Source organism: Moschus berezovskii, chromosome 26 (assembly GCF_049115385.1).
Source record: "Moschus berezovskii isolate FMDL1 chromosome 26, NW_MosBer_1.0, whole genome shotgun sequence".
Classification (NCBI taxonomy): Eukaryota; Metazoa; Chordata; class Mammalia; order Artiodactyla; family Moschidae; genus Moschus; species Moschus berezovskii.
The window spans coordinates 25,978,261-26,105,308 of NC_142485.1; the positions used below are offsets into that span (position 1 = coordinate 25,978,261).

The 127,048-nt window shown below is 37.5% G+C and overlaps 1 protein-coding gene across 26 annotated transcripts; it reads left to right on the plus strand.

The window, feature by feature from the left end:
- The first annotated feature begins 24,055 nt into the window (after positions 1 to 24,055).
- PCM1 (pericentriolar material 1) lies at positions 24,056 to 110,059 on the plus strand. Of its 26 annotated transcripts, none has more exons than XM_088832789.1 (43): positions 24,056 to 24,441; positions 25,963 to 26,033; positions 35,377 to 35,494; positions 37,727 to 37,972; positions 38,968 to 39,237; positions 40,407 to 40,577; positions 40,764 to 40,880; positions 42,350 to 42,538; positions 47,822 to 47,999; positions 48,167 to 48,256; positions 50,903 to 51,003; positions 52,534 to 52,750; positions 55,267 to 55,468; positions 57,301 to 57,474; positions 58,007 to 58,164; positions 58,286 to 58,515; positions 62,905 to 63,041; positions 63,180 to 63,309; positions 64,313 to 64,453; positions 65,163 to 65,353; positions 65,937 to 66,140; positions 67,904 to 68,123; positions 68,229 to 68,374; positions 69,206 to 69,396; positions 71,655 to 71,826; positions 74,237 to 74,595; positions 83,130 to 83,294; positions 85,760 to 85,816; positions 88,120 to 88,292; positions 88,605 to 88,736; positions 93,519 to 93,630; positions 95,294 to 95,455; positions 95,698 to 95,834; positions 99,754 to 99,888; positions 100,544 to 100,741; positions 102,425 to 102,487; positions 102,749 to 102,884; positions 103,178 to 103,338; positions 105,877 to 105,952; positions 106,285 to 106,541; positions 108,068 to 108,160; positions 108,252 to 108,366; positions 109,711 to 110,059. In XM_088832789.1, exons 3-43 carry the CDS (start codon positions 35,399 to 35,401, stop codon positions 109,734 to 109,736), a joined length of 6,528 nt encoding a protein of 2,175 aa, XP_088688915.1. In that variant the 5' UTR covers positions 24,056 to 24,441; positions 25,963 to 26,033; positions 35,377 to 35,398; the 3' UTR covers positions 109,737 to 110,059. The 26 variants fall into 26 exon arrangements, with proteins under 26 accessions (XP_088688915.1, XP_088688914.1, XP_055272440.2 ...); XM_055416465.2 differs by lacking the exon at positions 42,350 to 42,538 and adding an exon at positions 33,963 to 34,022 and having other exon boundaries at positions 24,061 to 24,441; positions 108,252 to 108,372; XM_055416467.2 differs by lacking the exons at positions 24,056 to 24,441; positions 42,350 to 42,538 and adding exons at positions 24,472 to 24,631; positions 33,963 to 34,022 and having other exon boundaries at positions 108,252 to 108,372.
- Positions 110,060 to 127,048: the final 16,989 nt, after the last annotated feature.

The following is a 127,048-nucleotide window of genomic DNA, read 5'->3' on the forward strand; positions in this document are numbered from 1 at the left end:
GGTATCAAACCAATTCAAAATTTGTTGCTTAACAGGGCAAAGTGCAAAAGATGTTTCTTAATTTATTTTCCCAGTGAAGAATAAAAAAAGCTCTGGCCAAGGAATGTTTTTCTTTCGATGTGTATGCAAAGACTTCAGAATTGCATATATTTTATGCTTCTGAACAATAACATTTTTCCTTAAAGAGGAAGCTTCCCATAAGATCATGTCATTAAAAAAAAAAAAACTGTAACCAAATAAATATTAAATTCTAACATATTTAAAAACATATTTTTTACATTAAACACATGAAGATGAAATTCAGCCATATTGTGTAAAAAATATGTGGAGAAAAAAGAAAACAAGAGCTCATATTAAGTAAAACCACATTTTAAAATACGATTTTATACCCAAAGAAGATGGGTGGTAACACAAGTGTCTGCTTTCACTCCACTCCTCAGTACAACTTCTCTGCTTTCTTTGATAAATTTGCTATAAATTTTTTTTGTTCAGGTACCTAAATCTGATTTCTATGTGTGCTTTTTTTCCCCCAGTTTTTAGATTCTTAAAATATTATCTCTCCTAAAACATCACCCAACTAATTGGAAAACACATGATGACTCATACATTTATGACCACATTAAAAGTAGAATTCCCAGAATTATTAGGTATCCTGACAAAATTTCTGGACATGAGCAGAAAATTTAAAAAAATTTTTTTTTTGCAATTGTCAAAAGTGTATTTGCACATTTGAATTTAAAAGCTGCCCTTATTTTTCATTCAACTTTTAATGATTTTTATTTCTTAGAAAAAACTGACAGTCTAAATATAATGTTCTGAGATACAGTTCTTACTTTCACTTCAAAATAGCTACATAATCTGAGGAAAAGTTTTATTGTGCACAATTACACACATATTGATTCGCTGGTTAGCCCACAGATGGCTCATTACAAGGAATTAATTTTTCTGCATGTGCATTTAAGATCAGAAACTAGTGTATTAAACTTTACATTTAAAAGTTTTACATTTACATGTGCATGACTTTACCAACAAAGACTAATTCAAAAATAAAGGATAGGTGCCCACACATGTGCATGACTTTACCAACAAAGACTAATTCAAAAATAAAGGATAGGTGCCCACACATGTGCATGACCAAGAGTATACACTGAAGTGATTCTCTAAGACTAAAGTGTTTCCCTGTGTCCTCCTTAAAGATATTGAAGGAAAATTCTAGAAATTTTAGACTAGATCTTTTGTCCCTACCTCTAGTAATCAAAGATTATGAAATATCAAAGCCCAATCTCAGAGTAATTCATTTACACTGGTTTTTATGTTTGTAAAGCTAAAAAAATTAATTTATCTAGTCATTGTGAGTTAAAAAAGCAATTGAATTTATTGGAGGGATACTAAGGTAAGTAACAGAATCAATAACATGCTGCCACAAAAAATGCTGAGAAAGGCAGAATGTGTACTGCACCAAAAGCCTTAGCAGGAGGTGTTGTGGGATTGATTCTGTTGTGTGCACCCTATGTTGTTGTTGTCTAGTTGCTAAGTTGTGTTCAACTCTTTGGGACCCCATGGACCGTAACCTGCCAGCCTCCTCTGTCCCTGGGATTTCTCAGGCAAGAATACTAGAGTGGGCTACCATTTCCTTCTCCAGGGGATCTTCCCTACCTAGGGATTGAATCCAAGTCTCTTGCGTCTCCTGTATTGGCAGGCAGATTCTTTACCACTAGCATCACCTATCGGAGAAGGCAATGGCAAGCCACTCCAGTACTCTTGCCTAGAAAATCCCATGGACGGAGGAGCCTGGTAGGCTGCAGTCCGTGGGGTCGCTAAGGGTCAGACATGACTGAGCAACTTCACTTTCACTTTTCACTTTCACACATTGGAGAAGGAAATGGCAACCCACTCCAGTGTTCTTGCCTGGAGAATCCCAGGGACGGGGGAGCCTGGTGGGCTTCCGTCTAGGGGGTCACACAGAGTCGGACACGACTGAAGTGACTTAGCAGCAGCAGCAGCAGCAGCATCACCTATATGCGTATATATGTATAAATAATATATTCCAGTCTCTTTTCCTTTATTTGCCTATTCTAATATTCCAATAATCCCTCTGTAGCCTCTATGAGTGAAATAAGACTTCCCTGGCCACTGCCCTACCCCTGAGCCCATCCACCTAGGCTAGATGTCTTCCTATGTGTTTCCTCTCTTACATCACACATCACTATATCGTGTACTAGAATTTCTCTTGTCATTAAAGAGTGATCACGGACTTTTTTCTTGCTTCTCTATCCACAGCACCTAGTATATACATATCATACAACAGAGGTTCAAAAATATTTATTGTTCATGGAACAATCCCCTATGTGTAATAGTATATAATAAAAGACTCAACCTTGGTAACTTAACTGAAGTACTCACTACTGGGCCTAAAACACAGACGACATAAATTTTAGATTTTTATTGTCTTGAAACAGGAATAAGCCTATTGAATTTAATCTATAAAGAGTGAGGAAGCAATATATACACACAGATAATTAAAAGTTTCGTGTGCTAAGTCACTTCAGTCATGTCTGACTCTTTGTGACCTCATGGACTGTAGACCACCAGGCTCCTCTGACCATGAGATTCTTCAGGCAAGAATACTGGAGTGGGTTGCCATGCCCTCCTCTAAGAGATTTCCTGATGCAGGGATCAAACTCACGTCTCCTGCAGCTCCTACATTCGAATTCTTTTACTGCTGAGCCACTGAGGAAGCCCCAATAGTTTCATATATATTGCTAATTTAGATGGAGAAGGAAGAAAGTGATTTTTAATAATCTAGAATTATTTGTGAGATGGGGAGGAGGTGAATCTGGAGCTCCTAAAATAATTTTCTAACAATGCCAAACTCACACGTCAAGCAGAATGAGAATTTTATATTCCAATAAAGAAAGGTAACAGAAGCTTCTGGTTTGGTCTATAATGGAAGTACTTGTAGCAGAACAAAATTGTTACCAAGAAAAACTTGAACACTTAGGAAAATAAAAAAGACCATCTGTGTGAAAGCATCAGGGAGTCACTAAGGCAGTCAGGGCTTAAGGGGCCAGACTTTAAAGAGAAGAAAGATGCCCAGAGTCATAATACGATAAATGTAAATTATTCTTGTTTTTTTAAAAAAGCGTAAACAGTTGATGAAAACAAAAAACACACACAGGAAAAGTGCACAAATCATTAGTATATAGTTCAGTGAACTTTCTCAAAGTACTTTTTCTGTAGTGTAGACATTCTGGTGATTGATTTTTCCATTTTCTTACATCTGAAAATAATTTTGCCTTAGTTCTGAAAGGTATTTTGCTGCATATGGCATTCTCATTTGCATTATTTCAACAAGAAAGGCTCTAGTATCCTTGTTTCTCTCTCGGTAACACTTGTTTTTCCCCTCTTGCTGGTTTTAAAGGAACTAAGTCTGTCCATTCAGATTATATTCTCCAGGAAGCTAACTGTGAGATAGAGTTTTGTTCTTCGGATATTCATGAGGAAGTGGCTTGTGATCCACCCCTGTGGAAGGGAGCAGGTCTGGGTAAAGGGAGAATCTATGCAGAGTTTTGAACTAATACGGCCCATCAGAGGTACACTGTTTTGGGCCAAAACAACTGGACCTTACTTCCTGCTTGATGGGACATGACATGTGGGCTGCCCAGGCAGGCGAGAGACATTGGCCAGAGGTGGCTCTCTTTACTGAGGGAACCCTTTAAGGGGCTGACAGCACACCCAGCAACAGGGTAGCAAATTCTCCCTTGAAGTGGTCATCTGGAGGTGGCGCATCACCATTTCCATTACACCTACAGATATGGTCGCAGGAATTATTCATTCACTTGGTGGAAGCGAACAGAGTCTATTAATAGATAGCCAATACACAGAAGAACTGTACAAAAAAGCTCTTTATGACCCAGATAACCATGATGGTGTGGTCACTCACCTAGAGCCAGACATCGTGGAGTGTGAAATTGAGTGGGGCTTAGGAAGCATTACTGCAAACAAAGTTAGTGGAAGCGATGGAATTCTAGCTGAGCTATTTCAAATCCTAAAGATGATGCTGTTAAAGTGCTACACTCACTAGGCCAGCAAATATGGGAAACTCAGCAGTGGCCACAGGACTGGAAAAGGTACGTTTTTATTCCAATCCCAAAGAAAGACAATGCCAAAGAATGTTCAAATTACCATACAATTGCACACATTTCACATGCCAGCAAAATTATTCTCAAAACCCTTCAAGGTAGGCTTCAGCAGTACGTGAACTGAGAACTTCCAGATAAACAAGCTGGATTTAGAAAAGGCGGAGGAACCAGAGATCAAATTGCCAACATAGGCTGGATCATAGAAAAAGCACAGGAATTAAAAAACAAAAACATTTACTTCTGCTTCAGTGAATATGCTAAAGTCTTTGACTGTGTGTATTACAACAAACTGTGGAACATTCTTAAAGAGATGAGACTACCAGACCACCTTACCTGACCCCTGAGAAACCTGTATGCAGGAGAAGAAGCAACAGTCAGAACTGGAACAACAGACTGGTTCAAAATTAGGAAAGGAGTAATGTCAAGTCTATATATAGTCACCCTGCTTATTTAACTTATATGCAGAGTACATCATGAGAAATGCCCGGCTGGATGAAGCACAAGCTAGAATCAAGATTGCCGGGAGAAATATTAATAACCTCAGATATGCAGACGACACCACCCTTATGGCAGAAAGTGAAGAAGAACTAAAGAGCCTCTTGATGAAAGTGAAAGAGGAGAGTGAAAAGGTTGGCTTAAAGCTCAACATTCAGAAAACTAAGATCATGGCATCTGGTCCCATCACTTGATGGCAAGCAGATGGAGAAACAATGGAAACAGTGACAACTTTACTTTTGGGGGCTCCAAAATCACTGCAGATGGTGACTGCAGCCACGAGATTAAAAGATGCTTGCTCCTTGGAAGAAAAGCTATGACCAACCTAGACAGCATATTAAAAAGCAGAGACATTACTTTGCCGACAAAGGTCCATATAGTCAAAGCTATGGTTTTTCCAGTAGTCACGTATGGACGTGAGAGTTGGACTATAAAGAAAGCTGAGTGCTGAAGAATTGATGCTTTTGAACTGTGGTGTTGGAGAAGACTCTTGAGAGTCCCTTGGACTGCAAGGAGATCAAACCAGTCAATCCTAAAGGAAATCAGTCCTGAATATTCATTGGAAGAACCAATGCTGAAGCTGAAGCTCCAATACTTTGGCCACCTGATGCGAAGAACTGACTCAACAGAAAAGACCCTAATGCTGGAAAAGACTGAAGGTGGGAGCAGAAGGGGATGACAGAGGATGAGATGGTTGGACTGCATCACTGACCTGACAGATATGAGTTTGAGCAAGCTCTGGGAGTTGGTGATGGACAGGGAAGCCTGATGTCCTGCAGTTCATGGGGTTGCAAAGAGTTGGACATGACTTAGTGACTGAACAACAACAATATTCCGTTGTATGTATATACCACATCTTGTTTATCTATCCATCTGTTGATGGATATTTGGGTTGTTTCCACCTCTTGGCTACTATAAATAATGCTACTATGAATACTGGTATACAATATATCAGTTCCTTTTTAATCTCTCCATGACTAATAAAGGATAAGAGAGAGCAAGAGGCCAAAATATGAACTATGAACTTCAATTGGTGAGATTCAGTGTCAGATTTTGAGTTTTAGATCATTCAAACTATATAAGAATTAAAAGCAGTTTTGCAAAACAGGTAGGTGTCTTAAAAAGGATTGTTTTGCTTTCAAAAGAATAAAAGTCCAGGAAAGATCTGAACAAACTCATGTTTCCTCCACTGCAGCCAAACTGGATATGTGCCATTTCCCAAATACAAGTTGTACTTTCTGTTTCTGTACCTTTTTCCATGCTGTTCATTAAGCCTGCAGAAAACTTTTCTCAAAGGACCTGTGATAGTAAACTCTGACCTGTAGGTTGGAACAGAGCAAAATACTAATAATTATTTTCCTGTTCTGAGGCAATTTCATTTAGCATCTTTTTATTACACTGCTAATGCCTATTTTGATTTATTCCTTTTTCATTTTTCAGTTTGTCCTTTAAATACTACATTATACATATTACAGCCAACGAAAGTTGTACGTTCTAGATCGTAAGGTTCTTATGTACTGTGATCAGATGATCAGTCATGTCTGACTCTTTGCGATCTCATGGGCCGTAGCCCGCCAGGCTCTTCTGTCCATGAAATTTTCCAGGCATAAATACTGGAGTGGGTTGCCATTTCCTCCTCCAGGGAATCTTCGAGACCCAGAGATCAAACCCAAGTCTTTTAAGTCTCCTGCGTTGGCAGGTGTACTCTTTATCACTAGTGCCACCATATGGTTATTCACTTATCAGTGACTGGTTCTGCATCATCCACAGTCAACAGGCAGCCCCAGACAACAGCTCTATCTGGTTAACTGAACTGTCTGGTTATCTGCAGTCCTTTTGCCTCCCAGCTTCTATTCCTCCTCTCTAATAGCATCTCTATTTCTGTCTGGGGCTTCTCCATAACTTTTTGGGGAATTAATTCTGTGCTTCCATTGCAGGAGCCAGAGGACAGTGGGCTGAGGGCGCTAGATGCTTTCTCCAGAATTTGCCCGTTTAAGGAGAGACACAGGAGGTTATGCATCCCAGGAGAGCAGAGGAGGCAGCATGCTGGCAAAAAGGTCCAGGATATGACACAGCTACTCTACCCTTTGCTTCCTGCTTCTTGGCTTTCCAGAGCTCCCTCAATTTCTGTGCATCCGGAAGTCTGATGGTCCCAGATGCCTTATGATTATGTGAGCCCCACAGTTTCCAGTAAACTTCAATAAAATTGCTTAAGTTAGCCACTCAGAAATAGGAACTCTGATACATTAGTATTTTCTTGCTCCTACTCCTCTCTCAAATTTCTCTTCTGCTCTGGCCTGTATCTATTTTTTAAATGTATATATCTATGTATATATATATATATATATATATATACACACATTATATATATCAGATTGATTATATTCTTTGCAGCCAAAGATGGAGAATCTCTATACAGTCAGCAAAAACAAGACTGGGAGCTGACTGTGGCTCAGATCATGAACTCTTTATTGCAAAATGCAAACTTAAATTGAAGAAAGTAGGGAAAACCACTAGACCATTCAGGTATGACCTAAATCAAATCCCTTATGATTATACAGTGAAAGTGACAAGTAGATTTAAGGGATTAGATCTGATAAACAGACTAAGGACAGAGGTTCGTGACATTGTAGAGGAGGCAGTGATCAAGACCACGCCCAAGAAAAAAAAATGCAAAAAAGCAATATGGCTGTCTGAGGAGGCCTAACAAATAGCTGAGAAAAGAAGAGAAGCTAAAGGCAAAGGAGAAAAGAAAAGATCTACCCATTTGAATGAAGAGTTCCAAAGAACAGCAAGGAGAGATAAGAAAGCCTCCCCCAGTGATCAATGCAAAGAAATAGAGGAAAACAGTAGAATGGGAAAGACTAGAGATCTCTTCAAGAAAATCAGAGATACCAAGGGAACATTTCATGCAAAGGAGGGCACAATAAAGGACAGAAACCGTATGGACCTAACAGAAGCGGAAGATATTATGAAGAGGTGGCAAAAATACACAGATCTATACAAAAGATTTTCATGACCCAGATAACCATGATGACGTGATCACTCATCTAGAGCCAGACATCCTGGAATGCAAAGTCAAGTGGGCCTTAGGAAGCATCAGTATGAACAAAGTTAGTGGAGGTGATGGAATTCCAGTTGAGCTATTTCAAATCCTAAAAGATGATGCTGTGAAAATGCTGCACTCAATATGCCAGCAAATTTGGGAAACTCAGCAGTGGCCACAGGACTGGAAAAGGTCAGTTTTCATTCCAATCCCAAAGAAAGGCAATGCCAAAGAATGTTCCAACTACTGCGCAATTTCACTCATCTCACATGCTAGCAAACTAATGCTTAAAATTCTCCAAGTCAGGCTTCAACGGTACATGAACTGAGAACTTCCAGATGTTCAAGCTGGATTTAGAGAAGGCAGAGGAACCAGAGATCAAATTGCCAACATCTGTTGGATCATTGAAAAAGCAAGAGAGTTCCAGAAAAATATCTACTTCTGCTTTACTGACTACGTCAAAGCCTTTAACTGTGCGGATCACCACAAACTGTAGAAAATTCTACAAGAGATGGGAATACCAGACCACCTGACCTGCCTCTTGAGAAATCTGCATGCAGGTCAAGAAGCAACAGTTGGAACTGGACAAGGAACAACAGACTGGTTCCAAATTAGGAAAGGAGTACATCAAAGCTGTATATTGTCACCCTGCTTATTTACTTATATTCAGAGTACATCATGAGAAATGCTGGACTGGATAAAGCACAAGCTGGACTCAAGATTGCTGAGAGAAATATAAATAACCTCAGATATGCAGACGACACCACCATTATGGCAGAAAGTGAAGAGGAACTGAAGAGCCTCTTGATGAACGTGAAACAGGAGAATGAAAAAGTTGGCTTAAAACTCAATATTCAAAAAACTAAGATCATGGCATCTGGTCCCATAGCTTCATGGAAAATAGATCAGGAAACAATGGAAACAGTGATAGAATTTATTTTCTTGGACTCCAAAATCACTGCAGATGGTGACTGTAGCCATGAAATCAAAAGATGCTGCTCCTTGGAAGAAAAGTTATGACCAACCTAGATAGCTTATTAAAAAGCAGAGACATTATTTGCTGACAAAGGTCCATCCGGTCAAAGCTATGGTTTTTCCAGTAGTCATGTATGGATGTGAGAGTTGGACTATAACGAAAGCTGAGCACCAAAGAATTAATGTTTTTGAATGTGGTATTGGAGAAGACTCTTGAGAGTCCCTTGGACTACAAGGAGATCAAACCAGTCAATCCAGAAGGAAATCAGTCCTGAATATTCATTGGAAGGACTGATGCTGAAGCCGAGGCTCCAATACTTTGGCCACCTGATTGGAAGAACTGACTCATTTGAAAAGACCCTGATGCTGGGAAAGATTGAAGGCAGGACGAGAAGGGGACAACAGAGGATGAGATGGTTGGATGACATCACCAACTGGATGGACAGGAGTTTGAGCAAGATCCAAGAGTTTGTGATGGACAAGGAAGGCTAGCATGCTGCAGCCCATGGGGTTTCAAAGAAGTGGACACGATTAAGCGACTGAACTGAACTGATAAATATGAAAGTAAAAGTGTTAGTCACTCAGTCATGTCCAGCTGTTTATGACCCCATGGACTGTAGCCCATCTGGCTCCTCTGTCAATGGAATTCTCTAGGCAAGAATACTGGAGTGTGTTGCCAGACCTTTCTCCAGGGTATCTTCCGAAACTAGAGATTGAACCTGGGTCTGCTGTATTGTAGGTGGATTCTTTACCGTTTGAGCCATCAGGGAAGCCCATATATATAATATCTATATATGATATAGACATATTTGTATATGAAAACATAGATGTAACTTTAGACACAGATAAAGGCATAGACAAACATTATCTATTTACCTATCTCTCATCTCGAAAAAAGAAGGATCAGATTCAGAAATAATGGAAAGTGAAGGACAAAAACATAAGTTGGCAGTTGGCTTTTATTGCTTTTCCCATTTCTTTTCAGAATAGCCTTACCCTTGGCTACTCATCTGATGATAGAGTATTATTGGCACAGACAAAGACAAACAAGCAAAAAACATAACTTGTGTTTTAACAGCTATGTACTCAGTTTGGAAAGAGTTTAACAAAAGTGACAAAGTATGATTTGTCTGGAAAAGTTCAAGACTTGGAATTGGAAAGCCTGGGATAATGTTCTAACGCAGAATCTATTTAGATCAGGGTTTACCCAAAGCAAAGCCTGAAACAAAGTTTTAGATGCAAGTAGTTTACTTGGGGGATGATTCCAGGGATCATAAGAGAGGGACTAGTAGAGGGAACAGGGAGAAAAACTAGTAAAGGGTGCTGAGTGTGTGGGGCACAGCCCTAGGCAAATGGGGCTCAAAGTGCTGGACCCTCTGAGACCCACATCAGAATTTCCCCTCATGTGGCGAGACCGGGGGTATATATCCACCAACTCCAGCCCCTCATTGCTTGAGGGTTGCTTATGTCGGTACCAGCTCCTCTGTTTTAGTTCTTTCCTTCTATCTAAACTCTGAATCCCAGCCCCTTTCTTCTCTAGAACTGTACTCTTTATCTTCCCCTTTCTCACTTTTAGCATCACTCTCTCTGCCCATATTCTTGTCCCCCTTTCATCCTAAAGACAAGTTCAATTCTTTTAAACCCTAGAAAATGAAAATGTCCCTTATTCCCATCTCTAACTACCCTCTAATTGTTCTCTCTCCTTTCCAACCAAGATTCATAAAAAGGGCACTCTACATTCACTTCATGGCAGATAGATGGGGAAACAATGGAAACAGTGATAGACTTTATTTTCTTAGGCTCCAAAATCTCTGCAGATGATGACTGCAGCCATGAAATTAAAAGGCACTTGCTCCTTGGAAGAAAAGCTATGACCAACCTAGACAACATATTAAAAATCTGAGACATTGCTGACAAAGGTCTGTGTAGTGAAAGCTATGGTTTTTCCAGGAGTCACGTATGGATGTGAGAGTTGACCATAAAGAAAGCTGAGTGCCGAAGAACTGATGTTTTTGAACTGTGGTGCTGGAGAAGATTCTTGAGAGTCCTGGACAGCAAGGAGATCAAACCAGTCCATCCTGAAGGAAATCAGTCCTGAATATTCATTGGAAGGACTGACGCTGAAGCTTAAAGTTCAATACTTTGGCCACTGATTGGAAGAACAGACTCATTTGAAAAGACCCTGATGCTGAGAAAGACTGAAGGTGGGAGGAAAACGGGATAACAAAGGATGAGATGATTGAAGGTATCACTGACTCCACGGACATGAGTTTGAGCAAGTTCCAGGAGTTGGTAATGGACAGGGAAGCCTGGCATGTTGCAGGCCGTGGGGTCGGACACAAAGAGTCGGACACGACTGAGAGGCTGAACTGAACTGAACATTCAGACTCTAGTCTCACTTCCTATTAATCCCACAACTAAAGCCAGTGACTTCTGATCTCTTCACTTTGCTGCAGCTGCTTACTATGAGATTGCAAGCCTCTTCAGAGCAGTTTATTGATTTCTCAGACTGCTCCTTCTTCTTCAAGACTTACTCTTCAGTGAGATTTCCTAAAACCTTAGCTCTCTGGGAGTCCTCCAAGGTTTGCCTCTTTTCTTTATAGAGTATTTACTCTTCCTCTGCTGGTCCACTGAAAGTCAGTGTTTACCAACTCCCAAATTTCTAACTCCAGCTTTCACTTCTATCTGTAACTCTAGAAGTGTTTGACCAGCAGTCAACTCATAGAGCCTCGTTCTCTTCTGTTCCCCTAGAAGAAAAGCTTTGCCTTTGGGAGAACACAGTGAATTCGTAAAACTCCTACTTATTCACTTATTTAGCTCAAAAACCTTGGGATTATCAGACATCACTCCTCTCCCTCATCCATTATTTCCTTAGTAAGTCTTACTGAATCTACCTCCTAAATCTGAATTCTCAGCATCAGCCCCTTGGTTACAACCTCTTCACCACTGCAATCTGAACTTATGTCCTCACCACCTTCAGTTCAGTTCAGTTCAGTCGCTCAGTCGTGTCTGACTCTTTGTGACCCATGAATCACAGCACGCCAGGCCTCCCTGTCCATCACCAACTCCCGGAGTTCACTCAAACTCATGTCCACAGAGTCGGTGATGCCATCCAGCCATCTCATTCTCTGTCATCCCCGTCTCCTCCCACCCCCAATCCCTCCCAGCATCAGACTCTTTTCCAGTGAGTCAACTCGTCGCATGAGGTGGCCTCAGCTTAGTATAATCTGTTGGTAGCTGTTCCTTTCTCTAGGGGATCTTCCCAACCCAAGAATCAAACCAGGGTCTCCTGCATTGAAGGTGGATTCTTTACCAGCTGAGTTACCAGAGAAGCCCATAATCTGTTGGTTCCTCCTCTTTGGTCAATCTGCTTCTAGTTTCCTTCCCATGGTGAATATTTCCTATGCAGTCAAAAAAAAATTGTATAAAAACAAATGTGACCACATCACTCCTCTGTTAATAAGACTCAAGTGGCCCTCCATAATCAACAAGGTAAAATCCGGTTTCTTTTATGTGGTGATCTTGTCTTGGTGTCAGTATCCACTGGTAGTCAAGTAGTCCCTACAGTTAAAGCCATCTGTGACTTAGCCCAACCAGTATAGTGTGAATGCTTTGAAACCTCTGCTAAGTGATGTAGGAATGGGTCTTGAACACTTGCGGCCCAAATCAGTATTGGCACTGAGCCTTCTTTGCAAGCTTAATAAGGGTAAACATTTATATCTGTGAGCTGGGTGGCATTTTCTGTGTATTAATTCATTTAATCCTCATAACAGCTCTTTGAGATATGTATTTCTTATTTTTATTCCCATTTTGCCAGTGAGGTAACTGAGACATAAAAAAGGGCAAACAACTTGCTGAAGGTGGTCACATATACTAGAGTTTGACTTGAAACAGTCTGGCCCTAGAAGCATGTTCTCATCCACTTGTTGAGGTGCTCTGCTGCTGCTGCCAAGTCACTTCAGTAGTGTCCGACTCTGTGTGACCCCATAGACGGAAGCCCACCAGGCTCCCCCGTCCCTGGGATTCTCCAGGCAAGAACACCGGAGTGGGTTGCCATTTCCTTCTCCAATGTGTGAAAGTGAAAAGAGAAAGTGAAGTCGCTCAGTCGTGTCCTTCCCTTAGCGACCCCACGGACTGCAGCCTACCAGGCTCTTCCATCCATGGGATTTTCTAGGCAAGAGTACTGGAGTGGCTTGCCATTGCCTTCTCCGGAGGTGCTCTGCTAGCTTTACACAAAGGCAGTGGGGACACCTGGCCTTAGAACATCATTACAGCCTCTCCAGGGATCTACGCTAATCAGAGGCAAAGTGTTAGAGCCTGAGTCAGTGGCAGCTGAGGGCGACCAAAACCTGGAGCATAACATTTTAAGGAGAATCCTTGTCTCCACATCTTCCCAGTGCCCCCAACCTCCCCCTTGCTAGCACTCCATGAAAAGCTTCTGAGAGCCCAGAAGTGGAATCACTGCTGCAGGGGATAACGATGGCCACAGATCATACAGGGATGTTTTTAAAGATGACAAGATGAGAGCAGTGGAACAAAGAACAAAACGTGGGACCCGTCTTGAAAGTCAGGCATAGTCTGCCCTTCTCTCTCCACTGTGGGTTTGGACTAGACTGACTCCTAAGAACCAAGTTAAGCATCCTTCACTCCATTCTTGAATATCAAGGGGGGAGATGTCAGGGAAGTGGTTCAGTTCAGTTCAGTCCAGTCGCTCAGTCGTTTCCGATTCTTTGCGACCCCACGGACTGCAGCATGCCAGGCCTCCCTGTCCATCACCAACTCCCAGAGCTTACTCAAATTCATGTTCACTGAGTCGGTGATGCCATCCAATCACCTCATCCTCTGTCATCCCCTTCTCCTCCCGCCTTCAATCTTTCCTAGCATCAGAGTCTTTTCAAATAAGTCAGTTCTTCGCATCAGGTGGCCGATATATTGGAATTTCAGCTTCAGCATCAGTCCTTCCAATGAATATTCAGGACTGATTTCCCTTAGGATGGACTGGTTGGATCTCCTTGCAGTCCAAGGGACTCTCAAGAGGCTTCTCCAACACCACAGTTCAAAAGCTTCAATTCTTTGGTGTTCAGCTTTCTTTACAGTCCCACACTCACATCCATACATGACTACTGTTAAAACCATAGCCTTGGCCAGACGGAAGTAGGGGGACATGTTTCTTCTTACAGTCTCCGCTAATCAGGATAGTTAAATCTTATGCAGTTAATTTCAGCATTCAGAGAAGACACATCTTTCTTAGAACTTCATGCTGAGGAAATGGGTCACATTAATTCTTGTAGCAGAAGAAGAACGTTGTTTATTTTAATGGTAGGTCTAGCTGGGACAGGCTAGAAGCAAGACCAAGGGAAAAACACTGTTCTGATAACAAGGAATTACTGAAGAATTTGTAGTTTCCATGGGGAACCCAAGAGGAAGAGGGTGAAAAGTAAGGAGTGAGTGAGATAAGAATGGGGAGTAGAATGTGAAGAATTCATCAAGATGACAAGGTTCATGGGCGGCAGCCAGTGAGAAATTCCAGCTATGGCCAAAGATCTTTATGGAAAGGGGTGTCGATATCCATTTTTAAGATGTTTGCTGAAGCACGAAGTCCTCTTTCTCTTCACCCCCTTCCACTGCTAGCTTTTCTTCAGTGAAAAGCTACCAGACAGAGGTGCCTTGTGTCCATGGTATTTTGAGAAAATAAAGAGGAAGACGCCGTGTTTGCCTTGGGAATGATGTGGGATGAAGAAAAAGAATAGCCAAAAGAGGCTAGACTTGAGAATTCAGCAGAAGCAAAACATAATAGAAAAACACAAGCTCCAAGGATTCCAGAAGATGTTGGCAAATGAGACTAGGTTTCCTGCTGTATCTGTGACTGTGATGTGGTTATCCCAGCAACCTTGGGGGCTTGGGATCATTTAGGTAGCTGACATCTGAACTGTGTAAGTAAAGTGGGTAAATTTCTTATGCCACAAACTTACATGAGAAAGATAACTGTAATTCTTAGTTATCCAATTGGATTTCAAGACTATATTCTATGGGCTTGAAGAAACCAAGTCTCACTTGCATTGACTTCTGGGGCTTATGGTAGGTGAGGTCTGCACTGGACAGTGAGAACCATTTATTCCTGTTGCAGATACTGGCCCCTCTGAGTTCTCCTCAGTCATCAGTCCACAAAGACTGCTGCTAAACCTTCCTCCCCTTCTTTTACAGAGATGCAAGGGACAGCATCAAACTCTTTTGACTTCCCATCAGTTCTTCCTCTTTCCAAAAATTCTAAGAGGTAGAAACCGCTCTGATCTTAATTTTTTTTTTCTGAAAATTTTCTCTTCTGTCTCTGAATGTGACCATCCTTCATGGAGGCAATGCATACCTATAACTAACCCGAATGGGGGAAAAGAAAATATATAAGAAAATAAAACAAACTAACACCTACAAATACTGTTCAGTTGCATTTGCTTGATATTCTCCCTTTCTTCATTAGTTCAAAAATTCCTCGCAAAATGACCACCCTGCAAAGTAGTGAAACTGTACTTATTTTTCTGTTGCTAACTTCTCCTTTGATCTATCATTAATTACCTAAAAACTTTAAAAGTTCAGTACTCTATATCAGGGGTGAGCAAACTATGGCACCTGGGTTGAATTGGGCCCACTGCCTATTTTAATATTTTTAAGTGGCTGGAAAAAATTAGGTGATGATTAATATTTCATGACTTGTGAAGATTATATAAAATTTAAATTTCAGTGGTTTTTAAAATATTTTATATAAAAACAATACATTTCCAAAATATTGCTATGTTGGAACACGGCCATGCTCATTTATTACATATTGTCTGACAGCTTTCATTGCACAATTATTAAGTAGTGGAACTGTATGGTCCACAGTACCAAAAATATTTAATATCTAGCCTTTCACAGAAAAAGTTTGTCAACCCCTGCCCTACATCATTCTGTTGCCCCTACTATCAGGGTTTTATTTTTTTCCTTCTCTAGACTGGACTGTCCATCATTCAATATCTTCCAGTTTTTAACTCTGGAAATTTTGTACTCTTCTGCTAAAGAAAAAACATTTTGACTTCTCTTACGTGATTAATCTGAGTTCACACGTTTCGCCAATTCTCCCTGACCTTAGAGTCTTTCTTATGGAAGGAGGCATGCAGTATGGGAAGCATTTTTATGGTAAAAGAGCAGAAATCACAGCAAATACAGATGGAGTCTCCCTAAATAATGGACTGAATTGAAAATGACTCAATGTAACCCCAATCATGTTGGATACATTATCCCACCCTTAGTTTCATGCATATACCAAATCTAGTTGTCACCTACAATCTCCTTATCTATTGGAGAAAAAAGCACCCAGAGTTCATCTTTTACTGAGTTACTCCAGGTTACTCCTTTATACCCATGGCAATTGTTGAGTTCTTATTTCACATATTTAGTTTTAATGACAGGTTTTTAAAAGTAAAAGCTGAAGATTACTTTTAATAACTTTCTAATATTTTTCATAACTTTCTAATATTTTTCATATGAGTTAGGGCACAAAATCTCTATTAGCCTGTATTTCCATAAGAGGCTTCCTAGGTAGCTCAAATAGTAAAGAATCTGCCTGCAATGTGGGAGCCCTGGGTTCGAACCATGGGTTGGGAAGATTCCCTGGAGAAAGGAAGGGCACCCCACTCCACTATTCTTGTCTGGTGAATTCCATGGACAGAGAACGCTGGTAGGCTACAGTCCAAGGGGTCGCAAAGAGTCAGACACCAATGAGTGACTAACGGTTTCACTTTTTACTTTCCATAATTACCACTTAATTACATGATTTAATTATTAACAACCTACATCCCTTGTACTGCAAGGAGATCCAACCAGTCCATTCTAAAGGAGATCAATCCTGGGTGTTCATTGGAAGGACTGATGCTAAAGCTGAAACTGCAATACTTTGGCCACCTCATGCGAAGAGTTGACTCACTGGAAAAGACTGATGCTGGGAAAGGTTGGGGGCGGGGGGAGAAGGGGATGACAGAGAATGAGATGGCTGGATGGCATCACCGACTCTGTGGACATGAGTTTGAGTGAAGTCCGGGAGTTGGTGATGGACAGGGAGGCCTGGCGTGCTGTGATTCATGGGGTCGTGGAGAGGCGTATACGACTGAGCGACTGAACTGAACTGAACTGACATCTAGTTATATTTACTACTTTTCTGTTGTATTGTTGGTGGGAAGCTCATAAAAAAATACAGATATTTTCTTTCCAGTTTTTTATTGCTATACTCAGAATCTTTTTTTTTTTTCATTTTTTGGTCAAGAGCATGGAGGATGCATACCAGCATCCTGTGTGACCTTGGGCAAATGACTTAACTTCTCTGTGCTTCAGTTTCCCTCTCTGCCACCCGCCCCTTTTTTGGCCATGCTACTCGGCATGTGGGATCTGTTTCTGGACTCGGGACTGAACCCACATCCTTGCAGTGTAAGTGCAGACTCCTAACCACTGGACCACCAGATCCCTTTTTTAAACCCCTCTAACTTGATTTTTCCTGGGAAGCAAGCATTGTACACAGGAGAGCATGACTGCAGCTCTGATCAGGTTTACAGTGAATAGAGAAGGAGGCGTAAAAACATACAGATTCCCAAGAATATATACAAGCAACACAGATGAAGCAGGGTAGAGTAATTATAACTCTACAGTTGGAAAGCCATGTAAAGACTGATCACCTGCAAATATGTGTGGGATTGCTGGAATCACACATATTGCATATACTGAATGAGTGAATTTTGAAAGAAAAGGACCATAAATTGGTTAGGAAGGAAAGAACAGTTTGGACTGATGTAAATGTTATTATTATACATTGGAAGGGGTGATTAGATATTTTGGAATCTAGTAATAAAAAGTCTGAGCTAAACAGTAATGAGAGATGTCATGGTAATTAGATATGGGGGAAACAGAGGGTGGTAAGAATAGCCTTTAAACATTACTTACGCATGTGGATTTGGTATAATCATGTGATATAATTATCTAGTAATTAATTGATTTAATTATTATATTAATTATAGATAATTAATATAATTATTTCGTTCAGGTTTTTTGAGCAAAAGAAGTACATAAAAATTATAATTAACACAGTGGTTTCTCATCGCAAACACTAGACAGAGGTTTCTCATTGCAAACACAGTGTTTCTCAACTGGGAGTGATTTTGCCCTCACCACCCAACCCCACCCTGACTCTGGAGGGTATTTAGCTATGTCAGGAGACATTTTTGACTGTCACAGCTGGGGAGATAGGGTGCTACAGGCATCTCGTGGGAAGAGGCCAAGGGTCCTGCCATGCACAGGACAGCACCCCACAGCAAAGAACATCCAGCCCCGAATGTCGATCACATCAAGGTTGAGAAACTCTGGGCTTACTTATTAAGGCAGAGCAGTAAAATGCTCAGATTTAACCAAAAGGTGAAAAAACTAGGCCAGAGGTCTCCAACTAGTGTCCTGCGTGACATGATCAATCTCTTTTTTCATCAAAAAGCTATCTTACTCACAAAGCTAAGATAAATAGTAAAGACAAAATCAGTTATATTCAATTGGAGAACTATTCAAAAATTAATTTTACATTCTGCTCTTAATAGATCTTGTGTTTCTATCTATCGACATGAATGAATCTCAGAAATGTTAACGAGTCAAAAAAGCAAGTCGAGCAAGAAAATAATCAGCATGATATTATGCATATGAAGGTTGAAAACAAACAAAACTAAAAAATATACTATTTAGGGATATATAAATATAGTTACACACGGAAAATGAAGGAATCATAACACCAATATCATTCAAGATAGTATTTATGTCTGCAAAGAAGAGGAACAAGCTTGGTGGAATGCAAGTGAAGTCGCTCAGTCGTGTCCGACCCTCAGCGACCCCACGGACTACAGCCAACCAGGCTCCTCCATCCATGGGATTTTCTAGGCAAGAGTACTGGAGTGGCTTGCCACTGCCTTCTCTGGTGGAATGCAAAGGAATCCTTAAATATATAGATTATATTCTACATTTTATGTTAGCAAGTGGGTTCTTCAGTGTTTCTTTTCCTATTGAACTTAATAATTTCCTTGGGTGTATCAAAAATCACATAAAAACAATCTTAAATTCAGTTATAATAGTAGTATACTTTGGCCACCTGATGCGAAGAGCTGACTCATTTGAAAAGACCCTGATGCTGGGAAAGATTGAGGGCAGGAGAAGGGGATGACAGAGGATGAGATGGTTGGATGGCATCACCGACTCAATGGACATGAGTTTGGGTAAACTCCGGGAGTTGGTGATGGACAGGTAGGCCTGGCATGCTGCGGTTCATGGGGTTGCAAAGAGTCAGACACAACTGAGCGACTGAACTGATTTAAACAGTGGTCACTGAAGACTTTTCCTTTAAGTTCTATTGCCACCTGCAGGTTAAAACTAAGTACTGCAAAAATTGTCTTCAATGAACATCAAAATTAGTGAACATCAAAAACAAATGAACTTCACAAGGCATTTGGGATACAAAGAAGCATAAAAGGCAGGGTTTCTTCTCAAGCCACATTTAAAATCTATCTGTGGATAAAGAACTTACAAAACACATTAAATAGATAATATAGAACAAAACTTTATATTTTAAGTGCCCCCTGGTCAGTGTCATAATAAATCTCAATAACACATTTTGATATTTTACACAGCATGACAACTGATTTAATTAACCATGACTTGATTCATTCTGTTACCACCTTCTGTTCAGTCACTCAGTCGTGTCTGACTCTTTGCGACCCCATGGACTGTAGCCTACCAGGCTTCTCCGTCCATGGGATTCTCCAGGCAAGAATACTGGAGTGGGTTACCATTTCCTTCTCCAGGGGATCTTCCCGACCCAGGGATCGAACCTGGTCTCCTGCATTGGAGGCAGACGCTTTAACCTCTGAACCACCAGGGAAGCCCCAGGCCTTAATTACTTCATGCCAGTTACCTGTTCTTTGCCTGTTCTTTGTCTCTCCCCTGTCCTCTCCCTAGTCAGTTCTAAACATTGCCACTAAAGTCTTAAAATGACTACTTACTTCGTTATATCATTGCCTCTTCCAAACTCTCATCTGGTTCCACACTATCTATTGAACAAAGCCCAAACCTTTCAGATCAACATTTAAGGCTTTTTTTTTTTACAGTTTGGCCCTAACCTATTCGTCCATTTTGCTTTCTTCTCCTGTTTCCCCATTCCCCACCACATGAATTCTCTATTTGACCTTGTCTGTCTTCTGCTTTATCTACTGCTTATTTTGGACGTACTATCTAACTTATAGCTCTTTTTCTTTGAACATCATTCTTCCATTTAGGCCTTCTCACCCATCTTTAATATCTGCTAAGCTTTTCTTAAATGTGGAGAACTGAGATGTAGTTTCAACCTTTATCTCTTCAGTTCAGTTCAGTAGCTCAGTCGTGTACGACTCTTTGCAACCCCATGAATCGCAGCACGCCAGGCCTCCCTGTCTATCACCAACTCCCGGAGTTCACTAAAACTCATCTCCATCGAGTTGGTGATGCCATCCAGCCATCTCATTCTCTGTCGTCCCCTTCTCCTCCTGCCCCCAATCCCTCCCAGCATCAGTTTTTTACAGTAAGCTAACTCTTCGCATGAGGTGGCCAAAGTATTGGAGCTTCAGCTTTAGCATCAGTCCTTCCAATGAACACCCAGGACTGATCTCCTTTAGAATGGACTGGTTGGATCTCCTTGCAGTCCAAGGGACTCTCAAGAGTCTTCTCCAGCACCACAGTTCAAAAGCATCAATTCTTCGGCGCTCAGCTTTCTTCACAGTCCAATTCTCACATCCATACATGACCACTGGAAAAACCATAGCCTTGACTAGAAGGACCTTGGTTGGCAAAGTAATGTCTCTGCTTTTTAATATGCTGTCCTAGGTTGGTCATAACTTTCCTTCCAAGGAGTAAGCGACTTTTAATTTCATGGCTGCAATCAGCATCCGCATGTATCTCTTAGAAGCCACTCATTCCTTATTTACATTTCCACCAAGGTTTTGCCCCTAATTTCACATAGATATCATAGAACTATCACTATCTTTGAGGCAATGTAACATACTTAATTCAACAGAGCTTCCCAGTGATAAAATATCTGTTTTCCAAGGTAGAAGATGCAAGAGACGCGAGTTCAAACCCTGTGCCCGGAAGATCCCCTGGATGAGGGAATGACAACCCACTCCAGTATTCTTGCCTGGAAAATCCCATGGACAGAGGAGCCTGGCGGGCTACCACCAGCCTAGAGGGTCACAGAGTCAGACACGACTGAATGGCTGAGCATGCATGCATTTAATAGAACACACTCTCTTTGCATTCCTAAAGCACTTACTGTATCATTTATTTGTCATATTCATACACTAACACTAATGATGCTAAATTGGTTTATTTGCATCGTTGTTTTCTAAATTAGATGTGAAGTTTTTAGAAACTGGGGATAATTTCATCATTTTGGGGTTCTTCCCTCTGTCCACTGCCCATACTTATTTTGAGGCCCCCATTTTAATATTAACATTTCTCAGGCTTCTCCCACCACCAGACATAAGAGCATTAGCATTTTTTAGGGTTTATAAATTTACAAAAATAAAATAACGACCACAATGATTTCAGTAGTGCTTTTGAATCCATTTGAATTGTTTCAATGCCAGTAGCTTCTATCACCATTTTGTTTTAGGCATATATGTTATTATAGGCATAAAACAAAATGGTGAAGATGACGGCTTATTTTTTTTCCCCATGCATTTTATTAATTAAAAAATTCTTTCAAGGGGTCAGTAGACCTCAGTTTAAACCTGGGCTCTCCCACTTGGAGCCGTCAGAACTTTGACAATTTATTTAACCTCATTAGTAAAATGGAACTGACGCTGAACCAGTTATCTTCATGACAGTTGTGAGAATTAAAAAAAATTACAACAGATGAAATGCTGGAACCAGTGTCCAATACAGAATTAACATTACTTTAAGGGGGTGGGGAAAGCCTTCCAAGGTAGGCAACGTTACTAGCTCTTGTCCCTCATTTCATGGATGGGGTAACTGAAGCTCAGAAAGGTTAACTTGCCCAAGGTCTTAGTGGGCTAGAGTAAATACCTAATCCATTATCCCATCAGTGGTGTGAGTTCCCACAGCACTTTGTTTTCTTATAAAAAAGAATTTATTTACATTATACCTTATTTCTGCATCATTCAATAAAATATCTCTTAAGGGCAGGGACTAAGTTTTTGTTACCTAAATAATTAGTAAAAGAAGTACTTAAAAATGTATGACGAAGTGTCAAAGATCACTGCACTGAAACTGAACCTAGATTCAGTTGCAAATTACAGTAGCAGGAAGGGCTTTATTTATCTGAATTATGTATTGACATGCAGTTCTACTAATCGGTTTTGCGAATAGTTTTTATTGGTGACTGAGAACAATTTGCTCTTGGAACTCAGATGTGTATTCTTCATTCCTATTTATCTGAATTATGTATTGACATGCAGTTCTACTAATCGGTTTTGCGAATAGTTTTTATTGGTGACTGAGAACAATTTGCTCTTGGAACTCAGATGTGTATTCTTCATTCCTCCTACCCTTATTTTGCTTAAAACAAAACTATCCCGCAACTGCAAACTGTCGAAAAATAAAATGCTCTCGCATGCAAGAAAAATTGAGCAGTGTTCAAAGCTTTCAGGTAGCCACACCAAAGACCTTAACTATCTTTATCGCATTTGTGGGGTTTATGAGAGAACCTGTCAATATATTACTAACCTTAACAGTGTCGCTGATGAGAGAAGAGAGTATCAGTTCAGTTCAGTTCAGTCGCTCAGTCGTGTCCGACTCTTTGCGACCCCATGAATCACAGCACGCCAGGCCTCCCTGTCCATCACCAACTCCCGGACTTCACTCAAACTCATGTCCATCGAGTCGGTGATACCATCCAGGCATCTCACTGTCATCCCCTTCTCCTCCCACCCCCAATCTTTCCCAACATCAGAATCTTTTCCAGTGAGTCAACTCTTCGCATGAGGTGGCCAAAGTATTGGAGTTTCAGCTTTAGCATCAGTCCCTCCAATGAACACCCAGGATTGATCTCCTTTAGAATGGACTGGTTGGATCTCCTTGCAGTCCAAGGGACTCTCAAGAGTCTTCTCCAGCACTGCAGTTCAAAAGCATCAATTCTTCAGCGATCTTCACAGTCCAACTCTCACATCCATACATGACCACGGGAAAAACCATAGCCTTGACTAGACAGACCTTGGTTGGCAAAGTAATGTCTCTGCTTTTTAATATACTATCTAGGTTGGTCATAACTTTCCTTCCAAGGAGTAAGCGTCTTTTAATTTCATGGCTGCAATCAGCATCCACAGTGATTTTGGAGCCCAAAAAGATAAAGTCTGACACTGTTTCCCCATCTATTTCCCATGAAGTGATGGGACCAGATGCCATGATCTTTGTTTTCTGAATGTTGAGCTTCAAGCCAACCTTTTCACTCTCCTCTTTCACTTTCATCAAGAGGCTTTTGAGTTCCTCTTCACTTTCTGCCATAAGGGTGGTGTCATCTGCATATCTGAGGTTATTGATATTTCTCCCAGCAATCTTGATTCCAGCTTGTGCTTCTTCCAGCCCAGCGTTCCTCATGATGTACTCTGCACAGAAGTTAAACAAGCAGGGTGACAATATACAACCTTGACGTACTCCTTTTCCTATTTGGAACCAGTCTGTTTTTCCATGTCCAGTTCTAACTGTTGCTTCCTGACCTGCATACAGGTTTCTCAAGAGGCAGGTCAGGTGGTCTGGGATTCCCATCTCTTTCAGAATTTTCCAGTTTATTGTGAGTATATACACAGGGAATTCAGAGACTATAGTTTCAGATAACATTTCTTGAGATTCAATTCTGATGAAAATCATCTGGCTCCTTTAAGACCAGCAGGGCATGAATTCAAGCTGGCATTAATTACTGACTGATGGATGCTCCCACTGACCAAGTGGACGATTTCGGCTAATAAACTTGCGTGGGTTTATCTGCTCAGGTGTAAAATTAGGCCTAGATTGTAAAGGCCCTTTTGGTTCCATCCCTTCCCGACCCACATATGCGTGGTGAGCGACCCCAGTTGTCTTTCCCCTTCTTCCGGCACTTCCAAGGGCTGGCACCCCCGCCCCCGTCCCCCCAAGGAAAACGAGAACGCGCCTCCGCTCGTTTTACATCTGAAGGTTGGTCTCCAACCGCTTACTCAGAGGCCTCGCCCTCCTTGTGGAGGAGCCGGAAGCGCACAGCATACTGGGACTCGTAGTCACATCCCTCGTGGCGAACCAGCGGGCGCGTGTAACCCGAGAGCCAGCTGGCATTCTGGGATATGTAGTTTCTGGTGGTTGGTTTGTGGACTCGACACCGGGCTCTGGAGCGAGAGGTGACGCCACCGACCCCAGCGGGTCACATGACTCCGGCCTAGCGCGCGGATCGCACTGCGGCTCCCGCCCGGGCGAGTTTCGCCCCCGCGCGGCCGTTGCCGAGGAGACGGCGCATGTCTCCCGGCGCGTGGCCCCCTCTGCAGTCCCCCCGCCCGTCTTCTCCCACCACAATGAGATCCTAAGATGGCGGTGGCTGCGGCGGTTGGCGCTGAGGAGCTGAGGTAGACCAGGCGGCCATTGGGCCTTTAAGCAGCCAGGCAGCTTGGGGCTTCTCCCTGCTGCGGTCTCTGAGGGCGGCCCGCTGCCGGTGGCGGGTCGTGGAGGGGCTGACCGCTCCTTCGCCCTTGGCGGGAGCGGCTGCTTCGTTTACAGGTAATGCCTGCGCGTTCCCAGCCCTTGGCAACCGAGCGCAGCGCGGCGCCGGGGCGGGAGAGCAACGGCCCTGGGACACTCGGCCCTGGAGAGCCTGGCCTCGCGCCCACGCCTCTGGTGGGGCTCCTGGGGCTCCTTGCTGCTTGCTTCCCGTCGCCCTGCCCCCGGACCGAGCCGTGCTGATCTCGGGGTGAGCATCTCGGGACGCGCCGGCGGCTGCAGGACCCCCTGCCTGCTTCCCCGCCCCTCTTGCCGGCCCCGGGAGGAGGCCGCCCTGGGGACTCGGGCGCTCCAGGAATGTCCCTCGCGAGTGGAGGAAGCGGAGTGGAGGCTGCGGTTTGGCGGGGGGTGCGTCTCGTTTTCCGTAGCAAGGGGCCTTAGTGGGCCCTAATCTGCGCCTCTTCTACCCTACCCCCCAAATTCCGTTCCGTGGGCTCTCGAGCTCCAGAATTTGGAGTGGAGAAGAGCGGGATAGGAGCGATGCGACTTTGGGGTTGGGACGCCGTCCCAGGCGTTTTTAGAGCAGAAGGGCCGGGGGAGGCATTCCTGACTTTGGGGTTCCTGCTGCCGAGGCGAATGCTAATTTCACCGCGCTTCCCTCCGCCCTCCCGCGGCGCCCCTTCGCCATCCCTTAGTGCAGGTCCAGTTTGGATGGGCCCCGGTTGGGGAAATACTAAAAGGCAAATGGCTTCGAGGAACGTTGCTTGCTCTGCAGAAACGAGTGTTTGGGGATTAGGTCGTAGGCCCCGCTGGGGAGGCGGGGCCTCCAAACTTTTAAGCCCCGCGGCTCATTCCTCTAGAGCTCATCCTATCTGGAAAATATATATATTTTGGACCAATGCGAGGTTTGTGGCGGGGGCTCTATGGGTGATGGATCGTGTTTTGATGCTGGAAGAAGCGGGGTTTCTGGGAGCCCCTTCCACCCCCGCCCCATAACTGCTTTCCAGACTCCGCCTTGTGCGATTCTCTGGTTACTGGAGTGGGTGGTGGTGTAAAGCTGAGGGTGCACCTGCTCCTTTCTTTCCCTAACACCTTCCCAGATAGAGCCGCTAGAAACCATTATAATTCTGAGTTTTTGGATTGAAATGTAAACCTTGCGTTTCTGTAGTGACAGGGTTATTTTTTAATGAAGTAGCTAGCTACTAAAGAAAGAAAGATGTTCTCATCAACGGGATGCGAAGTTCTGGAATAGTTTTGCGTGACAGCAAGTTTGGAGAAATCTATATGATGATTGCATTATAGTGTTTTTACACTATAATTTCATTGGATTCCCAAGTAGATGTTAAGGTATCACAGTGCTGTTTGGTACGCTTTTAACAGGTTTGGAGGATTTAAACCTGTTTATCGCCTTGTTTTCCTAAAGGATTAAAGTACATTGAATTTAAACTATTGATTAATTGGATTTTTCCTTTTCTGTTGATTTTTCTGAGCACACTTTAGGTTATAAATACTGTTTGGTATTCTGTACATCACAGTGAAATGGGCTAAAATGATTTTTTTTTCTTTTTTTTGAATCATAAGCGCACAACAGCTTTGAAGTGTGAAGCAGGAAGGGAGAAGTTTCTGAGCTACGAAAACTAGATTTTAAACAGGTAATTGACATCACTGTATACGTTATTGGCTTTTGCATTCTATTTGAGGAAGACTTGATGCTGAATACCGTTATAAAACACCAGTGCCTGTAGTAAACGAATGGTCTAGGTTTGCTTCCCTGTTTGGCCTGCTTTTTGGTGTGCCACTTTGGTCTGTCTTCATACTTTTGTTTGAAAAGAGCCATGTCATTAGTAATTATTAAATGCTACGATAGTTTTTGTAATATTTTAAAAAATGTCTTTGTCTTCACAGAGTTTCTTCATCTGCTCATTTGAGTTTGAATGTTTCCTGTAGCGACTATTTGGATAGCCTCTTGTTCCAAATTTACTCTTAAGTCATCTGGTACAACTTTTCTATTAATTGGCTGTTTCTATTTTTTATTCACAAACTCCTCTATTTTTTTAGCTTATTATGTATACTGTTGATTGAAGTTTGTTAGTTTCAGTTGTCTAAACTTACTTTAAACTTGAGTTTCTATACACAGGGCATTCTCAAATGCTGGTTATGTAAAGATACTCTCTGACCAGCAGGAAGAAGTCAATGTAAGTTCACTGAGGGAAAGTTAAGAAATTGTTTGTTAAGGACAATTTAGAAATTAAATGACTAGAGGATGAGGATTAGAAGAAATTTTTGTTAGAACCATTTTAGCAATAATTACTCTCTTTTAAAGATTTTAGAAAATTTAGTTCTCCTGTTAAAATTTTAAAGACAGCCTAATTCTCAAAATATGATGAATGTAGCCTTGCTTTCTAGGAAAGCAGACAAATCTTTCACACACTTATGCAATAGGTTATCATAAGAATATAGATTGGCCATTGATTTATATCTTAATTGTGCTTCTTGGTATCTTTTTCTGTTAGTTGAAAGACTATAATAGAATAAGACAAGAAAAATAGAACTCAGAGGAAATGTCAGATATGAGTCTGTGTTGTAGAGTCTTTAACACTGGAGTATTTGGTAAAAATAAAAAGTTGTAAAATCAGTCACAAATAATTTTCCTTTTAACACTTTAGTGAAGATGGATAAAATAGAATAAAAATACAAAGCAATTGAGTTAAACTTGCTTTAAAAGACCTTGGTTTTCTCAATAGGAGATTTGGCCATTTGTTGGAAAAGAGGTAAATGTATGTGAGATTTGGAAAAAATAGAGTGTTCAGAATAATCACACTAGGGAATTTATTAAGAAGCCAGAAAAGGCTTGGTAACCTAGCAGTACATTCATCTTACAAATTTGACAGTGCGTACAATGTGTGACTTCAAGTCTACAAAGTACTAGAGATAGAGCAGTGAGCAAAACAGATAAAGTGCCTTACCTCAAGGAGTAAACCTACATTTTGAAAGTGTCAATGTGTAGTATATCTTAGTAGTGGACACAGTCAATGCCATTTTATAACTATTTGACAGTTTTGAGAGTACAAACATAAAGAATGAGAAATGAGGTTTATGCAGAATCGAGTTGATAAAATGGGCAAATTGATGAGGAGGCCAAGGATGCTAGGAAGGCATTTTTGGAAGTGGCATTCATGGGTTAAGTAAGAAAGTGAGGAGTGAATGGATTCTTGGAAAGGGAAATGATCAAGGGACAGGAGGTATTCTGTAGGACCAAAGGGTAAGTTCAGCAGGAACGAGCAGGTGAGACAAAACAGAATGCAAGGACTTAGGTTCAGAAAGAGGTATTTCAGAAGTTTAGGATGTTGAACAAATTATCCGTCCAGAGTAGAAATAGTATTGGGATAGAGCAGATGAGATGGATGTTGTAACTGAGGTCAGAGTCTTAGAAAAATCATTACGAATGTTCAGGTCATGAAAGCAGAGAGTGACATGGAGAGTGAAAACCACAAGCCAGTTAAACGTTTAAGATTGTCTTGGGGTGAACAGTAGGAAACGGTACCCAAGATAGGGAGAGTGGTGTTTTTGATGGTTACCTTGTTCAAAAGAGGAAGGCTGCTGCTGCTGCTAAGTCACTCCAGTCGTGTCTGACTCTGTGCGACCCCACAGACAGAAGCCCACCAGGCTCCCCCGTCCCTGGGATTCTCCAGGCAAGAACACTGGAGTGGGTTGCCATTTCCTTCTCCAATGTGTGAAAGTGAAAGTGAAGTCGCTCAGTCGTGTCCGACCCCAGCGACCCCACGGACTGCAGCCTACCAGGCTCTTCCATCCATGGGATTTTCTAGGCAAGAGTACTGGAGTGGCTTGCCATTGCCTTCTCTGAAGAGGAAGGCTGCTGCTGCTACTGCTGCTGCTAAGTCGCTTCAGTCGTGTCCGACTCTGTGTGACCCCATAGACGGCAGCCCACCAGGCTCCCCCGTCCCTGGGATTCTCCAGGCAAGAACACTGGAGTGGGTTGCCATTTCCTTCTCCAATGCGTGAAAGTGAAAAGTGAAAGTGAAGTCGCTCAGTCGTGTGCGACCCTTAGCGACCCCATGGACTGCAGCCTACCAGGCTCCTCCATCCATGGGATTTTCTAGGCAAGAGTACTGGAGTGGCTTGCCATTGCCTTCTCCGAGAGGAAGGCTAAGCATTATTAAATAAGAATAGTCTGTAAATGATATTCTTTCCCCATGAATCTGAGAGACTAAGAAGAGTAATATCTTCTAGAAAGGATTTCTAAGGAAATAGTGCTTTCAGAGTGGTTTGGGACTTTATTGAAGCCAAAGAAGTACGAGGAATGTTTGGGAATAGATCGAGGATGTATAATCGGGAGTGAGTTTGTAATGGGCCAGTGGAAAGGGATCACAGGAAGAGCTGTTATCAGTAGAGAGTATGGGGTGGAATGGTGTTGAAGGTTGGGATTGGCTGTAGCAGGATGTATAGATTTGCCTAGGGAGGTATCAGTGACAAGGACGTGACAGATTTCAAATATAAACTGGAGAGAGAGAGAGAGGTTTTAACAAGCCGAATTTAGTTGACCTCAGGGTTCTCATTTGCTTTTGTAGAGAGCGAGGATATATTAAATTTTCTTGGTGTGGAAACATTCTACAGAGTAACTGTACCATAAGATCGACCCAGTATAGTACTTGGTACATGGTGAGGTCTAATCAAATTTTTGTTGATTCAAATTGAGTGTTGTATGGCAGTCTGTTTATCCTTTTCCCCCCAATACCTAAAGAGCTTTTTTTTTTTTTAAAGAGGGTAATTATAAAGAGATACCTTAAGTTCTAAAAAAATTACTGAAATTTTTAGTAAGTGTCAAACTCAAAGAACTGTGCAAAAGATCTGTGTGGTTTTTAGGTACAGAGAAGAAATTGAGAAATTCCTCAAATGAAACTAAACAACATATAATGCCAGAAACTTGCACGTTTTCTTCTGTTTCCATTAAACGTGCTTAGTGTGGTTGTGCACTATATTAAGGCTTTCAAAAGAGTATATGGATATTTCCTTTATATAATTAGTAAAAGAAATAGCCCAGCTAATTCAGCCTTTAGAAAACTTGGGCAGATAATATAAAATACCAGCTCTGGTTATTTTGTGACTCTAAGCAAATGTTAAATATATATATATATATACTTTCTACAATATTTGGATGTGCTTAGTTGTGTCCGACTCTTTTTTCCCCATTGGATTGTAGCCTGCCAGGCTCCTCTATCCATGGGATTCTCCAGGCAAGGATGTTGGAGTGGGTTGCCATGCCCTCCTCCAGGGAATCATCCCAGCCCAGGGATCAAATCTGCGTCTCTTGCATTGGCAGGTGAATTCTTTACCCCTGAGCCACCAGGGAAATCCTTTATTTTGATGAGAATTTTTAAAACCTTGGTTTACAACTGTCAGTTGAGATGTAAGGTATTTCCAAAGACACTTATGAGTCATTTAATACCATTTGAGAAATAATATCTGAATTTTAAAGATTTTAGGAAAAATATTTTTTTCTTTTCTTGATTAATTTGTTTGTATTTTTATTTCAAAGGTAACTTTAATCAGTCATGGGTATTTTCATGGTAATTAATACTGTGATATTCTACTCAGATATCTGTAATACTTATAGTAAGACTCCTACAACAGAATTTTCTTCAGAAAGATCAGTCACTGAAAGTAACTTGTAAATTGTCATGGTATTTTTGGTGTCCTGTGATTCATGGGGTCGTGGAGAGTCGGACACGACTGAGTGACTGAACTGATCCTTGTAAGATGAGGAAACCAAATAAGACTGTCAAAATAGCAAAATGAAACTTATAAATAATAGTTTCAACTTACTTTAGTAGGTCATAGGGTGGATGAAAGTGCTTGTTTGAAGTAAAAGAATTTTATATCCATTCTGCTTCACACAAGATCATTCATCACTTGTGCTAATTATTTTCCAGTGGCTTCAGCTTTCCCATCTCATTGTTTTTCTATTAAACCTGCCTGGCAAAATCCCAACCTTGGACGGATTCAGTGGAATCCATTGCTTTATATCAAGGCTGATGAGCACTTGTGGGGGAAAAAATGGAAACTGCCAATTAATGTTGTATTAGTGCTAACAGTGAATGTTCTCTGTGCTCATCTGAGTCCTTAGTGCTGCTCGGTCACTCTCCCTCACTCTTCCCCAGCCCCTCAGACACTGTCATCTTACCCTCACAAATTTAACGAGCAATCCGTTTTACTTCACGGCAATTAACAGACTCTTTCAACTTCCTACCACCAAATCTGCTAACTAGCCTGTATCCAATTCTATCCTTTCTTTCTTTCATTTCAGTGAAAGAGGTGTTCTTTTGCCTATCTAATGCTAATCATGTTTCTTAAGCCCTAGATCTCAGTCCTTCCCAGTTTTTCAGAAACCACACACAGTTTGCATTTTTGTCTCCCTCTCGGAGAAGGCAATGGCAAGCCACTCCAGTACTCTTGCCTAGAAAATCGCATGGACAGAGGAGCCTGGTGGGCTGCAGTCCATGGGGTCGCTACTAGTCGGACACGACTGAGTGACTTCACTTTCACTTTTCACTTTCACACATTGGAGAAGGAAATGGCAACCTACTCCAGTGTTCTTGCCTGGAGAATCCCAGGGACGGCAGAGCCTGGTCGGCTGCCGTCTATGGGGTCGCACAGAGTCGGACACGACTGAAGTGACTTAGCAGCAGTAGCAGTGAGCACTATCCTGACAAATTTTAAATGTACTCAAGATACCTCCCTCTTTCCCCCCTGGTTAGATATATATCAGTTTTATTAGTATTTTTTTAATTTTATTTTTAATTGGAAGATAATTGCAATATTGTGTTGGTTTCTGCCATACATCAATATGAATCAGCCATTGGTGTACATGTGTCCCCTCCCACCCCTCTTGGTTGTCACAGAGCACCAGTTTTGGGTTCCCTGCGTCATACAGAACGCATTTGAGTCAGTTCTACTGAGGTGGACAAACCTAGAGTCCATTATACAGAGTGAAGTAAGTCAGAAAGAGACCAATATCATATATTAATGTGTATATATGGAATCTAGAAAGATAATACTGATGATCCTATTTGCAGGGCAGCAAAGGAAACACAGACTTTTGGATACAGTGGGGGAACGGAGAGGGTGGGATGACTTGAGAGAGTAGCATTGAAACATGTACATTACCATATGTAGGATACCTCCATTTTAAGGAATCTTCTGCCTGCTTTCCTTCACAGAATGGTTTTTTGAAAAAAAATCACCTAATGACTTCCTTTAATTTTTTCTCTTCCCCATCAATAAATGCATTTCAGTTATGGAATTGATTTTTACCAAGGTTGTCAGTAACCTCCTTGTTGCTGAGTCCAGATGTACACTTCTCACTGGTTTGTTTATATGATAAAGTAACACTTGACATTCTTGTCATACCCTCCTTCTTTACACACTTCTCCCTCTTGCTAGCACATTCTTCTGGTTTTGGTTTCCCTCCTGTCTTTCTGTACCTTCTGAGTCTTCTTTTCCTTTCTTTTTTAAATATCTGTGTCCTTCAAGGTTTAGTCTTCTCTTACTCTTTATCTTCTCCATGAGCCTTCTGTTCCACTTTACATTCTTTTATGAATTGATGATTTGCACATCTCTGTAGCCTAGATTTCACTTGTGAGAGATGGCTGTTTGCCCTCTGGACAAATTTAATTGGGTATGCAATAGATATCTCATTTTAAATGTCTCTAAAACTGAGCTCATCTTTTTCTTTCATTAACAGAAATGTGTTTCTTTTCAAGTTACTTTGAATGTATCATCATATACCCTGTTTTCAAGCTTGAAACCCAGGGGTCACCCATTAACTCCTTTCTCCCTGCCTCATCTCCCACTTGATTATAGTAGCTAAGCCATATTGATTCCGCCATAAAAATCTTCCTTGCATTGGTCCTCTTCTCTTACACACTTAGTGTTTTGATTATTAAAAGTCTTTCTATGCAAATAATATTTTGTAATTATAAAATTATATTAAATAATTATAACATAATCAAAAACTATATAAATTATATTAAATTATAATATAACAATATTATATATAACTATATAAATTATATTAAATTATAATATAACATAATATATTATATAATTATAATATAACATAAATTATCTGTGTTTATAGAATAAAATTTATAGGGTAGATATCAGTAGTTTTTTATTATTATTATTATTTTTTTTTTTTATTGGAGGCTAATTATTTTACAATATTATATTGGTTGGTTTTGCCATACATTGACATGAATCCACCCCGGGTGTACATGAGTTCCTCCTCCTGAACCCCCCTCCTACCTCCGTCCTCCCTTTATCCTCCCTCTGGGTCATCCCCACACACCAGCCCCGAGCATCCTGTAACATGCATCGACCCTGAACTGGTGATTCGTTTCACATATGACAACATACATGTTTCAATGCCATTCTCCCAAATCATCCCACCCTCACCCTCTCCCACAGAGTCCCAAAGACTGTTCTATACATCTGTGTGTCTATTGCTGTCTCGTATACAGGGTTATCATTTGCATCTTTCTAAATTCCATATATATGCGTTAGTAAGATATCAGTAGTTTTAAAGGTGACTTTGAAGAGGTTGAAGAGGTTGACATAAGAAAGAAATGACTTGCCGTTGTTTTCTACCTGTTATAGGGTGAAATAGCTACTCCCATAGAGAAATCAGCTGAATACACTGAGAATTGATCCACAGGCAATTAACTTCATTAGCTTCATCCTGATAATTTTACTTCTTTAGGAGTATGCCTTCTCAACCATTTGGTATGATTATTACTGAGTTATAAATACTCAATATCATCTTAAGTCAATCACAAATAGACAAAGTTGTTTATAAATGTCGTAGACTTTATTTAGTAAATGGTCTTTAAAAATGATTTTTAAGAAATAGTTGATATATTTTCCCCAGACTAATTTTAATGTATGTTTTAAATTGTTTTAGAAACTTGTGTTCAAAGTCATTAGCTTATCACTAGATCCTTAGGGAAGGCTCATTTTAAGAGGAATTCATCATAATAAAAAAAAGTATAAAACATCTCTTTGAATATATTTTTAATTTATCTTAAACTTACTTTATTATTACTCTACTGATAGAAAATGCAACATACTGTATTTTACCAAAAAACTGATAAGTTTTTACTGAAATATTTTAGTAATTTCTCTTCTAATCTCCACTTTAAGATAAATTGCTTTTTGTAATGTTAGGTATTGTTTTCACCTCTATTGCTTATGTATTTTTTTGAGCTCCTATTCTTTAATATTACAAATTACATCAGTGCATATTAGTAAAAGGTAGTTGTAAAATGTTTCATTTAAATGAGTCAGTTCACTGGACATATCTCTTTATGAGTATCAGTTATTTTGCAAAGTTCTTTGCAAAATAAATACGTATTTCTAGTATAAAAAATGTTGTAAAATATTGCTGAAAATATATAAGGTAAAGAGCAAAAATCACATTCCTACCCCGTAACCAACAACTGCTTTCATGCAAGCATTTTTTAATATAGTAAAGATATTAATTATATGCTTCATATTTCTTTCAGATTTTTTTCCCAGCTTGTCATTTACTATTTATTCTCAGTATACGTAGGATTCACTTGTGCGTGAGTAAATTTGGTTGAACATATTCCTTTTTATTTCCACATTCCAAATTAGTAAAATTCTCTTTTTAAAGCTCGTTCTTTTTTCTTTTTTTTTATTTGACTCTTTAATCTTATTCATCTATTTTTAATCTACTGGATAGTCTCTTGGTTTATGGTATAAGGAGTCTTTTTCATCTGAGGGGGAATTAAGCTCTAATGCTCTAAGGCATCTGTTGTTTACTATGAATTAATTCTTCTTCTGTGTGTCTGGATTGGTTCTGGGTATGTACCATCCTTGGGAGAATTGAGAAAATAGTCACTGAAATCATTTTTCTGTGTTTTGTGTTTAAGATGATGAATCCTAGTTTAAGAAGTCTGTTAAAGCTTTAAATAAACTTTTTTCAACATTGTTAGCAAATTGTCCCATCTATTGAATAATCTTTTACCACTCAATTATTGCAAAGGTTAAATGATAAACACATCAAATGTTTAGCATTAGCACTTGACATATAGTGAACAAAATTGATGTTAGCTATAGTTAATTTTTGTCATTAAATTTTTTGAATTGGGTGTATTTGAGGATTTTCTTTTTGAGTGGTGCTGATTGAACCATATAGATACTTAATGTGGTTAAATATCTTGGGATTAGTTTTCTCCTCTGTTGCCCACTATAGCAACTCTTGCTTTTATTTTTCAGGTAATTTTTTTCTAACTTGTTTGTTCTTCCAGATGGTTTTTAGAATTGTTCTGTCAAATTCCAAGAATCCCAGTGGATATTTAATTAAGTCTGTAAATTCAGAAAAAATGTTTAGTCTTCTCATCAAGGGAACTAGTATGTTTTTCCACTTATTCACATTTTCTTGTGTTTTATAGAGTTTAATAGTGCTTCTTGTATGTTTTTAACTGAATCACTTTGCTGTACAGCAGAAATAAGCACAACATTGTAAATCAACTATACTTCATTTTAAAAAATAATGTGTCTTTACATAGGGTAAAATTATATTATTCCTAGATAATTTTACTTTTTGTCGCTATTATAAGTGATGTCATTTCCATCCAGTAACTTTTTCTTACCTCTTTACCTTTTTGGATTGTGTCAAATAAATTGAGTAACCTTAAAGGATGCAAGCCTGCAGAAAGAGTGGATATTCCAAGGTTTTTTCCTTCTCCTTCCCATTATTTCAGCTACTTAATACATGCTAAACATACTATGCCTGTGGCAGCTAAGTCATTTTGTGTGTGGTTGACAGTGCCTCTTTTATTTCATAAAATCAACTTTTCTGATACTTGTTTCTATTGCTCAGCTTCATGGAATGATTTAAATATTACAGTATGTTTTTATGTGTTAAAAAGTTAGTCTTCACTTGTTTTACAGAAGATTAATTGTAAAAGCCAGTATGGCCACAGGAGGAGGTCCTTTTGAAGAAGGTGTGAATGATCAGGATTTACCAAACTGGAGCAATGAGAGTGTTGATGACCGACTCAACAATATGGTAAGATATCTTATTCTTGGTGGTGTATCGTTGACTACTGATGTTAAAATGCAACTTTCCCCTGACTTAGCCAAGTCATCCTCACTGAAACTATGTAGACACAGTTTTTCTTGCTAGCCAATAATGACCCTGGGCTATTTGGTATATTAGTTGAAGACATTTTTGTTTGCAGGTAACATATCAACTTGAGTTAGCTTAAACTGAAAAGGAGATTTATTATAAGAATATAAAGATGTTTTATGGAAAATAAGTTAAAGGAATATAGCTGGGTTTTAGGAAGGGACTAGAAAAAGCAATCAGAAAGTTGTCAAGAATTACTTTTTCACTTCGCTAACTCTTTGCTTCTGAGTGCCTCTACTAAACCCAACTTTATTTTCACAGACCAGTTTTCTCTCTCGTCTTGTCCACATGATACACTGTGGCTGCCCCTTCATTCCACAGTTTTCAGTTATGGCTGCTGTTATAGACTGACTAGTTATCTGTTAGTTCCAATTTGAAATTTTAAAGTATGATTATCCTAACTTGTATTAGGTATGCATCTCTTTTCTAGTCATCTGTGGCCAAGATTGGGTGGGGTAAGTAGAACAGGAGGTTGGCAGGAGCACCTGCATGTGAATTGGACTGGAGGGACAGTGTGTAGAGAAGGAAGTTTTGTTACAAAAGAGAAAAATATCCCAAAAGGTGTTAGTGAAGTAAAACTAAAACTTTCTTCCAATATGGATAAGATAGGAATTTACAGAACTTTTGAATGTGTTATGTGAGTATAGCTAAGTAAATAAACATATTTTCTGGTAAAACATTCAGTTCAGTTCAGTCGCTCAGTCGTGTCAGACTTTTTGCGACCCAATGGACTGCAGCACGCCAGGCCTCCCTGTCCATCACCAACTCCCAGTGTTTACTCAAACTCATGTCCGTTGAGTCAGTGATGCTATCCAACCACCTCATCCTCTGTCGTCCCCTTCTCTTCCTGCCTTCAGTCTTTCCCAGCATCAGGGTCTTTTCAGATGAGTCAGTTCTTCCCATCAGGTGGCCAAAGTATTGGAGTTTCAGCTTCAGCACCAGCCCTTCCAGTGAATATTCAGGACTGATTTCCTTTAGGATGGACTGATTGGATCTCCTTGCAGTCCACGGGACTCTCAAGAGTCTTCTCCAACACCACAGTTCAAAAGATCAATTCTTCAGCATTCAGCTTTTTTTATAGTCCAACTCTCACATCCATACATGACTACTGGAAAAACCATAGCCTCGACTAGACAGACCTTTGTTGGCAAAGTAATGTCTCTGCTTTTTAATATGCTATCTAGGTTGGTCATAACTTTTCTTCCAAGGAGTAAGCATCTTTCAGTTTCATGGTTGGCAGTCACCATCTGCAGTGATTTTGGAGCCCCCAAAAATAAAGTTTGTCACCATCTGCACTGTTTCCCCATCTGTTTGCCATGAAGTGATGGGACCAGATGCCATGATCTTAGTTTTCTGAATGTTGAGCTTTAAACCAACTTTTTCACTCTCCTCTTTCGCTTTCATCAAGAGGTTCTTTAGTTCCTCTTCACTTTCTGCCATATTTTTTTATCATTTCATATCAGACCTTATCATGTAGTACATTGTTCTTCCCTATAGAAAATAATAATAGTTAACATCTATTGCTTACTACATGCTAGGCCCTGTGCTGGATGTTTTATATATGTTATTTTAAATTGTGTTTTAAAGGTGACACTATTTTTGAGATTAGGAAACAGATTTATGAAAGTTAAATAAATTGCCTATAGTCACACAGTGGAGCATTTCTTCATGTAACAGTAATTGCTTTAGAACACAGGTTGATTCCTGATCTGTCTACCTATACATTGATGACTTTAAAGGAGACCAGTGAAGGTATCTCTAATTTTATTTCACTAATCAATTTATAAATAGTAAGGAACCATTTTTTAAAATGCTTTTGAAAATATTTAGACTGATGCTAGTGTTAGAGGTTGGGTATTTGTTAATGATTCATGATAGGGAAGTAGTTATTTTCTGAATACTTACAGTAATTTCAGCACAGTTTAAAATTTAGGCTACGTGTAGTAGAGGGAAAATGGGCTAATGCAGGTAAGTAATTGTCTCTAAGACTGTGTATATATGTGAAAAATGTTTTGTCATTTCTAACTTTAAGACCAAAAATTTTAAAGCATACCAAAATATTTTCCTGATTTGATAGAGGCCAGATTAACATTTGCCTTTATTTTTTTAAAGGATTGGGGCAGCCAGCAGAAGAAGGCAAATAGGTCATCAGAAAAGAATAAGAGAAAATTTGGTGTAGAAAGTGATAAAAGGGTAACTAATGATATTTCTCCGGAGTCATCACCGGGAGTTGGAAGACGAAGAACAAAGACTTCACTGATGTTTCCACATAGTAGATACATGACTCAGATGTCTGTTCCCGAGCAGGCGGAACTAGAAAAACTCAAACAGCGGATAAACTTCAGTGATTTAGATCAGGTTTGTAAATTATTTTACAAATCAAGTTAAGACTATGGAAAGTACTTGCCATAGGTAAATCATTTGTCTTAATGAAATTGAACTGTTTCTTTTTCTTAGTTTCTGTGCGTATGGAAAGAATGTTAATCAGTGGTGATGGTACTGTATTCTTTGGAAGGCAACAAAGTCCTTATTGCTAAACTTGCTGAGGACAGGTTTTTCAGAACTTTATTATTATAGTGTTTGGCTGACTTAAATGATTTCATTTTGAAACTAAAATTTGCATTCCACTAACTGGGTAAGATAGCTGTTAAGCAAAAGAGAAGATCCAGTTTAGAATATTTATCATTGGCTAAGTGTGGAATGTGCTGTTATCTCAAGTTTAGAATAAAACTGTTATTTGTATTTATAATCACCGAAGTCAAGTTTAGAACTAAAAGCAAGTAGAAATGAAAACAAACTCTTCACATTTTATTGTCTGATCTGTACTTGATAAAGTTTCTCTAAATATGCATGAAGACAGATTCCAGTCTGGTATGATGATCATATATCATTTAGTCACCTTTGTATCAATTATTGAACAGTTACTGTATGCCGGGCACTAAGTTGAATAATTTATCAGATAGTGCTTCATGTTGACACGTCTTTATGTTAATGTTTATATTAGTTAACATTGATTCATTAGGTCCAAAGCCTATGTTATATTCTGTGATCAAGTATGACTAGCTATCTGAGTTATAAATATGGTTCATAATCCTACTACTTTATTTAGACTAATCTTGCTCATAGTCATCATTTCAGCTGTCTGTGACAGAATGAGGAATAGGACATGATAATTTAATTTGGTATATTTCTAAAAGAATTTTGTAGGTCTGAAGCTGCTCTGGATCTTATGACAGATCTCTTATGTATACCTCCTGAATCAATATCTGGTGGTGAAGCTAAGAACATTGGATTTTTTTTTTTAATTTTGAAAGATTAATGTTTGTGGGATTTGGTTTTTCTTTCATGTATAGAGAAGCATTGGAAGTGATTCTCAAGGTAGAGCAACAGCTGCTAACAACAAACGTCAGCTTAGTGAGAACCGAAAGCCCTTCAACTTTTTGCCTATGCAGATTAATACTAACAAGAGCAAAGATGCCACTGTAAGTCCTCAAAAGAGAGAAATGGTTGGATCAGCACAGTGTAAAGAGTTGTTTGCTTCTGCTTTAAGTAATGACCTTTTGCAAAACTGTCAAGTCTCTGAGGAAGATGGAAGAGGAGAGCCTGCAATGGAGAGCAGCCAGGTGACAATATTTCTTTTACTCTTTGCTTTCATAAACCTCAAAGTAGAAGCATGAAGATTTTAAAAAATACTTATACACATAGGAATTTCAGTTAGGTAGAATTAAAGTACTTCCCAGGTTTCCCATGTGGCAATAGTGGTGAAGAATCCACCGGGCAGTGCAGGAGTCATAAAAGACAAAGGTTTGATTCCTGGGTCGGAAAGATTGCCTAGAAGAGGGCATGGCAACCCACTCCAGTGTCCTTGCCTGTAGAATACCTTGGACAGGAGGAGCCTGGTGGGCTACATACAGTCCATAGAGTCACAAAGAGTTAGACACGACTGAAATGACTTAACTTGCACGCAAAGTACTTCCTTAACTTTTGCTCATTAATCCTGTCAGGTTTATTCAAAACTGTATATTTCTTTTTACAAAAATGATTGTAGAAGTGGCATGAAAGTGAAAGTTAAGTCGCTCAGTTGTGTCTAACTCTTTGTGACCCCGTGGACTGAAGCCCAGCAGACTTCTCTGTCTGTGGGATTCTCCAGGCAAGAATACTGGAGTGGGTTGCCATTTCCTTCTCAAGGGCATCTTCCTGACCCAGGGATCGAATCCAAGTCTCCCGCATTGCGGGCAGACACTTTAACCTCTGAGCCACCAGGGAAGCCTAGAAGTGGCATAGTCAGGTAAATTAAGACTTTCTGTTCACCTGTGAAATGCTGTATTGTTAATTTTTAGTAAAGAGAATTTGGAGTCATGTGATTAATAGATGGTTGTAGAAATGTCTTTAAATGGTTATATAATTCATTTGAAAAGATAGTTCTGTTTTAAAAGTATTTTAATTTTAAAATTTTATTTATAAAGAAATATATAAACACTGGAAGAATTTATATAAATAATAGTTTAATATGCAGTTTTATAAAGTGAAATTTTCAAGTAATGTAAATTAAAACTAATTTTGAAATTAATGGAAATTGGAGTTGTTAGTATTGTCTATTAAGTTTTGATTAAATTGTAAATTTGGTTCAGATCTTTTGCATGTATGAATTCATGCAATAAACCTAGAAGTATCTTTGGTTTATAAGATTTATTTATTGAACAATAAATTATGCGGTTCAATAAATTATGCTCATTCTCACATCCTGTTTATATTCATGTCCTCCCCCCACCCCCCAATATTTCCCCTGCAGATTGTAAGCAGGCTTGTTCAGATTCGTGACTATATTACTAAAGCTAGTTCCATGCGGGAAGACCTTGTAGAGAAAAATGAAAGATCTGCTAATGTTGAGCGCCTCACTCATCTAATAGATCACCTTAAAGAACAAGAAAAGTCATATATGAAATTTCTCCAGAAAATTCTTGTAAGTTTTGAACCTTTTACATAATGTACTGAGTGATTTTTTTAGTACATCAGTGTGTACCTATGGTGATGACATTCTGATTTCCACCCCAGAGGAGTTAATATATTTAAAAAATCGTGCCATCCCTTGTAACATTTTATTGCCCTTTTTAATAGTTGTATGATTTATACCACTAAAATATTTCAGGCTAGAGAAAATGAGGAGGAGGATGTTCGGACTATAGATTCAGCTGTGGGATCTGGTTCTGTAGCTGAGAGCACATCGCTAAACATAGATGTGCGGTCTGAGGCTTCAGATGCCACGGTAAGCGGCTTTTTAGTAATTAAAGTGCTGGAAATGAAGATAAAAACATTCCCCTTATTTTTCACAATAATACTTGTGTAGGCATTCCTTAATGAAAAATTTATCTCAGGTAAGAAACCCTCAGATTGTTAATGCTGTATATATTCTTTTTGAACATGGAAATTTAAAAGTGTTATTTATTAACATTAAAAGTAGTTTTAATGGTTGATTAATAATTTCTGGTCTTCAGCTTGCAAACACCTGGGTTTCCTCATTTGTATCATTAAGCACAGCTTTGCTCATTTTAAGAGGCATTGGGAGAGTTAAAATTCTTTGTAGATGTACTAGTTATGAGGACAGTGTCATTGCTTGGCATATCATCTTTTGGAAAAGCCTCCTAAGTTTCTCTGCCACTGAGGACCCATTTGAAGGCTGTTAGGATTTTCATTTGTAAGGCTAGCCTAGAACTGAAGCCAAACCAGACGACTGATAAATGAAAATGGGACAGGTTAGCATTTACTTTGGGATTTATTTAGTGAGAAAAGTATATAAATTTTAACTCTGCAAAATGAGATATATCAAAATACTGTCTTTTGGGAAAATAATCAGAAATTTTCAGAACTTTGAGGCAAGATTTGTAAAATACACTTCATAGAAGTTAGTGTGACTAGTATACTTGTAAACATTTTTATTTTAGCAGCTGTGCCCAAAACCATGCATTAGTAAACTTGAAACCCTGTTGTCAGTAATCCCTTTCTTGTGAAAGGATAGATCATGTGTATCGTTTGTTTCTGAGGTATGTTCCAAATTTCTGGTCAGCATTAAGAATTTGAGGGTTTCTTTCCTTTCAGCATTGCCCTGCATAGTTTCTTATCTGCCTCCTTTCTCATCCTTGCCCTTCCTGATTCGAAGAGGAAACTTGAATATTTTTTTTTCTCTCCAATTCACCAGGAGGTGCTCAGAGGGCTTGAGCCAAATGGTTGTTGAAGAATGCAGTCTACTGTGGGGAAATTGTTTTTCTGTTCACAGTGGTGTGGGGAATAATTTCTTTCTCTCATTTCATTCCAGCAGGAATGGAAGGGTGGGGGCATGTGCGTAAAGAAATTGTGTTTGAGAGGGGTGGGAAGTGGTATAATTGATTATAATAATTTATCTGTATATCTAGTGAATATAGTGTTCACCACGATGGGACTTTCTTTCATAGCATAAAATCAGGACATTTTGGAAATCAGTAACATACAATAAATGTTAAAATATGCTTCAGTGATTGTTGTATAGCTTGGAAATTGCCTAAGATATGATACTTATTTAGAATAAGCCAATAGTCTATGGTAATTTAAAAGTCTAAAGTTTTATTGCCACTTGGGGAGAGGGTGGATTAATTTTCTAAATCATGGATTGGTAAATTTTTATATTTGTTTACAAGGCTGGCTTATATGTTAAACAGGAGTTTTTATTAAGAAATTAATATGCTACACTATTTAATAAAGGAGGCATCTTTTAGTCTGAGAATTCGGCCGTGCATTGAGGACAAACTAGGGAATTCAGCTTCACAAGAACAGGTTTCAGACATTGATGTTACTACAAGTCCAAAAGGGAAAGGTGACAGACCTCCTCAGAATGACAGGGAGCTGAGGCCTAATAGGAAATGTAGCCGAAAACGTGGATTTCCCTCAAAGGTATACTTTACAATATTAACTTGGGAACCCTCTAAATGAGCACCTCTTTTGTTCATATTTCCTCTTCCTTATTTGCTTTTCTGTTATTGCTGTAACTTTTAAATGTGTATGTTATTAACATGGCTAGTTGTACAGTAATTTGCATTAGTAAGAATCCCTTAGTGTTTTTCTTCTTTTCTGCTTTCTTATTCTCCTCTCTGTGGACTATGTGTGGCAGCTGTTTTTAATTTGCATTAACAAAGGTCTTGAAACTTAATCCATTTTCCTTTTTTTTTTTTTGCTATTGAGAGCTCAAAATATAACACATTTCTAAACCCTGATCATTAGTTACCTTTTGCTTCTGATATTTGTGTCTATGGATTAAAATGGTCCTTTTAAATCTTGTCTTATTTCCTTAGTCATTTATTAAAGAGAGAAAAAATGGAGCAAGCCGTTAGCTTTCCTGTTTTTTTTTAAGAATGAAATATTTTTATAGTGCTTTTGATTTATATTTTTTCTTCCCATTGGAAATACCTTCCCTTCTTTTTTTTTTCCTTTTTTTTCAGAAAAATATTTTATTAGTCAGTTGACTTGTTTCCTAATGTTTTTGCTCCTTTTTTCTCCAGTGTTTGCTCTAAATGTTCTTTCTTTAGAAATTTTCCATGACTTGCATCAAGACATTCAGGAAGGGTTTAAAGACAACTATTTGTGTAGCTCCACTTAAAACAGTTTGAATAAAAAATAGCATTTGTAAAAGTGCTCCTATCCATTTGACAAGAGTACAGTACTATTTTAATAATTGAGTATAGCTGGGAGGGATTGGGGGCAGGAGGAAAAGGGGACGACAGAGAATGAGATGGCTGGATGGCATCACCAACTCGATGGACGTGAGTTTGAGTGAACTCCAAGAGTTGGTGATGGACAGGGAGGCCTGGCATGCTGTGATTCATGGGGTCGCAAAGAGTTGGACACAACTGAGCGACTGAACTGAACTGAAGACCAATTTCATATGTTTTATTACTAGCTTATTACCTGGGATTAGTCTTTATCTTGGAGAAGGAAGTGGCAACCCACTCTAGTATTCTTGCCTGGAGAATCCTGTGGACAGAGGAGCCTGGTGGGCTGCTGTCCATGGGGTCGCACAGAGTTGGACATGACTGAAGCGACTTAGCATGCATGCATACATTGGAGAAGGAAATGGCAACTCACTTTAATATTCTTGGCTGGAGAATCCCAGGAATGGAGGAGCCTGGTTGGCTGCTTTCTATGGGGTCGCACAGAGTCGGACACAACTGAAGCGACTTAGCAGCAGCAAAAGTGACCAAAAAAAATTAAAATGACTAAACTTAACCTCTAGTTATTTTAGTGTCCCACCCCAGCTCCCACAAGGTTTTGAAGATATGGTTTCAAACCACCTGAGCTTCCCTGGTAGCTCAGAGGTAAAGAATGTGCCTGCCAGTGCAGGAGACAGAGGTTTGATCCCTGGATTGGGAAGATCCTCTGGAGACGGAAATGGCAACCCACTCCAGTATTCTTGCCTGGAGAATCCCATAGACAGAGGAGCCTGGCAGGCTACAGTCCAAGGAGTCGCAAAAGAGTTGGATGCGACTTAGCCACTAAATAGCAACAACATAGTGATCTTACTATAAAATGTTAAGCAAAAGGTGTCCCAGTTCAACAGAAGAGTAAAGTAACTGATTATTTTTAAACTAGTAGCATTGGAGAAGAAAAGGTGAGTGGGGGAAAATAGGTATCCTTTGGAACTTAATGTTCCTTTCTTCTGAAGTCTTTGAATAGCAACAAGCAGAACTTAATTACTATAGCATAGTATCTGCTAGCTTTTTTCCTTAAGGCATTATGTTTGCTTTTAAAAGCTGTTGTTCTGCTTTTAGGTTTCTTTGAATAATGACCTTATGAATGAATATGATTTTCTCTTGAACTTCTTTTTTGGAGTTTATTTTAATATGCTTCTTTTGAATCTTTTGATTCTTAGGGCCATCCTAGGGTAGTTCTGTCAGTACTCTGTTCATAAAGTGATTTCAGTTTCTTAAAACCCTAATTCCCACTGACTGTCTTTATCCTTTCTCTGCTCTGCAGAACCTCTTGTCCTCCCCACCTACCTTCATTCCCTCCTTAACATCTTTCAAAATGTAGTATTCTGTTACAAGATTAGGGAAAAAAGTTGGTGTCTTAACCGAGGTTCTGAGCTTAAAGCAACTTTGTGAGTTGCACCTTAATAGGAAATAATTGATATTCTTGGGTTGCCTACAAGGGCAGAATCTATTTCTTGAAATATTTTATAGACATGATATCATTGCATAATTTTTAAAGAAAGCCTTCCCAAAATGCTTTCATTGTTTTCCCACACTCATCTTCCCCCCACACTTAATCTCACTGCTTAGAGAATTCATAAGCTTTTCAAAATGCCATCTACCCATTTTTTGCTATTTTCTTTTTTATCATTTCTGATTATTTCATGTGGGCTAGAGTAACCATTGTATTTTCTGTTAGTGCATTTTGTTTCACTTTGCTGTATATATAGTGTATATAATGGACAAATAAGTCCTCATTTACAACATCTAGTCTTTCTAGATGTTAAAGAGGTTGCCAGTGTATGACAAAAATAGAGTTAGTAAATAATACATTTTGTACATTCTGTGTTAAAAGTTTCTAGGAAAGATTGTCTTCTGAAAATTTGAGCATTATAGCCCCCTGGGTATGGTGGAAAGAGGAGAGAAGAGAAGGGAAGGGTCTTAGGCTAGAATACTCATATTTTGAAGACAATTTCAAGATTATAACTGTTACATGTGGCAGTTTATTCAAGACTGCTTTGTATATAGTGGACAAATTAAGTCTTTATTTGAAACATCTAGCCCACCTAGTGGAGAAGGAAATGGCAACCCACTCCAGTGTTCTTGCCTGGAGAATCCCAGGGACGGGGGAGCCTGGTGGGCTGCCGTCTGTGGGGCTGCACAGAGTCGGGCACGACTGAAGCGACTTAGCAGCAGCAGCAGATATGTCTCCCAAGCCAGATTATGCTTCTTCAGAGATAGTTCTAAGTACATAAGACATAATCTAAGGATGTAATTTGGGTAAGAAACCATAATATTAAATTGTTTGGTAAATTCTTGAAAGTTAATCTAATTTTGAGAGATGAGAAAATTATGAATTAGATGGAGATAGTACATTCTTGATGGTTTTTTCCCTAGGTGAATTTTTGTCTTAATATGTGTAATGTTTCTTTTCTTAGTTATTTACTGTTGATGTTTTGTTGGAGTATCTGATTGATGTCAATCTCGAGATATTTCTCTGAGTCTTTCCAGTTGAAATCTGTACCTAATTGGATCTGGTTTATATTTTACCAGTGACTTTGATGACATTGCTTCCCTTGTGGCTCAGCTGGTAAAGAATCTGTGTGCAATGTGGGAGACCTGGGTTTGATCCTTGGGTTGGGAAGATCCCCTGGAGAAGGCAAAGGCTACCCACTCCAGTATTCTGGCCTGGAGAATTCCATGGACTATATAGACCATGGGGTTGCAAAGAGTCGGACATGACTGAGCGACTTTCACTTTTTGATGAAATTAATTTGGATCAAATCTGAGATGACTCGCTATCTCAGATTCATAGTTTTCTTTCATCTTTCAAATTATTTTACAAGATGTAAACAGTCTTGAATTGAGCCAGAACTAAGAAGATGACTTTTTATAGGAATGAATGTAATGTTAAAGAGTAACTCCACTTGTGTTGGATGGGAGAGAACTCAGTAAATTGTTGATTTGAAAATGGGTTCAGTTTATTGGGAATTCTCCAGGAAATAGTAGCTTAACCAAGATGTGTTATTTCTCTTCCATGTTCATGATAGATAGAGGACTGACTTGGCTTCTCTGATACATTCATTAAAAATTCTGACTGCAGTCTTATACTTATTATTTGATCTTCATTTCTTTGAGTTCTTAATTCTGAGCCATGTACTTATTTTATTGCTTGCCAAGTTACACAGTTACTCATTCTTACTCACATTACTGATGAGTTCTGCTTGGGGAGGTAAAGAGAAGACGTTTTTACAAAGTATTGGTAAGGAATGTCACCCAGAAGGAAACTTCTCTAGAGCCATTTGTGTTCTCCTTAATTTCTCCTGGAATTACATGTACATAGGGAATACAGATCAGTGCATTTTTATTTTCAAAAGAAATCATTGAACTTCTTTATTCTCCTTGTTAACTTCAGTCAGGGCCAAGGGAGGTCATTCATTTAAAGTCTATAAATAACCCCAACAAAAATTTGATAGCAATGCAAATTTAAAATTGACTGTTTCTAAGCTAATAGAAATACTTTGTATAAATATTAGGTAAAATCATTAAACTTTTAAGATATAAAAATTTAAAAAGGCAAATCGATGATGAAAAGTACCATTATGGTATAATTTCATGCATAATTTGACTTAAAATTTTATTGTTTCCAAGTTGCACTTAAATTTGTCTCTTTGGTTAATTGACCATAACGTTTCTGGTTGAGTTACATTTGAATAGGTTGAAGATTAATATTTAAAATTTTATGGTTCTTTATAATTGACACCTATTCAGTCTGTTCCTCTTTTAGGCAAAATGCTGTCTTTTAGGGGGAATTTCAAAGTAGTTTGTGTTCTCAAACTCATCTAAGGAAGCATCTTTTAAAAGAAAAAAAAAAGCATTTTTCTTATTTTATGCTTCTATAAAGTGATACAAGTAAATTAAAGCCTTTCACATCAGATAATCAAATAAAAATGCATTTAAAAAATCAAATAAAAATTAAAAAAAATTTCATCTGTTGGTTTTGTTGGGTTTAAACATCCCTTCTAGGAATGGGGCAGAACACTTTTTTGGTCTGGGCTTTTTCAGGGCTACTTTTGGGGCATTAACCTGGTATAATGTGCTTCTCCTTTTCCATTAGACTTGGATCTCTCATTCCTGTGCGTGTATACGCGCATGTGTGCGTGTGTTTATGTTTCTGTGTGTAGCTCCTTTTGCCTTCTTGACCCTTTTATCTTTCCTTTTGTAAACCTCTTCCTTTATTTTCCTTTTGTTAATTCTTCTTCATGCTAAGTCTGTGATATGGTCTTTTACCTTGAAATTACTTAATTACCTAACTCTTAACATGACAGGCTGTCTCTGTGTCATCATTTTCTTTTTCTTTTTTCTTTCAAGTCTGTATCTAGGGTTATATATTTAATACACATCTATTATTTATGTGTGTATTTTACCATTGATAGTTGACACATGAGCATAGATTTTGATAGATATAAGTATTGTTGGTCTTATTTTTCAGGCCAGAGATCCTCAGCAGGAGCCTCTGGAAGAGATAGAAAATTTGAAGAAACAACATGATTTATTAAAAAGGATGTTACAGCAGCAGGAGCAGCTGAGAGCTCTGCAGGGGCGACAAGCTGCTCTCCTTGCCCTGCAGCATAAAGCCGAGCAAGCAATAGCTGTGATGGATGATTCTGGTATGCTTCTGTCTTAGGATGTTGTTTTTATAAGTAACACACAGTAAGCAATGATAAGATTGCAAGGTGGATGCTGGTTGTTATTTAATCAGGTCTAGGATTGTTGCCTAGTTTAAAAACCTGCATGTAAGGCTTACTCTGTCCTGTGCTTTTCTCTGGTTATGCAGAAAAGGTTGCAGAGACAACCCCTGGCCATCATACTGTACCAGGCAGACAGCCGGCTCGTTCACCTTTGCATCAGAGAGTACCCATAAGAGGTAAAGGGACAGGCTGTTGTTCTGTTTTTGTACCTCAGATTGATAGGGCTCTTGTTGCTTTTATTTTTGCCTTTTGTACTTATTCAGCTAGGATTGCTATACTTTGCTTACTTGCCAAGGAAGGGTTAAAACTTTAAGAAAGGCAGCTTCACTATTGTATCAGTAAGGTACCCAGTTGTATGCACTAGTTCCTTTGAACTAAATTTGTATCCTATTCAGTCTGAGACTCAGAAATGTTCTTTCATTTCTTCCTTCTTCCCTCAGACCGTGTATCACTTAAATGGAAATAGTATTGAATTCTTTGGTATTGAATCTAACCTTACAGTTATTCTCATTACCTTCAAACCTAAGTGTTTAATTTCTCAGTCAAAAACAAATTGTTACTTTTTAGAACTCAGTAAAACTAGGGTCTAATTTATAGTAGTGTGTCATCCCAGTCTAGTAATAGTTTATCTCCTATGGGCTTTCCATTTTAGATTCTTACTGTGGTTACCCTATTGTTGTTCAGTTTATCATGCTGTCTACACCAAGCCCATTGGCTCAACCTTCTGATCACTGTTATTCGTAATTTAATTTTCCATTTTCATAGGAAATTTTTATGACTTGTAAGTTAACTTACTCTTTTGTAGTAATTATATATAGCATAGCATATACCATATGTATATAGTTGTATATATATGGTATAGTATATAATTGTAATTATGCAAATCTTCATCCCTATTTTTCCCTTGTAGTAAGCAGGTAATTTTTTTTTTTTTTTTACTGTACTATTATGAGTCTGGGACCAAGAGGAGAATGTATAGGAATTTAAATTTGAATTTATTTTATGTACTAGTTCAAAAAGAATTTTAGGTTAATGATTGAAGACAGTTTTCCTCTTGCACTTACGAGATTTTGCAGGAGAATACTGATGAAAAAACAAACAGTCTTTAATCTTCTGGTCTGTAAGAGAGGCAACATGATTTTCATGGGAATGAGTTTCCCTTTCATCAGTTAACTAGCTTGTGTGTTATCCTAGATTCTAATTTATTTTTTTCAAATAGTTTGGACTAGATACATGGGATATTATCCTGCCCTGAAATTCTAATTTCTCATTGAAAAAGCTAATATTTTCCTTCAAAACAGAAATAGTTTATAGTGTCTCTTAGAGCTGGAAAGATAAGCATGGTTGAGTGAGTAGGAGAGCAGTAACTGTCAATAAAATTGTCATCAGAATACTGCCTTGGGAATATAGCCTGACAAAGATAAAAACTGTGGTCTTGTAGTATAACTTGTATCACAAGCAAGTGCTTCAGTAAGTTACCTGTTCTATTGTAGAAGTCAGCAAACTGGCCTGAAATAAAGTTTCATGGAACATAGCCATGTTCATTTGTTTATGTATTACATATAGTTGCTTTTGCCCTGCAAAGGCAGAATTGAGTAGTTGAGACAAGTAATGTATTTCTACAAAGCCTAACATTTACTATCTGAATCTTTAAGAAAAGTTTGCTGACCCCTGTATAGAGCATTGATTTTGTTGGGTGAGGTGGGGATTGAGACTGGTGAGAATCAACTGGGCTTTTTCAGACTCACCACTTTCCCTGCCACTTTTCCAGCCCAGTTTGGTAGACCTGCTTGTACCCCGACTCTGTTGAGTCCCTATTATTTTTCCCCTTTAAAAATTTTTATTTTTAATTGAAGGATAAATGCTTTATAGCGTTGGTTTGATTTCTGCCATACATCAACATGAATTAGATATAGGTATACATATGTCCCCTCCCTCGAGAACCTCCCTCCCACCTCCCACCCTTTCCCACTCCTCTAGGTTGTTACAGAGCCCCAGTTGGAGTTCCCTGAGGCATACAACAAATTTCCGTTGGCTGTCTATTTGACATATGGTTGTGTATGTGCTTCCATGGTACTCTCTCAGTTCATCTCACCCTCTCCTTCCGTCCTCTCCCCTCCTGCCCTTGTGCATAGGTCTGTGCTCCATGTCTGTCTCCATTGCTGCTCTGCAAATAGGTTCATCAGTACCATCTTTCTAGATTCTATGTATATGTGTTAATATATGGTATTTGTTTTTCTCATTCTGCCTTACTTCACTCTGTATAATAGGTTCTAGGTTCATCCACCTCATTGGAACTGTGTTGAGTCCTTTTGCTTAACTGAGATGTAGCAGTTTCCCTTCCTGACTGTTGGGACAGAAAGAGTTGAACCACAATACTAGAGTTTTATGAGTTTTCCTTTTTTTCAGGTTGGATGGAAACATAAAATGATTGGTTGGCAGATAAATCTAAGAGTTAACTAGTTTCAGCTTACATTAAGTGCCATTTTTAAACCCCCACCCCTACCCCTCAATTTGGGCTTCCCTGGTTGCTTAGATAGTAAGAAATCTGCCTGCAATGCAGGAGACATGGGTTCGATCCCTGGGTCAGGAAGACTCCCCTGGAGAAGGAAATGGCATCCCACTCTAGTATTCTTGCTTGGAAATCCCATGAACAGAGGAGCCTGGCGTGGTACAGTCCATGGAGTCACAAAGAGTCAGACATGAGTCAGTGACTAAGCACACCCCCTTCCATTTTATTTTTAACTTCTCAGAAGTAAAAGTTTTGTTTTCATTTATTTGCTTTAATGAATAGTTGTTAACTTTCTTTCTAATTGTAACAGAAACTACAGGTAGCCTATCTGGAGTCAGTATCACCTCTGAACTAAACGAAGAATTGAATGATTTAATTCATCATTTTCACAATCAGCTTCGTGATTCTCAGGTATCTGTGATTCTGTATGCCATGATTCTCATGGCAGTACTTCATTATTTTGGTGTACTGGATTTAAAATCACATTAACGAAAGCAGTGCTTCTCAAACTTTACCAAGCATAGATGTCATGCAGCATGATTGTTAGAAATTGTACATTTCTGGTCAGTGGGAACGTCCACTTCCAAAATTGTTTTGATTCACACATTTGAGATGGGCATCCTGCCATACAGTTCCACTGTTGGACATCTTGGGACTATACTTTGGGAAACACTAAATTAGAGAAAATACCTCCTTTAAACGTAGTGATGAGTAAAACTTCCCCTTCTTACGCTTCCAGATGACACATTCTTATTTCATCTTAAAGTTTGTATAGTCACAACTGTTAAGTTATTGTGAATCTGTGTTTTTGCAGTGTTTTACTAACAAGGAAGTCCTAACGTTTAATTTCAGAGTTAATAAGTTTGATGACCTTTGTAAATAATGATACAAATTAAAAATTTCAATCTGTGGGCCTTGAATAATAAAGGGTGAATTAATCTCTCTCCATTGGAAATGAGTATGGTTGACAATGCAGTATCTCCTGTCTGCTGACCAAGTTAAAATGACCCAACTACTTTGGAGAGTTTCAACTACTTTGAAGAGTTACTTAGCAGTATCTAGTACATTTTCTCTAGTGACCCTGCAGTGGCCCACCTTGGAGAAACTCTCAGATGTTCAAAAGGAGATACATACAAGAATGTTCATGGCAGCACTGTATTAATAGCAAAGCAGAAACAATCTAAACGTCCATGAACAGGAAAATGGGTTAATAAATTATGATATATACACAGAACGAAATCCCATAACCAGTTATAGTAAATGAACCAAAGCTAATGAAAATGAAAGTTTAAGAAGGATACCGCTTAGCTTATCTTTTAAAATGTGTAATGAGTGTATATTTTTTACGGATACATAGATAGGTATTATAAAATAAAAACATGTATGAGAATGATAGATGTCAAATTCCAGATTGTGGTTATCTCTTGAGAGAGTAATTGGTTGAGGTTTATTAAATATTGAAATTGGACTGAAGTCAATGGTGGGTTATTCATTATATGATTCCCTAATCCTTTGTAGGTTTATGTTTCATAAATGTTTCATTAATTTTTTTTAATAGGAAAGAAGTGTTAGGAAAAACCTATAGGTTAAGAAGTTTATGATGGTGATTCTAAAAAGATGGCAAGAGAGAGGATGAGATTTTTGAAGGTTTATTCTGTATAAAATGTGGCATTTCTAGCACTTAATTTAGATCCAGGTAATAACATCCAATAAATCCCCACTGTGTAGTTATTTGTGTCTATAAAACAGTATATATCACAGTATATATAGTGGCACATCAAAAAACTGTATGTAATTGAGGAAAAGGAAAGACATATGCTTACCCAGCAGCACAACCTATACAGATGTTTGTCTCTTTTTATAAAGAATATTTTCTCATCTTTAAAATGAGAATGCAGCCTTGAATTGCCTTTATTCTTCTTCTTCTTTTTTTTTAATAAGCCTCCAGCTGTTCCAGACAACAGAAGACAAGCAGAAAGTCTTTCGTTAACTAGGGAGATTTCTCAGAGCAGAAATCCATCAGTTTCAGAGCATTTACCTGATGAAAAAGTCCAACTTTTTAGCAAGATGAGAGTGTTACAAGAAAAGAAACAAAAAATGGACAAACTTCTTGGAGAACTTCATACACTTCGAGATCAGCATTTGAACAATTCATCATGTAAGTAAATCTGGCTCAGCAGTCTTAAAATATAGGACACATAAGTATATATGTCAACGTGTAGTAATTTGTAAATATTTGATGAATGAATGAATGCATAGTTACTCAAAATTATGATTTTTGTGATGAAATACCACTTGCATGTGAAACATTTTTGAGTAATAAAACTATGTAATGTAAAGCCAAATAGATGGTAGATATGTTCTGTAAAATTCAGAAAAAAAGATGAATTTGGGCTTGAAAAATTGGTAGCATTTTAGAAAGGGAAAAGTATCAAAGCACTTAGATACTTGGAGATAGTAATGCTGCACTTTTTAGCATATCCAAAATTTTTCCTTAAAGAAAAACTAAACCAGATTAGTACATTTATTTTAAAATTATGAAACAGATTTAGGAAGTATTTATACGAAAAAAACTGAGATATGAAAAACTTACTTAGTGTAGAAAGTTCCAAACACCTCATTTTCTGAAATATAGAACTAGTCATTTCAGGTGGGAATAGAAAAGGCATAGAGTCAGCCTAGTTATACTAGTTAAATAATTATACAACCCTCTGTTAGTATCCATGGGGGATTGGTGCCAGTACTCCCACCCACACCCTCTACAGATAACAAAATGTGAGGGTGCTTAAGTCCCTTATCCAAAATGGCATAGAATTTACATACAACCTCAGCACCTCCTCCAGTCCATTTGAAATCATCTCTGGGTTACTTACAATACGTAATACAGTGTCAATGCTGTGTAAACAGTTAACCAGCATGCTGCAGATCCACCTGTTTTTTTTCCTGAATATTTTCTGTCTGCTTTTTGTTAAATCTGCAGATCTCTTGGATATGGAGGGCTGATTGTACTAGTTATTTATATTGATTTATAACTAGTTAGTTATATAAGAAAACCAGTGGTCATCTCAGTTATACTGTAGAAACTGTCTTTTCCGACCTCATGTTTTCCTTGCCTTTGTCTCATTGAGATCTAGTTACTTGTCCTCATTTAACCTCATCCTTCTCCGAGTCTGGTCACTGCCTCTTCCTCAAACAGTTGATAGTAGGAGCTCTATCGCTGGAAATTGGAATTGGCAGGATCAACCCCACTGGTCATTATTCTTTAGCATTTCAGCTGCTGTCTTATTAAAGAAAAAACGAGGGATAGAAAACACCATCTGTGGATCCCTGTTCCTTGTTCTTCAGCCTAATTCTCTGCCACCCTCGAAGAAGTGTACTATTTCTGCCCTGAAACACACTCCTTTCCCTCGACTTCAGCTACTCCTCCCCCTCCTCCAGAGTATAATCTAATCCCAATGCTTATTCTTCCTAAACTGATGATCATAACCAAGAAAAAGGTCTTTAAGTTTTTCGGAAGTTGTACTCAGAGCCTTGTGGTCAGTTTTATACATATAAAGAAAGGAGCAGTGTGTCTACTGAGACTAAAAAATCATTTTTCTCTGGGAAGAAGCGTGAAAGCAGCAGCAAAAAGTAGAACAGTCAAGGAATAGAAAGAAAAGACTATTGGAAACCAGCTGTTGTAGATGGTAATGTGAGCAACAAATGATGGTTATCATTGTGAGAAAGATAAATGATAATAACTTAGAGTGGTAGGAGAGAAGCACGAAGATTCTTAGTCTTCATTCATTGCCCTTGAAAGCATAAGATATCTTTGTCTGATATGTGTGGACAGAAGAGTAATTAAAATGCGGAGAAGGCAATGGCAACCCACTCCAGTACTCTTGCCTGGAGAATCCCATGGATGGAGGAGCCTGGTAGGCTGCAGTCCATGGGGTCGTGACGAGTCGGACACGACTGAGCGACTTCACTTTCACTTTTCACTTTCATGCATTGGAGAAGGAAATGGCAACCCACTCCAGTGTTCTTGCCTGGAGAATCCCAGGGATGGTGGAGCCTGGTGGGCTGCCATCTATGGGGTCGCACAGAGTCGGACACGACTGAAGCGACTTAGCAGCAGCAACAGCAGAGCTGCAAAGGATTAGCCATCAACCACTTAGAAAATTTTATTGCATTTCATGTTGTAATGTACCACAGTCACTTTAACATTTTGCTTTATCTTTTGGAACAAGAAGAGTTCCATCTTGGAGACCAGATAGAATCCCTCTGGAGTGGAACATTCTCAGGGACCTGATCAGCTAGGGCTGCCCCATAAATTTGTAGCTGGTGGGCTGCACGTCATACACAGTGGCTGTGTTTAATTTAACCTAGAACCAAATTGATCAGAGAAGCACTCTCGTTACTTTGTCAAGGTAGAATATCATAGTTCTTGTTGATTTCCATCTTGTCTTCCTGCTCTTCTTTCCTTTCTGTTTTAATTCTGGTTGGTTGAGGGACTTGTTAATAAACAAGTGGCCTGGATGTTATATGCTTAAGTTTCACATTTTAAAGCTGCAGAATTTAAGATGTTAATGACTTTTAGTTTTCATTTTTCTCTGTCCAAGCAAACTGTGAATGTGTTGTTTGATGCTATATTTATGTATGTTACCTGGCTTTTTCTTTTTTTTATTTTGGTAGTTGTGCCTTCTTCAGCCTCTCCACAAAGGAGTGTGGATCAGAGAAGTACAACCACAGCTCCCTCTGCTCCTGTAGTCTTAACACCAGTGGTCAATGGAGAATCCAATAACCTCACGCCATCTGTTCCTTATCCTGCTGCTTCTCTAGTTTCTCAGAATCAGAATGAAAATGAAGGCCACCTAAATCCAACTGAAAAACTCCAGTAAATCATTTCTATGCACATTGTTTACATAGATTATAATTTAATCATAGGGTCAAATTTGGGGTTTTTTGTTGTTGGAAAGTCTGGAAAAACTGAATTTAATATGATAAACATTCTTAAGTGATATAGTGGAAGAGTAAGTGTGTGTGTATTATACATGCGTTTTTGAGTTATCCTAGAGAAATGTAATTTCTGTGAGCTAGTGTATTCCTGGGGTCTTCCCAGGTGGCACAGTGGTTGAGAATCTACCTGCCAGTGCAGGAGATGCAAGAGATGTGGGTTTGATCCCTGGGTTGGGAAGATCTCCTGAAAGAGGGCAGGGCAACCTATACCAGTATTCTTGCCTGGAAAATTCCATGGACGGGGAGCCTGGTGGGCTGTAGTCCATAGTGTTACAAAGAGTCAGACAAGACTGAGTGAATGAGCACAGCAGTACATACTGTATTCTTATTTTACAAGTAAAGGTACTGCAGTTAAAAGATCTGTGTATTTTAGCCCAGACTGTAGAGTCAGGTAGCCTTGAAGTTGTATTTCACAAGGCTGTGTGACTATGGACAAATAGCACCCTCAAATAGCACCCTCTTTCTCTTCGTCTGGCATAATATATTTGATCATAAAGGTGTTTTAAGTATTAAAAACTATTGGCATTATTCCTGGAATTCAGTAAAAACTCAACAACCTAAGTATTATTTTTGGTAAAATGTGACATACTTTATAGAGCTGTATATATATTGTAGACAAATTGAGAATCTTCAGTAAATGCTCAGTAATCCCTGGATATGGGATTTTCCTGAGAGGTCCAATTAAATGAAATATTTAGTACTTCACATTCTTGATACTTATTAAGAAACCTAGCTGTGAGAGTTGGACTGTGAAGAAAGCTGATCGCCGAAGAATTGATGCTTTTGAACTGTGGTGTTGGAGAAGACTCTTGAGAGTCCCTTGTACTGCAAGGAGATCCAACCAGTCCATTCTAAAGGAGATCAATCCTGGGTGTTCATTGGAAGGACTGATGCTAAAGCTGAAACTCCAATACTTTGGCCACCTCATGCGACGAGTTGACTCACTGGAAAAGACTCTGATGCTGGGAAAGGTTGGGGGCGGGAGAAGAAGTGGACGACAGAGAATGAGATGGCTGGATGGCATCACCGACTCTGTGGACATGAATTTGAGTGAACTCCGGGAGTTGGTGTTGGACAGGGAGGCCTGGCATGCTGTGATTCATGGGGTCGCGGAGAGTCGGACACGACTGAGCAACTGAACTGAACTGAGGGATATCTTTGACATTAAGATTTAAGCTGTTAACATTTGTACCTGTTTAAAGTGAGCACTTTAAGGAGAATTTCTTACATTTTTGTCTGTAATGTTTGGATATAAGGTGATGAGATTTTTAATAACATGTTCAGTTCAGTCTCTCAGTCGTGTCCAACTCTTTGCAACCCCATGAATCATAGCACTCCAGGCCTCCCTGTCCATCACCAACTCCCAGAGTTCACTCAAACTCATGTCCATCGAGTCGGTGATGCCATCAGCCATCTCATTCTCTGTCGTCCCCTTCTCCTCCTGCCCCCAATTCCTCCCAGCATCAGAGTCTTTTCCAGTGAGTCAGCTCTTCGCATGAGGTGGCCAAAGTATTGAAGTTTCAGCTTTAGCGTCAGTCCTTCCAATAACCTGTACTTGAAATTAAATTCATTGTAGTCTCATACCCTGTAGTCTCATAAACTTTGACTGAGTTTAACATTTGTATGTGCTGGCTGCTACTGTATGGAAATAGTGTATGCTTTATTTTACTAAAATGGGTGTTAATTTGTATGTATTTGTTGTTTTATCAGGAAGTTAAATGAAGTTCGAAAGAGGTTGAATGAACTAAGAGAATTAGTTCATTATTATGAGCAAACATCGGATATGATGACAGATGCTGTGAATGAAAACACAAAAGAAGAAGAAACTGAAGAGTCGGAATATGATTCCGAACATGAAAACTCTGAACCTGTTACTAACATTCGGTGAGAACTTTTTTATGTTTGTTTTTCTAACATACTCATTCTAATAGTACTTTTAATATGGAACAGAAAACCCTCAGTAGAGTGCTTACTGTTTGCATTTTACTTAAGCTTTTCTCCTGTGAGTCTACTGTTTGGTCAGTGTAATCTTAACTTGTCCTGTAAAGAAAAGCAAGTAGGGATGTATTGAGTACAGAAGTTTAGTAAATTTGCTATTTGTTACATCAAATACAAGTTAATTATAAGAAGTATATAACTTCTCATTTTCCTTTGTCTTTATTTTTTGGTGTAATTTTAATTTTCTTTGTTGTAATTTTGATTTTTTTTTAGATATTTTTCTTCTTAAATTTCTGAATAGCTGAAGCTAGTGAAATGCAAGAGCTATTTATTTAAAAGATGAAATTAAATGAGGAAATAGCCAATGATGTTCATAGTTTGGAATTATTTTTATTAGTAGTTCTAAAACTTTGTTTTTTTTAATATTACATATATTTTTTTACCTTAAGTAACTTGAGGCTGTTTTTCTTCCTTTCAGAAATCCACAAGTAGCTGCCACCTGGAATGAAGTAAATAGTAATTCTAATGCACAGTGTGTTTCTAACAATAGAGATGGGCGAGCAGTTAATTCTAACTGTGAAATTAACAACAGGTCTGCTGCCAACATAAGGGCTCTAAACATGCCTCCTTCTTCAGGTATGATTGACTCTATTTACAGATACTTGTACCATATTCTTCTTTAAGTGGTGGATTTTCTTTATTTAGAGCTCTTAATTAAGTTCATTAAGTTACTGATTTCAGTGATACATATTTTCAGCAGATTGTCGATACAATAGAGAAGGAGAACAGGAGATGCCTGTTGCACAAGGTCAAGATGAGGAGGAGGAAGCAGAAGATGAGGCCCTCAGTGGAGCTTCACTGTCTAGTCATAGCAGCAGCCTGATCATTGAGACTCCTGAAGATGCTGAATTTGAACATAAGATCCAGAAGCTTATGGCTGCAAAACTGAAACTTAGACACTTACAGAACCTTGTTGCCATGGTGCAGGTAAATGCTGCTTTTTTTTTTAATCTGTCAAAAAATGTACAGTCTTATAAGTTAAAATGTGTGTATATGTTTGATAATTATGTGGGTATACTAGTGTATGTTTATTGAATTCTAACTATATAGTGGTTTATATGCTCAGCACTTTACATGCCATATTACCAGAGATCAGCAAAGTTTTCCTAAGGGTGAATTAGTAAATATTTTAGGCTTTGTGGGCCATACAGTTTCTGTCACAATACCCAGCACAAAAGCAGCAATAGACAGTAAACAAATGAGCATGGCTGTGTACCAGTATAACTTTATTACAGAAACAAGTTTGTCTGCCTGCCAGAGAGTCTAGTTCTGTATCATGTAGAACTCAGTAGCATCTCAGTTAGGTGGATATACATACAGATTAGAAATATTAATTAACCACAGTTGTACTATTGTCAGAGTTGAGACTTCTGGCTGAGATCTTAACTTACCTGATGTAGAAAAACCATATGTTGTCTGAATTTTATTCAGTAAGGCCAAATAAGTAAAGTTGGACCTATTGTAAATTTTTAAAAAGCCATTTGTATATATGAACATAAAATTACATAATTATTAATACACTTCTAGACTGTATTTCGGAGAAGGCAATGGCAAGCCACTCCAATACTCTTGCCTGGAAAATCCCATGGACAGAGGAGCCTGGTAGGCAGCAGTCTGTGGGGTCGCTAAGGGTCGGACACGACTGAGCGACTTCACTTTCACTTTTCACTTTCACACATTGGAGAAGGAAATGGCAACCCACTCCAGTGTTCTTGCCTGGAGAATCCCAGGGACGGGGGAGCCTGGTGGGCTTCCGTCTGTGGGGTCACACAGAGTCGGACACGACTGAAGTGACTTAGCAGCAGTAGCAGACTGTATTTATTGACTGTTGTGGTCCAAAGTTATGACTAGCTCTAAACCTTTTTAAAAATGACTGAACTTTATTTTTAAAATCAATCCTTTTCATCTGTTACATATATATTTCTATTGTTTTCTCAGCAACATAATCACTGTATAGAAATATGCTTAAGAGTGTTTCTAAAGTATTCAAATTTATATGATTTTTGAAATCCAGAAATCTTCTGGTAAATTTGTTTTCATTTAGGTTTGCTTAGCTCATGTTATGTCGAAAAAATGAAGTGTATATAACCACACTAATAAATGTATAGAAAAATGTTTTTTGGGAAATAAAAAAATTCAAATATTATTTACAATCTCTTTTGAAATGCTTATTTTTAATTACTTGAGTGAAAGATGACTGTGTACTTTATTTTAAAATAAAGGAAACATTCCTCATAAACTCTCTGAACCTTCATAATCCCATTCTCCTTCACAGAGGTTGCTGTGCATTTAAATCAGTTTGTAGTTGTAAACAAAAATTACATAAGATTTTTGTTTTTTATTTCTTTGTGTTTATACAGATTATATTATTTTACAACTTGCTTTTTTTCCTACTACACATGTCAGAGATTTCTTCATATCAATGTGGTATTTTTCAGTCGCTAAGTCATGTCCAAATCTTTGTGATCCCATGAGCTGTAGCATGCCAGGTTTCTCCGACTTCATATCAGTGTATATATACACCTCTCTCCATAATTACATAGATAAATAATTATGAAATATAAATAATACCTTATGTGTATATACATATAGTTGTTGTTCTGTTGCTAAGTCGTGTCTGAGTTTGCAATCCCATGGACTGCAGCACACCAGGCTCCCCTACCCTTTACAGTCTCCTGAAAATTGTTCAGATTCCTGTCCATTGAGTTGGTGATACTGTCTAACCACCTCATCCTCTGCAGCTGCCTTCTTTTTTAACCTTCAGTCTTTCCCAGCATAAGGATCATTTCCAGTGAGCCAGGTCTTTGCATCAGGTGACCAAAGTACTAGAGTTTCAGCTTTAGCATCAGTCCTTCCAGTGAATATTCAAGGTTGATTTCCTTTAGGATTGACTGATTGGATCTTCTTTCAGGCCAAAGGACTGTCAAGAGTCTTCTCCAGCACCACAATTTGAAGTCATCAGTTCTTCAGTGCTCAGCCTTCTTTATGGTCCAGCGCTCACATGTGTACATGACTAATGGAAAAACAGTAGCTTTGACTATATGGATCTTTGTTGGCAAAGTGATGTCTCTGCTTTTTAATATGCTAAGTTTGTCATATCTTTCCTTCCAAGCATCTTTTAATTTTGTGGCTGCAATCACCATCTGCAGTGATTTTGGAGCCCAAGAAGACAAAATCTGTCACTGTTTCCACTTTTTCCCCTTCCATTCGCCATGAAGTGATGGGACCAGATGCCATGATCTTAGGTTTTTTAATGTTGAGTTTCAAGCCTATTTTTTCACTCTTCTCTTTCGTTCTCATCAAGAGGCTCTTCAGTGTCTCTTCACTTTCTGCCATTAGAGTGGTATTATCTGCATATCTGAGCTTGTTGTTATTTCTCCCAGCAATCCTGATTCCAGCTTGGAAATAATAGATCACAAATGGTGAATAACTTGGTGGCTTATACATGAGTCAGCTTAACTTCAGGTTTATGTTGACTGGAGCTCTTTTGTTTTAGGGAAATGACATGTATGAAAAAAAAGAAAACTGCAACCCCAAAGAATTAAGGGGCCTTGTCCTGAGAGCTTTTTAAAAAAATGATCCAAAACTCCCCAAGTTTTTGTATGTTTAAGATTGATAAGTTTTATTTGTTTTATTATGGGTAGTTTTCTTTTGCTTGTTCCTTTACTTACATCCTTTTCTCCCAAGGGACTCAGGAGAAGTTCTAAACAGTTATATTAGTTATCATGATTGTATAAAACTGTCATTATTCCTGATTAGATTAAGTGAGACAACTTACATGCTCTGTAAAACGTTATGATGTCTTTTAAGTCTTCACATGTCCATCTGATGTATCTTAATCTGTAAAACAATGTGTTAGTGCCCTCCAAGAGTAGAGTCTCTGTTTCCTGTCCTGTGGAAGTTCTGTAATCAAACCCCACTGGCCTTCAAAGTCAGATTCCCTGGGGATTCCCAGTCCCTTTGCCGGATCCCCAGGCTGGGGAGACTAATGGGTGGCCTGAACTTTCACAATATTGTGAGAACTTCTTTGGTATTATTGTTCTCCAATTTGTGGGTCGCCTACCTGCTGGTTATAGGATTTGATTTTATTATGATCGCGACCCTCCTACTATCTCATTGCGGCTTCTCCTTTGTCCTTGTATGTGCAGTATCTTTTTTTGGTGGGTTCCAGTGTCCACCTGTCAATGGTGGTTCAACAGCTAGTTGCTTTCGGTGCTCTCTCAGAAGATGAGCGCTTGTCCTTCTGCTCTGCCATCTTAAGCAATCTCTTGTAATACAACATGTGTTACATCAGTAATTCTGTAGTCAGTTACTTTTAGTGTTGGAGTTTATATCAAGTGTTCAGACACCCTCATATAACAACCTGAAACTTCAGGGTGTTTTTTTTTCTCATATTTTGGTTTTTCCACTTCTTTTTGTATGAAAATGCCTCATGATCCATCTTCGGTATCTTTGGGTTGCAGCTCAGTTCTTTTTAAGCTTACCATTTTAGTAATATATTAGCTTAGCTTTTAGATCTATGAGAAGACCAGAGTAACACTATGTCTAGAAGCTTAAAATGGACTAGATAGGTTTGCAATCTATAGTCAGCTTTAACTCTTTAAGATTTTACTAGAATTCTATATCCAGCAGTTTCAGTTGATATCTGCAGAGAAAGCATGTATAAAGTGTACAGTATTAAATATTTTTAAGAAAATGTGACAGATGACCTCCAATCTTAACAGTTTAATAAGTACATTGATTTTAACAGAAGATATGGACCTACTGTTAGGAAGATAAGTAATTTTTTCTTGTTTTTGTTGTTTTTCCAGTGACACATTTGAGATGGTACATTCTCATTAGCTTTTCTATTGGGAGCCATTGGTACTTGTTTCACAAACTAAATACCAAAGTGAGGAAATGGAAAACTAACTGAGCAAGTGATACTAGACATAAATTATTAAATTGTTGATATAAAAGTTATATCTGAAGAAAAATGATCTCATATCAAGAGTTCCCAGATTCCGTGATGCAGTTTTTATCTTTTTCATATAAGCTGTTTTTTGATAGTTCACAATCTGGTCAAGGAAGGAAAAGGCAAACTAGTGTTTGCCATTACTGGGTAATTGGCAGCTCAAATTATTAATATACTGTTTTAATACTTTATTTCCTGTCATTGGTAGAAGATGAACTTCATTGTTCTCTAAAAATCATATGCTTTCCCTACTGCTTTCAATTTTATGTGAATTTTACAACTGAGTCATATTTACTAAGGTATGAATTGGATAATGTCTTTACGCATATCAAGATCATTTTAATATAATGATGCTATTTTAGGATGATGATGCAGCTGATCAAGGAGTTACTTCTGTGGAGGATTTCTTCCCAGCAGAAGACACCAAACAAAATGCAAATAACACTAGAGGAAATAGCAATAAAACACAGAAAGATGCTGGAGTAAATGAAAAGGCAAGGTATGTTAAGCTTCTGACTTTCATGTCATAAAAATTGAGTGCTTGTTAGAAAGTCTCCATAGGTACTCTGCTACATCGTGTTTAATGCTGTTATCAGATTTATTGGAATCCACAAATATAATGTCAATTTAATTATAGAGAGAAATTTTATGAGGCTAAACTACAGCAGCAACAGAGAGAACTCAAACAATTGCAGGAAGAAAGAAAGAAACTGATTGAGATTCAAGAGAAAATTCAAGAATTGCAAAAGGCATGTCCTAACTTACAGGTAATTAGGAAATTTCTTTGTTTGTCTGAAGAAAGATATTTAAAACCTTAATGTCAATTGAAAGTACTGTTTGTCTTTTTTAACATTAATATGATAGATTTATAAATCTTCTATGATTAAAGAAACGGATGGACAAATGAAATGGATTAGGGATGTACCTTTATACTGTGAAAGATAGCACATAGGAATTAACTTTGATTATTTACATTCTTTCACTTGTGGGGCTGCCCGGCTATTGATTCAGAACATGTGTGTTCATAACTATTTATTATATTAAGATATTTTGGTTTGAACTTTGCAGTTAAGGGAGAAGCATTTCCATTTCTTACTGGTCTGAAATCCCATGGTAAAGCTGTTAAGCTACCGTGAGTTTTTTTTGAAATTAAAATACTTTATTTGTAGTTTGAATATTATATGTATATATGCTTATTAAATAGTACTCCACGCATGGGTGTGTGAGATTGAGCAGAGAACGTACATGTCATGTACATTTGTCCATGTCACGTAATCAGGAGTAGGGTTAATATGGGAGGGAACTGTCCATTCTTTTTGAGGTTTTTCCTACACTTTATTGTTAAGAATAGCTTTATTTATGAGTCAGGTTTTGTTTTCAAAGAAAAGGAGATGTATCAAGTGATATTTCTAATATAACTTTGTTTTCTAGATGTTTATCTTTTATTCTTTGTCTAAGTCTTTTTTCTTGTTTCCAATCTAAATACCAGAGGAATATATGCCAGAGTTGGGTTGAGTATATGACATTTTCCACAGTAATGTTTTATCCCTCATGTCCTGTTGTTCTGGAGGGTTGGTACTGAGCATCTTTAGCCTGCATTTTCATTTTGTTTTCTTATGTTAGGTTTTCTTTGAATCATGATTGCAATTGAGGTGTGGCAATAACAAACTAAATATGGTACCAAAGCCCTAGAGAAATGGTGAAATAATTGCTTTTGTGAAATTAACATAATTAAATTCTTTATAATAGTTTTTATTAATTCTTTTTTAGCTGTCAGCTGCTAATGTGGGTAATTGTCCCACAAAATCACATATGCCAGCTGTTACTTCATCCCCAGCTGTTAATGAAAATGAAGCCAGTACAAGCAAATCTGGTTTTGAGCCTCATGATTCTTCAGTGGTAGATAATGAGGTATTGTATATTGCACTTTATTCCTGGGTCTTAAGTCATGTCTTAAGGAAGAAAACTGAGTATCTGTGAAACATGTTTTTAAATGTAGCCTATTATGTGCCTTTAAGTTGTGGGAAGAAATAATTTTTTCCAAAAAGTAATTAAGATATTTCTAAGTATCTTAAGTCTTGCCCTTTATTAACAGATATTTGGCAGAATTGTATGTAAGGAATAGTTACAGTAAGTAGTATTCATTTCAATTTAGGAAAACTTGTCCTTTGGCATTTTATTTATATGTGATTTATGGAAAACATAACTTTCTCTCAATAGTTGATGAAGTTAATATGTGTGTGTTCAGTTGCTTAGTCATGTCTGACTCTTTTGCAGCCCCATGGACTGTGGCCCAGGCTCCTCTGTCCATGGGATTTCCCAGACATGAATACTGGAGTGGGTTGCCATTTCCTCCTCCAGGGGATCTTCCTGACCCAGAGATGGAACCTGTGTCTTTTCGTGTCTCCTGACTGTATTATTTAAGAATTAATGGTTGCCTAATTTTTTCTAATTTATTACTAAAATAGCTTTTTAACCTTCATAGGTGTTTCAGTGTAAAAAGGATAGAGTGAGGATAGAAATTTTTGTTGGTATTAGCAGTAGTATTAACCTGTTTTTCTTTAAGGCTGAAACAATTCCAGTATTTACAGTAACTTGACTGTAACTTTTGAAATAACAGGTATGGTCAGATATGCGAAGACATGAAATGTTAAGGGAGGAGCTACGACAGAGAAGAAAGCAGCTGGAAGCTCTGATGGCTGAACATCAGAGGAGGCAAGGTCTGGCTGAAACTGCATCTCCAGTGGCTGTTTCACTGAGAAGTGATGGATCTGAGAACCTATGTACACCTCAGCAAAGCAGAACAGAAAAGTAAGAGAGGTGTTTAAATCAGTTTAAAAAATACCACCTATTTAACACTTGTAGGATAGGCAGCCTCATTTTCCCTCTGCATCACAGCATAAGTCTGCTATTGCGGTGAGGCTTGGGTGTTAAGCATCATCTTTGTGACTCAGTCCAGCTACTTTCTGTTGTAACTTCTCATAGCATCATCTTTCTCTCTTTTTAAATTTTTTAAAAAAATTACTAAGACATTTGACCAAACTGATAGAGATTTTCTTAAGGGTTTTGATCTAGAAAACTGTCACTCAAGGAAAAGTTAAAAGTTGAGGGAGGTTTACTTTAGGAATGAGTCCCAGGGGATATGATTACTAGTTTAATTTATTTGAAGAATTGTTTTGTGGAAGGCAGAGTTAAGCATTTTATATTATAGCAGTTGAAGAGTAACAGCCATCTCATAGTTAATTATGCCTAACTGAAGTTTTATACACACCCTTGTATGCATATACATGTGTATATATATACATTTTTTGGCGAGGGGCTACAGAGTGTTTCATAGTAGGAGGTGAAGTAGCTCATCTCCAGAATAATCTGTATTTTGTCTCTTAATCTCCAGAACAATGGCAACTTGGGGAGGGTCTACCCAGTGTGCCCTAGATGAAGAAGGAGATGAAGATGGTTACCTTTCTGAAGGAATTGTTCGAACAGACGAAGAGGAGGAAGAGGAGGAGCAAGATGCTAGTTCCAATGATAACTTTCATATGTATCCTCCAAACAGTGCAAATCGTAATTCTTACAGTGTAAAGGAAACTAAAAATAGGTTAGTTTCAGTGTTTTGATTTTTTTGCTTGATTTTAAAGAGTTTCCCGTCTTTCTGACACTGAGCAGTTCTTCAGTTATCTAAATCAAGTGCATGTTCCACAATATAATTCCAACACTAACTACCTGGAGTTGGCCAGACTCCACAGGTTAGGAGACTCAGTCCCAAGAAGAGTGCCCTCACTTCAAATGCCACTTTAAAGTCTCGAGTCTTCAGAGCACCCACACTTCTGTCTGACTTGACTACAGATTTTGGGGTTTTCATAGCTCCTTTTGCTTTGCCGACAAAGGTCGGTATAGTCAAAGCTATGGTTTTTCCAGTAGTCATGTATGGATGTGAGAGTTGGACCATAAAGAAGGCTGAGCGCTAAAGAATTAATGCTTTTGAACTGTGGTGCTGGGAAGACTCTTGAGAGTCCCTTGCACAGGAAGGAGATCAAACCAGTCAATCCTAAAGGAAATCAACCCTGAATATTCATTGGAAGGATTGATGCTGTAGCTCCAATACTTTGGCCATCTGATGCTAGGACCTGACTCCTTGGAAAAGACTGATGCTGGGAAAGATTGAAGGTGGGAGGAGAAGGGGGTGACAGAGGATGAGATGGTTGGATGGCATCACTGACTCCATGGACATGAGTTTGAGCAAACTCAGGTGATGGACAGAGAAGCCTGGTGTATGCAGTTAGGACATGACTTAGCAACTGAACAACAACAGCAACAGCCTCTTTCATGTTCCATGATTTGCTAAAATAGCTCGTAGAGCTCTGGAAGATACTTATATTTACTGACTTATGAAAGATATTACTCAGAGAAAGAGATTGTAAAGCATGGGTGGGTTGGGAAGAAGTAAAGAGCTTTTATGCCCTTTCTGGACACATCAGCTGCCTAGTACTTCTCTGTGTTCAACCCAGAAGCTGTCCTCACCACGCTGTTTAGGAGTTTTTATGGTGATTTCTTTACACAGGCAGAATTGATTAAGTCATTGGCGATTAAGCTCAGTCTCCCTCCCTGAAAGTTTGAGGAATGAGGCTGAAAGTTCCAACCCAACGATCTGGTTGGTTTTTCTGGTGACCAGTCCTCATCATGAAGCTAACTAGGGTTTGCCAAAAGGAGCATATGAATAACAGAAGGCAGTCATCACTCAGGAGCTCTGTGCTGGGAACCTGGGACAAAGACCACATAGGGTGTTTACTTTACCACAAGAGTACTGTTGTCCTGAGCGACTGAACTGAGCTGTTGTCAAGATAGATTCCAGGTTGATAGGAGGAAGGTTGATTATCTTTGATCTTCACTCTTGTTTTGGGGAGTTAAGCAAAAATAAAAATCATAGATAGTAAAAAAGATGTGTCAACAAAGATGTCTACTGCATTGTTATTTATCACCGAAAAACATTTCTTGTATAAAAAGATGGTTAAGTAGTTGCACTTGATGGGGTGTTATGTGGCTAAGCTTAAAGGCGTGAAGAGTGGAAAAATGCTTGTGATAACAGTATCCATAATAACTTTTCATTTTGAAGAATACAGAATTATATGGACTCTTCTCTGTAAAACATAAGTGAAAAAATACTGAAAAGGAATGCAAAGTGATACTGTACAAGAGTAGAAATCCAGAATTTTTCTCACTCTATTTTACACACATTTTAAGTCCAATGAACTTAAAAATGGAATACAGGCGTATGGACCAAGCAGGGTATCAAAGTTTTTTGCCAGATTTAAAATATACATAATTACATAAAATGACCTGATGCTTTAAATCTTATGTTAGGTGGAAGAACAATCGCCCTTTTTCAGCAGATGGAAATTATCGTCCTTTAGCCAAGACAAGACAACAGAATATCAGCATGCAGCGTCAGGAAAACCTTCGCTGGGTATCTGAACTCTCTTACGTAGAAGAGAAAGAACAATGGCAAGAACAAATTAATCAGCTAAAGAAACAACTTGATTTCAGTGTCAATATTTGTCAGACTTTAATGCAAGACCAGCAGGTAAAGTTTACTCTGCAAGTAAATTTTTTTAATCTTGTTTTTGAAGCAGTACACATTTTTCTCAAGTCATTGGTAACTGTTACAGAAAATTTTTTCTTTCCACAGACTCTATCTTGTCTGCTACAAACTCTTCTCACGAGTCCTTATAGTGTTATGCCCAGCAGTATTGCGTCCCCTCAAGTGCACCTTATAATGCACCAGTTGAACCAGTGCTATACCCAGCTCACGTGGCAACAGAATAATGTACAGAGGTAATTTGTTCCTTAGAAGTAGTGAGAATGTATACTCATTTACAGTGTAAAAGCAAGGGTTTTACAGTTACCTTCTGGGAGAGAAGGGCTGAACCAAATTGCATTTTTGAATCTTCTCTGATTCCTGAGAATTTTATAAGCAGTGATTTTGCCTAATGTTTCCTTTTAATTCTGCGGACCTGACTTTAAAAAAATAACCATGGTTTTCACCTTTACACTGAGCTTAGGTGAAAGTGTTTGTTGTCACTGTGCCTGTCTCTGATAGGAGTGCTGTGTAGTTCTTGTTCCAGAGGCTACGTTATAAAGTGTGCGGCACAAGCAGACATTTGTTGTAGTAAACAGCAGAGCAGCCAGTTTGTTCCACATACTGTTGTTTGTTTTGTTTTTAATTAACTTATTTAACATTATAAGCTCTTTGTTTTTTTATTTTGGCTGGGTTGGATCTTCATTGCTGGGTGGGTTTTTTCTCCAGTTGCAGTGAACGTGGGCTACTCTGTAGTTGGCACAGGCTTCTTATTGCAGTGGCTTCTCCTGTTGTGGAGCACAGGCTCTAGGGCACCCAGGCTTCAGTAGTTGTGGTTCTCAGGCTCTCGAGCACAGGCTCAGCAGTTGTGGCACATGGTCTTAGTTACTCCGTGCCATGTGGATCTTCGCAGACTAGGGATCAAACTCATGTCTCCTGCATTGGTAGGCAGATTCTTTATCACTGAGTCACTAGAGAACCCTGTGTTCCACATACTGTTGAATCATTTTATATATATATATCTATGTACTTTTCATAGATGGTCATATAACTAATCTTTCAATTACTGACTCCTTCAATTTTTATAGGTTGAAACAAATGCTCAGTGAACTCATGCGCCAACAAAATCAGCATCCAGAAAAACCTGCAAGCAAGGAAGGAGGCAATGGTGCATCACACCCTCCTTCTCCCAGTTTATTTTGTCCTTTCAACTTTCCAGCTCAGCCTGTAAATCTCTTTAACCTACCAGGGTTGACTAATTTTTCATCATTTGCACCAAGTAAGTGGCCAGAACCTTAAAGGAAAATAAGTAAATGCAGAGTCCTTAAGAATAACATTTGTCTAATACATGGATTTTTGTCAGTCACTTTTGAAATGGTAGGAACTGTTTGTAAAGAAAAATATAAATTCTTTTCTACTTTAATTCTTTATAGTGAATGTTTAAACTGAATATGGTTGCTAATGAAATCACATAAATTATGAAATGTTTGCTTAGTCTTACACCTTTGAAGTATTCCACAACTATTTATCAAGGAGAAAGAAATTAACCTGTCTACTGACTGCTGTACATCAGGCACTCTGTAAGATATTAGGAGAGGAGAGGAGCATGAGACAGCACCCTCCTAGAGGAGTTTCATGTATTAGTAGGGAGATGCACCTCTAGACTAAGAGTGACTCTTTGGTTCAGGCTCATATTTACTTTTATTTAGTTCAGACTTTTATTCAGACTTTCTCCACCTATCATATGCCATACAGTATATTAATGGCTGAGATTCAAAGATGAGTAAAGCTGATGCTTTAAGGAATTTAAGAGTCTGAGAGAAGCTAAAAGTGTCAATAAATGCTTGGTGCTTTGTCGTGGGTACTTTAGGAGTGGTGCAGGTGAGGTGGAATAGCCTGCTTTTTGCGAGGACAGGATTGTCAGCAAATCTGCTTTTTCCTACAGAAAAGGATAGTAAAGCTAAAGAACCAATAGAACTTTTTCCGAGGGAGATTAGAAGGGACAGGACTTTCTGATCAGTGGAACCATTTAGAGTTGCAAAGCAGGGGAACAGGTATATCATGTAGAGAATTTTGAGGTCATAAAGTGGCTAGTGTTTCGGGCTATGGCAGGGCAGAGTATTTCATGTGCTGGAACACAGCAGAGGCCCTTGTGCTGGGCAAAGAAGCTTGGATTTTCCATTTCTTACTAGAGAGGCCACTGGCAGACTTTGGGCAGAGGAATGGCATGAAATTTATATTCTAGAATGATGACACTGGTCATAGTGTTGATTGAGATTGGAGGGACGGAGCTGAGAGTATAGATGTTGAACAAAAGGCTATTGCAGTAAAAGCAGGAAGGGGACGATAGCTTGACCTAAGGCATTGACAGTAGTAGTAAAGAAAAAGAAGTGATTTTAAAGATGTTGTGGAGATACAATGATCAGTTAGATGAGTTGTGAAGAGAGAGGAGTTGAAGGTGTTTGCCAGAGAATATACGAAGGGAAAAAGGGTTGGGAGGGTTTTGTAAATACAAATATCTGTATATCACAGTGTATTTTCTTAATGGTATTGTAAAAGTAATGGTGTTAAACAGTTTAACAAGGTTTTTAGTTCTTGAGTGTGGGTTAATACTGGCAGTAAATGTTTTTTGACTAGGCTGTTTAAGTAACAAATAATACAGGTAATTACACATACTGTTCCTTTTTGTCATAATATGCCTTCTACCCATGGCAGCTCTGTTCAGAGACTGTTCATTCTTCATCATCTAGTTCAGTTTGCTGAAACCTTGTTCCCCTTCTCCCCCAAGTTGTTAGTGGCCCTTTTGCAAATACCTCTGATGCAGCACTGTATATTAAAGTATGTGATTATATTTTACTTCCCAGTTAGAGTGGAAAGAACCTGAGCTTTGGAGTCATGCAGACCTGAGACCTAACCTTTGCTTTCATTTACTAGGCATTTGATCTCTAAGCCTATTTTCTCACTGGTAAAATAAATATAGTACCTATTTTACAGCACTGTTTTGGGCATTGAAGGAAGTAACACATAACGCGCCTACAGTAGAGTCTAATGCACCTGCAGTAGAGTCATGCTTACTTTGATAAATATCACATATTATTTTTTCTAATTTTTAACTCTTAAGGAGGTGGGGATCGATATTTATCTTTGAATCACCAATGCTGAAAACGTAGTAGGACTGAGCTGTGAAACAGTGATTAAATAAATGAGTGATGTCGTTAGGTGCTAAATCGTGTCCAACTCTTTTGCACCCCCATGGATTGTAGCCCACAAGGCTCCTCTGTCCATGGGATTTCCCAGACAAGAACACTGGAGTGGGCTGCCATTTCCTTCTCTAGGGGATCTTCCTGACCCAGGGATCAAACCTTCATCTCCTGCATTGGCAGGTGGATTCTTTACCACTGAACCACACTGTTAGTTTATTTTAATTAGTTTTTTGTTTTGATGGATTGGAATGGCACATTTAATTAAAACTGTCTTTCAATTTTGTTTTAAGGCTAAAGGTGCTTCTGTATCTTACCCATTGTTTTTATTTACTAGGTATGAATTTCAGCCCTTTATTTCCTTCTAATTTTGGAGATTTTTCTCAAAATATTTCTACACCCACTGAACAGCAGCAACCGTTAGCCCAGAATCCTTCAGGGAAAACAGAATATATGGCTTTTCCAAAACCTTTTGAAAGTAGTTCTTCTATTGGAGCAGAAAAACAGAGGTACTTTATTGTAAACATAATCCATTATTTGCTTAAGTGTCACTTGGTATTACATGTCATTTGAAATGTAATTAGGGAGGATGTTTGTGATTGTTTGGCTTGAGAGTGTTGAGAAAGAAGCTTTGACTTCTCAGGGATATACCTGCTGCTAACACTGGTTCAAGAACAGTTCAGAGTTTTGATCAGTGTCCTGTGAGATTCAGTTTGAAAGGATAAGACCTAACCTATAGAGTGTCTTTGGCCTTGATTTCGTATCTTTCTTTAAGATTATAAACAGTTCACTGTTCATTGATTTAGAACTGGAAACTAACATTAACTACTGGAGGATGGTTTTTATAAAGTGATGACTTGTTGTTTGATTCATAGCCCCTGATTAGAGTATGTGCCCAGGGCACATCCAAATGTAATGTCGCATACTATTAGATTGTAAAAACAAATTTTGCCAAGTTTTAGTGATACATGTTATCAGTCATAGTCAGGATTTTCTTTGTTACTCACACATTTACTATTTTTCAGTATGATATTCTTACCAGTTATAATTCTGACTCAAATAGTGTGAAAGACTTATTGGCCCAGGTTAATCATTCTGTAAGCATTTTTATGGCTCAATAAATAATGTTTTTAATGATTGTTTTAATCCAGAAAATGATTTTGATAGCCAGCTGGTAAAAATATTATAACTTTTTTAATTGTTATTTCCTTCAGAAAAACTTTAAAAGGATGAAAAATTAGAGATTCGTTGAGCCTAATACTTGTTCTGTCAGAAGTATCTATATGATTTTAACTTTCCTATTCCTTTATAAATATATGTCACATTACTTTTCTTTTAGTTATGTCTTGGGGCATGTCTCAAGCTCTTAGCATTTTGATAGTTTTTAAATCATGAAATTTTTTTTTTACTTAATTAACAACAAATTCTTAGAATTCAACTTCATGTTTATCTTGAGGAATCCTGTGATAGACTACCCTGAACTTGTTGATGCCTTTTCTTAGCTGTACTAACCACTTTTTCCTATTAAATCTCAATTTTATTCTGTGAAAGTATCCTATTGTCAGAGCCTGAGACAGTGTTCAGTGCTCAGTTGCCATTCAAAAATGATTCAAGCAATGGACATTTATTCAAAGCTTTAGCCTTCCTGTTGAAAGGTCCCTACTTCAGTATTAACTATATTTTATATATAATTGGTAGTTAAAAAAGGATGGATCTTGATGTTACTGTTTTAAATACTTGACTACTTCAGATTAGACCTCATCTCTTGTTAAAATTTCAGCTGTTATAGGTTCTCTGAATTAAATGGCTGGAGATAACAAAGAGGTCAAATGAAACATTGTAGTCTTGAGCTGGGATCAGAAAACTGTTCCTATAAAGACCTAGCTAGTAAATATTGCAGACCATAGAGACAACCATTTTTCTATGCCATTTTGCACAGAAGCATTCATAAACAGTTAATGTAAACATGTGAATTGGTATGTTCCAATAACATTTGATCTGTGATCAGTGAAATTGGAATTTTATATGATTTTCATGTGTTACAAGCTTTTTTTCTCTTTTTTTTCCTCTAACTTTTTAAGAATATAAAGATCATTCATAGCTCTCAGGCCATACAAAAACAGGCAGCAAGCTGAATTTGGCATGTAAACTGTAGGTCTGCTAGTCTTTATCTTGAGTTACTCCCTATAGATCAGTGTCTCCCAAATTATATTCTTAGGAACACTGTTGTTCATGTCAGGTTCTGTAATAAAAAGTTTTGTACATGCTGTTCACTCTGTTCCCTTCTAAGATATTTATAAAAGGACATTGGCATATTAAAAGTTCTGAGAAGTGCCTGTTTAACTTTGTTTTGCCCATTTTTTCCCCAGACTTAGATAACCATTGAATTCCTATTAACATATTAAAGGATGTTTAGTAGATAAAATTTGGAAAGTGACACTAGACTAATAGAGCTAAACAAGGTTTAATGTGTAGAGAAATAAATTTACTAGTTACGTGGCCAATTGTCTTCACCAAATTCTGGTTATATTTGGACTGCTGTAGGTGACGCTGATCCATGTATGTTTCCAGCTATGGTTCTTTTTCAGTTGTTTCTGTGTTTTTTCTTTTTATGTCCCATCCTCCCTTGATTTTTCTTTCCCACTCCTTTCCATCTTGAATGTGGGATCTTGGTTTGGAACTTTCACTAGTGAAAATGGTTTAGTGAGAAAGGTCCAAAATTAAATTTTAAAGTAATTTAGTAAATTAGTCTGTGTAATGTTTTCATATTTAATGTGTATTTGGTGGGAATATTTTTATAGCCTGTTGACAGTTTTTATTTATATGACTATAGTAGACTATAAATTAAGTATATCTGGAGTTTTCCATAGACATAGAGATGTATCATTGTAATATATAAAACTTATTTTCATTGTTAAGGAGTCAAAAACATCCTGAAGAGGAGATGGAGAACAGTAGGCCATCATGGTTTTATGACCAAGAAGGTGAAGTAGAAAAGCCATTTCCCAAGGCTGGATTTGCAGTGTCTGTAGAGAAAGCAACAAATAGTAATTGCAAAAATCAACTAGATGCCAGTAGGAGAAGACGCCAGTTTGATGAAGTGTCCTTAGAAAGCTTTAACAGTATGCTTGACCCAGTAGATCCAACAACAGTAACTAAAACATTCAAGTCAAGAAAAGCATCTGCACAGGCCAGCCTGGCATCTAAAGATAAAACTCCCAAATCAAAGAGTAAGAAGAGGCATTCTACTCAACAGAAAAGCAGAGTGAAAAATATTGGTAAGTACTGAAATTTGTTGACTGTTGATAAGCATAACTATTGGTAACCTTACTCTCACTGTTGTAAATATTTGTAGTATGGCTGGATGTGCAGGTGCTGTTTAGACCCACTTGAACAAAGTCATTTTTCAGTTACCTTTGAATTTAGTTACATTTTAAATGTATCAAGTAGGATTTAATGTAGATATTTTAAAACATGACATTTATTCTTTTTAGTGCCTTCTTAAAACTTCTTATGTTTCCTATGTATGGTGTTTCCTGTGAGCTTGGAAGATTTTTACTATTTTATAGTTTAATGTTACATGTAACACTTTATTCATGACTTCTGGCTAGATCTGTGATGGATTCATGTAAAGAAATGTGGCCCTCTAACTACATTGCAGTCTTTGAATATCATGTAGATGAAATCACTTTTGGATTAAGTTTGCTCTTAATTCTTTAGGAACTGAACCTTAGCTGGTATGATAAAGCATGAACTCATATTTTATTGAAGCTTGTCATTGAGTATCACATTAAAGTTCTCTTTATAGTGTTCACCGAATGCCACTATTTATGATTTTTGAAGAATTTACTGAAGTCTACTGCTAGGTTAAAAATACATTTATTAGCTAAAAACTGGACACTTTTTGACTGTGGCCTTGAAAGTTCTGTGTTCAAGGATATAGTATTTGGTGCTTGAGAACAAAATATTCTAGGCTTATAATCAGAAAAGGTTGAAAACTGATTGCACCCACTGACTCTTTCTCTTGGAAGCTACAATACATATAAGTGTAGTAGGAGATCCAACCAGTCCATCCTAAAGGAAATCAGTCCTGAATATTCATTGGAAGGACTGATGCTGAAGCTGAAACTCCAATACTTTGGCCACCTGATGCGAAGAACTGACTCATTTGAAAAGACCCTGATGCTGGGAAAGATTGAGGGCAGGAGGAGAAGGGGATGACAGAGGATGAGATGGTTGGATGGCATCACTGACTCAATGGACATAGATTTGGGTGGACTCTGGGAGTTGGTGATGGACAGGAAGGCCAGGCGTGCTGTGGTTCATGGGGTCACGCAAAGAGTCAGACATGACTGAGCGACTGAACTGAACTGAAGGGTCCTAAGGCACTCTGCAGTTAAAAATCTACTTGTGAACTTTGGCAGCATTTATCTCAAGCATTTTTGGTTAATGGAACCCTTGAGAAATCTGATGAAAACTATGAACATGAAAAAGAACGCATGTACATTTTTTTTTTCCATTTCAATACTTCATGTATCCTAAAGTCCTGGACTCTTACCTCTACTAGAGAATATGATTTGATGGTTAAACAAGTGGATTTGAACAGGGGCAGAATTTTTCTCAGCATACACATTATCATCCTTGAAGTAATTTTTTAGTTGTGTAGGTTTGGGAGGAGCTGGTTACTTAGCAGATTAGTTAATGATCTGAAACCATTCAAATGAATGAAAATACATTTGTGCCTTCTCCATGGTCATTCTTGGTGCCACTAGATAACATTTGAGTAGATAGTGATCACTTAGAGAGAGACTGTCTGGGTAACTCTGAACATCATATTGAAGTATTATACCTGCCCCAACAAAATGCTTTTTTGTCTTATGAATAAAAGGAAAGAAACTAACATTTGTTATCCCAGCATTCTCTCTTTCACCTTATTAATTTGTGTGTACTAGTACAGTGCTTCTTAAACGTTAACATTTCATACAGATCTTGGGAATCTTGTTTAGTGTCAAGAATCTGATTCAGTCAGTCCCAGGAGGGACCTGATAGTCTTCATTTCTAACAAGCTCCCCAGGATTGTTGACCAGTATTGACATTGTAGTCTGTGGACTTCAGTTTGAGTAACAGGGTCTTAGAGACTCTGAACCAACATTTGGACATCAGTACCTTAACCTAGAAATCCTGGTGTTTTTGTATTTTTGAAATTTGTTTATTTTGAAGAATTATGGTTCCAGATATACAAGTCAGCTTTTTTTTTTTTTTTACCTTAAGGCAAAGATGGACAGTCTAATCTATTTGCTCTCTCATTTAAGTATAAAAATACTTGCCCAGAACACACACATTTGTCAAAGAGGCATTTAAGGCCATCTGTCAGTGAGAGTTCCCTTTTAAGGCTCGCACACAAAGATAAAAGACCTAATAGGAGAACCAAATTAATTTATGCAGAGGCAAAATAATATGTAGCAAAATCAAATGATCCTAAATCCTTGCTGTTTAGAATGTGAACCATGGACAGGCAGCATTTGTATCATCTGGGAGCTTATTCGAATTGGAGACTCTTGGGCCCCACCTTATACCAACATTGCTTTTCAGTACACATGTTAGCAAGATTCCAGGTGTTTTAATATGAGTATATGCACATTAAAGACTGAGAAGTGCTGAGCCAGACCACTAATTTATGCTGCTTTTGTTCTCTTTATGGGATAGGAATAGCCATGGCTTCTTAAAAAAAAGAATGTTTACTTTGTCTTAAAGGAAGTAGGGATGGAGGTCGATAGAGGGAAGATTGGAAAGCATTCCAAATTGTAGTAACAAGAAAAGTAGTATAGAGTCAGATGAAGCAAGAAGAGAGTGTGAGAGAACTGCAGAAAGAAATAGGATATGGCAAATAGACCAGCACAGTGGGAGTTAAGTTGCTGTGTTGTGAGATAAAACATAGACATATGTACTGTCCCGTATGAACTGTGAATCTGTTTTTTTGCACATGTTGACAGTCTTTCAGAGTTAGTACGCTAAACCTTCATTTAACTTTGTTTCCCATGATGGTAATGTACCAATGATGATAATCTTTAGAAGGTCTTTATGAAGATATGTATTATTGTATGCAAAGCAAGATTTTACAAATGATGTAAGATTAGCACAAATGATGTGCTAATCTTCAAACCTCAGTTCAAATTCAGATTTTATGAGTTTAGCATGATTTCTTGGCATTGCTGGATGGGTACGTGAATTATAAGACACGTAACTTGGTTATCAGACCCATAAATCTACCAGGCCTATTTCCTCTTTTGATGTTATTAGAGGAGTAGAAGCACATAGTTGAGACGGTGTTCGTTCTTTTGGGAAATTGGTTGGGACTGTTTGTATAATGACTTTGGGGTTCTGCCCAGCCCTGAATCTTTCCATTTCTCCCCCGGCTCTTTGTGCTCACTAATGAAGACTGAGGTTAAATAAATGTCCAGCATCAGGCAAGACAAGTCCTGACGGATGTGGCCCTCTTTAGATCCAGAGAGTTTATTACTCACAAAGTCAGAGAAAGGAACAGTGGCCCAAAGTGCCCGCTCCCTGTATCCCTTACCCCACCACAAGGGCGACACCGAGACGACAGTTGCGTCATGAGCAGTGGGACACCCTGTTACTTAGGAGCCAGTGCTGTGCTGTAGCCGTGCTGCAGTGCAGAGTGGAGATGTGCCCTCAGTGGGGTGAGCCAAACTTGGTCTCATATTTTGTCAGAGCCCAGGGGGAGCTGAGAAATTCTTTGATGAAACCTTTCAGGGGAGAGAGAGAGGGAGGCGCCTGTGTTCCATGTTACAGGGGGACGATAAGGCCTTCTCCCAAGACTTAGATTCACTGACGATTCAATCCTTCTCTGTGTGGATACATGGAAGGTCTCCAGAAGGCCATGGCCAAGCTGTTTGCCTATAATGGCGACTTAATTGGCTGTGTCATCCACCTGTGCTGAGGAAAACAGAAAGGAGGTAAGGGAAGGAATGATGAAGCGAGACAGGAAATAACCTCCATATATGAATAAGGAACATTATAGTTGTTATTGCTGATGTTATATCAGCTGGCCTGGCGAGTGTTACTCTGAAGTATTACTAACTTTAGTTAAATCTCCGGCTTTCCTGGAGAATTACTATTAAAGTGCTCCAAAGAGAAACTAATCAACAGTAGTACGCTAATCTTGGAAATCTAGCCCTTGATGTTTTAAATCTGAGACTAATGTAAAACCATGATTCCCCACCCCACCCCCCCATTTTGGTAGCATCTTAAAAATTAGAGCATGTTTCTGTCAACAATTGCAACACTTTTGGAGGATGACTGAATTTTTTTTTTTTTAAACTGTTGGGGAGTTAACTGCTCCCTAAAGAGAATTTTGTGTATGCTACATAATACATATTTTAATTTTGGTTAGAATTCATTCAGCACTTTTCACATGATTCAGTAACAGTAGTCAGAAACTTAATTTCATTTATATAGATATTCTTATTAGAATGTGTGCTTAGTCAGTCATGTCTGACTCTTTGTGACCCTATGGACCATAGCCCATGAGGCTCCTCTTGTCTATGGGATTCTCCAGGCAAGAAGACTGGAGTGGGTTGCCATGCCCTCCTCCAGATGGTGTTCCTGACCCAGGGATGAAACCCATGTCTCTTGCATTGGTAGGTGGATTCTTTACTACTGTGCCACCGGGGAAGCTTTTCTTACTAGAATAACATACTTCATTTTCCTTGATCTATGTTTGCTGTTAATTAAATGAGCAATAGTACTACCATTCATATCATTTTACCTGTTACTTTTGGCAAGCATATACCTTTTATTGCTGTTTTTGTGTAATAGTCAGTAGTAACCAAGAGAGCTCTTTTTCTAATAAGCTTCATGCAAAATGAATTAGGGTGGCTTGAGAGTCTGGGAGACCAACAAAGAAATCAGGAGCCTATGTATGTGATGATAAAGTCCTAACTCGAAAGATGGTTTTAGAGAAAGAAAGGGAAGTTGAATCCAGATAGGATATCACAGAAAATAAACTGACAGTATCTTGGGAACTTATATTACTAACAGCAGCTATTGTGATCTGGAGATAGAAGCAGCAAGGCTTTAGGATCTACTGGCTCTTGCAGAGAGTGTCTGGAGCAAAAGTCAGAGCTCTGTGGTTCTCGGAGAAGACTTGGTTGGAGGAAATCCATGCAGCCCCTTCTGTGAGAAGGGCACCTCGTTCCCTTCCAAGAGTAGTAGTCTTTTGCCACTTCGAGGTATTAATGGGAAAGGGTGTCATTGGAAAAGGAGGTGGCATCCTGCCTGCCCTGAACATGGTAGAGCATATACCTTTGCAGCTGAAGATTCAGGCTGAGGAATCGAGAGGCTTTCTTTCGTTGTCTTGATGGGAGGCTGACAGCTTACTAGCCAGAACACTGCTCCACTGTAGTCGTGAGGCTTCCAGGCACTGTCAGTGTGCTGCCGAGAAAGCTCCCCACAGTTGGGTGCAGCCTTAAGGGCAGATGAGAGTCATGACTGATCTAGTGAATATAACAGTGCACATTGAAGGGAGCAGCAGTCAGAGAGAAGACATAGAAGCTGACCACTGGAACAGGTAAAGTCTAGTAAAAACAGAATTACTGAAGGAAATACTCACTTGAGTGAAATAAGAAAAGCAGATAGAATTATTTTTAAAAAGCAGGTTGAATTATAAATTCTTTAGAACTAGAAAAAATGACTTTCACATTTAATGTCTAGATTATTTGGAAAAGAGGATGAATGTTGTTGAGTTCCAAATTACTGGCCTAGAAAATTAAAGGGAGGAACTGTGTCATTGCACAGAGCAGAAAGTGCCGTGCCATGTTAGTTGCTCAGTCGTGTCTGACTCTTTGTGACACTATGGACTGTAGCCTTTCAGGCTCCTGTGTCCATGGGGTTTCTCCAGGCAAGAATACTGGAGTGGGTTGCATGACTTCCTCCAGGGAATCTTCCCAACCCAGGGATCAAACCCATATCTCCCGCATTGCAGGTGGATTCTTTACCATTGGGGCCACCAGGGAAGCCAGAAAGTACTAAGAAATAAAGAGGGAAATGATTAGAGGCATAAAGACAAATCTTGGGAACTGATAACACAAGGAGTTCTAAAGAAGGAAAAAAAATAGGTGGGAAGGCAATTGTTAAACAAATAATAAAAGAGTATCTTTAATGAAGGAAGACTTAAGATTGCACATCAAAATAGTTGACCGTTATGTAGCCAGGAGACACAGAATGTACACACCCTCAAAGAGTCCTCTTCTCTGACAAAGTGCTCATTTTCACCTGTCAAGATGAAAAGAAAATGTTGGCATATCCTATCTTTATAGAAACAACGTATGAATGAGATAGAGATCTGTATATAGTGGAAGGTGAAAAGGAGAGGTAACAGTTCAGTAAAGAAAGCAGTAGTTTAATCTCAGTTATTAATATAAATTCAGAAGTAAAATATTAGCACATTTAATCTGCCAGTCTCTCAAAAGAATATTAGAATGTCAAAATGTAATCATGATTTATTATCAGGAAATCTGTCAGCACAGTTGATTGTATGAAATACATTACAGGACACATCATGTAGTCATAGTGGTAGATTAGGTAAAATTCTATGTCATTCCTAATGAAAATGCACCTAAAAAGGGAGGCAGTTATTTAAATATAATAAAAGCTGTTAGCTGATGCCAGTTACAAGCACTGTTGTAATGAAAATACTCCAGAGATAGAAATTAACTGGGATTCCCTCTCTGCCACCATCATTATTAAGCATTTTTTGTAAATTATCTTGACTAGATTAAATGATTGGAATAATGTTTGGAAAGGAGGGAAGCAGATTTTTTATCTAGCCCAAGAGACTCTGGAAAATAGCTACCTAAGTTAACTTAAGTAATTATGAAATAAGGTTATGAAGTAAGTGTATAAATATTTTTCTTTATCATAGTATTAATACCCAGTAGAAATGGAAGTGGTGGAGAGTATTTTCTTCATAGTAGTAACCAGAGCTACTGGGACAAAAAAATCATAAGCAATAAATTTAGCAAGAAATGTACTAGATCTGTAGAGAAACTTTGAAGAACATGGAATAAGATTGATCAAATATAAAAACATAATTGTTTTCTTAAGTTAGAATGTGTAAAATTATTTAATGTCAGTTCTCTGCAAATTAATAAATACTTCAAGTGAGATTCCATTTTGAATCTCTATGGATTGTTTTTTAAACCGGGGGCAAAAGATTTCAAAGCTTATATGGAAGGACAGATGTCCAAAATTAGCTAAGAAAAGAAGTTAGATAGGACTTGCCTTACCAGATGTTTAAACATACTGTAAAACTTCTGTGGCATTGGAATAAATAAAACAGATGGAATGTCCAGAAATAAAACCCAACAAATAAGGAGATTTAATGTATCGACCAAGCTTGCATTTTAATTCAGTGGGAAAAGTGTAGGTATAACCAGCTATTCATGTGGAACAAAATTAAGTTGAATTTCTACCTTGTGCTGCTGCTAAGTCACTTCAGTCGTGTCCGACTCTGTGTGACCCCATAGACGGAAGCCCACCAGGCTCCCCTGTCCCTGGGATTCTCCAGGCAAGAACACTGGAGTGGGTTGCCATTTCCTTCTCCAATGTGTGAAAGTGAAAAGTGAAAGTGAAGTCGCTCAGTCGTGTCCGACCCCTAGCGACCCCATGGACTACAGCCTACCAGGCTCCTCCATCCATGGGATTTTCTAGGCAAGAGTACTGGAGTGGCTTGCCATTGCCTTCTCCGTTCTACCTTGTAATAGATACCAAAAAGCAAATGTAAAAAAGATTAACAACGAAACTTGGAAAATTTAATAGAATATATGTATAACCTATGGTTGTGGTAGCACTTCCCTTATAACTCAGTCGGTAAAGAATCTGCCTGCAATGAAAGAGACTCGGATTTAATTCCTGGATTGGGAAGATCCTCTGGAGAAGGAAATGGCAACCCATTTCAGTATTCTCGCCCGGAGAATCCCATGGACAGAGAAGCCTGGCAGGCTGCAGTCCACGGGATCACAAGAGTTGGACACAATTTAGCGACTAAACCATCACCATGGTTGGGAAAGAATTTTTAGTCCAAGTCATATTATTTGCAAAAGGTATATAAATGCAGACGTTTGATTATTTAATTCCCCTTATTCTTCTGTCTATTATGGACGTATATAGACTAGATATGATTCTTACATTTACTAATATTGAAAAATTGTTAACCTGGAGTCTAGTAGAGAATTTGGGTTGTGTGAGGTCTACCATGTAGTTTGAGTTGGGGATATATTCACTGAAGTGAATATCAAAGGACAGTGAAATGTTAGAATTTATTACTGTTACCCCATGCCTCCAAAGATTATTACAGAGATATTTCCAAGACATATTCTTTACTGTTTTGATTCTTCTTTTTTTTTTTTAATTTTAAAGGTTATTTTCCACTTACAGTTATTACCAAATGCTGGCTAGATTCCCCCTAATACATCTTTGTGCCTATCTCAGACCCAGCACTTTGTCCATCCCACTCGCCCACCCACTGCTGCTGCTGCTGCTAAGTGGCTTCAGTCGTGTCCGACTCTGTGTGACCCCATAGACGGAAGCCCACCAGGCTCCCCCGTCCCTCGGATTCTCCAGGCAAGAACACTGGAGTGGGTTGCCATTTCCTTCTCCATGATTTCTTCTTAAACAAGGCCCTCACAGCATTATAAATTGAGTTACTCATACTGTTTCACCATGGAAACCAATTTCCCTTTCAGTTTGAGTTAGTTGCAACTGATAACAGTTGTCAATTTTTTTACTCAAGGCTATGAAAGTGCCAGTATGTCTAGCACATGTGAACCTTGCAAAAGTAGAAACAGACATTCAGCCCAGACTGAAGAGCCTGTTCAAGCAAAAGTACTCAGCAAAAAGAATCATGAGCATCTGGAAAAAGTAATAAGATGTAGTAGGTCTACAGAAATATCTTCAGGTATGTTCTGTTTTGGTTTGTTTTAATTTAAGGACTTATTCATCTTAGATTTGAAAAGCTATATTAAAACTAGCTGAAAATTGATCTGTCACACTTTCCTATCATGTATAAGGTTTTATAATAGAGTTTAAGTATACAATTCTTGATACCAAAAATATAAACTGGAAATATTAATATATTTTATCGTTACTGTGATACTGTCTTTTGATGCATTTTGATAAAACTCTGAATAAACAAAGTAGTTGACATTAATTTGGTTCTCATAATTTGAACTTCTGATAATATTATCTGAATAAGAATTCCATATAAAATCTTACCATTCCCCTGCTTAAGATCTTTGGTCTTTACCATGCCTACAGGAGAATGTCCTATTGTCTTAATGCAACATATCTGGCCAGCAGAGATTTGATTCCTGCCTGCCTGCCTCTCCAGACTCCTTTCTCATACCCTCTGCCTTGAACTTGACTCTCTCAGTGGCACTGAACTGACATTTTTTCATAGCCACCGCAGGAGTTGTCTCACCTTGACAGTTGCCTTTTTTGCCTCAGGTCCTTTTCTTTGTAAGCCCTTTGCTCTGCTGGCTCTTAAATAAAATCTTAATTCTGTAATTATATCCAAGTCTAAGCAGGGATAGGTTCCCTTTTCCTTTTTGTTTTTCTGTCAAAGCGTGTGTAAACCTCTTCTGTTGCCTGTATTACATTATACAGTATTCACCTGTTTAGTGTCTGTATTGCTTTTTGAGTCCCTTGGCAATAGATAATATTTTTTCATATTTGTATCTTAAATGTTAGCGTGGTACCTGACACATGGTAGGCACTCAGTGAGTGTTTATTGAATGAATGGAGTCATGTATTTGCCACCATTTTAGTTTAAATACATATTAGTACTTTCCGGATTTATAAAGAATAAGTACATCTCAAAGAAATATGGAGAAAGAGTCAGTAAATATGGACTCTAAATTTTCAGTTGTCTGTAAGACCTTTCATGAAAATGATAATAGTAGCTACCATTTATATTATGCTTTATTGCTTACAAATTAAATAAATTACTCATTTGAACTTCATAATCCTGTGAATTTATTTTCATTTTGTAGATGAGGAAACATTATCACAGGGGGTACCTATTTTTTCTCAGTGCTCATAAAAGACCGGTAATATAAACTGGTCTGATTTAACTGGTTCTTGGAAAAAAAGTCATGCCTTTAACTCAGTAATTGTACTCTTAGGCATGCATCCTAAAGGAAACAAAGTGAAAGAAGAAATTGGGATTTAGGTGTTGACTAAACATTGTGATTCCAACTATTTTAAACAAAAATCTGGATTTAAAAAAAAGTGTAAGAACATCAAAGTATTAATAATGGTTTTATTTTCTTTAAACTCCTCTATATTTTCCAGAACTTATAATGAGTATTTATTTTTCATATTTTGAAATGACTTCTTCAAGGTCATATTGCTAGTAAATGGTAGAGCTGAAGTTTCAATCCTAGTCTCCTCTTAAGTCCAGGATCCTTTTGTCAAATATATCTGTCAATTCTGTTGTTCTGACCCCAGCATTTTGTTGAAATTTTGTAGTTTCCATCTCCTTTCACTCTCTTTATCAAATAGTGATGTCGTCAAACAGTAAACAGGTGAAGGTTGGGGAAGGGCACTAAATTGATAGGCTTAATAAATTAGTTCCGTTCCGTCGCTCAGTCGTGTCCGACTCTTTGCGACCCCGTGGACTGTAGCCTACCAGGCTTCTCCGTCCATGGGATTCTCCAGGCAAGAATACTGGAGTGGGTTACCGTTTCCTTTTCCAGGGGATCTTCCCAACCCAGGGATTGAACCCGGGTCTTCTGCATTGGAGGCCGATGCTTTAACCTCTGAGCCACCAGGGAAGCCCAATAAATTAGTTATCATTACCTAAATAGTTGATAGTTGGTCACAGTACTTCAGATCTTATTACTGTCACTTAGAAACATTACCATCAAATTTTGATGAACTAAACAAAGTTTGAATAATATAAATATTCCTTTTTTGCAAAAGGCTTAATTTTAGTTTTAACCATTACCCTAAAGTTATTTATAGCATGTAATAGTAGTTTTTGTTACATGATCATTTGATTGTAACATCTAAGGCTGCTAGTATTGAACTGTATACGGTTCAGTACAGTCCTCTTGTCCCTTGTGGATTGTGGGAAATTCCCTTGATGTGTATGCTTCTAAGAGTGAATGGTCAAAGTTTACTATATGAGAGTTATATCAGTCATATCAACACAAGTTTATAACAGATCATTTGATATTTTCCCCAAAGAGATTATTTTTAAGTAGAGCATAAACCATAGCTTGTGATAACATTTCAATTCAGGCAAACGATTTTAAGGAAATCTGCTTATTTTTTTTTTCATTCATTTATTCATATTATAGACCCTGTCTTTACTATTCATACACATTTTATGTTCATCCTTATGTCTGCCCTTTCCTGCAGCACATGCTAGGAGAATACTACAGCAGTCTAACAGAAATGCATGCAATGAAGCGCCAGGTAACAATCTGCTTAGTTCTGGTGTCTGCTTTTTGTTAATTTTTACCATTGGTCCTAAAAATCCTTAGTTTTATTGTTCTAATTATTTTAAAGATTTAGTTTAGTGTGTATGTTATTTGGCTGGTAAAAGTGAAAGAGAATTCATACCCATTAAATTCTGAAGCTTTTCATTTATAATTCTTAATTGGTAAAATTGCCTGCTTTTCTCTTACTTTCATTTTCTGTTCGTGTCTGTAACATAACCAACACATTCATGTAGGTAATAGAAAACTTTTTTATAATTTAGTGTTTTATTTTATTTATTTTGTATTCTTTAAATGCTTATGAGCATTAATATTTTTGGAAACAAAATACAGTTGTTTTTATTCTTAGCTCTGATTTACAGTGTTAAGTATTGTGTATGACTTCTGTTGTAGTTCTTGTTTTTTTCTTACCAGTCCACACATGTAAAAAAATAAACCATTGAACAAAACAACCATGACATGCAAAGACCATGATTAATAAAGGTCATGGAAAATTGCAGAATTGTCTTTAAACTATGAATATTTATTAGACATGTATGATTTAGAATTGTAAATATTCTTTAATGCCTTCTCTGCTACACATGAGTGAAAAAGAAAAGCCTGTTATGAACCTTTAGGGGAATTTAAAGAAAAACAAAACAAGGATCTATCACAGATGAAGTTAAATATATCAGTGGCACTTCTAAAGAAAAGAACTCTGAAGAAAGGATAAAAACAAAATGGAGCCATAGAAATCTGGCTGAGGTCAAAGATTTTTCTAGCTTAAACTAGTGCACCTCAATCCAGAAAGAGAATGGTAAAAGCTTTCCACTTCTCTATTGTAGGGATGAAGTATATGTTTGCTATAATTCATTATTTGGAAATAACCTTTACTGATATATAATTTAGAGTGATCATTTTATCACATACAAAAGTATGCAAGATGTCATTAAATATGCTTTGTTCTTGTATCTTGAAGATAAAAACCATTTTTTGAAACAACTGATCAAACTACAATGTAGTGTATGAATTTGGAAAGTTTGTATGCTGTCACATCTTATCTGGATTTTTCCTATAAGTAGAAATTTCCTACTGAGATAGTTCCAGTTCCTGCTCATAATAAATATTTTTATAGTAACTGCATCATAGTATATCATTTCATTTTATACTCATAAATGTCTGAGGCACGGTAGGGACATTGTATATTTATTATCCTTATTATTTTATATTTGTGGAAATTGAGGCCTGAGGATGTTAATTTGCTTAGCAAGTTAGTGGAAAGTTTTTCCACTAAACCACATTTACTTTGCATTTAAAAATTTTTTTTCTTGGAAAAAGTGAATTAAATCTTAATGATCTTGCAATATTTATTTGAAAGCACAATGTATTTGTATTAAAACACTTAACATTTCAAATTCCCTATCTTGAAAATTTAGCACAACTTTTTGTGAACTGGAATGAATTTAAACTTAAGTATTTATCTATTTGTGATTCTATTACTCTGGAAAGTTTATAGAGTTTGATAGCTAGAACAACACTTGGAAATTTTTTTTTTCATAGAGAACTCAAAATGGGAACAGTTCCTAATTTATGTTTTTAAAAGTAAAGGTATGACCGTGTACCTTTTAGTGTGATAACTCTTTGTAATAAATACATGCAGCAGAAATGTTGCTAAATAATAGAGTGGTACCTAGATTCTGTGAAACTGAAAAGTTCATTTGGGTCACAGCTTGCTTCAGCTTATACTGAGTGTGTCAGTAAGACACTGTAGTAAAATTGTACCTATTTTGTTACATTTACAAATTCAGTTTTACAGCAGGATAGTAGAGATTTGAGCATCAGTAGATCTAACTAGATAAACCTTAAAGTAGTAGGTCTCCTTGGCAGCATTTAGTTTGTTCTCAGCATTAACAAATTTCCTTTTCTGTAAAAAAGTTCATATTAGCAAAAAAAGAAAATGATTTTCAACTCACTTATTTTGTTCAAGTGCTGAAAGATTTCCACTGATTATTCCTATGAAACATGTAAAATTTTCCAGATATTTTTCACTGAGAAATAACTTTGGTCTAAGTAATGCTAGATAATGTTATTTCTTTAGTAAGTAGTATGTATCTTGAGATTTTTTAGAATTATCTTCATCCTGGTAATTACTAAGATTCTTTTTTTACTTTTAAAGCTCTGCGATAGAATTGTGTTCTGATTTTTAAGTAATTTAAAGTTGAGAGTAATGATGCAAGGTAATAGAAATAGTCAGGAATATATTTCACCAATATTAACTTTCTGATCTTTAATATCTTCCAGAAACCGGGAGTGATTTTTCCATGTTCGAGGCTTTGCGGGATACCATTTATTCGGAAGTAGCTACGTTGATTTCTCAAAATGAATCTCGTCCACATTTTCTTATTGAACTCTTCCATGAGCTTCAGCTACTTAATACAGACTATTTGAGACAGAGGGCTTTGTATGCACTGCAGGTATCTTATACCTAGCATTCTCTTTGTTCTCCCACTTTGTTAGATTGAAGTATGTGCTTGTTCCATAAGTATTTCAAGCTGTTTCTTTATGTATTTCCATGCCATTTTAATAATCTTCTTATATAGCTTAAGTGGCTTTAGATACAAGTCTTTTTCTGACAGTTTTTCATTGTATTGTCCTGTTATATCTTCTTCATAGTTGATCTTTGAGGTTGGGAGGATTGCCTTTGTTCTGCTCTCTGCTTCTACTTTTAATTTTGTGATTAAACACAAATGTCTTTCATAAATAGCTATCTTCTCTCCTTTTTTTAGGACATAGTATCCAGGCATATTTCTGAGAACCATGAAAAAGAAGGAGAAAATATAAAGTCAGTGAATTCTGGTACTTGGATAGCATCCAACTCAGAACTTACTCCCAGTGAAAGCCTTGCTACTACTGATGATGTAAGCTGATAATGATGAATGAAATGTAGATATAATTTCAGTATGCAGCTAACAAAAGTAGTTTGTTAATAAATTGTGATTATACCCTATATATTTAGTTTTTAGCTTTTTTCAAAAGCTAAGTGTAATGTATTGCTTAATTTTGAGGTGAGATATGAAATTCAGTCAAGATATGACAGCAGTCAAACACCGAAAGTTATATAGAAATGATAGCTTATAAGGTCTAAAATAAACTGTATTTATATCTCCTTTGTCCAACATAGGAGTTGAGTCGTAATAGCTCAGTTAGTAAAGAATCTACTTGCAATGTAGGAGACCCTGGTTCAATTCCTGGGTTGGAAAGATCCACTGGAGAAGGGATAGGCTACCCACTCCAGTATTCTTGGGCTTCCCTTGTGACTTAGCTGGTAAAGAATCCACCTGAAATGTGGGAGACCTGGGTTTAATCCCTGGGTTGGGAAGATCCCCTGGAGAAGGGAAAGGCTACCCACTCCAGTATTCTGGCCTATAGAATTTCATGCACTATATAGTCCATGGGATCACAAAAGAGTCAGACACGACTAAGCAACTTTCACACACTCACTCACACATTTAGTAAAAATGTGTGTGTTCATTCAAGACATTTGAGTAAATCATACAGCAGTTAGATCACAGAACCCTTGAGTAAATACAAGATAAATTGTGTTTTGGGGTTAGAAGAGAAACTAGACAAAAGAAAGCCTAGAAGAAAATGTAATTTAATGTATTAAAACTGTTGAAGAAAATTTTGAGTAAAGTAAAAAGGGCCTGGAAATGGAAGAGTGATGAGGGAAGTATATATTTTCAATAAACTGTGTTCTCCAAATAGCACCTACTTTGCACATAGTGGATTGAATGTATGCCAACTGCTAGGAGACTGAGGAGGTAATGAGCTCAGTATTTCAAAATCACCTGTTTAAAGGTTCAGACCCTGATTCTGTTTTAAAAGATTATATGTATGTGGCCCTAGGATAGCAAGAATGTTCTTTTTTATACCACCTTCAGCACATGGATATTCATAGATCAGAGTACCATAATTGATTAGCAAATGTCTGCTATGATTATGGAGTTGGAGGCATATTATTGTGTTTCTTCCCATGGTTAATATGATAACATAAGCTTTTTTCCTGAAAAGATAGTGTTTTCTCCAGAGATCATCTTCTTTTCTTCGTGTATAGTAATTTCCTTACAATTATTGAGGACTTCTCAATTTTTGCTCTTGTGTTTAAAATGGTATTTCCCCAAATCATGTTTTCTGCTTAAAATTTTTCTTCACCAGGCTCCACCCCTTAAACTACTATGAGCATAAACCTGTGTACAAAAAGTACATGGTTTTGATTGACTTTATTATCAAATATAAGTTAATGTAACAGATTGGTACTTGGAATTAATGGTTATTGTAACCAGTTGAAAATTGTGTTCTCTTTTTTGGTGGGAAATGAAGTGTTCCAGCTATATACATAAAACATAGGAGGTACTAGCTTGTGTTAAATTTATTAGCCTTGAAATGACTGAGAGAGCATGAAGAATGTCTTTTTTGAAAAATCTTTTTTTAGTAATTTTATATCCTTAATTCTAGTGCCTTTCTTTTTATCCAAATTTCATATAGGCAGCATTACTTCCAATTATTTTAAAGGATTTGAACCCATTGTTTTGCACCATCAACAGTAAATTTGGAAAATTGAGCTACAGCTTATGATATAATTAACCTGACAAGCTTTTAAAGTTAAATAAGATTTAAAGATGCAGTAATACTTTGTAAGTAGGTGTCTTAGCTTAGACTGGTTCAATAAAATACTGTAGACTGGGTGGCTTAAACGAGAGAGATTTATTGCTCACGATTCTGGAGGCTAGGAAGTCCTAAGACAGTTGTACCAGCAGACTTGGTTCGTGGTGGGGACCTTCTTCCCGGCTTGCAGATGGCCACCTTCTCCCTGTGTCCTTGTGCAGTGAGAGAAAGCTCTGATGTCTCTTCCTTGTCTTAAAAGGGTCATCGGGGGACTCGACCCTCGTGATTTCATCTAAACCTGATTACCTCTCAGCCGCCCTACCTCCTGATACCTCCACATTGGGAGTTAAACTTCAATATATAAATTTTGTGGGGGACACAAAAATTCATTCCATTACCATAGGGACTTGGCACAAATAACTATACTTAGAATTAGTTTTAAATAAATAAGTGAGTTCTTTAATTTTTCATCTAAAACTTAAATTCTTCATTTATGTAGTCATCTTCCCTTTATTAATGTCATTCAGTCAGCGGCAGCGCTGGCACAACTTCCAGTGTTCATATCCACAGATCCAGAGCAGTGCTAGCCACTAGAATGATCTCCAGTGATGGGAATGTCTTAAAATCTGCATTGTCTAGTACAGTATCTATTAGCATGCGTGGCTTTCGAGCACTAGCGTGGCTAATGGGATTGAGGAGCTAAATTTTAAATGTTGTTTAGCTGCATGGCTAATGGTTACCATATTCTGTGGATATAGTCTCATTCTCCGTGTTACTAAGCCAGGGTCCTTGGGAGTTCCATTTATGGAGGTTTTCAAATACCTTTTAGGGCATGTAAATATTTCCATGCCGTGAAAGAGAGCACTGAAGTGGTCATCTGGAGATTATAAATTAAGGAGGATGTGGAATTGATGTTTAGTAAGAGGAAGAAACAGTTTCCATCATTGACTCCAGGTGCTGTAAAATGGCACAGGCACATTGACCTTTGGGTCTTGCTTGAAGGGGTAACAAAATGTTTCCATTTCTTAAAACATGTTCCCTTAGGCCAGACTTTCCTTTAATCAGGGACAGACCTTTCATTTTATAATTTAAGAGAAACTTTAAAAGATCAATAACTTGGAAAGAAGATAGTTGTGAAATGAGTTGCAGTCAAAATATAATTGAGACTCCCTCCTACTCACGCTATACACAACAACAAATTTGAAACTACTTTATAGTACTAGAAGGAACTTATCTGGTGGCTCAGTGGTAAAGAATCCACCTTCCAATGCAGGAGACACGGGTTCGATTGCTGGGTTGGGAAGATTCCCTGGAGGAGGAAATGGCAACCCACTCCAGTATTCTTGCCTGGGAAATTCCATGGACAGAGGAGCTGACAGGCTACAGTCCATGGGGTCTCAGAAGAGTCAGACACAACTTAGTCACTGAACAACAATGGTACTGGAAAAGGTAAAACTTAAAAGAAAAAAAAAGCTATGACATGAGAGAGATTTTGTAGGACACAGCACTAAATATGAAAGTAAAAAAAATGAATAAATTGGACTTCATCAAAATAAAATCCTTCTGCTTTTCAAAAGATCCCTGGAGAAGGGAAAGGCTACCCACTCCAGTATTCTGGCCTGGAGAATTCCATGGACTATATAATCCATGGGGTCACAAAGAGTCGGACACGACTGAGTGACTTTCACTTCACCTACATACATCTGGCACATGATTGTTATTAAAAACCTGACTATAGAAAGGACTTCTACAACTTAATTGTAAGAAATCAACTCAAGGGACTCCCTGGCAGTCCAGTGGTTAAGGCTTCGTGCTTCCAGTGCAGGAGGCCTGGGTTCAATCCCTGGCTGGGGAACAAGGATTCGATATGCCATGGGGTGCATCCAGAAAAAAAAAATCAGCTTATAAAAATGGGCAAGAGATTTGAACATGTGCTTCACAAAAGAAGATATACAAATGGCCAGTGTGCAAATTAAAACCACATGAGATTCTACCTCACACCTGCTAGAAAAGCTGACATCTAAAAGATGGACAATAAGAAGTATTGGTGTGAACTTGAAACAGTTGGAACTTTCATACTGCGTGTAGGATTGTAAAAACTGTAACAACCACTTTGGAAGGCAGTTGGGCAGTTCTTGTAAAGTTAAACATAAACTTGGCATGTGACCCAGCAATTTCTATTCTAGGTATTCATCCAAGAGAAGTGAAAACATGTCCACAAATACTTGTACACTAATGTTAATAGCATCTTTAATCATGATAGCCTCAAACTGGAAGCATCAACAGATAAATGGATAAATAAACAGTGGTATATCCATACAATGGAATACTATTTCAGCCATTAAAAATATAACGAACTTCTGAAACACAGCAGCATGGATTAATTTCAGAAACATACTGAGTGAAAGAAGCAAGACACCGAAGAGTACATACTGAGTGGTTCCATTTATATAAGGTTCTAGAAACAGCGGAACGAATCTCTGGTGATAGAAATCATATGAGTGGGGAGTAGAGGATACAAAGCAACTCTCTGGGCTGATGGAAATGGTCTTAATCTTTAGGAAAGATTGTTGCCTCAGTGCGTATATTTTTCAAAACTCATCAAACTGTACACTTAATGGGTGCATTGTTGTATGTAAGTTATATTTCAATAAAATGTTTTAAAAATATAAATGATGCCGTCAGTGTTTTTCTTCTAATATGAGACAACCAGATATCATAGTAAAGTACTAGATATTGTTAGAGTTTGAAGACTGAATTTCCCCAAGGGTGTAGAAGTAATGTTACCTTTTCCAAGTTAGAATGTAATTAGTAGCTGGCAGTATGTATTTTCATCTCCATAATGAACAAAGTGTTGTGCAAGGTTACTTAATGTTTTGATATTCTCTGTGACTCTGTATTCAAACATTTATAACTTTCATTATATCACAGTTGTGTTTTATGCAAATAGTTTCTATGTTACATTTTTAACATTAATCATAAAATTTTAAAAGCAATACTAGTGACTTTATTTGCTTTTTTAAACTACAACTTAGGAAACTTTTGAGAAGAACTTTGAGAGAGAAACACATAAAATAAGTGAGCAAAATGATGCTGATAATGCTAGTGTATCTTCAACTTGTGAGCCTTTTGCAACAGATGTTCTGGGTAAGCAGAATTTTTTGTAATCTTAGAACATGACTTTAATAGTCTTTGAATTTCATTGATAAGGAAACAAGTTTAGAAAGGGAAGGTGTGGTAGAAAGAATGTGAACTTAAACACTACCCATCCATCAGTCTAAATTCAGCCATCTCTTGACTGTTAACTCTCTGACTTTGGGCCAGTTGTCTCACCTTTCTGACTTTCTGCATATACTTAAGGTCTTATTTACCATGCTATGTTCTTGTGAAAAATATGCAGTTTTCTAGCATGCATAATAGAAGTTCAGAGGAAAGTCATCCCTTGTCAGTTCTGTGAGAAGAGACTCTGAATGCTCAGTTGCCAGAACAATGACATGCCACATATATTGGGCAATTAATTTTAATAAATGAATGAAATAATTTTTTTACTAAATGTTGGATTTCAAAATAAAAATCATCTAATTTAAAACAAAGAAAAGGTCATCTTCTAAAATCTTCTAGTTAATCAGTAAGGAAAATTTAGAGGTAGCATTGCCTCATCCAGTCACATCTTCAGTAAAAATGTGAACTTTGTAATTTGCACTAAGAACTGAAATTTCTTAGCATATATAATCTATCATTGGAAACCCAGGCAACTCTTCAGGCATGACGCATTGTATTTTTTTCCATCAGTAGTAAAACAAAAGCTTAGAGGGTCTCATAGATCAGAGAGAAAAAAGCCCCAAGTCCTAAATTTGGAAAGAAAATTAGAGAAAGATGTCTGAGTACCTGATTCATTTTCCAGGCTGTAGCGTATCAAAATGTCCCCAAGTATTCACTCATTCAGACTTCCAGGACACTTAGTTGTTAGAATAATGTCCTGTAATTCTAGTTTTTGTTTATATGATGAAAACAAGTTTTAGATGATTTTAAAAGCCTTTTCCACGACAAAAGAAAAGGGTCAAGCCTTGCTGTATTGTTAGGTACCTATCTTTTAGTAAGCAGTAAGTTTTCCTTTTGCCTTTACTAAGTATTAATGCAAGGACTCTAAACCCTAGCTCTCTCTAGGAGCTCCCATCTATTAAATATTAATACCTATCAAGTCTGTACTGAACTCATGTCATTATAGAGAAAAAGCACTCTAGCCCACCTTCTTCCTCAATTTTACCTACTTTCTGAGTTCTCAAGCGATTTTGAATTGTACAGGTTTAGTTTCATTAGCTGATTGTTTATTTACAATTCTTCAACATTAGCTTTGTCTGAAGTGAGCAAAAGAGAATTGGGAAATCTCATTCTTAGGTCTTGTCTTTACCTTAATTGCTTATATTAGGTTGGATTATTTACATCAGAATTTGCATGATATTTTGAAATTATTTTTTGTGGTACTGTTTACATGAAATAACATGGACTTGAGAGTCTAAGAGACCTGGGTTCCAATTTTTGATTCTGTATTTAACTGGCTGTGAAACCTTGGGCAATTGCTTAAGTTCTGTGAAAATGAGGGTAATATCATCTACTATATAGGGTTATTTTAAGGATTAAGTACATGTGGTAATACATGCCAAGTACCCAAATAGTACAGTATCTGAAACTTGTTAAGTTAGTTTTTCTTCCCTATATTCAAACATTATATTTTTATTAGTAAATCTTATAGAATACATGAAAAAGTTTGCTTTTATATCTTCTAGAAATATTTCTGTTCTGTACGCAGGTGACACTGTGATTCATTTAGATCAGGGATTAGCCAGAATGAGAGACTATACGCATATGAAGATGGAGGCTGAAAGTAGTACAGACGTCAGGTGTACCTGCAGGATCATTGAGGATGACAGTGGTGCTGCTGCCACAACCACGATTAGTAATCATTTAGAAGGTGTGTTCTTGAATTGACTAAAAATCCATATGTAAATAACTGTGAACCCCACCTGATGTATCATGGGAATTTTTGACCACTTTTCTTTTAATTATCAGCGGTACTAGAACTACATGGATGTTCCTTTGTGTTATTTTAGCATAAAATCATCAGAATCCAATGTTTTTTAGAATTTTTCATAAATTTATAATTTCACATCATAGACTTTATTTGCTAATGTAGCATTTTCTCTTTTAAAATAGAAACTCCTGTTATTGAAAATCATAGTTCACAGCAACCTGTGAGTGAAGTTTCTACCGTCCCGTGTCCTAGAATTGATACTCAGCAACTGGACCGGCAAATTAAAGCAATTATGAAAGAAGTCATTCCTTTTTTGAAGGTAAGTAATAATTGTTAAAAATAAATGTAAATGTTCTGTTTTATATTTTAAAATTCATGCCAAAGACTCCATCATAGTAAATTAAGAAAATATAAGAAAAAACTAAAATCACTCATAATTATGTTACCCAGAGATAGCGCCTGTCAATATTTTGTCAACCTTTTGCCCACATATATGTGTACTCAACTTTTTTCAAATATTAATGATACCAGAAACATCTTTCTAGATCAGTATTTTTCTATTGCATATTTTTTAATGGTTATACATATTTACACATTGATTGATTATTCATTCAAAAATTTTTCTGGAATACCTACTTTATGCCTGGTGTTGGGACATAATAATGAATAAGTCAAAGCCATTGCTGTCATGAAGTTTACATGCTAGGATGAGAATATGGATTTTAAAAAATAAGTAAATATAGAACATATAAGTAGATGTATGTCAGGTAGTCCATGCAGAGAGTTAAAATATGGTGATGTGATGGTGTGTTTTTGACTGGATGGTCAGGGAAGTCTTCTTGAAGAGGGAACATTTATGCAGAGATTTGAATAAGGAGCTAGCTTAAGCCAAGATCATTCCAGACGGAGAAAGGCCTTGAAGTAGAAGCTTGCTAGGCATGTTGAAGAAACTGGAGGAATGACTATGTGGCTATAGGAAATTTGTGTGAGATGATGTTGGAATAGGAGGAAGGGCCAATTATGTGGACTGTCATAGGCATGGGTCAAAGCTTGGATTTTGTTGGAAGTTCGAAGGGGAACTTCTAGGAGATTTTAAGTAAGAGAAAATCTGATGTTTCTGGAGAGTTGAGTATAGGAGTCAGGCAACAGTGAGGCAGGTGAGAAATGATCATGACTTAGATAAGGGTGTGGTACTAAAGATGGAGATCCAACCAGTCCATTCTAAGGGAGATCAATCCTGGGTGTTCATTGGAAGGACTGATGCTAAAGCTGAAGCTGCAATACTTTGGCCACCTCATGCGGTGAGTTGACTCACTGGAAAAGACTCTGATGCTGGGAAAGGTTGGGGGCGGGAGGAGAAGGGGATGACCAAGAGTGAGATGGCTGGATGGCATCACCGACTCTGTGGACATGAGTTTGAGTGAACTCCGGGATTTGGTGATGGACAGGGAGGCCTGGCGTGCTGTGATTCATGGGGTCGCGGAGAGTCGGACACGACTGAGCGACTGAACTGAACTGAACTGAACTAAAGATGGGGCACAGTAGACAATTGGGATATATTTTGAAAATCAGCAGATCCTACTAATTGTAGATGGGATCACCTAAAGCACAGCACTAGATAAGAGAAGGGAGCTTAGAACCACGGCCCAGGATCAGGTGATCAAACATACGGAGGTTGTGCAAAAGCAGAAGAGCCAGAGTTGACTAAGTAGGACTGCCAGTAGTAAGTTATATGATTGCTTCTGTGAGGGTTGAGTATTCATGGAACAGAATTTCCTGTTAATTATTTTATTAGTTCCTGTTAAATGTTTGTGTTTATTCTCTTCTGGTTTGTTTTTCACTATTATGAAAAATGCTTAAATGATTTAGCTAAATTTAAATATGCATCCCATTTTTATTTGCTTTGACATAATTCTTAGAATTTGTAGCTTTAATGGTATGAATATTTTTAAGGCTTTTGAAGCATTATGCTTCCCTCAGAAAGGTTAACAATTTGTATTCCTAGCAACAGTGAGACTATGAGACAAGTAAAGCAGTACCATTTTTTGTTTAATAACAAGGAAGAGGGGAGAGAAGGAAGCATGCAAAGCCAGGACTGTTTTCTGAGATGGGACTGTTACATTCTCATTTAAAATGGAAAATTTTAAAAATAGAGATGGAAAGACAATCTTTTCATTCAGAGTTGGGAAACTGCAAAATATGTTGTCATTAGGTTCATTTCTTACAACCTGCTTGTACTTGCCAATGTGTTAGACGCTGACAGCAAAAATTTTTGTTTCCGTACACTTACATTTCTTCCCTCGGTGGAAGTAATTGCTTTCTTTGGAATATTTTGAGAGAAGAGAGAAAAAGCAATTCTAGGAACTGTTTTCTCTGAAGAGACTTGATAGCCAAGAGAGGAAAGAGGATCCATCTGTCTGCGCCCAAATTATTGCATATAGAAACTGAAAACCTTAGCCTCTTCCTGAGCACCCACAGCAGCACCAGATGGTTCTGTCTCTGCTTCCTCTTCTAATCTTTCAGCTCTCCTGCTGGCGTTACTGGTGCTTCAAAGGCTTTGACACTTGCTGATACTTCTGTCTAGAATGCTGTTTCTTCACATGCCTGCATGGCTTTTTCCTTTGAACCCTGAAGGCTTTATTCAAATGTTATTTTTTTTTTTTTTTGGTGAACAGATCTCCCCTTTCCTTACCTGCTTTTCTTTATCTTCATAGTGCTTGTCACCTTATAACCTATTTAATATTTGCTTATTGATTTTGTCTGTTTCCCTTGTTCCATGTAAACTCCATGAAGTCATGAAGATTTACGTCAGAGATGTTAATCTGTTTTGGTCACTGTCTTACCAGTGCCATGCACGTAGTGGGTACTCAGTAAATACTTATTGAATGTTGTTAAGTGAATTGATCTCCCAAACCTGACTGTGGTTTTTAAACTAGTCAAGTATATAGGTTGAAAACTGTTGGCGTACAGGATGATCCCAGCCTCTTAACTGTTCCTTCCACATGCCTTGTATCCTGCTTGTCATTGTTCATAAAGGCACATTGCCCATGTTACTTCCTTTGCCCTCTGTTGGTCTTATCCTTCAGGATTCAGCTGAAGTAGTTTTGTATGTATCTGCTGGCAGAATTTCTCCTTCTCTTCCCTGCTCTTGGGAAACTTGTTACCTGTCTTTATTAGAGCACTTAGGACAAAGTGTCATAATTTTCTGCTCTGTACCCCACCAGTAGAACAAGATCTTTCTCAGTTTCTTAGTACTCACACTCAAGAAGGACTTCAGAGACTAGATGAAGGGAATTTGAGGAGATTAAATACATCAATTTCACCAATAATTTTGTGCCTTTATTAAAATATATTTCACCCCTAAAATATTTATATTCCTATAAATTATAAGAATATATACTGTTTTATTCAATTTAGGTTATTGCTTACTTCCATCTTAGCCATAAACAAAGTATTGCCTTTTTTCTTTTACATTTTTGTGTTCATGTAATGCAATAAATACTTTTAAATGTGTATTTTTTCTTAAATTAGGTATATTGGTAGTGATATTTATTTAATATGTATAATTATTTTCTAAATGTTAAAAAAAAAATAACCTTCATGGGTAGGGAATGAAACCATCTCAGAAAATTTTGTTGCATTTGCAATTTTGTGTCTGATTCTATTCTTTCATGAGGATTCCCTTGCTAAATTTATCACTTCAGACAATTTCTGAGGCCAACAAAATTAGTAGAACTAATAATCTGATTTCAACTATTTTATTTTGTCTCATTTCACTTCAAGTCTTCATTTTTTTGGGTAGACTTCAGGGGACTGCTCAACATCTACCACCCCACAGGATGTCAGCAGTGCCAAGGCTAAGGAAAGTCAGCAGATAACAGGAAATTTGGTGGAAGGTGAAGTACGGTTGTACGAGTAGTTGAACTGAACTGCAAATAGGCATTCAGGCGATATGGAAACTATGGCAGGAATAGTTCCTTAGAGTACAGAAAGGAAGTAGTGGAAAATGTTGAATCAGCCAGTTTCTTATTGGCTATTATCTGCTATGGTGAATCAAAATTTGCAAACCTTTTAATGTGTGTAGTGGGGAGTTGGCTGTTCTTATGAACAAAGTCTCCAAATGTGCCTCTAAAAGCTGAGGAGTTTATGCAAGAACAATACAATCTCATATATCATGTGGATTAACACTTTTTACACAATAGGTAAGTTATATCTTAACCAACTAGAATTTTTCTCAGGAGCACATGGATGAAGTTTGTTCTTCTCAACTTCTAACCTCAGTAAGACGCATGGTTTTGGTCCTTACTCAGCAAAACAATGAGAGCAAAGAGTTTGTAAAGTTCTTTCATAAGCAACTTGGAAGTATATTACAGGTAAGAGTTTGTACTTGTATGACTTACCAGTATGTACCATGTGGTTAGGATTCCCCCTCCCCCCCACATTTTCTGGCATTACACAGTTTATTCAAGTAGATGTTCATTCTAGCATCCATTTGGGATGATGCTGTAATACTTTTTAGGTTATTCCTTACTTAATTAAAAAATATTGTATTAGGTCCTGTGTCTTCATTTAACTTTACCATCTCTAAGGCTTTTCCCAACTCTAATAAAATTTTGTTTTGATTTTTCCTCTACCTAAGAACAACATTTCAAGTTTGAAATGTTTATAAATTATTCCTTGGTATTTTCTAAAATAATTTTTTTTCTTTTTTTTGACCAATCTGGGAAATTGTAGAAGCTGGAAACTGTTGATAGTAGAGACTTCTTGGGCTATAACAGTAACTAAATTATGTAATAGTAGTAGTTCGTAACTGGGAGCAGGACTCACAAGAGTCCTGCTTAGTAATATTAACCTATCATTTTTTAGCCTATCTTAGACATTAGTTTTAAGTTTCTCAGTACTAAAAAGTAATAAAATTGTTTTTCCCTTCATGAGTATTAGAATTCAAATTTGTTAATCATCTATGTTTCTCTACCCACAGTTAAAGTTTGCTATAATCTTAAAGTGATTTGGTTTATCTTTGAATAGGATTCACTGGCAAAATTTGCTGGCAGAAAACTGAAGGATTGTGGAGAAGATCTTCTTGTAGAGATATCTGAAGTGTTATTTAATGAGTTGGCTTTCTTTAAGCTCATGCAAGATTTGGATAATAATAGTGTAACTGTTAAACAGAGATGCAAAAGGAAAATAGAAGCTGCTGGAGTGATACAGTCTTATGCAAAAGAGGTAAATGACATTCATTTTGATATAGAAATAGTTGTAATTAGTGTATAAATGTCCTTTTTGATCTTTATGAGTAAATAAAATCATACTTGACCTCACCAAAGTAGGTTGGTTTTTTTTTGTAATATGAGTTAATCAGATTATAAGTCAGTACATACACCAGCCACTTACTGAATCTCAGGAGTAACAGCAGTGGCTCAAGATCAGGGATGTAGACAGGAACAGGTGGCAGGGGATTGTCAAGTATCTACGTCACGTTATGGCTGCTTATCCAGAAAAGAGAGGAGGACTGGGATCTGGCCTTTGGCCAGCTGCCTGCTGTGGCTGTTGTCAGTCACAGTAGATGCCCCAGGAACGTTAGCACCCCAGCCAACACATATGCTTGTTATTAGTTAGGACCTTGGTTGCACATCCCTGTAGCTCCTTATGCTCTGTTGAATTAGTCTTGATCACATATGAAATTGGATGTTTTTTCCCCTCAACTGAGGCCTCCCAGGAGGCTTTTCCTCTAGACACCAGCATCCTTTTCTTGATTCTGTAATCATGAGAGTAAAAACAGGTCAAGACCCAAAACAGAAAGAGATAATCCTTCTTGCCGAAATCTAAAGTAGATAAAATCAGGCCATCTTTTTCGAGCTTTTCATAATGTTTTTCTTCTAGACATAAGTTTCAGATAATTTCAGCCATTACTTAGAGCTTGAAGAAAATAGAACAGGATGATATGATAAAAGTGATAGAAAGGACTGCTTTAGGTGGAGGAATCAAGAGGCTCCTTCAGGGAATGAAATGTGAGCTAAGCTATGGAAAGACAAGAGTTTATAATGAAGATGAGAGAACTGTTAAGTATAACAGTTCCAGGCAGAGAGAACCATTAAGTGTAAAGACTTTAAAGCAGGATTGAGTGTTTAGGGGAAGAGAGAGAAACCAGGGAGGCAGGAACACTTTAAATGAGGTGAGCCTGTAGGAGATGAATTCACAGAGGTAAATAGGACAAATTTGTGAAGTCTTAGAAACTGTTGTTGGGACCTTATATTTTATTTTATTCTAAGCATGATGGAAACTCACAGGAAAGTTTGAGAGAAGAGTGTCATAATCTCAGTTTAAGATTTGTCAGGCTTCCTTATTGAGTAGGAATTGTAGGTGAGCAGAGAGAGAAGCAGAGAGACGGCTTGGAAGGTTGTTGCAGTTGTCCATGTAAGAAATGTCTCAGCTCTGAGTGTGTAAGTAGTGGGTGAGTAAGAAGTGTCTCAGCTCTGAGTGTGTAACAGTAGATACGTTAGGATGATTGAGTCAAATGCAGTCTAGTAGTTCAGATGTGGGCAATACACATAAAGTACAGGCTGATTCTGACTTGTGCGTTTGGGTGAATGAAGGGCAATTTACTGAGATTGAGAAGACTGAAGGGAAACGGGGGTTTTAGTAAGAAAGGAATCAAGATTTTTGTTTTGGATTTGTAAGTTTGTGATGTCTCTTAGGTATCCAAGGAGATGTCAGGTAGACCGTGTTGCTTTTTGTTTTTCTTCATTTAAAAGATTTATTTAGTAAGAGTTGAATTTATATTTCTAAGAAAACAGTAATCTCTTTGGATGATGGTTTAAGAATGCAGGATTTGTTAAAGTTTACTGAGTACTTAAGTGTGATAATGAATGATCACCCCTGAATTCTGCCTAACCGATTTGCTTATAGGCCAAAAGGATTCTTGAAGGAGATCACAGTTCACCTGCTGGAGAAATTGATGATGAAGACAAAGTATGTGCTAATTTAGTGGCTTTTGAAACAAAAGATTAAATAATTTCAGTAGCTTTTACCTTAATGGTAGAGAGCAAAGTAGATCATAAAATGTCATTTCTTCTGACAGAATTTTATTTTCTTTTAAAAACAACTAAATTTAAAATCATTCTTTATATTTTTTAATTAGATAATGACTTACTAATTTTTATGATAGACTTACTATATACCTTTAAAAAATATATTTTAAGGAATTAATTACTCAAATTTATTTGTGGCTAGGACAAGGATGAGACGGAAACAGTTAAGCAGACTCAAACGTCTGAGGTTTATGATGGTGACGGCCCTAAAAATGTGAGATCTGATGTTTCTGATCAAGAGGAAGATGAAGAAAGTGAAGACTGTCCAGTATCTATTAGTAAGTCTGAAGGCTCTAGACTAGATTTATGCATTAGTTCTTTACAGATCACTTATTGAAACAGTTTGTTGGAGTGGAATGAATATAGAATTAGGTGTCACACAACTCTGAATTTCAGTGTGACCCTAACTAAATTACCTGTCCTTTCAACACTGGTTTTCTAGTACTTAACGGTTTTGAAGATTTCAGATACTGTATGTGAGCACTTACATAATGTAGGCATGCAATAAATGGTAGCTGTTACGAAGTAAGTGCTGAAATTTTTACTAAAAATTGTGTGTTAATCAACTTAGATTTGTCCAAAGCTGAAACTCAGGCTTTGACTAATTATGGAAGTGGAGAAGATGAGAATGAAGATGAAGAAATAGAAGAATTTGAAGAGGGACCTGTAGATGTCCAGACATCACTTCAGGCTAACACTGAAACTACAGAAGAAAATGAACACGATGATCAGGTATTCCAGTGCAGACTTACACACTCTTCGCCAGTCTTCCTGTGATACCTAAAAGCATGTTCTTTTTAAACATGGTAAAATCAACAGCTTCCCCATTCTCATTTTCATGAATACAAACTTCTTTAATATCCTTATTGAAATCTAAAACACTTATTATTTTTCTTTACTTAGTAATGTTTTTACATTTAAAGCACTTGAAATATTTTAATAACAAGTCCTGAAAACTATGTGATGACTTTGGATTTTTTTATTTTTAACTTACGTTTTTTCTAGTTATACGTGGAAGTAGTATGTAACAAAATAAAATCATTCCCCTTCCTATCCTTACCTCATCCTGCCCCAGAGGCAAAACTTTGTATGATTTCTTTTGCTGTTTACCCTCTATCTGAATAATATGTGTGTGTATTTATTTATTCATTTATGTGTTAGACATTACCTTTTGAATTCTGTTATAGCAGGTGAAGACTCTCAGGTCACATATAGTTTCTTATTTAAACATGTCTTTTGATTAAATCTGTATTTAATCAAATATTTAGATTTAAATGAACCATGCAAATATTACTGGCTGTTGAGCTAAGCAAGTAGTGTTTATTGCTTAGTCTTGTACATTTTTTTCACCTGAATTTAATAATTGTCTCAATTTTTTATTTATTTTCTTTGATCACATACCCAGGTGCTTGCTCTGCCCACCAGTAGCTTAATAAATCTCTCAGAATTTTCATCATGAACCAGTCAGTCAGTTTTGTCCTTTTTGGAGCTTTCTTCCTTCCTGCTCCATTCTGGGTTTGGCTCTTCTTTAGACCTATAGATAGCTGCCAGCTAGGGAATCCACTCTTTCGTACTTTTAGGTCTCAGTTTCTGGAATCAAATCTTGCGTTTCTCTTCCTTGGTTTATCACCTAATGTTGGTGGAACACATCTTCCAGGCACTCTCTAAGAAAGAGTGTAAAACATATCTTGACATTCCCCCCCCCGCCCCGCTCAGTGTCTGACTCTGAGACCCCATGAACTGTAGCCCAACAGCCTCCTCTGTCCATGGAATTCTCCAAGTAGGAATACTAGAGTGGGTGGCCATTCCCTTCTCAAGTTGCCATTTTATATTCTCTAAGAAAACTCAGTATTTCTGTGTTGAAAATCATTTCTGCTCAGGTCTTTGAAGGCCTTTCTTAGTTCTGATTTTTCATATATGTTCTTTTTTTCTTCATAACTCTGGAAGTTTTTTTCACCTGGAGTTCTGAAATTTTACAGTGATAATATACATCGTTGCAGGTCTTTTTTAGTCACTACACTAGGTGTACTCAGTTGTCTTTTAATCTGTAGCATGTTTTTCAGGTTTGGTAAATTTTCTTTAGTTTCCTTTATTTCTTCCTCACCATTTTCTCTTCTTTTCTTCTGAAATAAATGTTATCAGATGTTAATTAGCCCTATTTTCTCCTTTTCATTTTATTGACTCATTGATCTTTCTGTTTTATTACTTTCTGGGAGATTTATTTGACCTTAACTGTATGATATTATTTTTAGTTCAACTGTCATAATTTTAATTTCTAAGTACTTTTTTCTGATTGTTACTTCTTTTTAACACCCTCTTACTTCATGGGAGCAGTATTTTCTCTTACCCACACATAGAGGCTTTCTCCAAATATCCACTCTACTTTTGGTGTTTACATTAAAGAACAATACACCAAAAAGCCAGTTGGAATTCTTTTGGGCTTTACTGTGGGGCAGCCAAATAGATAACTCTTTGATAGAAAATCCTCAATGTCAATTCCTATTGGAATAGTTTAATTTCTCCAAAGTAGGGAGGGTCTGCCCATCTCCTTCTGCCTGGTAGGAGGTCCCTTTCCTTGGCTATTGGCGTTCTGAACTTGGATGTAGGGTTAGGGCTGAGGGTCCCACCATTATACAGACTTGCACTAGATCTTCCGTTTCATTTTGACACTTTACCTGTCATTCATGCTTTCCACAGCCTGCCCCTTCCATGGTGGCCCCCAGGTCTCAGACTCACTAGCTCATTTCCTCCAAAATATAATTTCCCACTTTCTGTTGAGCCTGGGAGGGAATCTTAAGTGTCCACGTTTTTCTTAAGCAGCTTCAAACAACCATCAGCACCTTGTCCCTGACTTCCACCCCACTGCTGTATTCCTTCCTTCCTAAAATCTGGGGCATTCAATTATGAGGTGAATCTTCAGTTTTCTCTCCTCCTACAGAAAGCAGTTAGCTTGTTCATCCTTCTCTCCTTCAGTTAACATCTACATGTAAGCAAGTATCTTTTAGTTTCATTTAAAATAGAGTCAGGTCTGAAAAAAATAATAGTGAAATCTGTAATACTCCAGTTCTTTGTGTTATTCTGAAGTTAAGGAAAGTAAACTTTTTAAACTTAGCCCTCTTGAAATTGCAACCACAGCCTTCTTGAAACACTTCTAGAAGATTATTTTAAAATTTCCTTGTATGAAGGTCTCAGGTTGTAAATACCATCCATCTCCTGTATAGTGACTGTATATTTAGGTCCTACTATTAAGACATTATTTTTTCCTTCTAGGTTCCGCATCATGATTTTGAAAAATCATCAGAAAGCAAAAATGTCCCATCAGAACAAGAACCCACTACTAATAAAGGTAAGAAAAGTTTAAAATTTCCATGTTAAAATTATCTGCAGTGTCCTTTATGTGCTTAAAAACAAAGAAATCTAAATTCTTGGCTAATGGAAGTTTGAAGGGATTTTGGACCTGGTACATGTCTTTTTTTCTCTCCCTAAATCCTTTGTAGAAAATGTTTGGGCTTTGTTTCTGCAAATAGCTGTTAAAGAAAAGTTGACAAATATTTAAATGCAGATTTTGTAAGGAAGGTAGTCTGATTATACGTTTATACATTTTAGTCCTTATTTGGCACAGTAGTAAAACTTAATGACAGTTGCATAACACTAATGTTAAGACTTTTTTGATGGCAGGTGACCAGGATAGCACTCCTGTGAAGCCCTGTTACCTCAATATTGTGGAAAATGAGCAACCTTTAAATAGCACTGTCCAGAAGGACACTCTCACTACCATCGACTCGTCCAGTCAGCCTAACCCTTTGCCTTTACCTTTAACTGAAATTGAAACCTTGGTGCCTAGAGTCAAAGAAGTGAAATCTGCTCAGGAGACTCCTGAAAGCTCTTTGGCTGGAAGTCCTGATACTGAATCTCCAGTGTTAGTGAATGACTATGTAGGTATCATGTGCATTTCATTTCTGTGCCCGTTTCTTCATTTGCAGGTGAACATTTCTAGTATATAAACACAACTCCACTGTGTTTCGGTTTAGAAACTGTTGGAGCATTCTTATTTCTCATTCAGACTTATTTTAAACTCAAACAGAAGGGTGATAGTGAACCAAGAGGACCATTTCAAAACCAAAATTCTACTTTTCATAGTTTTGAGAACCAAAGAGATGAATTGTATGTGGTAACCTTGAGAGAGTTCATTTGACAGCAGTAGAGTCCCTGTCTATTTATAGTGAATGACGAAAAAGTAAGCTAGCAAATTTGCATTTATAATGTAAGTAGGTAAGTTTAGTTTTTCTCTGCACATTTGTTTCAATTTAATTTTATAGCCAGTAGGTTGTTTTTTGGATCCTTGGGTTGTGTATGTTTTATATACTTTCTTTTATGGGTAAAAATGAAGAGATTTGTAATAATGTACCTTTAAGTCTAAAGAACATGTTTCACATATTTTTTAATCAACATCACTTTTCTTTCCAAAGATGATGCTTATAATATAATTTGAAAGCTTCTCAGCAAAAGGGGGCTAATAATATTTCAGAAACAGTAGGAAGAGTAACTATCTTAATTATTTGCTTCACTAACAGTAAAATTTTCCATTGAAAACTATAAAAGTTGCTAGGTTTTTTATTGTTGTTATTTGATGAGTGCATAGAATTGCTACTGAAGGCATTTGCTCAAAATTTACTTGAAGTTAGATCATAGAGGGTCCTGAAGTTGGATTTTAGGCAGGGAACACTATTAAGGGTCTTTGCACAAGAAAGTGAAATAGTCAAAGTCATGGATTTTGAAGATGAATCCGATGACTGTATAAGAAGTGTTGTCGAGGAATCAGAGTTGAGAGTCTCCATTATCATATAAATACAAATTGAGCTGAATGAGAGAGGAATGGGTGGGAAATGTTTCAGGAAAAAGAAAAACTTACGGTTTCCACTTGGGTAATTGGTAGAATGATGCTACTATTAAAAATCAAAGAACTGGCAGCAAATGCTTCAGGTTTCAGAAGAACAGTATGAGGTGATTTTTAATAACTTTTGTGAATTACTAAATTCACTTCTTTCTATTTGAGCTTCCAGAGTTGATATCGAAAATCTATGTTTACTTATATTCTTTTGAGTACAGCTCTGATGCATTCTGTTAACATATCAAGAAATGAGGGTTGTTCTAATTTTAGCCCTCAATGTAACTACTACTGTTTCTTCCTTTAACCTGTATGAACTGGCTCTTTGTTTTGTAAAATGGGTGCACAGAAGCTTCACTGTGTGCCCACAGTTACAAGTGTGCAACCCTTCATGTTGAATTCTAGATTTCTGTTCTACTCATTGAGCTAAATATAGAAGAAAAGCAAATAGGACAGAATTACTGACATCTATACACGTGAGAATCCACTTTATCTCTTGGCATGGATGACTTTGGTTTAGATCCAGAGATAGAGTGGATTGCCTTCATTAAATATAATTTGTTAATCTTATAGGAAGCAGAATCTGGTAACATAAGTCAAAAATCTGATGAAGAAGACTTTGTGAAAGTTGAAGATTTACCACTTAAACTGACAATATATTCAGAGGTATTTCGCTCTCTTTAATTACAGTTGTCATTATATAGCAGATATTGTTAACATGAAAAATGATTTTGTATTTTTCATTTTCATTCTACAGGCAGATCTAAGAAAGAAAATGGCAGAAGAAGAACAGAAAAACCACTTATCTAGTGAAATATGTGAAATGCAGACTGAAGAATTAGCTGGGAATTCTCAGACACTAAAAGAACCTGGTAAAAGTTAGCAGTTTTAATCATATCACACTGAAGTTACTGAATCTTGATACCATCATTAGTTTTTAAAATTTGCTACTAGTACCTGGAAGATAGAAGCCAAACATTAGAAAGGAAGCATAATTCTATAAAAATTTTAGTTCCACTGCCCAATTTATAAAATAGTACTATCAGGTAATTTTTTCTATTTTTAGTTTTAATAGTGAATAGATGCACACGGCTTAAGAAAGAAAGGTACAGAGGAGTTAGTGATGATTGGCAAGAACCCATTTCTTTTAATCATTGGTTTTCAGTTCTTTTGGAGGAGGCCCTTTATATCTCTATATACTATTCTTATAATTTTCCTGAATTTTAAAAATTAGATAATGTTTCTTATCTCCCAAATGAAAAGTTATTTAAACTTACCTCTTCTTTCAGTATTTATGTTATTTTTGGTTTTTCTGTTACTTTTGTTCTTAAAAATGTACGCATTTTCTAGTTCTGTCAGTTTTGGTCATTACCCAACTGCTTGCTCCTCCCCTTTCCCTTCTCTGTTTGATTTACTCATTTCATACTTTATTGACCTTATTAAAGACACTTATATTCTGTTTTTGTAACTATAAGACTGAAACCTTTTATACTTTCCTGAAGATGATTTTATGATTCATTGCAGAGCCAAGTGATAGTCCCAGGAAATCTGGGAAGATTTCCTTCTTTTTGGGTCTAATAGCACAACCCAAGGGCCACTCAGAGGAGAACATTTCTTGCATCAAGGTCAAGGATTTTCTGTTTGTTCATCAGTTGGTTAACTCAAGATTTTTTGTTTTTCTAAGAAATAGGGTGACGAGAAGAGAAACCAAATATCACACCTTCAGTTAATCCCCCAGTTTTCAGCCCATTCCTGCCTGTTAGGGCTTCAGTTACCGTCTCCCCTGCTGCCTGTCCTCCGCTGTCTGGGCTGCAACTTCCTCCATTCTGCCCTGCGCCTCCATCTGCTCGCAGTGTTCTGGAAATTTGTTTTTATCTCCTGTCCTCTGGTTCTCTCACAACCACCCTTCTTTAGTTGGTCTGGATTTATTCATTTTTATACTTTTTTCCCCCCAATGGATTTTTTGTTTTGTTCTTTTTTGAGAACAAGTATCTGCTCAGTCTGCCATCTTTAAGATGGAAACCCTTACCTATGCCTTTTAAACTGTTGGTGGTGTCATCAGGGAATTATTGTAGCGAAGTAAGTTTCTTTTCTAATAACTTTATATTAAAATTGAAAGTTTTAAATGGAAGAGAGCAATATTAAACTAAATTCTATAAGGTCATATTAATTCAGTAAGTAATTTATAAGGCATTAACCATGATTCTGTTTTTCAGAAACAGTGGGAGCCCAAAGTACGTGAGATGTCTCCAGAGGCTCATCTAACTCTTTCTTGACATAATCAATACATATATGAAAATGGCACTAAATAAACATCTGTTTTAATCTGTATAAAATGTAAATCAGTTTGACACTGCATTTTTGGTAGGTGTGCTAATTTCTGCCCATGGCAGTTTAAAACATCAAAAACTGAATTCTGGACAGATTCAAGCCTTGGTACACTGTGGGGTTTTTTTCTTTTTCTTTCTTTAGTTTATTTGGTCCTGATTTTTTTCCCCCATTGTGATGTTTAGTAACATAAAATTTAAAATGTAGTTTTAAATAAAGTTTGGACTTACCTGTAAACTATCTTTTTGGAAAATTATGTTGAATTCTATACAGCAAGTCACTGTTTTATATAATTAGGCTGTTCAGAGAAGAGCAACGGTCAAGAGTTAGAGAAATATACTATTTATTATAAAGCCCAGCCTTCAGGCCAGGCTTCCAAATAATGCCAGTGTTGCTGCTATTGAGTCTAATATTCTGTTAGATACCTGCATGTCTTATTCCTTTGCAAGAATAGGGCAGGTTATAAAGGTATCCAGGATTTCTGAGAAGTTATTATAGAATATAAATATCCTATTCAAATTGGATAATAAATTTAGAATACTTGTTCTTAGTACCTAGAATTTACATAATTATCTATTAGATAAATATTTTCTAGGATTTCAATTCATATCTGTGTTGCCTCAGTTTCAACGTTAAAAGAGAACATTTTCTATAGAGAATATTTCCGCTTAAACAAGGAAAGTAACATTGTGATTACTTTTAAAAGGAAAACTAAGCTCTTTAAAGTAGGGATTAATAGAAGTAAATTTACGTACCAGAGCACTAAGGTTCTGTTTGCTTTTGGACAACCTTGCTTTTTGAGACGATAATTTAGGCCAAAACGTAGCAGTTGTTTGTGTGTGTAGTGAGAGAGAAGCAGGTTTGCAGATGAAGTGCTGTATGGAGTAATGAGAATCTACATGACCTCTTTATCACTAAGCAAATCAGCTTTTCAAAGGTGGTGTACTTTTAGATCCCATCTTGCCGTATACCGAGTTAAAGGCTTCACAAAGCCAGTTAACAAGTCAACTTTACAGACTGTTTCTTGATAAAATACGAAGAATTATTCCAAATTAGTGTTTTAAATTTGTCAGCAGTTTACTGAAATACCCCATAAAAAAAGAATTTGGTTGGTATTCCTTTGAAATTCTTGCCTGATACCTCAGTGTAAGATATGTCCAGTCAGGGAATATTAAATGAGAATTTCCCTCTGAGGACATTGACTATATTGTTCTGTAATTTAAATTACATGAAACATATATCTCCAACTTAAACTTACTCAGAACACTATCATTCCAGAAGCAGGAATTATTCAATTGGCTTGACTTCAGGGAAATTGAAGCATAGTAGGTATACATATATATTATGTGTATACTTAAGTTCTATATTTGTTTTCTAGACTCTGTACAGAAACTTCATTTTGATACACTCAAGCCAAGCCTTACACATTAAATATTAAGACAGTCTCTCTCTCTGCATGCAAGTTAAAGATGGATACAATGGAATCATTGTACTTACATCTTAAGTTATTATTGTAGTATCTATGAACCTTACCAAATTTGCTTATTTGACTTACATCTATTGTAATCTGGTCTTTTGTTTTCTATTATAGTAGATAATTTAGTTTTAAGTGCTTGAGAGCAGATAATTTGCTTAATATGTTTTTCCCTGGTAACTGTTGCTAAAAGGTTAGGCATTCAGTATGTACTGTGTGTCTTAATTTTTAAGTTAAAAATTTGGTTAGAGGTAAAAGAGGAAGAAAAGGTCAAAATAAGTGAGAGAGAAACCTAGGCAGGTTGAAATAATGCCTACAAGATTGAGCTCACCAGACTGTTCAGCGGATACTTTTTGTATTTTTAACATTCACTTTGGGTAAATGCTTTTTCACTGTTAATAAATGTGTATCCTGCATACAACCCTGAATTGCATTTTCATTTAAATTGATATATTTATGCTTTAGAATTTATTCCAGAATTTTGGCTTATTTGACAATTTTAAGTGTGTATAAAACAGAAAACAATAAGGTCCTACTGTATAGCACAGGAAACTATTCAGTATCCTCTAATAAACTTTAATGGGAAAGAATGTGAAAAAGAATATGTGTTTATGTATAACTGAATCACTTTGTTGTATGTATACCACACACTAACACTACATTCTAAATCAACTATGCTTCAATTAAAAGAAAAAAAAAGATAATGACATATCAACCAGCCAGAGAGATTTATTAAAGCAGAGACATTTTTCTTACAAGTGCAGCTGTGCTCTTCTATTTTTTAGTTACATCCGTCTTACATACTGTGTACAGAAAATCCTCATGTTTACTAAAAATCAGATTGGTATATTTCTTGTTCAACTTTCTTTAATATAAAAAACTCACTTTAAAAAATCTGTCAAAGAAATAATTGGCTCTGGGTTTCACTTGTTTCACTGTACAAATACGGTTGCCTTGCCTGGAGGAACCAGCATTTCTTGTTCTTTCTGCACAACTCTACTTTTTGCTTTAACGTTCACTGTCTTTACATGTCTAGTTTTTTCCTCATGTTAACTCGCCTCCCTGGCTGAACCACTTTCCATTAAAGGAAAAAGGAACATAGGAGAATTCTATGCCTACAAATGACTGATTCATATATGAACAGAGTTTTAATTATCTTATGAGTTTATTTCATCTGCCTAGACTCAGAAATATCCACAACAGAATATCCTTCAGGCCAGCAGTTTATAGAAAGCTATTGATGTATTTTGAAAACTAATCACAGCATGTTTCAGTATAACAGAGTTCTGTTCTCTCACATACTTAATATATTTCTTGTATTATGACTTTTCCTATGTGTCGTTATCCCCAGTGTACATGTCTGGCAAATCACACGTAATTAACTTAGTATAAGTAGTATAGTTATAAATATTAAGAATATTAATCGGAAATATTAATTAGAAATCTTCACCTTTAATGAGCTGAATATCCCAGAATATAGTTGCATGTTTAAGTCCATTTTGTTAATCAAATGATACCATGAAAAGACTGAAAATTATAAAGTGCTATACCAGCCCATAGTGGTATAGCATTCATTACTGGCGTTAAACCTCACTCTTTGTTAGACTGTGTCCATATATATACATTTCAGGTTTTTTTCCATTTTCGTTGCCCTTTTACCTGTTGCCTCACAGTTGATACTAAGTATATCTTCCTAGAAGAGTATACCTATAGACATAGCTTCCTCTGACAGCTGAAGTAGTGCTTGTGGAAATGTTTTGATGACAAGTGCCATATAAATGTGTATGTATTCATGTTGGAGAAAAGAAAGATCCAAAAAAATAAGGGCTAAGATTCTCCTCATGAATCACAGCACGCCAGGCCTCCCTGTCCATCACCAACCCCCGGAGTACACTCAAACTCATGTCCACAGAGTCGGTGATGCCATCCAGCCATCTCATTCTCTGTCGTCCCCTTCTCCTTAGGACACGACTGAGCGACTGAACTGAAGATTCTCCTCAAGCTTATACAGCTCAATAGTGAGGTTTTTGCTTCCTTTTCGGTGTGCTGACATAATTTAAAATCTATTTCCAAAACAGAGTTTTTAAAACTACTTACCAGAACCTTTTCTGACATGTTCTGGTTATATACTCTTAATTTTTCCCTCTTTAAGTAAAGAGGCAAAGTCTAAAGAGCGTTCATTATAATGGATTTTAGATGTGGAGTTTTCCCACAGTGTCACTTTCACCAAGTTATCTTCCTTCTGCTATTTCATTTACTCTTCTTTCTATTCCCTCACTCTTACTATCCCCAAATCACCCAAAATGTTTAAGACACAGGAAGAGTAATGGAGTTTGTACTGCAAAATTAGTATTTCAGATCGCTTTTTGGTTTTTGTGTTTGTTCTTTACTCAAGTGTAGTTAATTTACAGTATTAGTTTCAAGTGTGCAACATGGTGGTTCATTATTTTTATAGATCATACTTCATTTAAAGTTTTTATAAAATCCTGGCTCTCTGCCCTGTGCTTGCAGTATGTTCTTGCAGCTTATTTATTTTATACATAGTAGTTTGTACCTGTTCATTCTCTGCCCCTTGACTTGCATCCCTCCCTTTCCTTCTCCTTATTGATAACCACTCGTTTGTTCTCTGTGAGTGTTTCTATTTTTTTATACTCATTTTTTGTATATTTTAGATTTTACATATAACTGATAAAGTATTTGTCTTTCTCTGACTTAATTTTACTAGGCATAATACACTCCAGGTTCATCTGTGTTGTTGCAAATGGCAAAATTTCAATCTTTTTTATGGCCATGTGTAATACTCCATCGTGTGTATGTGGGCATGTGTGTACCGCATTTTCTTTACCCATTCATCTATTGATGAGCCTTTGGGCTGCTTCCATATCTTGGCAATTGTAAATAATGCTGCAGTGAACATTGACGTGTGTGTATCTTTTCAAATTAGTGTTTTTGTTTTCTTTGGGTGTGTACCCAGAAGTGAAATTGTTGGTTCATATGGCAGTTCTGTTTTTAGTTTTTTGAAAAATTTCCATACCATTTTCCATAGTGGCTGCAAATGTGCATTCCCACCAACGGTGTACACGGTGTTTTCTCCACATCGTCAACAACACTTATTATTTGTTGTTCTTTTTGATAATAGGCATTCTGACAGGTGTGAGGTGACAACTTGTTGTGGTTTTGATTTGCATTTCCCTGATGGCTAATAATGTTGAGCATCTTTTCATGTGCCTCCTGGCCATCTGTATGTCTTGGGAAAAATGTTTATTCAGATCATCTTCCTATTTTTTAATTGGGTTGTTTGTTTTTCTGTGTTGAGTTGTATGAGTTCATTGTTTTGGATACTAACCCTTTATCAGATAAATCTTTTGCAAGTAGGTGGCCTTTTCCCTTTGTGTATAGTTTTCTTTGCTGTGCAAAAACTTTAGTTTGATGTGGTTCCATTTCTTTATTTCTGCTTTTGTTTCCCTTGCTTGAGATATATCTAAAAAAAATTTTTGGGGGACTGATGTCAGAGTATACTACCTGCTTTCTTCTAGGAGTTTTATGGTTTGTGGTCTTAATTTAGGTCCATTTTGAGTTTATTTTTGTATATTGTGTAAGAAAATGTCCTGATTTCATTCTTTTATGTGTAGCTTTCCGGTTTTCCCAGCACCAGTTTTTGAAGAGACTGCCTTTTCCCTATTATGTAATCTTGTCTCCTTTGTCGTAGATTAATTGACTTTAAGTGTGTGGGTTTATTTCTGGACTCTGTTTCTTTGCATTGATCTAATGTGTCTGTTTTTGTGCCAGTACCATATGCTTTTGGTTACTGTAGCTTTATTGTATACTCTGAAGTCTGGGAGTGTGATTCCTCCAGCTCTGTTCTTTTTTCTTAAGATTGTTTTGGCTGTTTCAAATAGGTTTAGGTTTTCGGATTACAAAATTTACAAAATTACAAAATTTTCAATTTTATCTGGGTTATGTCACATGTGATTGCCCTTTTCTTTTTCTTCTCCCTATCTGCCTTTATATTCCACCACTACCACTTGCCAAATTTAGGTTATACAGGCATCTAATAGATTAATTTCTAGTAGCTTTTTTGTTATCCATTACTTAGTTCTATTGCATTTCAGTATAATTTCTGATAATAGCTGGAAAAATAAGGTGTATTTCAATATGTAAATGTTTTCTAACCAAAGAAATGTCTTCTATTTCTTGTTTCATGTGATTTTGAAATTTATTTGGTAGTGTCGGTGGTCAGTCTTAGATTTTCATCTAGAAAATTTCTGTACCTTTCAAGGGATTGTCAGGATTTAAAAGCTCAGCTTCATATAACGTTGTGTGGTTTAACTTTTTTTCTTCCATCAGTATTATCAGTTATTTAAATACATTAGAGCCTTTATATTTACAGACAGTATTTGGACAAGTATGATAATCAAGTAATAAAGAGATAGTATGACTGACATTTGGAAACATACTATGTATAAAGTCATACTGATGTTTATAGCCCCTTTTGTTCCTTTTTCCTGTCTACAGAATGAAAGAATTATCCTGGATCCAAGGATGCTCTTAGTAATTACATTAGGTCAAATGATAACTGTTTACACCTTTCAAAGGAAGATTTATGAGAAGAATTAAAAATGGAAATTAATAACCATTTGTCACAGTAAACAAGAAACTGTTGAAAACCTGTAGTCTCTTTTTGTTGTATAACAAAATTGGGGTTACAAGGATCCATGTGACCTTAACTTTTTTCACTCATTTCATCATCTGTGAGACTATCTCCTTCCATTGGCATGGTGACAGCCTGAAAAAGAAAAAAGTATCCTTTTTTGTTTTTACTTAATAGAGGCCTTTCTGGGCATGTTCCCCAAAACAAACTGCACAGGATGGGAAAAAGGGGCTACTACAGAATAACCATTTTTCTTCCTACTCCCTTTAGGCTTTGTAGAACAGAAGTCAGGTGTTATATAATCTTATCCTGAACCTTAAATGCAAACAACCAAATGATGTTTTAAATTTTTAGTCTTCTGACTGTAACATTCTAGAATTTCTGTATGGTGAGATTTATGAAATGCATATGAAAAAAAGTATGTAGAAGTTCTTACAACAAACTTTGGCACTCCCTGAGATCTAATATTTAGATTTCTCAGTTACATTTTGTAACCTGGGTGATCACATCTATCCTCATAACTTGAAATTTTCATTCGTAATTTGCCTGCTTCTAAGTTTATATGTCAGTACAACCTCCCTTACCTCTCAAACTCTAGTTGTCTTTGTCCAAAACTGAGCTTTTGATTTCTCCAAATCTGATTTTTCTGTGGTTTTCCCATTAAATGGCATTTCCATCTTTCTCAAGAAAAAGTCCCTGAAATTATCTGTAGCTCTACGCCCAGATTCAACTAGTCAGTGCTACCTTTAAGATATAACTAGAATCTAACCAGTTCTTGGTACCTCTTCTACTACTATCTTTATTAAAGACACTCTTATCTCTTGACTGGATTATTATGTTTGTTTCTCAGTGGGCCCTACCCTTCCTTCCTTGGCTTTCTATAACCTAGTCTCATCACAGTAGCAAGAGTGATTCTGTTTGGATGTTAGTAGCTTTTTCTATTTCATTTCAAATAAGCGCAAAACAGTCTTTCCAAGGCCCTACAGGATGAGTTCTCAACCTCTACCTGACTTCTCAGTTTCCCCATTATTCACTCAACTTGAGTCACAAACTTTTTGTTGTTTCACAAACATGTGCTGTGGGCCCCCTTCCACACCTGGCCCTCTGCATTTGCTGTTCTCTCAACCTAGAATGCTTTTCTTAGCAATTTTAATGGCACACATTTAGTGAGATCTGTGATATCCAACTTAAACAGATGACTCATTCCCTTGCCACTTTTTTTTTTTTTTGGTCTGTTACTTACCAACCAACGCTTTTTTACTTATTTTCTGTTTCCTTTTTACCCTGTAATAGGAAAGGGCAGGAATTTTTCTCAGCTTCGTCTGTTGCAGTCTAACTGATTTTTAGAGCAGATCTTGGCATATAGAAAGTGTTTACTGTCTATGAATAAATGATTAAATTCTGTTAGTGTTTCAAAGAGAGGTTCAAGTTGTTACATTTTACTAAGTAGGATTGGCTATCTCCTTTAATTATGACAGATTCTTTTACACTTCAACAGTTTTGAAAAGAACTGTGTAATAGTCCTATAATAGTGTATTTCAGACAGAAAAGTTCCAGCTGAGGAAAATACAAATATATTCCTAGCTATTATTTTTTTAAATTTGCTAGTGAATTCAGTGATATGACAGTAGATTTTAAACCAGTCATTGGAAAGCCATTCAAAAAAGCAGGTTTTTATTCAGATTTAAGAATATCTACTAAGGGTTTCTGGGAAGGGACTGAGAGACACAGCTCCACCCCCCCCACACACACCGGTTTTCCTACTAAATGACCCACTTGGTACCACCTATAAGTTCGGCAATATGCACCAAGGTTTTTTCATATTCATATCCTTTGACAGAGCAATTCAGTTTCTAAAAGTGTATCCTAAAGATAAGTTGTCAGAATTCTTTTTATATTCTAGATAATAGTCCTTTGTCTTATATATTTGTTTAAATTATTTCTTCCCAGTTGGTGGCTTGTAGTTAATTTTGATTTTTTTTTTTTAATGTTTGGTACTTTGTTTCCTAAGGAATATTTATTTGCCTGTGCCAAAGTTATTGAGATTTTTTTTCCTACAAAGATTTTATAGTTTTAGTTTTTACATGTAGGTGTATTGTCCATTTTGAGTAATTTTTTATATTATGTGAGGTAAGAATCAGATTTAGTTTCCTCCCATATAAAGATATATGGGAGCAAACACCATTTGTTGACAAGACTGTCCCTCTCTATTATAAATTATCTTGTCACCTTTATGGAAATCAGTTGGCCATGTGTGAATCTGTGTTGAATCTTTGTCCCACTCATATATCTAGTCTTAATAGATATATCCATGTCACTATTGTAGTTTTTTAGAAAGTTTTAAAAGTAGGCAACGTAAGTCTTCTAAGTGTGCTCTTTTTTTCTTAAGAACTTTTGGCTATTCTGTGTCTGTGATTCTTGCATTTCCAATTGTAGAAGTCTTAGTTTTCATAAAAAAATACGCCGGGATTTTAATTGGAATTGCACTGAATAAATAGATCAATTTGAGAAAGTAAGAATGTAAATGATACTGTGTTCCAATCTATGAACACTGTAACTTTCCGGTTGTTTAGGCTGTCTTTTTTGGCTCCATACAGAAATTAGTTTGATTGTATTTGTCAACTTCGATAACATGCACTGCTTATGTAATTCAACTGACGTATTATTTGCTGGACTTTGGCTACTCACAGAATTCTTACATTGCTGATTTCAGTGTCACCGGTTTGTGAAAAGGGAAGTGGTTAGGTAGACTTTTGAAAGAAACTTTTTCAAGAACAGAGGTAATTATTGTTAAAAAACCATGACAGTTTACTGCTTGGTGGCTAAATTGTGGGAAACAAGAACAACTTAATGTTAACTCTTCTTCAAAGCAAATGGATTCCATTCTATCTACCTCTCTATAAATAGAAGGCCAAACATCCCAAGTGTTCAGGAAAGATTGTTACTGAGGATCCAAGATGTGGGAAGAAAAAAGGACAGGGCCAACCTTATCAGTAGTTTCTAACCATAAAGGCAAATGTAACCTTGCTTGCCTTGTCATCTTCCTGTTATTGCCGAGAGTGTCCAAGTAGGCAGAGGAGGAGGAGCAGTACGAGTGTGGGCCTCTCCCGTCTAGAGTAATATGCTGGTCATGTCGGAGAACAGAACAATGTAATCACACCACTAAACCACAAACATCTTGTACAGTTTCTCAGCAAAAAGAAGGCCATTTCCTACTTGGTATTTTGCAGAGTTCATTTCTTCATGTTTGCATTTTTGGGGGGGCAGCGTGGAGTACCATGGGGTGTATCAGTTCAGTTCAGTTCAGTCGCTCAGTCGTGTCCGACTTTTGCAAACCCATGAATCGCAGCACGCCAGGCCTCCCTGTCCATCACCAACTCCCGGAGTTCACTCAAACTCATGTCCATCGAGTCGGTGATCCATCCAGTCATCTCATTCTCTGTCGTCCCTGTCTCCTCCCACCCCCAATCCCTCCCAGCCTCAGTCTTTTCCAGTGAGTCGACTCTTCGCATGAGGTGGCCAAAGTATTGGAGTTTCAGCTTAAGCATCAGTCCTCCCAGTTATATATTTTGCACCACCTCTCTTATGACATTGTGTATGTTGACAGCAAGGTTTAAATGAGACATCCGTGATTGGTCAGGCCCTCTGAACACCGTTACTGCTGAGTAAGGATTTTTTTATATGACAAACACCATGAATTCAGCAAAGCATCAGATCCATCAAGGAAAATTATATAGATAAGTTTGGGTAGAGGAGATTAATTTGAAGTCTTTCTGTTCTTGTATACAATTACTGATGGTGTTTAGTATTACAGAGGATGCCAGCACATCTGACAAATTGTTTTTCACTGATATGTTTTAAAATCTACATCTGTCACTGCAAAATGTTACGTCAAGTTTATTTCCCTGCCCTTATCATTACCCTTTCCTCACACTTTAACTATAATTCAAAGGAAAGGATGAAGAAAAGAAAGCATATGTGTGGATATTGTTCAAAACGTGTATACTTCATTGTTACAAAAACTTTTTTAACTGAAATATAATTCATTTACAATATTGTGTTTCAGGTGTACAGCAAAGTGACTTTTTTTATTTGTATATATATTTTATATATTGTATATATATATACAGGGCTTCCCTTGTGGCTCAGCTGGTAAAGAATCCACCTGCAGTGCAGGAGACCTGGGTTTGATCCCTGGGTTGGGAAGATCCCCTGGAGAAGGGAAAGGCTACCCACTCCAGTATTCTGGCCTGGAAAAATCCATGCACTGCATAGTCCATGGGGTCGCAAAGAGTTGGACACGACTGAGCAACTTTCATATATATATTAGATTATTTCCCCTAGTTATTACAAGGTATTGTAGTTCCCTGTGCTATTCAGTAAATGTTTGTTACTCATTTATTTTATATATAGTAGTTTGTTAATCCCATACTCCTAATTTATCCCTCCCACTGTTTTCCTTTTTGGTGACCATAAGTTGTTTTCTGTCTGTGAGGCTGTTTGTTTTATATATAGATGCATTTGTATTATTTTTTTAGATTCTACATGTCAGTGATAAAATATTTGTCTTTATCTGACTTACTTCACTTACTGTGGTATTCTCTAGGTCCATCCATGTTGCTGCAAATGGCAGTATTTCTTTTCTTATGGCCAGTACTCCGTGTGTGTGTGTATACACACATGTTAAACCAGTCATCTGTTGATGGGTATTTGGGTTGTTTCCATGTCTTGGCTATTCTAAAGTGTGCTGCAGTGAACATTGGGTGCATGTAGCTTTCAAATTAGTTTTCATTTTTTCTGGCTATATGCCTAAGAGTGGGATTGCTGGATCATATGGTAGTTCTATTTTTAGTTTTTCAAGGAAACTGCATACTGTTTTCTGTAGTGGTTGCGCCAAGTTACATAACCATTGCCAGTCCAGGAGGGTTCCTTTTTCTCCACATCCTCTTCAGCATTTATTATTTGTGGTCTTTTTGATAATAGTCATTCTGATGGTACCTCACTGGAGTTTTGACTTGCATTTCTAATAATTAGCAACGTGGAGCATCTTTTCATGTGCCTATTGGCCATCAGTATGTCTTCTTTGGAGAAATGTCTTTTTAGGGTTTCTAGTCATTTTTTGATTTGGGGGTGTTTTTTTGATACTGAATTGTATGGACTGTTGTATATTTTGTAAATTAAGCCCTTGTTGGTCACATCATTTGCAAATATTTTCCATATCTTATCATTTTGTTTATGGTTTCCTTTGCTATGTAAAAAACTTTTATGTTTGATTAGGTTCCATTTGTTTATTTTGGGGTTTAGTTTTTTAGCTTGGGAGACTGATCTAAGAAAATACTACTACTATTTACGTCAGGGAATGTTTTGCCTATGTTCTCCTGAGTTTTATGGTGTTACATTTTACATTTAGGTCTTTAAATCATTTTGAGTTATTTTTAGATATTGTGTGAGGGAGTATTCTAATTTCATTGATATACATGAAGCTGTCCCACTTTTCCAGCACTGCTTGCTGAAGAGACTGTCTTTTCTCCATTGTATATTCTTGCCTCCTTTGAGGAAAATTGATTATAGGTGTGTGGGTTTATTTCTGAGCCCATGATTTTAACCTAGTGCTGGCTCTCCTGAGGACAGCTAGACAGCTTTCCTAACAGCACAAAAATAGATGTCACTGTCTATACAAACAGGCCAGAGAATTCTATCCAGTTGCAAATAGCAGCCAAGTCTAGCTTCAGGCTCTCGGATGACTAATTCTAGCAACCCTTGCCTGAAGCAGTGATCCAATAAATCCTCTTTGATGCTAACAGCTTCCTCCTGTGACACTGTTGTCACAGGGCAGGGAGTCACTGGACACTGTAGGGAGCCGCAGCTGGGGAAGAAAACGGGACAGGATTCTCGTGTCTTAAGATCTTAAGAGAGCTTGCCTTTTCTTTTTTGCTCAACATGGTGTCCACAGTACCTCGCAGACCACCCATTTTGTTGAATGTGCGCCCAAGTATATTTTTAACAACCTCATTTGAGGGATTATTGTGAACTCTGTGAAACTTACTAAGTTTTTACATAGGTGTACACCTGTGAGACCGTTAACACAATCAAGATAATAAACATACCTATTGTCCCCCTAAGTTTCCTGGGGCCTCTTGGGAATCCTTCCGTCTAGCCTCTGCGCCACTTCACCTCACCTTCAGGCAACCACTGATTTGCTGACACTACTGATTGGCTTGCATTTTCTAGAAACTTATATAAATACAACTATATGGTATAAAGTTTGTCTGGCTTTCTTCACTCAGGGTATTAGAGATTCATGTTGTTCAGTCGCTCAGTTGTGTCCAACTCTTTGCGACCCCATGGACTGCAGCACACCAGGCTTCCCTGTCCTTTACTAATCTCCTGGAGCTTGCTCAAACTCCTGTCCATTGAGTTGGTGATGCCATTCAACTATCTCATCTCCTGTTGGCCCCTTCTCCTCCTGCCCTCAATCTTTCCCAGCATCAGGGTGTTTTCCAAAGAGTTGGCTCTTTGCATCAGGTGGCCAAAGTATTGGAGCTTCAGCTTCAGCATCAGTTCTTCAAATGAATATTCAGGACTGATTTCCTTTAGAATTGACAGGTTTGATCTCTGCACATGACTACTGGAAAAACCATAGCTTTGATTATATGGACCTTTGTCAGCAAAGTGATGTCTGTTTTTTAATACACTGTCTAGGTTTGTCAGCTTTTCTTCCAAGGAGTAAACGTCTTTTAATTTCATGGCTGCAGTCACCATCTGCGGTGATTTTGGAGCCCAAGAAAATAAAGTTTGTCATTGTTTCATTTTTTTTGCCATCTATTTGCCCACGAAGTGATGGGACTAGATGCTATAATCTTTAAGTTTTTTGAATGTTGAGTTTTAAGCTAGCTTTTTCACTCTCCTCTTTCACCTTCATCAGAAGGCTCTTTAGTTCCTCTTCATTTTCTGCCATTAAGGTGGTGCCATCTGCATATCTGAGGTTATTGATACTGAGATTTGTGTAGCACGTATCAATAGTTCATACATTTGAATTGCTGAATATTACATCCTAAGGACAAACTGAGACCACTAGGTGGTGTTTGGGGGCGCTTTGAGGAGCTCTGGTTCTCCAGTGGAGTTTTCTTGTTCGTGCCTGGTCAAACTGCGACTCGTGGCACAGTGGAAATGCGCAAAAAGGCAATGTGCTAAAAATGGTAAATCATATCAGGTTTTAGTATTATGTAGCCTTTTCCTTATATTTTAGTTTTTAGTGTGCACAGAGGAGTTATCCTAGGCACTTACTTGTTGGGGTCCTTTAATGGACTGGGACCTGGTGGTCCAGAGGCGACGATAAGAAAGTGAAAGAGAGCCAGAGGGAGGGAGAAAGAGAAAGACAGACAGACACGGGTACCCAAGCTCTGATGAGCAACGGTGCTTTAATGATTTTTCTGTAAGTATATATAGGCTGTAGTACAAGAAATTTCTTTCATCAGGGATAAAGATCAGAAAACCAAATGTACAGTAACTGTTACCAAGGGAACAAGGGATAATAATGGTCATAAGGTCAGGAGACAATCCATATTTCAAGAAAGGGGGTAGAGACGAAGCAATTTTGTCATAAAGAGAATGTTTACTAACGGAGATTCAAGCCTGTCTCACACAATGACCTCAGTTCCTGGGAGTAGTGTGCTGCTCCACTTGAAAAGAAACAAAGGACTTGGGAGAAACAGCATGTAGGAATCCTCCTGTTAAACACTCCCTGACACTTACCGAGCTCACTGGGCAGGGATGTGGGTCTCATGCCACGATTGTTTTATTGTTTGGGGGCATGTCCCCTGCTTCTGTTGCATGGTTTTGTTGCTAAGCAAACAGGCTTTCTTGAGTGATCTGGAATTCAATGACTCAATAGCCAAAAGGGTTGAATTAGGTAGCTGGTGTTCCCAAATGACTTAATTTACGAAACAATAATTATAGTGCCCTGGATGCATCACTCAGTGTTGAACTTGTTGACTTATAATGTGAAGTGAGTTGGTCACAAGCTGTTTATTCTGTCTAGGTGGAAAATACTGTTTAGCACATCAGGCTGCAACCAGGAGTTGCATAATTCTTCATTTCTTCCCACCCTTTCAGATTTTTTAGGTTTAGAGGTCTTCTGTTGGTCTTCCTTCTCCCTTTTTCAGCTGCCCCAACACAGGCACCTGTTACCAGTACTCATAGTGGACCCCTCGCCAAGTTGGGGAGTTGCAGGCCACCTGGCCCCATCTCCCCAGGGGTATCTTTGCAGGATGTGCCAGGAATTCTCGGAAAATGAGTCTGGTAGTAGAAATAGAGGAACTGTAGTCTCACCCTTACAGATGTGTTCACTGATGTCATTTAACTACAATTACTGTTTGCATGCCTCAGGAAAAGCCATTCTTCCCACTGCTGGTGAAAGTGCATAAAGATTCAGACATTCTGGAAGGGACTTCAGTAGTGTCATACAAAAGAAGTGTGTACCTAAACACATCTTTATCTGTTGTCTGCTTTATAAGCTTTCATTCCAAGTATGTTCACTATAGCATTACTTAGAATTGCAAAGCCATGAAAAACTAAATGTCCACAAATTGTATTTTAGAATCCTACAAAGAATTTTAAAATAAGATGAAAACTGATAGTGACATGGAAAGAATTCATACTGCTAAAGGAACAACAAAAATGAGCATAGGACATAGACATAGCAGAGTGTGTGTGAGGGGTTACCTCCTGGGAGGGAAGCAGAATTAGAGTGAAATAAAGAGATTTTTGAGTTTTTTTTGTTTCACTAAAGACAATAAACTTTTTTACCAAAAGGAATAAGTTACCAAATTGTTTGTATATTTATAAAAATAGTAAAATACGTAACCCAGTGACTTCTTGTATAGAAGCCATCAAGTAGTTCAGCGGTGTAACTGAAAAAAGTAGGTCTGACAGAAACTTAATGTGGTATCTGCACACAGACAAATCTTTTATTTTACTATATCTGGGTTACATAACATTAATAGAATTTTAAAATTACTATTAAATCTTGTGGCCATATCTAAAGCAGAACATGAAAAGAGAAAACATTCTTTCTAAATTTGTTGTTTATGTCATGGTAAAAAATTGCACCTAGTTTTTTAAGCTGAACTCTTAAAATATTAACTCTGTAAAATACTGTTGTTCACAGTGCTACACATTTTAAATGTGTTTTAATTTTAAGAGGGAAAAAGTAACTCTACCTATAAACTAATGGAACTGTCAAAAATAATGAAAAATAGTTCAGTAAAACGTACACTTCTGTTTTCTGACTACCTTAGCAAAGCTGCAGTTAGTTTTTTAAAAATTTTATTTCATGGTATTTTACACAGAATAATACAACAAAGGATAATTGCTCTGGTTAAAATTCTTATAAATGACCTGAAAATTTTATTAGCCCTTCTGTTTTTAATGGCAAATTTATCACTGAGTAGCAAAAAAAAAATTAAAAGCACTTCTATTCAACCCTTGAAATCTAGGATCTAGCTGGATAGTCTATCTATTCTATGATTTAAAAAAAGAAAAGAAAATAGCTATAATCTCTTCTAAATAATCACCTACGATTAAAAAAATCCTGGCATACTGAGAGCTTTAAGGAGATGGTAGAAAAATATATTCCATATCAGATTGCTTTGGCCATGGCAGATCTTCTACATGGAAATGATTTGAAAAATATAAATTTTTACTGGTTTCTAAGACAATAGTCTTGTTCAGTACTTACTGATTTGTTATAGATTCCCTTATTCTTTTGGTTATAAAACAGCCAAACCTCATTCCTTGGTCTGTGGTGCCCTAAAAACTTGGCAAATATCAAGGGTCTTCCAATGGGCCTTGATTTCTTCCTATTTTAAATACAGGGGAAGTAAGTGGCAGAGCGAAGACTGGAACCCGAGTCTCATAACGCCCAGCGGTGCCCCTTCCCCACGTGACATCATCGCTCACAGGCAATGAGAGTTACTGCCAACTCTCACTGGCAGTAGTTTCAATATTTAAGCTATTACATATATAATAAGAACCTCAGTATCCTTAAAGGCAAACAGCAGTGAAAATTTTACTCATTCCATCTAGCAACTGTAAATTAACAGGAAAAAAAAATATATAATCTATTTTCTATAGTTCAGACAATAAACTTAATTCTCTACTGATAATGTCAGGGTGAGCCAGTGATTAAGTGTTAGTTACACAATGAGATACTTATTCTCAGTAACTAAAATGAAAAGTCTTACTTATTCCATTTGGTGATATGGTCCGTTGTAGCTTGAGTACATGAAAAACAGAAACCATGATTGGCATCAAGGTTTTCTTCTTGGTCATTGATCCTGAAAGTAATGAGGTTGCACTTAACCCACAAACACCTGGGCATACATGGTCTTGCAACTGACTTGTTAGAATTTCTCTCTCTTATCATTATACTTTGAAATAATGCTATCAACCCCATTTCATATCTTATCTATATGTGGGAGCTGAAATGATTTAGCCCAGTGGGCTACTGTAGGGCGTAACTTGAATTAACTATGTTTTCCGGAGATTGATATAGCGTTGGTATTGAACGTAGGAGTTACATGTTTTCAAAACATACTTACTGCCTGTGTGTAAGATATACATGTTATCCAGGTGTTATCTGTGTAACTATTTGCAACTGACAGGCTGTTTGGAGGCATCTGAGCTACTGCCATAATTGCTTTTAACAACACACGTTAGCTTGCTTCCTGCAAATTAAGTGTTGTCATTATTTTGAAGTATTTATTAAGAAAATGTTTGATTAGATTCATCCACTTACATCTGTGAATAAAGAAAACTATAACGGTTCTGACATCTCCAACAGCACCTGGATATCAACTCCCCCCGAACTGCCTGCTAACCTGAGATGCAGTTTAAGTATGAATTCATAAAGCTAGAAGAAACCTTGCGGGGAAGCTGGGTTTAAACCCTGACCTGGCAAAGGCAGGTCAGAGGGGGCAGAAAGGCATGGTGGCTTGTCCCAGGGCACACCACTGGGTGATCAAGAGTCAGAGCCAGGCTTCCGGGTTTCCATCCAGAGCTCTGTGATGATGCTTTCCCCTTTTCTCATGTCATGGCACAC

What these genes read in the sequence shown, in the direction of transcription:
- PCM1 (XM_088832789.1), top strand. Translation starts at nt 35,399, where the DNA reads ATGGCCACAGGAGGAGGTCCTTTTGAAGAAGGTGTGAATGATCAGGAT. An exon ending in AACGTGGATTTCCCTCAAAG is followed by an intron (nt 42,539 to 47,821) that starts GTATACTTTACA and finishes CTTATTTTTCAG; the next exon opens with GCCAGAGATCCTCAGCAGGA. An exon ending in GGGCTTTGTATGCACTGCAG is followed by an intron (nt 88,293 to 88,604) that starts GTATCTTATACC and finishes TCCTTTTTTTAG; the next exon opens with GACATAGTATCCAGGCATAT.